This window comes from Spea bombifrons, chromosome 1 (assembly GCF_027358695.1).
Source record: "Spea bombifrons isolate aSpeBom1 chromosome 1, aSpeBom1.2.pri, whole genome shotgun sequence".
Classification (NCBI taxonomy): domain Eukaryota; kingdom Metazoa; phylum Chordata; class Amphibia; order Anura; family Pelobatidae; genus Spea; species Spea bombifrons.
Genome location: NC_071087.1, coordinates 100,382,102 through 100,526,280, shown reverse-complemented (window position 1 = coordinate 100,526,280; position 144,179 = coordinate 100,382,102). Strand labels below are relative to the sequence as shown.

Here is a 144,179-nt window from a genome sequence, read left to right as displayed (position 1 = left end):
GACTATGTGGACTCCAACTGGAGGAGTTAAGGGTCCTTAATTAGCCAGGCATTTAATTTGAAAACTAATGAAATTTATTCATGGATCTGTCAGTGACCTAATCTTCTTGTTTGATACATTTATTAATATTTTTACATTAATATAGATTGTGGAATAAAATGAAATACAATATATTGAAGAATGTGATTCTTAAAGAATGCCTACCTTTTTTTTTATTGCTGCTGGTATCAGATCAAAATAACTTTTCAAACGTATTGTGCTTTGGCAGCTTTTTTTAATGTAATGTTTTCAGGCAGAATTTTATTAGCCATTTTTTATGTTGGTTATCTTAGCCCAATCTACAAACACCCTGACTCACACTACCTTGTGGTAAACAATCCAATAGGCCATAGGTTTTAATCCCCCCCACCAGACACTCTGACTAATGAAAGTCTATGGAGGAACGGACTTCATTATCACTGCCATAAAGAAACGGCTCAGTGTGGTGTTTGAGCACCACGACTAACAGCAGATGCAGGCTGCAGCTAGAGGAACTTTGTTGAAATAGATAAAACTCGCCATTACTGTATACACTGTAGTTTGTACATTTTTTCCCATAGGACTTCCCCATTAGTGTGCAGGCCTCATGCCATCATCTGACTCGTTTACGGATGATGGTGGACAAGCCGCCATTAAAGATGGGAGAGTTAAAAAAACAAACATAATGGAACGGGGATGTTGCAGCCCCTGCTGATTCCATCTAGGTTCTGTACCCTTCTATAAAATAGCTGTTTTATTATATAACAAAGGAAGGTCTATGGTGAGGATATATATATATATATATCCATTATCTGATGTATGAGGATAGAAGGATGCTTTGAATGGACATCTAAAAAGGGGAGTTCACTCTTTTGTGACAAAAGTCTGGTAAACAGGTGCAGCTTAGTGTTAGCATTACTATGCAAAGGTTTATCGGATCGGTTGTAAACACAGTAGACAAACTTATGTCATAAACCAGAAGAGAACGACCTTAAAGCCAATAAATGGATACATGACCATAAAAGTATTATGTTTAAACGATGCGTCTGCAAAAATTGTGTATTTAATGGATTTCTATGTATGAAGGTCTTTTTTTTTTATAACCACGCTGCCAAGTTCCGACATTGTGCTAACAAGAAAGCTACTAGCCGGTGAGATGGGGGCTGGATCTGAGCATATGCTCTATAAATATCTCCTTTGCGCAAGTTTAATCTCCAGGTATGAAATTAGCCACTGGCATTTTTACCTTCTAAACGAAGTCAAATATTAAGAGGAAATCATTATGTGCATATAAATATGCTTTACATTTACTGTGTACGTATTATGCATTATCTTAAAAGGGCACCCCAGTCTCCATAATGCATATGAAAGCTGCATGGTTTCTTCTTTGCAAATGCATGGCGGGCTTGTGAAGAATTAATTTGCTCCTTTGATGACTGACTGACATGAACATGGAAGGGTTAATGGGGTGGGGGGGGCAGCTCGAGTGCTGCTCTCCTCACAGGGCCCAGAGCAACTACTCCTTAGCCCCAAACCTGTTCAGGACCCCCAAACTTTAATAGCTGCCACCACCAAGTTCTGTTTAAGGTTTTAACAATACTCAGGGAGGCTTCGGTAACCCCCTCAACTACTCAAAACTATAGAAAAACCCAACTTGGTCTTGCCTTATCTTCGAAGATTTGCACAAATTGACAAAATATGCTAATGTTTGAATATAGATTGTAAGCTTGTTTGAGCAGGGCCCTCCTCACCTGTTGCTTCTGTACGTCATATTGTTATGTTACATACTACTTGTTATGTCCTGTCTACCCATTGTACAACGCTACGGAGTTTGATGGCACTATATGAAACAATAATAATATATGTTAACCTTTAACGCTTTCTTCTTGCCTGTCTCCTTAATTCGCTCAAAGACATCATGGACAAATGGGGGGAAAATACGCTGTGTTTGCTACATTTGGTTTTCCATTTTTTTTCTTTCACTTTATGTCGAGGGTGATCTCCTCTCCCTGGGAATAGTATAACACTAAAGAGCTGTGATTGTCCTTCCAAATAACCAGAAGATTGCGGACGTATAGTGCAGGCAGACTGTGCTTCGTTGTATGCAAAGCTCCATGGCTACAGAGAGTTTATTCTCCTTGAGGCACGGGGTGATTGAAATGAAATGCCCAGGGCGTTCCTGACAAGATATACATGCTATAGTGTGTTAATTGCTTCTATTTTTGCATACATCAGCAGTATTTAATTTCAGCCTAGGTACCTTTTTAAGCCTTTTCCCTCTTTCATTGTCATAACACATATGATGACTGTACTCTTTAATTTATCGTCAGCTTGCCACGTATTAAAAAATGATTCTGATCCTCAGTTTGAAGAAAACGAATGCTCCTAACCCCATAGCAACCAATGTAATTGTTCATTTGAGATGAAGATTGGTATTTGTTGCCATGGTGTTAAGACCACTTTTCAAACTGTGCTCCAGAATTTTAATTAATGTAATTTTAGGCTGGTGCAGTGGTCGTTAGGTGTGCGCGTTTCAGATTGTCAGGTAAGCGTATTTTTTTCGTTTTGGGGAAATTCCTATTAAAGTACTTACAGAGGGCTAACGTTACTCAGAGTACTTTGATGTGCATTCTGCACTACTAGGAGATGTCCTAGTGCATATCTAGATTTTTTTTCATTCTCCCAATGAGGCATTGGCAGCTTCAGTATAGGACATGTCTACCTTCCCTCTGGATGTGATCTATCACATTTACTGCTGTATTTTAATTGTTTTTCTTAAATAACCCATACTTTGCCTTTGCTGGAAAGTGGCTTTGGAGTCGTTGAGCCAGCACTGGAGCTGACCAGGGGTATACCATGTGCAAGAAGATTCTGCAGAACTCCCCCACACATTTGCAAATAGGACAAAATGGAAATTTAAAGGGACCTCTCAGCTAGGCTATGTATTACCATACCTGGGAACGCTCAGGGTTTTTCCTGGAACTCTGGGACGAGTGCCGCTTCTCTGGGTGGACACCCTATGTGGTAGCATTTTCCTGACACGCCCCACTCCCTGCCCATTTCCCCCCCTTAGATGAGGATGGGACCGCCTAGTGATGATGCCAGTGGGACCGCCCACCTGTGCCAGTGGGACCGCCCACCGGTGCTAGTGGGACCTGGCCGTGTCCCGGAAGGGTAGGCTCCAGGTAGCGGGAGCCCAAAAGTTCCCAGGTATGCATATTAGAGTGCATATGATGGCTGAAATATTCATTCCTCTTAAGCATGAATTTTGTGCTGAGAACAAGCCTTTGTTACAGAAGCGGGAACCCGTGAAACGATTCAATTTTTATTCTGTACACCTCTTGGCAAAATTTCCTAAATATGAAATACGATCCCTCTGTCCACTCCAATGGGGAAATTACTTTTGATCTTGCCGGTTCTTTATTGTGGGAATGTTTGCAGTACATAGCTCAGCAGCTGTAAATCTTTTAATCATTCCGGGATTACTAAAATACTTTTTATGCTCTTTTGTAGCTGACATTATTTAAAGATCGGATGTGTTTCATCATTAAACGTGTCTGATAATGGCTGAAGCTTGAAGCCAAAGCATTGATTTTCCCTTTGAACAATAGAAGGCTTCCTTAAGATGCAGCTTATTGCAGTTCTTTCTATTTAGATCCCTTTTATGCTCCTTACTAATTTTCTTTGTACAATGGAATTCATTGTTTTGGGAATTTGGTGAGCCTGGTAACATGAAGCATGATCTCCTTTTTTTTTTTTATAATCTAGGATTGACGGTTTTATTCCAAGTTTAGCAAGCAAGATCTCTGTAAATTTCATTTTTATTGTTTATTCCTGTAAACCGTTTGCAGAAGAAAGAGGTATTTTTGAACATGTCTACACACTGCTGGATCTTTGAGAGCCATCAAAGATGGACTCTACTGAGTTCGTCCACTCCATGCTACGGATACTAGAATAAAATTATAATACGTTGTTAATCCTTTTTGAATGGCCAGGGGTAATTTGAAATACAGAAGCAAACATTGTTTTATTTTTGCCAGCTTTCTTAATTGCCGTTTTATAGCGCTCCCGTAGATCAGAGGCTTATTCCTTGATGCAAGATAGGTCCAGGGTTTAAATCTGTGTAAAACATTCAAACTTCTCTAAGGCGTTCAACTGCTAACTTGGGCCAGAGATCAGTAAGACAGCCATAAATACTGTACAAATAAGTTCATCTACTAGCCTTTCTTAACTTTTTGCATAGATGGCGATTTTCTCCTTCTGATATATGTTTTGTAAATTTACACCAAGCAGAACAAAAGCAACTGCCTGATCGTCAATTAAAATTCCTAATAAGAACAAAACCAAAGACTATTTCATTTGTTAATTAGTATGACTATGGTTGTCATTGTCATAATTATTTGCGTTTGCTAAAATTGTACTATTGTCAGCATATGTGGAGTTACTAATATCTGCTAATGACCACATTATCTCAAAGTACATTTGGAGGCATAGACAGTGGGAAGGGGAGGGAGTACATTAGCACCTTCAGTTATTTAAAGCAGTGCTCCTCAACCCTCTCCTCAAGGCACACCTAACTCTATTGGCTGCTTCAAAAAGCCAAACAGGTTTAAAGGATACATGTTAAAAGATACTTTAGTATCCGTTCTTTTTTCAGAATGCTGTCTAGTCTAGAACACTAGAGTGTCCTTTAAAGCCGTGCTCCTCAACCCTCTCCTCAAGGCACACCTAACAGACCAGGATTTAGGTATTACTCAGGTGTGTCTAAGGTGATGCATAATTGGCAAACAAAAACACCTTAGACACACCTGAGTAATACCTAAATCCTGGTCTGTTAGGTGTGCCTTGAGGAGAGGGTTGAGGAGCATGGCTTTAAAGGACACTCTAGTGCAGGCATGTCCAAAGTCCGGCCCGCGGGCCAATTGCGGCCCGCGTTCCGGACTGATACGGCCCCCCAGGTGAGCCATGGGACTTGGCGTCATCAGCCGGCGCAGGGAGAAGGAAAGCGCGAGATTTGGGCTTTCCTTCTCCCTGCACCGGCACACACAGCCACAAGGGCATATGATAAAGAAGTTGTGTAGGGGAGGGTTAGATTTCAACCCTCGTCTACAGTAACTTTAAAAAGGGTTCATGTTTGACTGTAGACGAGGGTTGAAATCTAACCCTCCCCTACACAATTTCTTCATCAGATGCCCTTGTGGCTGTGTGTGCCGGCGCAGGGAGAAGGAAAGCCCAAAATCTTGCGATCTCGGACGTCGCTAGATTTGGGCTTTCCTTCTCCCTGCGCTGGCACACACAGCCACAAGGGCATCTGATGAAGAAATTGTAGACAGTGGCGGAACTACCGGGGTCGCGACTGCGACCGGGCCCTGGAGTTCTGCCAGTCAGGGGGGCCCAAGGGGTGCCGAGCGGTTGCTGAAAACGACCGCTCGGCACCTCTTGGGCCCCCCTGACTGACAGAAATCCAGGACTCCTCTGCTCGCCGCCGCCGCTGCTGCTGCCGCCGCCGCCTGCCTCTGCGCTGCCCAGAGTGCAGTGTTGGAAGCGTGAGGCGTTTGTCTCAGGTGCCGGCGCTCAGCGTGAAGCGCCGGCACCCCAGACAAACGCCTCACGCTTCCAACACTGCACTCTGGGCAGTGCAGAGGCAGGCGGCGGCAGCAGCAGCGGCGGCGGGACACACAGGAGTTGATGGTAAGTGACCTACAAAGGGGAGTAGGGAGGGAGTGGGTAGATCGTGAGAAGGGGGGGAGGGAGAGGGTAGATCGTGAGAAGGGGGGGAGGGAGAGGGTAGATCGTGAGAAGGGGGGAGGGAGAGGGTAGATCGTGAGAAGGGGGGGAGGGAGAGGGTAGATCGTTAGAAGGGGGTAGGGAGGGAGAGGGTAGATTGTGAGAAGGAGGAGGAAGAGGGGAGTGTGTGAGAAGGAGGGGTAGGGAGGAAGAGGGGAGATTGTGAGAAGGGGGGTAGGGAGGGAGAGGGGAGATTGTGAGAAGGGGGTAGGGAGGGAGAGGGGAGATTGTGAGAAGGGGGGTAGGGAGGGAGAGGGGAGATTGTGAGAAGGGGGGGTAGGGAGGGAGAGGGGAGAAGGGGGTAGGGAGGGAGAGGGGAGATTATAAGAAGGGGGGGTAGGGAGGGGAGATAGTGAGAAAGGGATAGATGTGGTATGCCGTTTTCAATAAACTTAGCATAAAATAGTTAATTTACATTTAATTTTAATGGTTCAGAAAATGTCAGGCAAAATGGTCGGCCCTCGCACATGTTCACTTCATCAAATCTGGCACTCTTCGAAAAAAGTTTGGACATGCCTGCTCTAGTGTTCTAGACTAGACAGCATTCTGCAAAAAGAATGGATACTAAAGTATCTTTTAACATGTATCCTTTAAACCTGTTTGGCTTTTTGACGCAGCCAATAGACACAAAGGCTTGCCTTTTGTGATTATTATAATGGCACATTCTATGGTGCATTGTACACTTTATCTTCACAATGTACCACAAGGTGAATCACTGTTAAAACTGAAACCTAGAATATAATAAACTGTCATAGGTATGACTGGTGCCAAACTATCACAGTAGATGCTGTTCTTAACAGTGGAAGTCCTAAAGATTGGTAGTCCTAGAACTGTGGTACCCAACCCAGTCTTCTAGTCACAGCAAATTTACCCCACTACAATCCCCAATGTACCCCTAAATATTTGGATTGTTGTGAGGACAGGATTGATATCCTTTGGTGCAGGGGGGGTCATAAAGACACTGTATTATATATATTATATTATAGGGTGAAATACGATTGGCATCAAGAAGTATAATTTGAAAGAGCTACCTGTGTATTGTTTGTGTTTTCATGTCCCGTAGAGTTTACAAACTCAATGCTAATCTCACAATAATAATTCTAGGAACAATTTTTTTTATTTTTTTTTTAGTAATGTGTGGCCGATGGCTGAAAACAATGGGAAAGGGACATTTCATTATTTCTCTAAAACTTTATAAAGCCTTGCATATGGCACAATACAATATGTTGATTTCTTTCTTCTTGGATTGCTATGATGATGATGCCATTTGTCACATAGAAATGACAATGTGTCATATTCTGAGATGTACCACACCGAACGCTTGACACCCTCATCTTTCATAGCTGGCACTGAATAAGGAAAACCTCTATAGCACTCTATGAGCTCTGTATAGCTAGTGGTGGGTAGATGACCTAGTAGGAGTATGATGGATATTAGACAGTAGTGTATATAACATAGTGACAGCGCAATCCGACATGACATTTAATCCATGTTTATGCAGAACTTCTGGAAGCAGGTGCTTGTTGCATCCATCTCAACTCCCAGTGAAATCAATCCCGTTATGCATACTGGCATACCTTATGTAAAATAAAAACCTGGATTGCGCAATCCGTTTAACTTGTGCATAGACCTGCTGTAGAATAATTGATAAGTCTGAGACAATGCGGGAGAAGTAGTATGAGAGACATTATCTTAAAGGGATTTTTCAGGTAATTAGGTTTATTGGTATATTTATTGCATGAAAAACAACATGAAATTGACATACCAGTAAAACTTGTATATTGTGAAATACAAGAGAGGTTAATGATAAGAATAAGATATGCAAATTGTAAACAGAAATTATGTTTTATTAATAAATCTTGATGGGGGGGACACGTGTTATATGGAATACCGTATCAGCACTGACAAATATGACGGAAGGCTGTGCAGTAAAGCTGGGATGTTGTGATGTCCCTTTGTAGTGATATACAGTATGTACTCTATATGTTTGTGTGTATGTTTGTGTCGGTGTGTGTATATAATATATAATTTGTGTGCATTTATAGAAAATAAAATCTTAGTATGTGTCTGAATGCAGTTGCTGTGCCGTAGAATGTCAGTATGAGTCGGTGAATACAGGGAGGCCAGGGAATTTACTCAGCCATGCACAGCTGCACAATGACAAGCATACTGTAAAGTGTTTGACTAGAATTCTCTCTGGGTTTTGCTCGTGAAATGCCAAATGAAGAGGAAATAAGTGGTTTACCTTCTATATTATGCTGGTTGTAAATGAGGCCCTGGCAACCATACTTTAAATTCACTGTCTCTTACAGGACAGTATACCCGAGGTGGGTATACCATTTTATGAGACTGACGCACAGTCATGCAGACCACCCTCAGCCAAATTGACGCACGATCATGCGGACTGCTCTCAGCCAAACTTCACACATTCCCCATGATTAGCTTACCTCACAAGTGCCTGCGTCGGAGTGCACTCACCCTCACGCATGGCGCATATTGGCACTTAAGTAATGGATGTGAAAATGATGCGATGTTTGGTGAGACCTTGATGTCCACTGGCTGTTACTCACCATTGGATACCTTAGATTGCCCACATGACCACTGACATCCCATACGCACTCAGGTTTGATGCATTCTGAGGAGCACACCTAAATGTCTCACTCGTATAAAATCCAGCCACAGAAAAGCACTGTCAAAGCTAGATCTCCCAGAAGACCGATTCGAGTCTCTGTTGATATAACTCCTATTCCTATGGAAACTACAACTGTCGGTCTTTTCTGTAGTATCATTTTCTTTAAATGCTAAATTTTTCTCCAAAACATTTCATTTCTGCTAAACCTAATAACAGTGGTAATGTTAAAATTACTCAGGTGTTTTAGGAACCATGTGTTTTTCTCCTCATACCCACTTAGCAATTAATGGAATTACTGTTCCCGAGGGGTATCTCTAGGTACGTCTGTTCGCTGGATGCTTTTTCTCTCCGATAATACGCTGTATAAGCTTCTTAACACAAGACTGATATTGTATAGATATACTTGTAAGCCGGTCTGGAGATCAGAATGCCAGGAGGTGCTCATTAATCATCACCCACGTATCGTCCACGTGCTTTACCGTTGATAGACTTGTTGGACATTCCATACGTGGGGGGAAAAAAATAGTCAAAACCGCTTTCCTGGCTTGTGTGCGTAAAACGCAGGTTGCGTTGAGTAGAAAGGACTGCTGTGTGAGATGGAAGGCTGTGTGGATTTACCTTACTGATTGCATTATGCTGAGATGTTTGACAGGGATGGCCATTGATAATGCATAGTGAATTCAGGGAGCTGAAACCACAGCTCTTTTGAAAACAAACACCAGGGTCTTTGCCAAGAAGAACTGATTTCTGCCTTGTAGCTAGTGTCCTGAAAGTATACGCTGCTTATATTTTGTTTTTAGGCACACATTTTACCCACTTGGGTACGGACGAAATGTGCACCAGGGGTGTCACACTAAATGTTTGGGGCTCCCTCATCCTACTCTTCTCGTTTCTACCCTACTGTGCATCGCAATCCGCGTGTCTCTGAATATGTCTGTCTACATTTTGTGAAGTCAGAACTCTATTACATGCTCATATATGTAACAGTAATAAACCCTAGGTGTTCATTTTGCACATAAATAAGCCAGTAATGTTATAAGAAACACCTGCACATGTAAATAATTTTAACATTCATAGGAAACGGATTGCAGTGTCGACATCAAAAAAATCCAAAAAAAAAAAAAAAAAATCTATGAGGACTCCAATGCTAACTAGTCTGGAGTAGATTATTTGTTTATAGGTCCTAGTTAAATGATTGCTTTTTCATTTACTTTCCTCGCGGATATTAGAAACCTGTAAAGCTATTTAAATGGTTGTTACCATTGGGAAGCACGGATGCGCTCTGGGGACAGTATATCTGTGTTAGAGACATACGTGTGGAGGGGAGCCAGTAACATGCAGTGCTGTTTATTCTTTTTGTAAAAAAAGGCTAAATTTTTGAGTGTGTGTGTAGTTCTGGGCCTAAATACATGTTTTCAGAGAACACTTTCAGGTAGTGGGGTAGGGAATATATTGTATAGGAGCCAAGGCTAATTTTAGCATGAATTCAGTATGATTGCTGCTAGTCGATGTCCTTTACTTGCACTGACTTCCGCCCCAGTAATTCTGTATGCCTTTGCCTTAAAAGCCCGTGCTTCTAACGGTTTTTCCATTCTCTTTTGTTCTGTAAAAGACTATGAAATTATTTGGTGCATTCTGTGGGAATGGATTTTAAGGGGAATGGTTTGTCACAATGTATTTAAAGAACTTGCAGGTGGTTTCTGTAGTGAGAGGGACAAGGCGACGGTGGAGAAACTGAGCAGACCCCAGTGCGCCGGCACTCATCCCTACCTGACACCGGGACTTATGCACATCCGTTATGATGCTACAAGGACCTACTAAAAAATAGTTGGACGGGTTAGGCCAATTCCTGATATTACTCCTGCCGCTGATGGAGAACTGACCAAAATGTCATTGACGTAAATGCTTTCAAGTCGTCGATTGACCTTTTTCCATGGCAGCTTCACTGTCTATCTAGAGGTGTAGTGACATCCCTCCTTTTAGATAACTGCCTATACATTTAACATTTGGTGGACCATCACAGGGGGTGCATCAATCTGAATGGTTAACTAGTGTGTGAAAATGTTTGTTCATCCAAAAGGTTCTTCTCATCCTTGACTGATGTGGCCATCTTGTGCATTTTAATAGGCTGGAATGTCTTTTTTGATTTTCTGAGGGCTGAGGAATATCTTCTGGCCTGGTTTGTGTGTAAATTAAATGTGTTGCTAAAGGCAAGACAACTATTTATGTGTAACATAGATTGGTGTAGAACATTGGTCTTCAGGACACACATCGCTAACAAACTAACCCAGAGCGCAGGAAATATGAGATCAAAGATTTAATTTTGTCTTTAACAACATTGCACTGGTAACTGTGGACGGATCCATTAGCAGTGACAGGATTGAAGTTGCTATTGTTGACATTACACTTTGTTATCTGTAGAAACATGACCAGTGTTATCAGAGGGCAAGTGCTAAAGTCCTTTGGTAATCTGTCTTCCGGAAATCAATCTTGGTATTTTGGCTATCTTTTGGTATTTATTAGCAGCACTTCTATGTGACTTGGTCGGCCCAAGTTCATACTAGTAACCCACTTATATCGATGGCAGCTAACCGGCTGACTTCTAGGCACAATGCTGTGAGCATCCTGTACAACAAGATTATGTTTTTTCCTTTACATCAGCATTCTCCTTGATAACATCACGTATCCTGCTGTGTATCGTTATTAATCTTTCCGGATAAGAAATATATCAGGCATGCCATATCTGAAAGGCACAGGGTGCTAAATCTTGCACACTCTCTAATAGGATTGAAATTGATCATCTACACAACGGTTATAACTGTCTTCCTGATATATGGTCCCTGTGTTAGGATGAGCAGATATCTGCCTCCGTTGGAACACATAACATAAATACAAATGTCTGACTGGTATATAAACAATTAAAGTCACATAGAGTACTCTCTGAATTACATTACATTTAAGCACAATATTATTTCAATGAATTCCAAGCTGTAGGTCCAGTCCCCGGTAGAACTTTTGAAACATGTACCTAATATTTAATTTATTTATTTTTCTTCATTTTTCTTAAGAAATCTTGATACATGTTTTACGTACATTTCTTCGCATGTAAATCTTTGCTTTCCCCTACAGAGAGATGGAAATGAGGAACACAAGTATTTAGTGGGCATCTTTAGAATGATTACAAAGTTTTACCGTGATGTCTTCTCACTTTTCATTTCTTTGAATTTTAGCAACAAAACCCAGTAGCCCGTGAGCTTTGCGCGTCACTTTACCTTTTTCTTCTACATCTTCAGCAGCGAGGCCATGTATATTTTATGTGACTGCAAACTGCTATCTGATGCTGGCACGAGAATCAATCAGCGTTGAGAGTGCCCCTTCTGGAACTTTAAATCATGCTGCCAGTGCAAATCCAGCTATTTGTCATGATTCAATACTGAGCTGCCTGGATAATAGAGCCTGGCAATCCTGTGCCAAATGATATTAAATCTAACGTCATAAATCTACTGTTCCACTACAAAAAAATATTTTGTGTGTTGCACAGAAGTGATTGTTTCTTTGCTTCCCTTACAAATAACAAACGGAAGAAAACCTTCAAACTTATTTTTCATATTGAGTGAAAAGGAATAGAGTTTTCCCAAAATGATGTTGCCACCGTTCGTTCCAAAATCAAAAGGAACATTACAGTCATCATATGCACTGAGAGTGTTCCCTTTAAATTAATGCAAATACATAGTGTTTCTCCTTATATACTTGCCCTCTTTCCCACACTCGGCTAAATATATATCTCTATCTATCTATCTATCTATGATACACATACGGACTTGGTGGGGATAAGTATACAAACTTTAGATGTCTCATAGAGCTTACAATCTAAACGATTCACCTAGATATACAGTACATTATCAGTCTCCATCTACCAGTTGCTAATATGCAAACGAGAAAGCGGATGCATTCCCATGTGTAAGGCAGGCTTCAGTTTTGCATTTTAAAGATTACATGCATTTTTTATTATCCATAATTAACACCATGAGCCGTGTATGGTTTATGAAGAAAATTGGCATCATTAACAACAAAAAGCTAAGACCCAATACTCCTGAAGAATATGCTACCATAGAAGATAACTGACTTTCGCACTGAGGAGCTTTAACAGTTAATGTTTTTGTTAAGGTCATTAAGGTTAGTGTCCCTTTCTAAAAGCTTGTGTTAAAGTTGGATCTTGTTAAGACTATATATATATATTGTATATGGAATATACCATAACACATGGTAATATATAATATATATATATATATATTATATGTCTATATACAGTATATACACAGCATTGTTTTTAAATGATAATGGATATATCCCTATAATGGAAGGGGCCCCTTGAGTGATGGGGGTAATCAAATATACGCTTGGGTGTTATAGGGGCTTAGTGATTTCTCTACCCCTTCCTCATTATGCTATATCAATCTTTCACGTATGCGCGATGTATAAGATTTAAATTGAGAATGATAAAGCCTGCACCATGAAATAGGGCAGGGTGACATGAAGGTGTGGGGACTAAGTAAAGGTTTTACATAAGATTTAATAGGAGTGAAGTTAATAAAGGTCAGCGTATTAAAAAAAAAAAAAAAAATTGGTTATATAACTGAAAGTGCTTTTGCGCCTGCGCTAGCGCTTGCCGCCTTTTTCGGGTGTCGCGTGCCGGTTCGCGGGTGTCTCGCGCTCCGCTTAGATAGGCTGCGCCCTGCCTCGCGCTGCGCTAAGGGCGGGAAAACTATCTATATAAGGAGCGTCCCTGAGGTGTTTGTTTTACTTACCTGGCGTACCGCCTAGCCGATACTGCACTGTCCTTGAGACTGGTGAGCAGTGGCGAAGCGGTGCGCTGAAGATGGACGAGTTAATGAAGATGCGCCCGCCCTCCCTCCCTTGATATTGTTGAAGTTGTTTTAAAAAAAAAAAAAAAGAAAAGAAAATAAGGTATAATATATTGTCGTGGCTTTTATTGGGGTATGGTTACCCTATGATTATGGGGTGAACTGCTAATTTGATTTGGGCCAGCTGGCTTATAGGGCGGTTGGCAAGGTGATATGTCTAAGATGTGTTAAGAGTTAAGTTTTGGTTAATGTGTAGTATCAGTTTATAAAGTTCAAGTTATGAGTGAAGTCTTTGTATGTATTGTTAAACTAAATAAAAGTCCACTGCCTGATTCATCCAAATTTTTGTTGTTGCGTTTTTATTATTACAATTTTGGATACAAAGTATGTGTTTTGTGTAGGAGTGTGGTAACATGTCCCCTTCATGTAAGAGAATATTTTACAAAAGTATAGTGAGGTGGAAGTATTTCTGGTTTCCTTGACAACATTTAATGTGTCAATCTCATTTAGTAAATGTTAATTCTGGGTTTTGGAGTTTTTTTAGTTGTGGTGCCCTTTCAACCGGAAATGACTGTAACGCTAGTTAATGTTTTCTTAGATATAACCATATTAAATCCACAATAAATTTGCCCAAATCCCTTGCAATAACTTCTCGCAATCAGATAAAATGTAATGAAAAAGTCTTCGTTATTCTTACCACTACTTGATGGAAAGTACAAGGAAAGTAATTGAATATATTTATACCACTTGTACCTAAACACATGTTTAGAAATTGCATGTGTTGTACTCAGAGCAGGGATTACATTATGTTTCTTACGACTGTATCGATTTTATAGAATTGTTTTAGAAATTCATAAGAAAACGGTGAATGCTTTGCCAGCTCCACAGAGGGTGGTAAACACTCCTGGTTATGTTTCCAAACTAGACAGCCAAAGCCTTGCATTTGCTACTACAATGTTTCAACTGGAGACGCCATAATTTCCCGACCTTAAATCCTTTGAAGCTTTAAAATATTTGTGTCCAATGAGTCCGCGGTCAGCACGTTGGCTGCTGCTGAACTCCAGGGTATGAGGTCATATACCACCGCTCTCCATCAGCAAGGAGAGCCCAGGACAGTGTATACAGCAGATGTACGGACATCTGCAGACCATGGTCAAGCAACCAACTTATCAATTAGATTTTTCAGGAATAAGTAAAAAAGTATTTCCTTGTGTTTTTATATACTTAGTGCTTTTGATCCTGACAGAAGTCCTAGGGGAGTATACGTTTGCAGCATTATTGTGGGATGGCTTGGGCACTTATTATTTGTGTGGATGGACTGATAAGGCCAGGAGACTTCACTTTTGTCAGGGGAGTGTTATCTAGCCGTTTCAAGCTTTCAGAAAGCTAGAGCTACCCTAGCAAGCTATGCGGCCTCCGTGGCACATATGAATCCTAACATCATGCACAGATTAGGTCTCTCCGGTTGGAGACAAGCAGATGTAAGTATTATTGCTTTAGAAGGCTGGAGGCTACCAGCTCTTGTGTCCTGTGGCCCACTTTGCAGTTTATGAAAATGTCAGTTTCCGTGAAGATAATTCCTTCATTCCAGTATTTTGTGATGATTATGATACCTTTCTGAAGGAAAGATTTGTAGGCCAATTGTTTATGCTGAGCTTTGAAGTCTAACAATAGTAGATTACAGGTCGCTATAATTTAGTTATGAGGTGGTGCTGGAATCTAAACTGTAAGCAGGAAAGCTATAATGGGTGTTATTCACTATGGATAATTCTACTGTTTGCAAGCAGGTGAATGAATACAAGACCCGACATGTTGAGGGTATTTTCAGGATAGACTTTATAAATTGAACCTCAGTAAATAGTACTCTAGAGGTTACTCTGCAAAGCCTGGCCAACACGGAGAGACTCTAATGACCTGCCGCTTCAATGATGTCTTTACCATTCTCTAGAGAAATGAGCTCTACTTCATTCATGCCAAACCATGAAAAGAAAGAGCTTCTGTTCATGCCAGCAAATTGCTCATTATTATAGCATTCTCTGTTAATAACAAGACTGTTCAAAAATACATGCTTTGTCAATATTCATTTTTTTTTTTTTGCTTGACCTTATAAGAAAAATCTATCTTAAACAGAATATTGTACTATATGCATACTTGTACATTACAATATAAAAAGCAAAGGCTGCATGTGTGTTGTGTCGATATAATTTGAGAGAAAACAGAACAGACTTGCCTCATGAAATGATATGAAATAAGTTACTGTATTGCTTTTTTTAGTTTTATTGCCCACAAATAAAAATTAACTATCAGTAATTTTGTGGTTATGTTCAGTTTTGTAATTAAAAGCTCTACAGGGAATGTAAAACGTGTACTATTTTTGCAGGGGTCGACAAATTGGGTTTGGATCTAGGAGCCAGCCAAAAAAGTTAGGAGCCAGCTACACCAACACACAACAGTAACACAGATGCTAACATTCCACACTCATGCGCATACACACACATACTAACACCATACACTAATACACACTTCTAACACTATATGCTGACATACACGCTCATGCTAATGCCACACTGTAACATTAACACTACCATACAAGCTAACACCACACTCTTAAACACAAGCCCCCCCCACACACACACTGGCTAACACTTTACATATATAACATTACACGTTCTATGGACACTCACTATGCACACTGACTCTGGCACTACAATGCAACAGACATACTCACTCTAGCACCACACGTATACACACACGTACACACTGATACTACAGTAAACACACAAACACTGCTAATAAAAGATATCCAGTGAGTTTATGGAATGAGTTAAGGGTCCTTAGGAAACAAATTCAGGATTGTGAAAGTTTGAGTAAGTCAAACTGTGCTATACAGTGGATCTGAACTCTCCACATCACAGTAACTCTAGCAATTGGGAATGCCTCTAGGAACATTATATGAAGGTTGTAGCGTATAAATGCCACTTTATGGGGTAGCCCTTGGTGAACTCTAAGTGCTTAGTACATCGCTTTGCCAAGTTAAAGTAAGCTTTATCCCAGGTTTCAACTAAAAGTGTTATCCTATGGTGTTGCTCTCATCAGATTTATATAGAGAATAATTTGGTAGTTTTTTCTACCTTTAAAAGCATGAGAAAGCCTTGGGATTTTATCAAATTATATTAAATGAACATATATATAATTAAATAGATCACTTAAACTTTATAATAATGTGCTGCTTTAGAACCAATTTTAAAGCCATGTTTTACCACGGGAAAAAAAGCAGAGCAACCTTTTTAACAGTTCAGTAATTTAGGTTAAAAAAAGAACACTAGTTCCCTCAAGTTTAACCTTGTCTAACAATAATAAAATATATTTGTGTGTTTTATATAATATATATTTTATTTATCACACATCAAGTGCACTCTGATCTGATAGGCCTGGTACTTGCGATGTACGTGTTTGTCGGATGCAGATTCAGCAGCCTGGATGTTGATATATTAATATTCTATAGGATCATTATCTACTACAGCCAAGATTTTTTTTTATTACCGTTGAGCCATCCCTATTTTGACAGTGCGTTTAATTTTATACCTTATCGACCTTGCTGACCTGACAAATTTCTGTGCGCTACTTGTGAGACAAATGGGACTCTGACATTGTTTTGTAGTTTTTCCCTTGGTACCAGAATTTAACATTATCCTGCTAACCCCAGATTTCCATTAGAATGGGTTAGATAAGATGCTGCGCGATGGAGCACAGTGTAACCTTCTGTAAGTTTGCGTTGTCTTTCCGTGGCTGGAACTGGAGGTTGTTTGAAGGAAAATGCACAGTGCGCACTTTGTGTGAGTCATGTAAAGTATACAGCGTCCATATGGAGATTTTTCTTAACACATTTAATGAGTTTGCAACTTTCTGGATGTGTCAAGGAGAGCGTGAATACAAAGTCACTATGATATGCCTGTAACATCATTTTGATAACTAGATTTGCTGCTCATAATTTGAAATTATTCTAGCCTTGGTGCCCGAATAATTATAATTTTAATAAAGACAGGAGGCGAGTATTTTGCATATCTTCCTTTACTCTCACCAACAGCAGCAAAGAAAGAGTTAATAACACAAGTGAAAACAACCAATAGAAACAGTACATAGGTGGTATATAAACTCCTTAACTATCTTCCTCTTCCTCTTTCGTCCGCTGTGAACCAGAACTGAAGAACGCAGCAAACCATCTAGCAACGTAAAACCGAACCCAACACTCAGAACAAGGGCTCGAACTGGAACCAAAGTCAAGAGCAAGGCGACAATGCACTCCAACTGGGAAACAGAACCGCTATGACACGGAGATGGTATCAAGCTGAAACAAAGAGAGAGAGACATAACAGAACCAAATTCTTCACAAACATGGTAAAACACAGTAGAACGAGCATCACTGACAGTCATCACAAATCATCAAATGCAACGGAGCAGACAAAACCCCAAGAAAACACAAAACGAATTCAAACCAGACTTACTTACCCAAAGTGTACACCTAACCATCGGGAGGGTAGGGAGGGAAAATACTCGCCTCCTGTCTTTATTAAAATTATAATTATTCGGGCACCAAGGCTAGAATAATTTCAAATTTTAAGGCAAGACAGGAGGCTTCGTATTTTGCATTTTTAACGCCGGAAACCAACGCCATTGCCCCTGAAGAAACCAGGCGGAAATATGCCCGAAAGGTGGCGGCACGGGACCAATCCGCCGCTCGCAGAATAGCCACTAAAGCTCCACCAGCCCGAAGGGCACAGGAGGCCGCAGCCCCCCTGACGGAAAGAGCACCGATGCTCTTGTAGGAGAAGAAAAAACAGCCTTGAAAGGTTTCACAAAGGAGAGGAGGAGTTGAGATGTCAAGACCGGACGTATCGATGTCGTGCGTGACAGATAAGTCCTGACACACCCGGCGACACATTTTTGGGTCGTCTAGAAAAAAGGGATAGGATACAGACGAGAACAACTCAGGGGAGAATAGAGACAGCATGAGCATCCAAAGCGCTAACATCTGAAACCCTACGAAAGCATAAGAGACACAACAGAAGGGTAAGTTTGCCGACAACTGTTGGAGGGAGAGTGAATCGTTGTCTGGCCATCCCGAATGGAAAACTAACACGACAGCTACTTCCCACAGAGAACCGTAGCGCGGCGCCGAAGGACGGGATAAATGAATACCACGCAAAAGGTGGCAGACTAAGGGAGCCAAGGGGATCCATGTGCCGTCCCAAACTCCAAGGAGCCCAGCCTCGCCAAGCTGTCCGGTATGACATACTGGTACCTGGAGCCCAAGATTTGCGGAGCAAGGACTGAGCCGCCTCCAATAGGCCCGAGACCGTTCGGGGTCCCCTGAAATCGTCCATACGACCAGGAGGAGATGTCTTTCCAGGATGAGCGCATGAACCTGGACCTCCGGGCCCGTCAGGGGATAGTACAGAGATGGGATCTCCAGAGGATCCTGGGCAGATAACTGCAGCAGGGCTGGAAACCACAGCTGAGCATGCCACGGGGGGGGGGGTCACCAGAACCAAAGGCCCCCCGTCCCAACACAGGTGATGGATGACCCTCGAAATGACCGTCTGGGGATTCGTCCTGGATGCAAATAGGTCCAGGTGCAAGACCCGACCGAGAAGTCTCCAGTCGCTCGCATCCCGCCAGTGTCTGGAGAACCCGTCCGCCAAGAGAACCTCGGCGCCCGGGAGGTATCCTGCCGGCAGAGTATGTTGCACGCAAGGCAAAAGTCGAAAACATCCTTTGTTACCTCTGAGGTACTTGGACCGAGAACCCCCTAAGCGGTTGATATATCGAACCGCCGACATGCTGTCTAAGAAGCCTAAGAAGAGAAAGCGGCTTGGGACTAGTTCGGATTTGAGAGAATGGACTAGAAACCCGAGTTGGTGAAGGGTCTGCACCACGAAATCGGTCTGGGCGAGCAGGGTTTCCCGGCAGCTAGAGAAGAGTAGAATGTCGTCTAGATAGACTATACACCTGATACCCCTGGACCTGAAGAGAGCCATGACCGGCTTCAGGAGCATTGTAAGGCACCAAGGGGCTGAACTTAGGCCGAAGGGAAGGGCCTTTAACTGCCATACCTGCCTGCCCCAGCGAAACTGAAGAAATCGCCCGGAATCTGGGTGAATTGGGACGGAGAGAAAGCGTCCGAGAGGTCTAACCATGTAAAGCAATCGCCTTCCAACCTAAGGTCTCAGAAGAGACAGATCCCTTCCATTTTGAAGCGGCGAGAAACAAAGCATTGAGAGCCCGTAGATTGATCACTGGGCGGAAGTCCCCGGTGCATTAGCGTACTAGGAAAAAGGAGCTGAGGAAACCGATTGATCCTTTTGCCCGCTGGATAGCCCCCTTGTCGCGGAAGGTGCGGAGTTCTGCTACCATTAAGGCCTGATCGGTAATGCCCTCTGAGATGTGGGCGGTCAGCGTACTTGAAAGGGGGGAAGAGCTGAAAAACTATCTTGAAAACCTGTACCGTTAGGGGGATCCAAGGGTCCGACGAAATCCACACCCAGTCGTGGAAAAAGATGATATATGGCCCCCAACCCCGAGGAAGGGAACGAAGGACAAGAAGCATTCGGACATCCCGAAAACGGAGCGTCCCCTGGGAAAACCAGAAGCGCCTCTACCGTCTCCGCGTGGGTTGAAGGCCCTCTGTTGGAACGGAGTCCTGTAGGACCTCTGGTTCTGAGGGAAGTACCAGGAGCCTTGGGATGAACGGCTGGCGGCCCGGCGGTCGACCAGCCCTCCCAGAAAAACAAAGGTCAGTCTGAAAGACCTTCCTCATTGACAGTGTGGCCTTATTCCATGATGTCATCACGGATACGTGGCGGTTTAATTCCTTGACAAATGTGTCTCCAAACAGTAAGTGGCTGCACCTAGGTCTTTAGGGCCCAATTCCGCCAACCTGGGATCCTGGGATCATCTAGGTGGGGCTCATCCACCAAATACTCACGGACGAAGCGTGAGTCAAAATCTCTGGGCAAGACCAGATTTGCTGAAGCCTCTGATACACTAGATGAATCCGCGTGCCATACGTCCACTATAGATAATGGGTCATGCAAAAGAGTGTCAGGGGGTTTTGGGCGTTTGGCAGGTACCTTACCCTTGCCGACTGAAACACTACTGCCCGTCCAAGGCCGTTTGGAGCCGGACGCCTCTCCTTTAAAGTTCTCGGATTCTGACTCCGATGGTATTGCCTCTGGTCTGGAGGGAGCAGGAGGCTGCCCTTGGGACAAATTGGCAGACATTTTAGAGAAAAAGGATTCCACTGAGTTAGAAGACTTTGCCCCTAACCAGGCCATAAAGGCATCCTGGGATAGAACAGTATCCTGAGACATTATGTCTGTATAAGGTAGGTGATGAGAACAGAGGCTCAGCCTGTATATTGTGCAAGGCCACTGGGACTCAGCCCGTATATTGTGCAAGGCCACTGGGACTCAGCCCGTATATTGTGCAAGGCCACTGGGACTCAGCCCGTATATTGTGCAAGGCCACTGGGACTCAGCCCGTATATTGTGCAAGGCCACTGGGACTCAGCCCGTATATTGTGCAAGGCCACTGGGACTCAGCCCGTATATCGTGCACGGCCACTGGGACTCGGCCCGTATATCGTGCACGGCCACTGGGACTCGGCCCGTATATTGTGCACGGCCACTGGGACTCGGCCCGTATATTGTGCACGGCCACTGGGACTCGGCCCGTATATTGTGCACGGCCACTGGGACTCGGCCCGTATATTGTGCACGGCCACTGGGACTCGGCCCGTATATTGTGCACGGCCACTGGGACTCGGCCCGTATATTGTGCACGGCCACTGGGACTCGGCCCGTATATTGTGCACGGCCACTGGGACTCGGCCCATATATTGTGCACGGCCACTGGGACTCGGCCCGTATATTGTGCACGGCCACTGGGACTCAGCCCGTATATTGTGCACGGCCACTGGGACTCAGCCCGTATATTGTGCACGGCCACTGGGACTCAGCCCGTATATTGTGCACGGCCACCGGGACTCAGCCCGTATATTGTGCACGGCCACCGGGACTCAGCCCGTATATTGTGCAAGGCCACCGGGACTCAGCCCGTATATTGTGCAAGGCCACCGGGACTCAGCCCGTATATTGTGCAAGGCCACCAGGACTCAGCCCGTATATTGTGCAAGGCCACCAGGACTCAGCCCGTATATTGTGCAAGGCCACCAGGACTCAGCCCGTATATTGTGCAAGGCCACTGGGACTCAGCCCGTATATTGTGCAAGGCCACTGGGACTCAGCCCGTATATTGTGCAAGGCCACAGCCTGTATATAATATGCAAGGCCACAGGGACACAGCCTGTATATAATGTGCAAGGCCACAGCCTGTATATAATGTGCAAGGCCACAGCCTGTATATAATGTGCAAGGCCACAGCCTGTATATAATGTGCAAGGCCACAGTCTGTATATAATGTGCAAGGCCACAGGGACACAGCCTGTATAAAATGTGCAAGGCCACAGCCTGTATAAAATGTGCAAGGCCACAGGGACTCAACCTGTATATAATGCGCAAGCCCACAGGGACTCAACCTATATATAATGTGCAAAACCACATGCACTCAGCCAGTATATAATGTGCAGAACCACATGGACTGAGCCTGTATATAATGTGCAGAACCACATGGACTCAGCCTGTATATAATGTGCAGAACCACATGGACTCAGCCTGTATATAAATGTGCAGAACCACATGGACTCAGCCTCTATATAATGAGCAGAACCACATGAACTCAGCCTGTATATAATGTGCAGAACCACATGAACTCCGCCTGTATATAATGTGCAGAACCACATGGACTCAGCCTGTATATAAATGTGCAGAACCACATGGACTCAGCCTGTATATAAATGTGCAGAACCACATGGACTCAGCCTGTATATAAATGTGCAGAACCACATGAACTCAGCCTGTATATAATGTGCAGAACCACATGCACTCAGCCTGCATATAATGTGCAAAACCACATGGACTCAGCCTGTATATAATGTGCAAAACCACATGGACTCAGCCTGTATATAATGTGCAAAACCACATGGACTCAGCCTGTATATAATGTGCAAAACCACATGGACTCAGCCTGTATATAATGTGCAAAACCACATGGACTCAGCCTGGGAGATGCAATTCCAGAAAATTCCCAACGAATATTGAAAGTAATGCAGGGCTCACCCTGTAACCACTCCAGTGAGGCACAGATAAGAAGGAGCCCTTTAGAGTAATGCCAGCTATATGTGGTTCAAAATCACTTCCACACACATCATAACTGTAATGATCCAGAAAATAAAAGAAGAAACTAGCGACCAGAACTCACAAAAAGGGGTCCCAGATAGGGAAAAGAGAAGGGAAAAATCCCTCCCAAGATGCACAGATGCAAAGAAACAATGAATATAAATAATGAAAGACAAGTAAAAAAATATACATACAAACATATATTTATATCAGAAACCTATACTGTATACAAATGTGCATACCCACCTAATTATCTAGAATTAGGTGAAAAAAGCAATATGTAATGAATAGTAAACAGATATTATTCAATAAATCAGCAATAAATGTAGGTAGGAAGAGGACTGACCTGCAGCTTTGGTGAGCAGCAAAGAAAGAGGAAGAGGAAGATAGTTAAGGAGTTTATATACCACCTATGTACTGTTTCTATTGGTTGTTTTCACTTGTGTTATTAACTCTTTCTTTGCTGCTGTTGGTGAGAGTAAAGGAAGATATGCAAAATACGAAGCCTCCTGTCTTGCCTTAAAATTAATATTCTTGGCTGGATAACGCATTAAAGATTATTTATAGGGAACAATTGTAGTGCAAACATGTAAAAAAAAAAAAAAAAATAATAATAATAATAAAAAAGTTGTAGCAATATTTTTTTTTTTTACTCCTTAAGAAAAAGGGTTAAACAATAGACATTTTTTCACAGCTTTCTTTGCTTATATTTCTTTGCGCCAATATCAGTGGAGGGCACTGTATACTGTATATGTACATGTATTGGCAAAATGAATCTCCATATGGAGACGCAGCCGGAGGCATAGATAGGATTAGCCATCCTGCTTTCCTCAGGACTAATAGATTGAACCAATATTTAAGTGTGATTTTTACCTGCTGGGCATTAACATAATTTGATTTTGAAGCTTATTCTTTCATATTTATCTGCTTGTGTATAGTAGCAAATGGAGATCCAAGCCCTTCTTTGAAATATCCCAGCGCATCTGATAAAGGGGTCATGTTTTTTGGGAAATGCAAGATTTTAGATGTGTTGAATTTGCTTATTAATATGTGTTCTGTGCTTTCATTGCTATCTGGGAAAAGGTACCGATTTTATTTATAGAAGTTAGAAAATCATGAATATGTATGCGTATCTGATGATAAAGCATGACTTCACTGAGTAACATTCGGTACAATTATTCTGTAATATTGTAATTTCCTGTCTTTAGACCCAACAACTGATACTTTTTTTATGAATTATTTAAATATCCTGAAATATATTTCCCCCCACAGTGACAGATGTAAAAGAGACTGATGTGGACAAGCATATAGGTATCATTCTGCGTGCCGTGTACAAGTGCTGAGGTGTTTAGCTGTAACATAATTGCTTTGTTTTTACCGCAAACATTTTTTGACCGTGCTTTGACGCGGTGCGCAGCTGTGCATGTTACAATTATATTTGTGTCCTACAGTGTCCACAACGCTCCGTGATATAATTGTTTCTGCGCAAATTGAAAACAATGGGGAGGACCCTCTGTGCGAAAGCAGCGGTTTAATAGCTGTACTATGCTTTGGGGTATTCATCTGAAGAGCAGACAGATTGCAAACACCAGATATACTTAAATTGCAATGGCCCTGCAAATCATTAAAACCTCCGGTTTTATTCATACTGAATTGTGCAGAGTTGTGTTGTGTTGTAGGGATTCTTCTTATTATTAGTATTAGCGGTTTAAAACACTGAGTAATAAGGCTAGAAACTCATAGTGTCCAAAAGGAATGTGAATAAACCCTTCTCAAAATAGAGAGAGGAGGAATGGTATTGGTCGCTTTGAAATACATATCTTTACATATTTTCCTCCATAATAAGTGTTTTTTTTGCCAATGATTGGCTGCCTAACTTGTCAATCAATGGCAGAAAAGTACTCTTACTGGAATCGGTGGGGAGCACGTGTCACTTATTGCTGCACGCAGTATTCACCAGAGCCAGCACTGGACCCGACTAAAGGACATAAACATATGGTGTGCAGGGAGATGCATCTACTGGAGGGCATTTAGCTGGGGTGTGGAGAAAGGGCCACATGCACTTAGGGGATTTTACAGGATCCCCCCCATGCATTTGCAAAACGGACCACCAGAGGGTTTAACTGAAAAAGAGAAATAAAGTCCAGCATGAATGCAGTAGTTAATTAAAACATGTCTTTAATTGTCCTAGAAAGATCAGCGCAACCACATATTTAGGCATGTGTTCATACACAGTCTAAATGAGTCTACCCAGGCAGAATTGGCATGAATTTATCAAAATGCCATGAAAGCCTAACATTTCACTCAGTGTGCAATGAATTATGGGATCCGCAAGGGGTATTTAAATGGTTACTTTGATTTATTGGATTTTATGAAATGAGCAGGTGGCACTAGTGGAGACATTTGGATAACATACTCTAGGGGGTGCATAATGGTGAAATGTGATCGCAATAGTTTAATATTAATCATCCATCATTTTTACATGTACTTTAATAATAGGGATGCTTTACAAAGAATATCAGGCATTCATTGATTATTTAAATATGTCAAAAGCAAATGACATCATGCTGTATTTATTTCTTGTGATCTGAAATGTTTCTTTCCTCTAATGCTGTTTGTTTTTTGTTTGTTTTTTCCAGCTCAAGCCAAGATGTTGACACAGTAAGGAGTTAATACAAGTTAACCTGCCATGAACCATCAAGAAGGATCTCAGGAGGTGGAAGCAAGCGATGAGCCTGGAAATGTGGACATCAACGAGTCTGTGGAAGCCGACCTTGAGCACCCAGTGGAAGCAGAACATCAATATGCCTCTCCTAATTTACGACAGACAGCAGATGAGCAGGAAGGACATTCCGGCCAAGAGGAAGAGGGAACACTGGCCAGATCTGCTAGCACAGAAAGTGGCTTTCACAACCACACAGATACAGCAGAGGGAGATGTGATAGCAGCCCAGGTAGAGGGATATGACCTAGATCGAGCTCAGGAAAACGAGGATGAGAGTGCCTATGCTATCCAGTACAGGCCCGAAGCAGAAGAATACACAGAAAATGCAGAAGCGGAGCATGGTGAGGCTCTGCATAACCGGACTCTGCCCAGTCACCTGCATTTCCATGGAATGGATCAGGAGGAGGCCCTAAATGCAGCATATTCTGGTTATGTGTACACTCATCGGCTGTTCCATAGAGGGGAGGATGAGCAATACGCTGAGCCTTATGCAGATTATGGACTACAAGAGCATGTATATGAGGAGATAGGTGACACTCCCGAGTTGGACATTACAGAGGGACTGCGGCTTTATGAGCAAGAAAGAGAAGAAGCCGATAATTATCGCAAGGAAGCTCTTGGCGCTCGCCTTCACCATTATGATGAGCGCTCTGATGGAGAGTCTGACAGCCCCGAGAAAGAGGCAGAGTTTGCACCTTATCCACGAATGGACAGTTATGAGCAAGAGGAAGATATCGATCAAATTGTGGCAGAGGTCAAACAGAGCATGAGCTCTCAAAGCTTAGATAAAGCAGCAGAGGACATGCCAGAAGCAGAGCAAGACCTAGACGTTTCTGATCCTTCAAAGTTAGGAGGTGAAAGTCATGTGAGTAATGGTAGTCTATCATCTAGCTCCAAGACTGTAGCAAACACAGGTGAGGTACAACGGTACAGCAAGGAGAAGAGAGATGCCATCTCACTGGCCATAAAGGATATTAAGGAGGCCATTGAAGAAGTAAAAACCAGGACAATTCGTTCTCCTTATACTCCAGATGAGCCAAAAGAGCCAATTTGGGTGATGAGGCAGGATATAAGTCCAACCAAGGATTGTGATGACCAAAGGCCACTAGGTGGAGATGTAAGTATGCATATGTGGGGCCTTTTTCCACTCATTCTAAATTGCTCCCTTCTGCAGTGGGCTTATTAGTAGGTGAACAGTCACGTTTTGGATCAAAACTTGAATATGAAAGAATTTATTTTTGGATTAGAAAATACAATATTTTGTTGATTTTGAGCTTCCCCCTAGCCTTGCTTATATTATACATATTTTATATTAATACATTATCGTACTTGTTTGAGACTTAACATTATAATTCATCTTTATCTGAAACCTAATGTCTACGTTTGGTGTCAAAATAATTGGTGGGTTATTTATCGGTACCTCTTGGCTTTAAAATTGGGCTGAAAATTAGCAAAAACAAACAAAAACTAGAACACTAAAGCAAAGACTGAAAAACTTAGTGTGTTTTTATGTAAACATGCAAATGATGCTCCTGCAAGTAATGACGAGACACATATTTAAGCTTGCTAATGAGCACTCCTGTTCCAAGGGAAACATAAAGTGATTTTGTATTCCTTAAGAGATTGCGACTTGAAAACGCTGTTACATGTCCTGAACCGTCCTTGGAAAAGAACATTGAGACTTACAGGCATCCATGGGCAGGAATAGAAAATAATATATTTTAAAGGCCCATTAAATTCCCTTTCAGTTCAAAAAATTAAGTATTCTTATATAAAGATACACAAAAAGTAAGTTGCAATGGGTGAAAACCAAACTGAACGGTTAATAAACGCAAAATAAAAAAAAAATAAGTAAAACCACCAGCAATATTTGGGATGGCAACATCAACAACACAAACATGCTGAAAAGCCGTGCAATTAACAATATGGATTCAAAATCACAGAAGTGACGGGACTGCTAATAACTCCAATTCCACATGTGTTTTATAACAGGCAATGCTTGGTAGCTTGCTACTAGTCCTGCGTGGAAGTCTCTTATATGTTTGTTCGCTACTTTCATTAAGCGTATGAGACCAATCACATAAGGGCAGTTGAGATATTAGAGGGATTTTCCCTACATGAAAGAACCAACAATCCCCTGGATGTATGTGTTGGCCTTCATGGGCATCATTGGTGATGGTAATTTGTCGTTCTCTTATGCACAAGTGATTTATGTCTGAATTACCGTTTTAGAGAGCCCATTAAACATGAAGTTCAGAAAGGTTTGCTATTCAGCCACATATGTATTATTTGGAAAAGTCTAGAGGCCTTACGAATTAAGTCTAGAGGCCTTAAGAATTAAAAGGGGTAATCCACAACTGGACTCCTTATTCACTGTTCCTAGAGAGAAACAAACCTCACCTTATTGATGTGGCTCCATGAAAGCCAGAATGGGGGGTTGTTGGTTCTTTCACTTTCATAAAATATATGCAAACAACCCTTACATTACGTTATTGTTTTTTTAGAACCACATATAGATCTGGGTGTGGCTGTAGATGTGATTTATCTGGACTTTGCTGAAGCATTTGATTTGATCCCACATAAAAGGTTACTCTACAAATTAACAGAAATAGGCTTAGGGGCAAATGTCTGTATGTGGATCAGAAATTGTCTAAAAGATAGAATGCAGAGAGTTGTTGTGAATGGATGTTTCTCAGACTGTACTCAGGTATTAAGTGGAGTGCCTCAGGGTTCTGTGTCTTCTTCTTTTTATTTATTTATTTATAAATGATGTCCCAAGCTGCATTGAGAGCAATGTCACAGTTTTTTCTGATGACACAAAATTAGGCCGGGTAATTCAGACTAATCTCGATGTTTCCTCTTTGCAGGATGATTTAGACAGAGTTGGGGACTGGGAGTACAGGTGGCAGATGAGGTTTAACATAGATAAATGCAAATTTATACATTATGGTAAAAATAATAAAAATGCAACCAATACTATAACTGGAATATCCTTGGGGAATTCTACCAATGAGAAGGATTTAGGAATAATGGTAGACAACAGACTTGACAACAGTGCACAATGCCAGCAAGCAGCTGCGAGGGCCAATAAGGTTTTGGCATGCTAAAACGAGGTATTGATTCACGGGAGGAGGACATCATCTTGCCCCTTTACAGGTCAATGGTAAGGCCTCACCTTGAATATGTGGTAGAATTCTGGGCACCGGTCCTTAAGAAGGACATTACTGAACTAGAAAAAGTGCAAATGAGGGTTACAAAATTAATAAGGGGATTGGGAGATACTAGTTAGAGACTGAAAAAGTTAAAATTATATACACTGGAAAAACGGATATGATAACATTATATAAATATATGCAGGGCCAATATAAAGAGCTCTTCAGTGACCTGTTCATTAACAGAAATGTACAAAGAACAAGAGGTCACCCTCTGAGACCGGAAGAGCGGAGATTTCATAGGCGACAAAGGAAGGGATTCTTTACAGTGAGGATGCCTTCAAAAGGGGTCTTGATATTTTTTTAGAAAGGCATGATATACACGGCTATAAATAGAATTAATATTTTAGAGCTTCTTGATCCAAGGAGAAATCAAATTGCCTTTTGGAGTCAAGAAGACCTTTTTTCCCCCTGATGGCAAAATTCGAAGTAGCCTAATTAGGGTATTTTTGCCTTCTTTTGGATCAGGAGTAGGAAGGTTGGGTAGAAGGGTTGAACTTGATGGACTTGGTTACGTAGTACATAAGGTTGAAAAAGACCTATAACCAATTTTTAGGTCTCTGGAGAACCTGTATGTAAATAAGCGTATAGAAGCAACACAGAATTATACTACTTCAGGCTGTGTTTACAAGTAAATAAGGTTATACACAAGCTATATGATTGATTCCCTTTTTATGTGAATCATCAGCCAGAGCGATGACTAAGTGTCACAAGTCATCTTGTAAGAACCAAGCTGATATTTTAGGACAGCAGCAGCAGCAGCACGGTGGGTCCAAAGGGAAACATTGCCTAAGATGGGTGTTGGGGCACACCAAGGAGGCAGGGACAATTTTTGTGATTTTGCTTTAGTTAGAAATAGGAGGAACCTCATAACCACTCTGATGGGGCTGCATATGCCATAAGGAAATTGTGTTATCAGATGATATTTCAGTGCTCAAACGCACAAAAATAATTTACACATTATGGTTGTTATCTTAGTGAAAACAGTGACCATTCTTTTTATTATTTTTTATTTATTAACCACCAACATATTCCATATATTTGGATGGTAAACATACACAAAACAAAGATTTACATATACAGATACAACAGGAGTTGAGGACCTTGCCCTTGAGCTTGCTATCTATTCCTCATGGTACTTTCATACAAAGTTCCTGGCAAGATTGGTGAGCTTCTAAGAGCTCTACTTTATGAGCTTGCAATCTAAAAGTGCTATATATTTTTCAGTTGAAGAGCTTTGAGTAGAACACTCTGCTTATTTATTAATAGTAGTCTTTTTTTATAATCTCAAATTCAAGTGTATTTTCCTATTTGAGAAATGAAAGGCTTTGTGCATTAAATTAATGATGGCAACTGGGTAGGTTTTTTTATGCTCTAAATTACCTGTAGCACGTGCCACGTGAGAAATCTAAACGATCGCCTCCATAGAGTGTTTTTCATAATTGGGAAATCAGTTGAAGTGAGTATGAATCATGTTGCTGATTCAGAGAGATAGAAAAAGAAAGTGATAATTATTATAATTCACATCTCTTTTGATATTGTTGCATTCTTCAGTGCAGTTAAAAAATAGACATGTAAATCCGCAGGCTTATTTCACAGCAAAACAACAAGCAGCTCCAATAACACTAATTAGAGTAATACAGTCGAGAATTCTTATATGAAAATGACCTTTACACTGAAATGAGCAATAATCAAACATCTAAGTGCTTTCATAAGAGCCAAGAGGAAACCTTAATAGAAAAAACCCCCCGGTAATTTAAAAAAGATGAGCGAGTACACGTGCTAAAATACTTAATTTAAACTGAATCCTGGCAAAAACACCAGCCTTTACCTGCCCTTCAACTTAGTCCAGCATGTGCCAGCCCTCCCCCGTCCCCCAAACTATAAAGGTAATGTATGAAGGAGAGGGGCTTTAAGTGATCTTTCTTACACCACACTCTGGCTTTGTGGCCCCTGTCGTTGTTGAGGAAATAGACAAAGACAATGAAATGACTGCTGGATGTAATTGTTGTCTTATTAGTTCTTATAATATACTAGTCGTGAAACATGGATTCAGGGAGATCAAGTATAGAGATGCCTCCTGCCTTTTGTAGGGCAGACATAGGATAGCCTTGAATTAGGGGGTTGCCCTTAGCTTATCAGTCCCCAAGAAAGCAGACAGGATAAATCTTCCACAGGGTAATTTGATTTATTGAGGGTTTCAAGTACACACACACACACGCACCAGGAAGAACCTGGATTAAAGAATCAATCAAGGATTGATTGAATTACAATACTGTTATTCAAATGTGTCTGTTTTAAAATGACATAACAATGACAAAAGTGCAAATTCATGCGACTTTAGCATCCTTGTTACACAGACTAAACCGATCAGCACTCCTCTCTCAGAAACCTTGCTTAATCCTCACCGAAAAGAGCATTAACATTACCCTTCATTGAAACTAATGGCATTAGCCTAAACCCTGAAAAATAGCCCCAGACCATTATTCTTCCTCCACCAAACTCTACAGTAGACACTATGCACTCCTGGCGGTAGCGTTCTTCTGGCAGCCGCCAAATCTAGATTCGTCCATCAGGCTTCCAGATAGTGAAGGGTGATTAATCACCATACCTGGGAATGCTCCGGGTTTGACCCCCGGTTCTCCGGGTCAAGACGCCCCGCTCCACGCCCATTTTTTTTCCTTTTCACTTCCCCGACATCAGTGTGCAGTCCTGGCCGCGTCCCGCACGGGAAGGCTCCGGGTAGCCGGAGCCGAGATGTTCCCAGGTATGTTAATCACTCCATAGAACACACCTCCACCTCTCCAAAGTCTGGTGGCGGTGTGCTTTACACCACTCCAGACGACGCTTGGTATTGTGATCATTGTGATGTTTGGCTTGTGAGCCAAGGAAACATGCATGAAGCTCGTAACACACACAGTGCTTGTGCTGATGTTGCTTCCGACGGGAGTTTGAAACTCAGAAGTGAGCAGAAGCTTCATCCCCGGTACTTTAGTGTGTGTGTATGTGGGGGTCTACTGCTTCCTTTCTGAGCTTTTGTTATTCCTAGACGGTTCTGCTTCGCAATTATAGAAATTATGGTGGACCCGGCAGATTTAAGAGGGCAGAAATTACATGACTGACTTGTGGCAAAGATGGCATCTTGTGGCAGTGACACATTTAAAGTCACTTCCGTATAACCCATTATACTGCCAATATTTGTCTGTGGAGATAGCTCCCTATGTACTTGAAGTCTTATGGAAAATGTTGTTTAGGCTTACTAAATTTCTACATCTAGCTGTGTGTCATCAGTCCCTTCTTTTTGTGTTGGTCATCAATTATTAAAAACGCAGATCGCAAGCCTGCTTTACATTATTGAACAGGTTTCAGGTGCTGAATGAACTTGACAATAAAATAGCCAGCCAGCAGTGCAGCTCGTGACACTCCAAATGTCTTAACGTGAAGAAAAAGCCACTGCTGTGGAATCCTCAACAATATATCAATCCTTAATAATTGTGTGCATTTAATTACATTAAGCAGATGCCTTGGTGCTGATTCATCACTGAACTTGCTCAAGGCCACTGGGATGTTATTTTATTGCCTAATCTCTTGGAATGTAAAAACCATGACATGAATGATGTGTATTGTACAAATGTGCGTGTGCATAATAAACGCAGTGATGTCCCTATGGCCTGGGCAGTAAAACAGCCCAAATTATTTCCAGGAGCCAACAGAGCATGCATGATATAACATTCTGGTTTCTGATTTTGCTGTGCTTGAGTTACACAGTACACTGCTTGCTATTTTATTGACATGGTAAACCTTAAATAATTTGCTTTTATTTCAGTTGTGAAGAACAGTGTTAGGGATTGGTTCCAGTTTTCTGCAATGTATCTACACTGAAAACTCTTTGATTGTCATCAGTCCAACTCACTCAACTCAAAGCCACTGAACCACACTTAACCGTACTTGTTGCTCCCAGCCTCACTAATGTACACTCGCACATACCACTTCCAACTACACAGATGTATATTGAAACATACATATCACTCACACTAACGCACACCATGCATCACACATCTTTTCTGCACAGATCAATCATGGACATACATACAACCACCTATAACTGTACTGAACACTCTCCGTATACCAATGCACACTCCAAACATTCCCTCAGTCAAACTTAAGCAGTAACAGTATGCTTAAGCACCCCACTTTGAGCTACATGTTTCAATGATCAGCCTATCTATCTGATTGGCTCTATTGCTACAGGCTCAAGTGGCTTTGAATCTTGTGGCTCAGATGAGCACAGTACCTGGGTATTGACAGTAGAGTAAGCTGAAACAACAGATCGCCCTCCCACCGATCCCCTTGGCAGTCAGCCCTTCGGTTGCTCACGTTAGTGTGTGTCTGGGTATGTGTCTGAAATGATTAATGTTGAGTCTTAACATCAGGAGAAAATGACTCCTATCTGCCGTCAAATTCTATGTTCCTGTCTCCGCAAACGCTACCTTTTGTATGATGGGTGGCCAGAAGAGTTTCCCTTATTGTAACATGGTGGAGAGAGTTGCCCTAGTAGAAACCCTAAAGATAACACAGAAGAATACAAAATATAACGTTTTTTATCTAATCCTTAGATATATGACACTGCATCTAAAGGGGAAACAAATCCCTATAAATTCCATGACTGGAGATAAGTAGAATGTGTTCAGTGTTTGTTACTGAAACTAATCCTGCGGGTTTCATGTAATATTAAAGAAGGAATAATTGCAGTGTTCTCAAATATCTTGAGTCAGACGCTTATCCAGTTACGGTACACCCTGAACTATTGATGCAGTCCACAATGCCAGCAGACAATCAAGGCCAGCTCACCCAAAATATTTGCAGGTGCAGTTCTTCAGACTTGAACTGAATTTCATAAGTACAGCATCAGCCTGAGCCCAATGGAAAATTTTTGGAACTACCAGGCAGAATATCGTGATGAAGATGTAAGTATTTAAATAGTTAGTTAGTAGAATTCTTCATTTGAATTAGCTGTACAGGCAGCTTTGGTGTCCATGGATGCCTTTCAAGAGGAACTGGGTGAAATTACAACATGTATCTGTTTTTTGAGTTTGATTGTTAGGTTTTAGTGCCTGCAAGTATTTTTAGATTAATAACACTATGTTCATGAAGTTTTACTTTTAACTTTGAAAACAGTTTATTTTACACATGTATTGTATGTAACCTGTTGATAACGTTTTTCTTCACTATATAGAGGTTAGAGTAAACCTCTGGAGTAAAACCTTGCCATTCTTTCTCGTCGACGTCTGTTGTACCTGGAAATATTGTCTTCTCCATTTCAGTATATTATCCACTTGCCTAGAACCAAACATCCTCTATATCTCCTAATGGGTTCATCCTTTCCTTAGCTCTAGACAGCTGTGTTTCTAAATCCTACGCCTGCTAAGCTCAGTTTTGTGCCTAAAGCAAGTCTTTAAATTCTTTTAATGTATTTTCTTGAAAGCTGTTTGATACTGCCAAGATGTACAGTAATCTTGGTCTCAGGGATGGTACTTTGCTTTCTTTATCTTACCTTCTAGTCATTTACTTGACTATTACATCGCTAACCTAGTTTTCTAATATTACTACCCCTAAAGCATTACATCCTTCCTTTTATAAATAGCGCACTTTGGAATGTTACTGCCGTGAAAGTGATGTGGTTTAATTGTTGGCATCGCCACCATAAGTCCCCTGATATAGTCCATTTTTTCTAGTGTAACATTGTATTGTTTCCTGAGGGACCTGTCATAATATGTACCTGTCTGGTGAAGCATGAAAGCTGGGTCACATAAATAACACTCGGGGTGAGCTCATCAGCATATAAAACTGTACCAGATGGATCCCCGGTGGCAGACATTACCCAACTAGAAACAGTGTGACATCGAAGAGGGAGACGGGGACTTGAAAGCAGTCAGCCGTTCGGCTTTAGAAGATACGTTTATTTTAAAGATGACTTTGTTCAGATAGAGTAATAAAAATACTAGATATCATTTAATATAGTATAAGCTCTGTATTTTTATTTTTAACAATGAAGCTTCTTTGTATTTTCTTTTTATCTTAAGCAACCTGTGAGGAAGCTCCTTCATGTGATGGTTATGGAGGGAAAAAATGTAGCTGACCTGAGTTTAGGGCTTTCAAACATCACCCTAGTTTCTAGAACTATGTGGAAAGAAGTGTTAAATAGTTGTACGTTAATATGCCAAGGAATTCTAGGGGTGTAATAAAAATATTAGTAACATACTGTTAGTGTATGTTTTCGAGTTCAAATCTACTACCCCTAGCAAAATAACTGCAGGAATGGCTAGGCTGGCTCTGCATAATGTATATTTTTAATTAATAATGCCTCTTGAAATAGATATCACTCTTTTTAAATATAGCTTATAAAGAACCATCCGAGCTATGATTGGTACAGAGGTACATCAGCATTAGCTCATAATGGAACGTGAAGTCGTTGAGATGAAACTCAAGCTCTCCTGCATATTATCCTGCCACCTCCTGCTCTACTATACAAAGCTTAGACTCTATAAGCACCACAATCATCTCAACATACCCACTTCCCGAAAAGCACAGTATAATACATGACGGAATTACATTTCCTAAACATTCTGGCATATATCCCAGCATCTTTTTAGCAAAAAATGACAGTGATATATTTTGGAGCGCGTTACAGACGTGCAAATGCCAGTAGCGTTCGCAGAGCCAGCGCTGGAGCTGACAGGTGGTTAGTATATCATGTGCATGGAGAGACGTTCAACCAAACACATCTCCTGCATGGAAAATAGCTAGGGGTTAGGCAAATGCACATGGGGGGGTTCTGCAGAATGAACCTGTGTCTTTGCAAGGAATCACTTAGCCATTGTATACATTAAAGTGCATCTGAAGGCTGAAGTGTCCATTAAAGGGTGGTACTAGCTCTGTCATAATCTTCATCTAGTTATAATTAGACTATTTTGTTTGTTTTCTTTTACTTTTGTTGGCAGACTATTGTGATAAGAGGTTTGAGGAGGAAATGGGAAGACTATTCTATTGAGTTTAGAAACACTTTATTAACTGTTGCAGTTTTGAATTATTTAGATTGACGGACACTCTGATATATCTAGATCTTTCCTTGAACGTGTTCTCTACTGCTGAAGTGAAGGTATCATAGAATATGAGAGGGTTGCCATGTTCCAGTTAATGGAATCTTTCCATTGGTTGCCTTAGGAAGGGGCATAGTGTTCCAAACCCTGTATCACACTAAGGAACACACCAAGCTCACAGGTAACCCAAGTAAAAGCACAGAAGATTGAAAGAAGGTTCATTTTTTCTGACATAAACCCAGAAATAAAATACTGGAGGGGGCAGCTGTTTTCAGATAATAGGGGCAGTATCAGCGAATCCCCAAAGTCTGATTCCCCCAGAGCCTGTCTACCTGCTGGAAGCTGCCATAATGACCTTTATTAGGATTCCTTTCGGACAATCAGAGAATATTTGCATCTCTAGAGGTGTGTAGCATGTATTAAGCTCTGTATTAAAGCCTGTTCATGGCCGCTTGACTATAAAGCCCTAATTTATACACTTAGGAACTACTTAATTGTTAATTAGCAGTACATCGATGAAAAGAACGAAAAACAAGGACAAGCTACATTAGCCGCCCATGAATTCTGATCTACGAATGCTGTTAGGAAACAGATTTTGCCTTGTTAGGACAACATGACAAGCTTATATGTGTGGATATCATATTGCCGTTATTTTCCTATCTTGACACATGATAATAATGTACCACATTGTGACTGACTGGCTTCCCACACAGCTTCACCTGTGGTTAATTCATATCGTTCTCTAATCTCCTCTGAATATAGATTTTATCAGACCGACTCTCAATACACAAATTAAAGGAACGGTCATTTTATGTGTTATTAATATTTTAACATGTTTTAAAATATGGTGTTAAAATATTTAAAAATGCTTCTAAGGTACATTCCAGCCAACATATTTAGTTGATTGCATATGATAGATGACCTTATATTGTATTCTATTTCTTTGCATGCAAATGCATAAAGGGGTTCATCAGCATTCCGTCTATACTTTTGTTTTCCTGGCCCCATCCCAGCTATTTGCTTTGCAGGGGATGCTTTTAATCGCATACATCTCCTGCTCAGCAGTGTGTACTACATTTTCCGCCAGGATTGCCATCCAGAACTGGGGATGGTCTTAAGCAGTTTTTTCCCTTTCGGAATTTTTTTTAAAAAAAATCATATTTATTGCCTTGATATTCAATCCAAAGCCTAATGTACCTGTCTCCCCTACTATAGAAGAAGAAAAAAATGGACCCTCCAACTAAACCACTTACCTGACACAGAATTTGTGTCAGAAGCGAGTAGACCACGTACAGGGAGATGCATTCAGCGCGGCATTGTAGCTGGGGTGGGGAAAGCACCAAATGCATTTGAGGGAATTCTGCAGACCCCCCCCAAGCATTTGCAAAATGAACCATGTGAAAAATTAAAGGGACCATGTACCTATCTTATGCATTAAAGTGCACATGGTGGCTGGAGTGTCCCTTTGACTATGCATTCTTCACTGGTGAGACTTGAGGCTATTTGGGGCAATAGACCGTCCCTTTAAAATTCAGACTGCAATGTAGTTCTACAAGAGACAATGCAAAATGCCTAAGTCCCATCCTATCATGTTTTTAACGAACATTTCACACTGATATAGCCCATTTCACTGATCCTAGAAGACAAGGACATGACTATGTGAGATGCTATATGCAAAATAGCTGTTCTATATTGAGAAGATGGCTCGCTCTTTTAGTGTACAAATCGGTAGGACCAATAAGTTAACATGATATATGGATATATTTGTTAGATATTCAAAACACAGCGTTGCCCCCTTTTAATGCAATATGGTTTATTTATAATAAGCTAATAAGCATGGGAGTAATAAACCTTTGCTACCAGCTTCTGTTATCTGGAAGCTGCTGTGTATTGTATGCACTCTGTTTGTATCCCTAAAGAGCTTTTGGATAACTAGTAACGATTGCTGCTCTCTTTCTCTATTTAGTCTTCATCTCCTGAATCTTCATCACCCCAGGGAGCAGAGTCTACCAACCGACATCATCCAAATGCCTGCGATTCTGCTGAGTCCTCCTCAAATAAAGAGGTACGCGGCTCACACATACCTTGTTACCTCCTGCTGTTTGTCCGTCTCGTTTTCTATCCAGGCGGCTCGTTCGTTTGCCAGTATTTATGTATTATGGTGCTAGGTAGAGACGTAAACAAGAACCCGACAAGAATGCCACGCACGCAGACCGTTTTTTAATTAGGAGTAAAATTAAATCGTTTTATAATCAACTGTAAAAATGTCACATTTGATGGTAATTTTGTATTGTACTATTGTCCACATATGTCCCTGCCAGCTAGCGGAAAATAATTGTTTACATTTGTATCTGAGCTCTTTTTTTTTTTTTTTTTTTTTTTTTGCTATGTAGAAATGTTGTTACTTTCTAGTTACTGACATTAATCAAGATAGATAGATAGGTATTTGAAAACGGGTCTCTTTATTAGCGGTAACGGTGTGTGATTCAGAACATGATAAACCTGTATTGGAATCTATTACGGTTGCAGGGAATTGTGACAATGTGTTCACAAGGGATTCTAGTACCGCTAAAAGAAATCATGCTTGTAAATGCAGACCAGCCTGGAACCTGGACCGGATAGCAATAAAACACCAGGAAAAATGGATAGACTAGACGGGCCAAATGGTTCTTATGTACCGTCAAGATCGCGTTCTATGTTTCTATCCAAGGCCACTGGCTCACCTTAACTTAAAACTAGTTCCTTTAACTTATGCTTTAATTTAAAAGATCAATAAACATTTCAAATCAACTGTTCTTGTGCATTAAAATACATGAGGACATATTTGTTTTGGAAATCTCTTTTTATGGCAGGGGTCGTCGTCGTTCTATCTCGGCTTCCCATTTTCTAACATAACTGTTTAAGCGATTGTTCGACAATTATAGTCAGACAATTGTTCTTCTTCACTGAAGTATATGTTTTATATATAAATACCTATTTTTTTGTACTGAATTTGTGTTTGTACACATTGTTAGCACTGGTGAAATTTTGGCTGTGGATACTTCATAGCGTGATATTAATATTTCCTAATAATAAAATATGGAACCCCCAAGTTTATGTAGTTTATCACCTTATAAACTGTCCTGGCAGTATGATAGGGCCTCTGCTTGTGCACCGTCACAGTTTGTTACTACATTAACCATATCAAACATAGAAAAGAATCGGTGACTGGAGGGATATCATTGTTACACTGAGGCATGGGCCTACAGGACCTGTCTGCCAGTAATGATATATCACATTGAAAACTCCATTACACGTTTCTGTTGGAAAAAGTGACTTTTTTTCTTAGGAAATGTATTTGTGTTTTATTTGGCCAATTTTTTTTCTTCTCCTTCTCCGTGAGTATAATTTTAATACTCTTGAGAGATGAATATTTTATCATAATTTCGATTTCAGCTCCCCTGGAAAGACAGAGACCTGCTGACAGTGTCCTAGGCAGTAGCTTCAAGAGGTAGCATGCAATGTTTGCAAGCACTGTCAAACCATGCGCACCAGGAACCTACAAATACAACCCTCAGCCCCTTAATTACCCAAACATGCTAATAATCAAGTCTGTACACAACTCCCTAAATAACCTCTAACAGTTTGGAAACAATCTCATTTTTCTTAGCACCGTTGGGATATACTTGCCGCCTGCGTGTGTGTTTTTTTTTAAATATAAATATAGATATTTTTTTGTCTCTTTGCATGGAGCCGTTTTTGTGTACTTGCTACTTCTGTCTTGATTTGTTTGGAATAAACACTGTTTGTCTTAATTACAGCCAAGAAAGAGCTTGGCTTCATTCCCGACCTATGTGGAAGGTAAGAATAATAATAATTAAAAAAAAAAAAAAAAAAAAAATACATTTTGGTTAATTATAATTTGAAATGTCAGCGGAATAAATGGCAGTTGCTGATAACGCTAATCTGCATCTCATTACTTCTTGGGGGTCTGATGGGTTTTTCTTTGTTTAGTTTGTTTATACATATTCTTTTAACTGTTTGGGTGCCAGAATGGTGAGGAATTCAACACATTCCATAGAGCCCTACCAATTAAATCAAATACCGTTTAGCCTGTTTCTCTCTGATGATGGCAGGAGTACTTCAGTTACTGTAGGTTCCGGTGGGCTATGACATCCGTTAATTTATATGGTGTCTAGACAATTAAGCATTTTTGAAATTCTCAAACTATTACATCACGCGTTCTGCAGTTGATATTTTTCAACCATTTCCTTGCAGTTCCTGGACCCTGTGACCCAGAAGACCTAATTGATGGAATCATTTTTGCTGCCAATTATCTTGGTTCCACCCAACTGCTGTCTGATAAGACGCCCTCAAAGAATGTGCGCATGATGCAAGCACAAGAAGCGGTCAGTCGCATTAAGGTAAGGAGCCAGACTCTGCTACGTGTTTTAATTGGCCTTTTCCATGGTGCAACAGATAAGAGATTCTTCCCATAAATTATTCTGTATGGGATGTTGTTGATGATGACCAACTCGTTTGGTGGTCATAGAGATTCCAGCTTCTAGGATGAAGAGGTCAATTGTTATTTATAATTTCTCTATAAAAGGATAAGTTGAGTACTTAAGATAATATATTGTTTTGCCCAATACGACCACCCATTTGTTACATTTCATTAAAACATTTGAACGGGTTGCAAAACTCCCCACATCTTCATTTTTGACAATCAATATTTTATGTTTAGTTTTATGTTTCATAGCAGATACTCTATGCCATAAAGTCCTGTTGAGAGTGTTGGTTTGCATTAAGAAAGTACAACTAGAGTGTTTGTGTCATGGTTTCCATATACAATACGGCATTTATCTCTTAAACAAAATGGGTCATCATGCCGGTTTTTAAAGGTTCAGGATACCAGGTGTGAATTGGTTTTAGTTTTGCTGAGACAAACAGTTGCAAACCAAGCCATGCTGACGTTTGGCCAGCCACATATTAGCACTAGCTGCTGTCTAACGCCTGGCAAGCTATTGGGATCTTTTACTTCTTCTCTAACCATGTTCCTGTCTCTGTTTATTTCATGCTAAGCAGATGGCCCAGAAATTAGCCAAAAGCAGAAAGAAGGTGCAGTACAATCTCATCTTGTTTTTAATGTTATACTTGTTCGTTTTTTTTTTTGTTTTTTTTTTCATTCATTTTGGTTTATCTGCATTTCCTACCTATTTTTCAGTTTCACATTTTCTGCATCCAGCAAGCTCTCTCCTAGTTTGAATTTCTCACACTTAGCCATGTCCTTATCAAAATAATCATTTTCTTCTTCTTTGGTCACTGACCATCAAGCCATTTCACTTTTTTTCTAATTTAAGGACATTTCATATTAATTTGACTCATTAGAACACCTATTTATCTGCCTAGACAGGGTACCTAAGGGTATCTTAATTCTAGGAGGTTATAAAATGAGAAACAACTGGGCACCTCACTTTTAGACCACATGCAATCTATGCTTTAAGGTCCCTTGGACCATTGACCCCAATTTAAGTGACATCCCTTTCTTCTAGGTGTGGCATATAACGATTAATTAAGTTGTGTGCCAAATAGAACAGGCGCTTAGATATAATATAATTACGTTGTATTACAAGCTAATGTGTTTGCTGGATGCAAAAATAAAAGTGTATGTTTCACAGCTGATGGAGATGTTAGGAATGAGAATGTGACTTTTCTTAATGAGTTTGATATGTGTATTAACTATCTAGCACTTGGGTGTACTGACAATTCCTGTGTAAGTTTGTTACATGTGTTTGGGTGAAAATCATGCTACCAATCCTCTAGTGATTTATTTACTACTGTCCTTGGATGTGTATTCACCCTTTACAAAAAGAAATGACTTCTACGTAAAAAGGGAGACAAATCGCAATTTTTCTGGTTCTAAGCAAAGATTTTTGTTGATATTTGATCATATTTTAAAGGGGGAGGGGTGATTTCATGCAGTGGAATATAAATGCATAATTTTGGTGTCAAGTGGGAAGAAAAATACCAGTCGATAACATATAGTAGTAACCAGGCTCGTTTTCCCATATGTTGAAGGCCCTTTCCTTTTTTTTTTTTTAACTCAACGGTGCTGTTGTTCTGATAGCTGGATGGATGCTCTGTTGTCTGTTAGCAGAATGTAATTTGTGGTCTTATGAACAGGCAGTTGACATGTTTATTTTTTTTTTTGTTAGGCTGCAGAAGGCGAAGCACAACCCATGACGGAGGTGGACCTCTTTATTTCTACGCAGAGGATAAAAGTTTTGAATGCTGACACACAGGTACGGATGCACAACATGTAGTAGACAGCCAGTACTATGGTTTAACTCACAGCAATAGCTTTCAAGTTCACGGTTTTGTGCCCTTTGCTGTAGGCAGTCTGAAAATCTAATAAGAATTAATCCTCACTGCAATGATGTGATCTCCTAAATGTTTCTTGTTTTTTTTCCCACAAATGAAGTCAATGGTGAATATTTTGTTGGACATCCAGGTCCTTGACTGCAGAAGTCTGCGACCACTTTATTAATTTCCCAATGCTGATTGACTCATTGGTGTATGTGGTGATCCCCTTAAATGAGCAGTAAAACCTAGTGTTGTTTATTGGATGCGTAATAACTTATTACGTATACCAAGTCCTAAACTCCGTAAGAAAGACCGCCATGGCACTTTCTAGCTCCTTTTGACACCTTGGGGCCTATTCACTAATGGGACGGTTGTCATGAGAATTCTGGATCCAGGTCATTGACTTCACTTTACATACATGCATACATACATGCATGACAGTCCTACCCCAGTAAGCTTCTGCTGCAGGAAGAGCTTGGCTCAATTTTCTCGGTTCTTCTTATTAATGCCATATTATTACCACATTAATTTCTCTTTTCTACAATCAATCTTGATTCAAATAACAGTCTAAATGTGTACTTACTTTAATGATTTCTGTCTGTGTAATCAGCTTGTGTGATATTCACTTAATCACTAAAAGTAAAAATGGATATCAACATAATGGCCAAGAGAAGCAGTAGTAGAAGGTGGAAACCTTTTATTGGGCCATCTTGGAAAAAGAGCCCCGGGAAGATAGCTTGGGGTCCCAAGAACATATGTAACTCTACATCTTTTTCCATGTTGCTCCAATAAAAGCCATCAACTTCAACTAAAGATTCACAAGGGACAGACATTTTATAAATACATTTTACCCATTAAAAAAATGAAATGATATATCTTGTGCCTTACTGGTTGCATGTGCCCTACCAAGCATACACACACCAGAATACCAAGGCACACATCCCACTGATGGAAACTGCCAGAGTAGTCATTGTAGAATTTGAGGCTTCATTAGCCCATGCTTTGCCTTTAACCACTCTTGTAGGACCTACTTTGCCCCTTCTATGGCACTTGTGCTTTCTTCACAGTTTTCTTTTACTCCTCCATAGGAAACAATGATGGATCATCCTCTGAGGACCATTTCTTACATTGCGGATATTGGGAACATTGTAGTTCTAATGGCTCGTAGGCGCATGCCACGCTCCAATTCTCAGGAAAGTGTAGAGGCTTCCCACCCATCCCAAGACGGCAAGAGACAGTACAAAATGATCTGCCATGTCTTTGAATCTGAGGACGTAAGTAGCATGTGACATGCATGCGTAAGTTGATGCAATGTGAATGTGGCTCCACATGCAGGAATAGAAGTGTTAATTGTGTTACTGAATTTACTGTGTAGAAACCTAAAGAGCGCATTTGAGTCTGTTCTCAGCTACTGTGGAATATTTGGCAAGACATGTTACTTTCCAGTCTCTTATCTCTTCCCTTGGGATGAGTTGTAAGACGTTACAATTACAATAATGGTTACAAGCGTCAGTTCCCATCAGCAGTGTTACTATGTAGTAATATTTGGAATGTAAATAGAATGAACTGTTATCATTTGGATTCTCCACACGGGAATTAGAGTTAGTGCTGGTTGCCATGAAGCTTTAATGCTAGTCTATGTTTAACATTTCCCATTCTTTCACCATACTGTATTTATAGTGTTTTGGGTTTTTTCTTCACAAAATGTCGGAAGCCTTAAGCCACGATATAGGCTCGTTTATAGCATGAGAAGTCGTAATTGTATTATGTACTGGCTCTAGATTTAGGATTCTACATCTGAAAAAAGGCTTCTTAAACACTTTACATCTTACTTTAATATGTTGGTTGACAAACAATGCCACAGGCTACTACCGACTCTGAACTAAACACATATAAGATTTTTTTCTTTCTACATGGGTTTGCTTTATGCAAGTTAGTGTTAGTAGAGTAGGGAGAACTCATACTTAGCTTAGACTAAAATATATAAAGAGCTAATATATCCTTTTATATATATATATATTTTTTTACATAAAGATGTTATTTTACGTAACATAATTTATTAGATATGTGGCATAATTCTAGGAATCGAAGCACTATAACATTGAATGGCATTAAACGTTCCCTAACCCTAAGAACACCGTAACGTGATGTTATGCATGTAAATTGTATCGAGGAATACGTTTAAGTGAATTATGTTTTGTCTTCTTGTAAAGGATGCTACTTCCTATCCAGTGTATCTTTTCATCACGCTCCCGCTTTCCCTCTTTCTTCCTGTGATAAATGCAGGCACAGCTAATCGCGCAGTCTATAGGGCAAGCATTCAGCGTGGCTTACCAGGAATTTCTGAGGGCAAATGGCATTAATCCTGAAGACCTGAGCCAGAAGGAATACAGCGATTTGCTGAACACTCAGGACATGTACAACGATGACCTAATCCACTTCTCCAAGTCTGAGAACTGCAAAGATGTACGCATTTTGTTTTACAATTCAATTGCAGCAGACGTAAACCTGTAGTGGTTGCATGGGTCTGTTCGTACCCATTGTCACAGGCTTCTATGCGTGTTTTGTTAAGGTAGATTAAGAAGGGAGAAAGTGTGCCAAAATTCCCCTCATTGTCATTTTAAGTGTAATTTTCTTCTGTCCTTTTAATTTTTCCATTCATTCTCTGTGATTTCAGCACTCTTTTCTGGGAACAAATTAGGGTGTGTGCAGGTACCCTGCTGTGTAGTGATAGTTTGAGAGTTAGAGTAAACAGATGAACGATTGATAGTCCTTAAAATCTAGCACCATATTAAAAAAAAAAAGGAGCGCAAAAAACACTTATTTCAATTGTTATAAGAAATAGATTTGGCAGAATGAAGTGAAGGAGCAGATAAAGAACCCAGTACATTGGGACAAAGGACCTGCTCGATAAGTCAGCAGCGAGGACCTAAACATTTGAAGTGCAGAACTAATCTGTTTTTATTAATTCTGTCAATTGTGTCTTCTATAATTTGTTTTACTTTCCTGCCTGCCCCCCCCTACTTTATAATTGTGCTGCCTCCGCTTTTCTTGAGGCTCTGCCAGTGGGGAGGGCTGAGGTGGTAAATATGGAGATGTAGTTGAGACTGGCATCAAGATTGGAAGTATATGACCAATGCTTGCACTGTGAATGAGATTTACATCTTTGACTGCCTAAGTGTGCCCTAGATATGATATAAATAAATGCTTCTACGTAAGTGCTTCTGGAGTTCGATTGGAACCCAGTTTGAAACATAGGTCCCACCAAAGTTAATCTAGTCATGTTTAATTGTTAGTGCTTCTGTTCTTTGAGTATTCAGTTCCAGATTTGAATCAGTTTCATGTAGTTTAGGAATCTGGTTTACCACGGTATTTCTTTCACTTTAATTGTATTAAAAATACTGTTTCACTTAGAAGAAGAAAAAGACATGAATTGTGCTCCCTTATTTACCATATTAATAGGGCAAAGCTGTCATTTTTGTTGTCATATCATAAGGTTTAATCACAAAGAAACAACACAAATACTGAGTATGCAATTGTATCCGGCAAAAATTATGAATGCGATAGAATTGTGCATGATTAGAGAATTATTTGAGAGGACTGGTGGGGCATTCAGTTGTGTTAGGAATAGGGCTGCAACAACTAATCGATAAAATCGATAATAATCGATAATGAAATTCGTTGGCAACGAATTTCATTATCGATTAGTTGAATCGATTATTATCGATTATAAAATGAGGGTTTTTTCAGAGCAAACGCTCTGAAAAATCCCCCTCATTATATAATCCGTTTAGTCTGACTCACCGTCTCACAGCAGCAGCTCCTACTTACTCCCCCTCCCTGTAATCACTGTGACAACTGGCCCCGCCCCTTCCTTCTCCAGGCCAGAACCACATGGCTGTGACACTCATCTAACTGTAAGTATATGTATATATGTGTGTATATATATATATATGTATATATCTATATCTATATATATATATATATATATATATATATATATATATTTGGGCTACTGAAAGTTAGGGGAGGTGGGGGTTAATTTAGGGGCAGTTATGGTTAGTGGGGTGTTTAGGGTTAATTTAGGGGCAGTTATGGTTAATTGGGTGTTTATGGTTAATTTAGGGGCAGTTATGTTAATAGGGTGTTTAGGGTTAATTTAGGAGCAGCTATGGCTAATGGGGTGTTTGGGGTTAATTTGAGGCAGTTGTGGTTAATGGTGTGTTTAGGGTTAATTTAGGGGATGCTGTGGTTGATGGGGTCTTTAGGGTTAATTTAGGGGATGCTGTGGTTAAGGGGGTGTTAAGGGTTAATTTAGGGGCAGTTATGGTTAATGGGGAGTTTAGGGTTAATTTAGGGGAATCTAAATCCTGGGGGCAGTGAAGTGACATATCTGGGGGTATAAGGCATATACAGTATATAAGGCATATGTGGGGAGGGCAGTGTGGCATGTCTGGGGAGGACGGAGTGGTGTATCAGGGTGTATAAGGCATATCTGGGGGTAGAGTGGCTTATCTGGGGGTAGGGAAGTGGCATGTCTGGGAGGCAGGGTGGCATGTCTGGGGAGGATGGAGTGGGGTATCAGGGGATATAAGGCGTATCAGGCACAGTGGCAGATGTGGGAGGCAGCGTGGAGTGGCAGATGTGGGAGGCAGCGTGGCATATGTGGGAGGCATTGTGGAGTGGCAGATTCGGGAGGCAGCATGGCGTGGCATATGTGGGGAGGGCAGGGTGGCATGTCTGGGGAGGATGGAGTGGTGTTTCAGGGGGTATAAGGCGTATCAGGCACAGTGGCATGTGGGGGGTAGAGTGGAGTGGCAGATGTGGGAGGCAGCGTGGGGTGGCAGATGTGGGAGGCAGCGTGGAGTGGCATATGTGGGAGGCAGCGTGGAGTGGCATATGTGGGAGGCAGCGTGGAGTGGCAGATGTGGGAGGCAGCGTGGGGTGGCAGATGTGGGAGGCAGCGTGGAGTGGCATATGTGGGAGGCAGCGTGGAGTGGCATATGTGGGAGGCAGCGTGGAGTGGCATATGTGGGAGGCAGCGTGGAGTGGCATATGTGGGAGGCAGCGTGGAGTGGCAGATGTAGGAGGTGGTGTGGTATATGTGGGAGGCAGCGTGGAGTGCTGTGGTAGGCAGCGTGGCATATGTGGGGGGGCAGCATGGCATGTCTGGGAGGCAGCGTAGCAAGCCTGGGCTCAAATGTGCATATATTGGGGGGCTGGTTGGGAAATAAAGACAAGAAATGTATTATCAAAGTTTTTTTATTCTGCTGTTTGTATTTAACATCATTTGTTTAGTAAATTATTTTAAATAAATGAAAAATGTACATTCATTTTTTTATCCGATTAATCGATTAATCGAAAAAATAATCGGCCAACTAATCGATTATTAAAATAATCGTTAGTTGCAGCCCTAGTTAGGAATGTTGTTCATAATGTTGTCTCTTTATAGAAGTGTTAAATTTAGCAAAGAAGGTTGAGCAGTACCTTCAATCACATCTTAGATTTTCTTTCCAGTGTGGCTCTGTGATTCCATACTTAACATAAGTGCACGAGGAGATTTATCATCATACTTCAAATAATGCAAAGTACATGAATACATTTATATTTATTTTTTATGTATTTTTCAGGTTTTCATAGAAAAGCAAAAGGGGGAGATTTTGGGAGTTGTGATTGTAGAATCTGGCTGGGGCTCCATCCTGCCCACGGTTATTATAGCCAACATGATGCATGGAGGTCCTGCTGAGAAATTTAGCAAAGAAGGTTGAGCAGTACCTTCAATCACATCTTAGATTTTCTTTCCAGTGTGGCTCTGTGATTCCATACTTAACATAAGTGCACGAGGAGATTTATCATCATACTTCAAATAATGCAAAGTACATGAATACATTTATATTTATTTTTTATGTATTTTTCAGGTTTTCATAGAAAAGCAAAAGGGGGAGATTTTGGGAGTTGTGATTGTAGAATCTGGCTGGGGCTCCATCCTGCCCACGGTTATTATAGCCAACATGATGCATGGAGGTCCTGCTGAGAAATCAGGAAAGCTAAACATCGGGGACCAGATAATGTCCATCAATGGAACCAGCTTGGTTGGTTTGCCATTGTCCACCTGCCAGAGCATCATAAAGGTAAGGAGGATCGAATAACATGTCTCTAAAGTCATGTGAAAAAGAAAGTACACCCCCTTTTTTGAATTCTATGGTTTAACATATTAGGACATAGTAACAATTATCTGTTCCTTAGCAGGTCTAAATATTAGGTAGATACAGCCTCACATGAACAACACATGCCATACAACACCATGCCATGATTTATTCAACAAAAATAAAGCCAAAATGGAGAAGCAATGTGTGAAAAACTAAGTACACTTATGATTAAATGGCTTGTAGAACCACATTTAGCAACAATAACTTGTAGTAACTTGAAGTAATTGTTTTCTGTATCAATCTCTTACTTCATTGTGGCCTACAACGTTGCTTCAGTTCATTCAAGTTTGTGGGCATTTGTTAATGCACAGCTCTCTTAAGGCCCCTCCACAGCATTTCAAACAGGTTGAGGCCTGGACTTTGACTGGGCCATTGCAACACTTTGATTGTTTTCTTTTTCAGCCATTCTGTTGCAGATTATCTGGTGTACTTGGGATCATTGTCCTGTTGCAAATTTCAGCAAAGCTTTAGCTGTCGGACAGATGGCCTCATGTTTGACTGTAGAATACTTTGTTATTCAGGGGTGTTTATGGTCAACTGAATGACTGAAGGTTCCCTCCTTGGCTTTGTGTAAACACACACCTAAATGCTCCACACCAGCAAACTGCTAAAACTTTGGCCTTTATACAGGTGGTCACACTTGCTGATGATCAATTAATCAAGGGCATTTCATTAGCAGCAACTGTCTGCTACTTAACGTCTTTAATTCCTTTGGAAGCAGTAAGGGTGTACTTAGTTTTTCACACATGGCTTTTTCATTTCGGTGTTATTTTTGTTGAATAAATGATGACACCGTGTTATATGTCATGTGTTGTTGAGGCTGTATCTACCTAATTTCTAGACCAGCTAATGAACAGATGCCAGTTACTATGTCCTGATATGTTAAACCATAGAATTCTAAAAGGGGGTATACTTTCTTTTTCACACAACTGTATGCAGCAAGTGCCAATAGTAAAACATATTCATATTTACATCAGTACATGTAAAAAGTGTAATACATCATAAAATTTATGTAATTTGGAATAATTTTGAGGACTTTGAGAGCTCTTATACTGTTGCAATGATAATATGAGGTCTAGTGGTTATCATATATGTCATTGCCACTGTCTTTCCGAATACTGTGTGGCCTGTTCTCTGAGATACCATGTTCAGCGCCTTGTGAGACCCTGTGTGGCATGGTATTGATGATCCTATTAGCAGTAAATGGCTTTGTGTAACATGCCAGGCTTTGATAAGCAAGTTAAACAGATGTGTAATTATGTTTTTTGGAAGACCTTGAAGGACCTTCATTGCTTTCTAGCCTGTAATAGTCTGATTAGCATCCCCTTATAAATCTAAGCATAAATGTACATTCATTAATATTTCAATGCTATCAGATCTAGCAAGAGTAGAAAAATTCTTGTTAATGCTGACATGTTGTCAAATTGCAGAATTCCTTTTAGCTGAAAAAAAATGCATGTATTTTTTTTTTTTACTTCTGTGCTCATTGCTCCCACTGACTTTCTTTTCAATCATAAGTCTCTTTAATTAAGCTCACATTTTAACATCCTGACAATGCATGTAGAATAGCAGTTATAGGGTTAATAAAAGGAAGTATTTGATCCATTTATTAGCACTTACAATACACATCAAAGTGTGTCAAAGTATGTTATAAAGGCAAATATATAGGAGCTCTATTTAGTAGTAATAGTGGACATATCAATTTCATTTCATTTTACAGGGTTTAAAAAATCAGTCACGTGTAAAGCTCAACATCGTCCGATGTCCACCAGTTACCACTGTCTTAATCAGAAGACCCGACCTCCGGTATCAGCTGGGCTTTAGTGTGCAAAACGGCATTGTGAGTGTGTCCTTTTTTTTTTTGTCTATTAGTCTGAAAATACCTACACCTTTTGCTTCTATGCCTGTTTTTTTTACAGCTTTAAGTGAACAATTCATACTAGTTTACTATTTTCCATCTGTAAGTCTATAGTAAGGTCACACCTTGCCTTGTAGTTCATTTGTATCAGTCACAGAGGAATCATATTCTTTTCCGCTGATAAGCTGCAGCAAGAAGTTAAAACTACCTCTGTGGAGATGGACAGCTAGGTCTTTTGGGGATAATTCAACCAAAGCATCCCTTGGAGACCCAAATAACCTGTCTGTCTTACTATACACCAGTCTGTACTACCCTACAACCTAAAATGGTGTTTAAAATTAAGTGGTGTACAAGAAAACAAGTCAATACCCTATTGAATCTGAGCTCCTCCGGTACAGTGTGGCCAATATATGTTCCTCTGCAGATCCGTGACGCCATTGGTAATTAAATTAGGGTCTGTATTGCCAATGAGTGTTGTCATCCTGGTAACATTGTCATTGTGGCTTTTTACTACAGATCTGTAGCCTTATGAGGGGTGGAATTGCAGAGCGAGGGGGAGTGCGAGTGGGCCACCGTATCATTGAGATCAACGGGCAGAGTGTTGTAGCAACTCCCCATGAGAAGATTGTCCATATTCTATCCAATGCTGTTGGCGAGGTAAGAACATCTAGGTTAACTAATTGTTTCTAACAATATGCAATACTAATCGTTTGTACTTCTGTTTCCATGAGGAGCTGTGGCGTAACTGAATGAGTCTTATGTTTGAGAAAAGAACAATGATCTCATTTTCCTGTGTGACTTCTGTCCACAATGCAGATACAATCTTGCTGGTTAGATTACTGTGGTGATCAGATCACGATTCAAGCTTTGCACCAGAATCACTTTTTATACACAAAATCCCATAGTGTGTGTTAGTTTTGAACTGACATTTTGGCCATGTTTCTGGGGCAGCTGCCACAAAATTGCAGCTTTAAGTCAATTAACCTACCTGCTTCATATTATGACTTTCATTCTATAGAGTTTTCCAATATCATTTTTTTTTGTTTTTGTTTTTTACGACAGATACACATGAAGACTATGCCAGCAGCAATGTACCGACTACTGACCGCACAGGAGCAACCAGTTTACATCTGATAAGCCTCACACTTCACAGCATGCATGGAGGACACTTCTCCTCACTCGTGGTTGTATTCATAGTGCTGCCTATGTGTCTGTGGAAACATCTCCAACACACTAGGGCCTCATCCTGCTGCCCAACTTTTAACTCTAAAAGTCCTCTCTTGTTCCCTGTTACATGGGTATTTGAAGAAGTTATATTACACAAAGTTGTGTGAGAAAATTTAGAGGCCTGTGTTCCCAACGTAAATAAAATCCAGCACAAGCTTAACGTTGTATAGATACATTGCAGCTAACTACACGGTTTCTGTAGTCACTTATACTGGTTACTAAAATAGCCACCACTTCCCAAGATGGCAAGCATTCTTTTTTGCGTTTTATGTTTTAGCTAAGGGCATTTTTTTTTTTTTACTGTAACATGTCTCTCGTGAATGATTCTGTATGTTTCTTTAATGCACTAACACAGTAAGGCATTAGATTGGCCAGTGTTTAACATTCCATGGAAGATACATTAAGCAGAGTGAATGAATGGTAGCATATGCTATGCATAATCTACCTGTTAAAATGAGTCCTGCTTTATATCAGGATTAAAAGCAAGTAATGCACGGTGTGTAGTTTGCAGTATGCTTTTCGATGTGGTAATTGTATCAGAGCACTTTTTACATGCACTCCAAGTTGTTTTTGAAACTATAAAGCCTATGCATGTCCTTGTTACTAAAGGACATCTGTATCTGGGGCCATCACATTCCTTTACCCATTTAGACTTATTTTAATTTCCTCTCTGTTTATGATAACGTTGAAACCACTATTTAATTATTTTTTGCTTTTTTTCTATTTATTTTTTTTTTAAACTTGCCAAGTGGGTGCTTTAACTTTAATTGCAGATGTGTTAGTATTGTAGTATATCTCATGTCCATGATAATATATATGCGGTCATACTGATATACCATAACATAAAGGGAGTCTTCCCTCCATTAACTGGCGCAAAGGTAAATTATCTACTTTCCGACAGATTATCAGGATGCCTTTGAGGTCCGAACATGTTCACACTTTCTTTAGTCTGTAGATATTTCATGAGTAAGATGGACAGATTCTAAAAAAAAAAAATTTGAAAGGACTATCTGTCTGTAGCATTTGGAACACTAGCAGACATGAGGCCTTTGCCGGACCTGCGTTACTATTCCTACAATTATGTTTACTGTGCCGCAGTTCCAGTTGAAATTAAGTGTAGCAGGTTTGCAAAAGCGTTTATAATGACAATTTCCATCAAAAAAATAGGCCTGACTATTATTTATTTGTGTTGTAGAAATTTTATATATTTTTTGTTTTTTGACTGTGTCGGGAATACATTACTGATTTGATTTTGCAGTAGTTTTATTCAATTAAGGATGCATCCATGGATATAATATGATAAAAGATTATAGGTGATATATATGTATTTATTTATTTATTACAGCATGTAAAATGGGTTAGCCCTTTGGCTGCTACAGGGCATGAAAGACAACACAAGATGTCCCATACCCCTGGTCATTTAATGACATTTTGTAGCACTTAAACCTATATAACAACCAGGATTCTGCTGTGGAAGTGGAGAAACACCAGTTCACTGTATGGTCACACCTAGCATTATTGCTTTTGGCGAGGACCAGCAAGTTACTTTTGATGTTTACCTATTTACGCTGTGTGTAATGAGACATGTGACTTGAAATATAATGGACGTAAAAAAAAAACAAAAATCAGTATTTGTTGTTTAAGGACGTGAGGACTGAAGGCCACTAATATTCCAAGTTTCTCAGAAATTATATACACTATTTCACATTGATGCAGATTGCTTGGAACCTTCTCAGACTCTAAGAAGACAAGAATCCTGCCTCAAATGAAACAAAAAGAACTAGGACCTTTTTTTGCTGAGGATAGCAAGTTCAATTTCTTCTAATGAGAATATAGTAAAAAATATTAAAGACAACACTCAACTAACCACAGTGAATGAACTCCTATGGCTGGGTTTGTGCTTTCGAACTGTGCTTTTAGTCAAATGAAAATAAATAAAGGTTCTTTTAAAGGAAATAACTCAAGAAATGCTCAGATAACATTTTAACCAGTAACTTTGTTCTTTGTTTACATCTGCTTGTCAGTTTACTAGGCCCAGCTCTAAACCTTACCAGGGGGTGATGATAAAACTCACACAGTGATTGTGTAGTGGAAACCAACAACAACTGGATGTGGAACCTGACTTATAACCAATATCTGATTGTTCTCTTTGGTTGCCTACGGCTTTGACGCTTCCCCATGATTTCTTAATGTTCTGTCAGGTTAGCGAATGGGCTAATGCACTAAAATGTGATTTTTGCAGTAAAGCTGCAGGTCAACCTTAACCAATGTGGCTTTCCATTATGAAGGTCCCCTGGTGAGCTTCTGCAGGAGGAGCATGGCTGGTTCAATATAATGCCAGACAAAGGCCTTCATAATATTTATTTAGTTGTCTTATGCCAGCTCCTGCTTTAGTGAATAAACCCCGTAAAGCTTAGCACAGTAATGGTTGTGTTCATTGTAATTACATCACTAAGTGGTACTCAAATCTCATTACCTTATTACCTTGGGTCCCTTGGCAATGAAATCGTTTTTTAAGTTAATGATCCACAATCAGGCGCACGTTTTGGGAGATATAGTTTCAATATGTAGAATGAAATGTTCTCCATCAAATTGCTCAACCTGAAAGTATCCCCTTCAAAACCAACATGGAAAAACATGGTTTACAGAATTACAGTTTTTTAAGGTGGAAGGAACCTTTCAAGGAACTGTGATGAACATTACAATGGCCAGGAGGAGTATGACTTGCAATGTTATGATCTTGGTGTAATTTTTGTTTTGTTTACAATTGTAATTGTTTTTAAAATATATTGCTAGCAAGTTATCATCTGAGCAAAGAAGGGTGTAATAATAAAGGATGGATTTTGTAAGCATGTTGAGGACTTACATTTTTAATGCAAAGTTACATATACACAAACCTGGCTGCTATCAAAGGTAATATGTTTACTTCCAAATTCTTCAGATCTTGTTTCCACATTTTCCAAGCCTATCACGATGCAAGATTTTCATGGACCTACAGTGTACACTATTGGCCATGCAAAGTTTGGACACGTTTTACCATTCATTTTTCATATTTGAAACACAAACAAATGAAGCTTGTCTACCCATTTCTCTAAAACTAAATACAGTTATATATAAATGTATGCACAGGTCTACCATTCACTAGCGTTCTTTTGTCTGTTGTTACTAGGGCATTTTACACATCTCTATTACCAAACTTTGTGTAATTTCAGCATTATTTGGTCTCCTGTTTGGGTTAACAAAAAAAAACAGAATGCTTATAAAATCCTGCTTATTTTTTAAATATTATTTTAGATTTTATGATATGAAATCACAGCATCAATGATAATTCTTGTACATACCTCGCAGACTACTTAGAATATGCAGTTGTATTATTGTTCTATACAGAGGGTGGAATAGAAAATATTGTAAATGGCTGGGAAAGTCTAGTAATGTATTTGTAACAATATTGTCCTTTGTAAACGGCAAACTTATAAATCAATATGTGTGAGGCTGGAATGTGGACACTGCACATCTATTGAATGTAATTCCTCCTATGCTATTGTCACTGGTTTTAGATCCTTTTTTTTAAAGTTGTGATGCAGCTGCGATAGTTTGATTTTGCCAGCTGTTTTGTCGTGGTGCTGTATCTACTCTGCTATGTATCTTTTATTTAACGCTTGCTGATGTCTGTAACATTTGCAATAATAATATAATAATAATAAAAACTGCTATGTACAAAATACTGCTTTTTGGTGAACACGTGTTTTTTTTCCCCTGCAATTCTGTAAATCTATCATTGAAACCATTGTTCTCCAGCCATTGAAGGGTGTTTATCTTTTATATAAGCTGTTGGCAGAAGATGTTGCAGGGCCGGCTCAAGACATTGTCCAGTTGTCCAACCATGAAACACTGCCCATGTACCCCACCAAAACCATACCCCTACATCCATTATGCTATATGATGATTAATACATTCTTACAGTTGTAAGGGGCTCAGCTGTCCCGAGGGCCTGCTCAGGGAGACAAAGAAATAAAATTCTTGGCTGGGCTCATGATCTACAGGACCACCAATTAGATGGGGCCGGAGGAGCCACCCACACTGGCAGAGGCTTGATAACTCTGCCCGCAGGGACTGGACATGATTTTCAGACATGATCCAAGAGTGGCAGCAAGGTGGTTTGTGGCAAAGCTGTTGCATACCCTTTTTGCGGGCACTGACACGCTGGGACAAAAAATGGCACAGACGGTGCGGAGAAGCTGGTTTGTGGCAAAGATAGCTCATAATCTTTTTGCGGGCGCTGACGAGCTGTTTGGGAAGTACCAACATTGTGCCATTCTTTCCCTGTCTGTGTCATCTTTGTCCCCAAGCAACTTTTCATTGCCCCTATATTGTCTGCCATCTTTGCCACAACAAAGCTTGTCAGTACTCCCAAACAACCTGCCTGGGCAATCTTTGCCATTAAAAAGAGTAGGAGAAAAAATCATGATGGTGCGGAGGGCGGGGGTCACCTGGGGAAGGGGTTTCTGATGGCAGCCCTCCTCTCTCACTCTTTCACACGCTCTCTCCCACTCACATTAATGCTTTCTCACACTCTCATTCACACTCTCTCAATGCTTCTGCGACTGTCTCTTTTCCTGCAGCTCCAATTCTTCTCTTGCCTCTTCTAGTTCTCCTGTCTTCGTTCTTTGTCCGCTTCTCCCCATGTCTTCTGTCTTTTTACACTTCTCTGTGAACCTGGCCTCCTTGTGCACAAAGGGGCAGAGCTTCCGGGCACAGCTTTTCCTCCAAATAGAGGAACGGGGAGAGACTTCCACGTGGCTCCGGCCTTTTGCAAATGCGCACCATAAGGCTAAGTTTGCTGGGAAGAAGACAGAGAAGCAGGAGGAACGAATAATACAGAGAAAGATGTGCAGAAACACTTCCTTCTCCACAAATCTATCTTGGAAAAACATGCAAAGTGCCAGACTCAGAGGGACCCATGTAAGGGCTGGTTCTGTTGTGTTATGATAAAACACCTAGTCGGCTCAGGGGCTGCACAGAGCCTACTCTAAAGAATCAACAACCTCCAGCTTAAAAAGCCAGCTGCTGCCTTGATTGTGTTTCCTGATGTGACACAGACATGAACACCTTGATGAGCACCGGCTGCATCAGCTAACCCCCTTCGGTGCAGTGTGCCCTCCCCATAATGAACCACCAGTACCACCGAAAATGTAAAAAAATGGGAATCACCCCTAATTAATATATATATTCTGCCAAATCTTCAATATAACTCACCCACTCAGGGCTGGAGTCATGCACAGAGTAACGCATAAAATTCAGACAATATTAAACTTAAAACACTTGATACGTTGACATTCAACGCAAACTCCCAGCACTGCTTATCTTCCAGAGCAATGACCTTTATGTGTGCGTGGATATGAAATATTTAAATGCTCTGGCTTGGCGTTTAGCAGAAAAGATCAATACATCCAGCACAATCGCTCCAGACACAGCTCAGTGAGCGGCAGTCAGGTCTTATTATTAACTGGATTTTCGGAAAAGCATAGAAGAATATAGCTGACTTTAGCAGGATTTCTTTATATATTTTGGCAAACCTATCAATATTTATGCTGTAATTTAAATGAATGCTACACAGATATTCAAAGCAGATAGCTGGGTTATACTTCAACCTTTCAAAAGGAAAACTACACCTCGTCACTTTTAAATATCACAAACACACAGGGGGTGTGCATGCTTCCCATGGGTCTGTCTTTTTTCATAATGGATAAACAGCATTTCAAAATAATATTAGAAATATTTAGTATTTTATGAACACAATTTTCGCGAGCAAAATAAAATGCACTTATGCTGCTACGGTCACGTCTACAAATAATGTGGCTCTGAATTCCAAAGCTGCAGCTTTCAATGCAATTATATATATATATATATATATACACATATACATATATATATATATATATATATATATATATATATACACATATATACACACACACACATAGGTTTCTAATGGATTAACTATAAGGAATGGTCTATTCACAGTTACACCGTAGAATAACCTCATCCTGTGAATACAACCACAAAGGGTGTATTTCAATAAGAATGCCAAAATAGTCTTTTGGTCACATCTGAATGGTTCGTGGATACATAATCTAGCACACCGTGTCAGGTTTTCATTATTGTCTCATGTCTGCACAGTGAAATCTGACCGTTCCACGTGACAAGCTAATTAAACAGCAATCAGAATATTTTCAAGCTATATGAAAGCCCTGAACTCAATGATTGTTGAGAAATGAAGCTGTGAATCTCTAAAATATTCCCTTTAACATATGGCCATCGATGTAGTAGTAGGTTATAGAATTATATGCATACAGAATCTGCTATAAACAGTGATACAGCCTTATAAATGGAAGCCTTTTTGGATGCAGATAACAGATTAAAAATAAAAAAGGAAGAAGAAACGTTAGTACTCCCAAAGAAATCCCATCTCCTTTTTTTTTTATTGGATTTTACATTTTGGAAAATCGTGGAGGGGAATTTAATCCTTTCCAAATGGTATTATTTCTCCATCAATGGCCATGAAATACAAACTTAAGCTGTATTAGCGCAATTAGAAAGCTATCAGATATAGTACATCAGTCTGTTGGGCAGGAATCGATCTGAATTGGCTTGCCTCTCCTGCTTGTACTCTATCCAAGTCTGCAATCGATTTCCTCCTCTTTCTGCTTTTATTTTGTCAATGACCGCCCAAAGGTGTTTTTTTTTTTTCTCCTTCCTCTGTACCTAAATTAAGAAAGAAAAATCCATTCAATTTATATGGGACATATTGTATTACTAATGTTACACAACAGAAATTCATTAACGTAAATATTATACGGCGTGCAATGTGGAGAACTGATTTAAAGATTACGCAATATAAAATTTGGTTTCCTGGACAAAGAAAAACAACGCAGTAGGAATCTAACCTTCGCGTGTTACCCATTCGTCAGAAGTAGATAAATGTCTGGCGTTGAGCGTGTGGATTCATTGTTGGGTTCTTGCAACATCACAAATCCATTAGGAAAATGCTGTTGATGGGGATCCTGTGCATTTAACATTATATTATTGTGCATGTGGCAGAAACTTCTATATTATTGCTTCCCGGTGGAGGTGCCAGCATATGATGTAACAGTCCGTGCAGCAAGGCGATGAGAGGAGCGCCTAACCAAACCAGTCTACCCATTGCATGGGTGGGGATCCTGAACTCTATTCTTAGCACTAGGGATAAAGAGGTTTATTTTATACCAATGGATTTAATAAACAATGTTTTGTCAATTAGAACAGAAATTAAACAATTTGACAAGGGGGAGGTTGGAAACTTTTTTAGACTGTAATCCTAGTTCATTCAAAAATAGCATGTGAAGCCTGGCGTAGACAGCGAGCTGATCATTTCTTATTGGCATGTAGTGTGTCCTGATATTGATTTATATAGCGCCATCAACAGGCCATAACATAGTAGTAGTGCATAACATAATTTGTACTTATAGAAACAAAAGGTAAGGAGCATCCTTTGTGTCACTCTGTACAGGTAATTTATACTTATTGACTTCTCTTAAACCAGCAGATTGTACAGAAATACTGTAGTTGGTTGTAATTCACCAATGGAACAAGTAGTAGGTATACCATCAGCCTGGAGCAGAACTGGCCATCGGTCACACTGGACAGAGTATTGCGGGCATTTGTATACAGGAAGAGGCTGCACACATATCATTTCTTGGCTGCTGGCTTTAAAGTACCAGAGATGATTTCCATCCCATGGTCTGTTTCTGACCAACAGCGCACAAAAAGTTAGGACTACTGACTCTCAGATGTAGTTACTGTCACTAGGACGTCAAAAAAAAAAAAGTTATCCACTACTACCCCAACATCACCAAGTTTAGCATCTGTTAAATTCCGCATGAGGCCCTTATGGATTCAGTCGTCAATAATATGAGCAGTTTAGGATGAATCGGTGCTTATAAGTGTGTAAATATATACCCGTACCGAAGAAGGGTTACCCGTGCCATGCTTATTTCCAAGGAAACAAAAACAAACCAAAAGGACCTGGCTGATTGTATCCACTTTATTACAACCCAATACAGTACATCAGGTTACTAAATGGCACTGCATCTCCAACACAAGCATTTCATTCTCATGCCCGTGAAAAGGCTGCAGCTTCATACTTACAGTGCAAGATGTCTGATCTCACAGTATTGCGAAACCCTGAGGTTCTTCTAAATTATCTATACTCCTTTAGATGTCCTTCTAAAGAAGAGGAATACAATGATCTGGTGGCTATAATATTAAATGCAATCCTTGACCGTTTTAGGTTTGTGGCTATCCCAGCCACGGTAAAGGGAAGCAAATTCAGTTGCACACATACATCTTGGTGCTCCCTTTTCAATTATTTTATCTTTGGTTGCTTCCAATAACAAAACAAAAAAAAAAGTAAAAAAAAAAAAAAAAAGTAGCTTTGTCAAGATTGCATAAACGTGTATGTTCATATCAGTTCGTTGGGAGGTCCCTTGACTCATTAATGCAGCATGTCTCACAATACAGTTTCACGCACAACGCCTATGAGACTATGAGGTCTTCCACCGGCTGTTCTCCTGCTTCTGTGCACCTCTTTGGGAGCCTCTGCAGTGCAAAATGTGCTTACGTCCCCGCAACTTTCCAAATGGAGGAGACCAGGATATCTTCGGCACGGAAGTCTCTGAGCCGCAGGCGTGACCTGCTGGTTTGGTATCATTACCTACACACCAACAAAAGCCGCAGATAGCATTAAAATTACACTGAAAATCGAATACAAGCCGCCACAATGCATTTAGCATTGGTAAATTTCAATTGATTTCCTCTTATTGAAATCCCAATGTTGAGGGGGCTTCTGTGTAAATTAATAGAAGTCCAACAAAATTATTCAAATGCACAGTATAAATCCACTTTCAGAGCTAGGTTTTTGGAACATCCTGGTAATATAAACAGGGGCTATAACAACATAGTAATTAAGGTTAAAAAAACATACAAGTCCATCAAGTTCAACTTTGTTGCTATTAAAGTGAAAAGACTGGTAAAATGAAGCTTTAAGAATTTAAGCTTTACTACCTGATCAAGGAAGTTGGCACTGAGAATGGCTTCGTCCATGTGTTCCTCATCAGACTTTAGAACAGTCTTGATGCTCTCTACCAGTTCCCGTATATCAGGGGTCATACTGCAGGAGGGCTCTTCCAGGAACCGTGCCACCAGGAGTTTAGTGTCAATATAAGATTTGTAATCCACTAGAGATCGAGGTCTACAACGTGCAGCTTTTGCTCTCAAAGCTCGTCTTAGGGTGACTGTTGCCAGTGCTGGCCTTTCAGTCTGTGTGGCCACTTCGCAGCTTGGCGTTGCACCTAAAAATATTTTAAAAAGGTGTCTCTGTTAAGCGTTCATTATTAAGAGCCTAACAAAGGTCAATTTCTGTCAGAGATCAGATGACCTGGAGACAATGTGTTACTAGGATATTTCATCCTCTCTTTTTATTTAAATTCATGTAGTTATCGGTCAGAATTTTTCAAATGTATAATTTATGAGCTGTGGATTTCAAGCTGGCAATGACTGGCTAAAATTCCACCAAACATGACGTGCGTTTCTTTGATACCCCTCATGAAGCCGGGTCTCACGGGCCGTTGAAACGTGCATCAGGTTTGTTTAGCTTGCACTAGTTGGTAGCGTAGGATTCCGTTTCAATTTTCCTTCTGCGGAAACACTTGAGAATGTGATCTGGGATCCCTAGTTCTTTTTAACAGCAGCTTTGTAGGAATCAGAGATTCAGGGAGGCTGCTACCACATCTGAAGCTGCTACCACGTCTTTTCCACTGAATAGCACTTATATTATAGCAATAAGCTGTTGGCGTATAAGCATTACTCTTTTAGGGAGAATCAATTCCCCCTATCAGGGTTTTTTTGTCTTTATATAAATTAAATTTTAAACCACTGGGTTTTTCTGTTCTTCCCCCCTTTGCATGCGAGTCATAGAGGGGTAGTCCCTCAATTTGAACAGGGCAAAATATGGACTTGATTTTCGTTTTTGCAACACAACTTGTTATATGTAAATTGTGCCATTTTTTTCCTACAACTCATTTGTATTTGTTTAACAATGTCATCACTCTCCTTAGCATATGCGGTTCTTTACCATCTTGAGATTATAGGACATTAGAGGATTTACATTTTGGTGACATCACAACAGCTGTGGTAAGCTGTCTGTAATGTTCTAGTTTCTATTTTGAGATAAACTTTCTCTACAGAGAAAACCTCTTATGTGCTGCTAAGAGAATGAAAATGGGAGATACTGGTAAATGGGGACAAACAAGGACACCAAAGTGAGAAACACAGGCATGCAAACCCCATAGGAACGCAGACAACTCAAAGGGCAGACATGCAGTATGAAGTGCAATATAAGTCTGCTTTCATAAACGTTTAGTCCCCTGTGGAATTAGGATACAATCAGGAAGCAGATTGTGATGTAATTTATAAATTTGCTACATTAAAACCACTTTTCATTAATTTACCAAAATAACATTATTTTAACTGCTCAACAATACATTATTTTTGTGAAATATCCCCTTTAGAAACTATAGGAAAGCCTAAGTCTAACATCTAAAGCATTATAGAAGTTGCACACTACTAGGGACTCAAATATAGACCCACCACAGACATCATAACTGATAGTTTAAAGGTCATAGGAATATTGGTCGTGGGCAGCAACTACCAGTTTGCCTACAACCCTTCTCCTCGCGGCGTTGAAGAGTTCTATTTCAGTTATATCCCATGATACTACAGACAGTACATAGCAAGCACCTTATAACGCATTACCCCTTGCAGGAAGATCATGAATGACGGGATCACTGTGGGACCTCTTCCGCTGTGGACAATTATTTGCCTCACTTCCCGTTGCAGCGTCTGTTTGCGCGCTGGTGCCAGGTTCAACCAATATATCAATACTACAAGAAGTGGAAGCTTCTGTGAGGAAGGAGTTTGAATAGTTACATTTTGCATCAGGACCGCCTAATGATTTTTCAACACAAGTTTTTCAAAGCAAAAGAAAGGCCTCACAACAATTACAAACTGCACATGGATCTGGTGATCTGGTTTTCAGTTATTGGGACACTCTCGTACAGCAATATGTATAATAACCTTTGGGAAGAATATTAGGGCAAAGTTTTGTTTCGCTATTTGAATTATATATATTTTTTTGTTATTTTGTTTTTTCTTGCTGCCCTTCCTTGGAATGTACCGTAAGTTCTAATGCAACATACTTTGTTGTATATGGCCATGCTGTATTACCTGATGTTACAAAAACAGAACAGAGAACTTCAAAAACACACAAGAAAAAGTATTTTTAAAAAAAAATCATTTTCTTCCTTTAATAACCGTATGAAGATTACTAAGATTGGCACTCCTCTTTTCTGAAAGCTACATCTTGATCAAATGACCATGTAGGAGACAATAGTTTGAACCTTATAGCATCTCCTAGTATCTGAAGTATTTTTTCATGTAATTTGTTGAAAACAGCAGGATATTTAACGGAAAAACATTTTTGCTTAATGTTGTAATGATACAGTTCTGGATGTCAGCCACAATATGGAGCACCAGGTACATCCATCACTGAGACAAAAGACAAAGAGATGGAGTGGACAACCTGGATCACCAAATGGTCCTACAACGATTGGAAACAAGACAAACAATTAAAAATATCTGTGAATGAACACTCTTGAGAGCTACTATTTCTAGTTCAAGCTAACTAAAGCTAATCAGTGGCATGGAGTATTTTGGGTCTCTGTGCACTATTCTGCACACTGCTATTTCATGAAAATGCAGTCATGGTCTTCTGTGGTTTATGAGCCCATGTTCATTGATTTTCTGGGTTTTATTGAATAGTAAACATCTGCAACTTTTAAATTTATTAGCTTAAATGAAGGCTTAGCCACAAAAAAGTAAAAAATAAATAAAACTTGATAAAGATGATACACTTCAGATTGATAGCTGTCGAGACTACCTAGGTCTCTTCTTCAGCCATATTCCTTTTTTTAATCAAATTATTAACACACAGCCCAAGACTGAAAGAGTAGTCAATATGGTAGGCTATAGTGAAAAAATGATCACTGGATGGAGTAAAAGTCAGCATGTATTTTTGGGTGCCTTTAGTATGGATTGTTTCTGTTTTAATGCATTCTTTCAGTTTCAAGTATGGACGCATAACAGTAACGTTACCTGGAGTGGCGGGCATGTTGTGCTCATCTGAATTAGAGGCAGCTCCTACCAAGTCTGTGATTTGCAGTGTTGTTCCCTGTGTCTGAACACACACGACACAGCATTCACATGAGTCATAAAATTGTGACTAACACATAATACCAAGCTCATAAAAATATAGAAATAATGTCCCAATAAAGTCTACCCACAAGGGAGTCACTGATACTTAAACAAAATTAATGACCATATCAGTTTAGACTTAATATTGTAATGTTTGTAAAGGGAAATGTACTGTTTATTGTATTATACCATGCAATAATTCTCTATCAAGAACACTTTGTTATTTTACATAATTCACATGGTGAAGTTGCACTAACCAAGTTGTCTGGTTGCATGACACTTTTTATAATAATTATTCAGGTAAGCATTCCTCTATAAACTCAAGTGTATGCTAAAGAATGCTCTTGACAACACTCTATGGAACTTATCACTATTTTCTGCATTTTTTTATGTTGTGCAATCGGTCAGCCCAAGAGAGGGCCATGTTTTCTCTAAAAGATCAGCTGAGCCAGTTACCTCCAGGGAATTGCTTTGTCCAACCACAGCTTCATATGGTGGAGGTGGCTCCATGGGACAAAACACTTCAATCCCTTTGAACCTGGATCCATAAATGTGTGGTAAGGGAATCATTTCATTGCCAATCACCCTGCAAAACAGTAGTATGATCATTATTTACTTAAGCACAATTAAGATACCATAGTAACACGGCAGCATTTAGAATGTTTGCTCTTTACAGTACCAAACAGTAGGTGGCCATCAGCCAACTGGCCATGGGGTCTCAAATACCAGGAAACTGACCCAGGGAAAAACCCTGGCCTAACTCCAAGGACCTATAATGTGCAACTTGAACCTGGGTCTGACCAAATTCAATGCTGAGTAACAGAGCTTGAGAGGTAGTTTCAGGAAACGTGTTTCCTGCTGAGTTCCAACCCTGTTCAGATGGAAACCAGGAGCTGGGGATGACCTTTGCAGCGATCTTTGCAGCAAAACCTCTTAGTCATGACGAGCAAGGCTCAGTTTTCAACAAGAATCCTGCTTCACCAAAGAACCCTACAGTATTATTATACTTGAGTTATAAAGTGCCATTATAGTCCACAGCACCATTACTAGGATATACATAAAATACATACTATATAATATGCACAAAACTTAAAGAATGTATAAATAGAAGTAGAGCGTTTGCAACTTACAATGTAGTTTACACCCATGTAATAAGCTAGTAAACTAAGTATACACTCTATGATCATACCATACACACACATACCATAAGCATTTACATAAAATATCTACATTCCGTTATTCCACTACCGTTTTAATAAGGTTTACAGTAATCTACCTCTGGCCAATCCTCGGTGTACAAGAGTAAAAGGTTGAGAAGTATGAAGGTGGAGGTGCAGGTGGGACAAAATCTTCAGGGTCTGGTACACGATCCTGCTCTTCCGCTTCCTCAGCTGATACCTGGGACTCGTCCTAGAATAATAAATGAAACTAATGATTTGGTAGAAAAAACAAAATAGGATTTTTTTTTTTAGAGAGATAGTGAGAAGCTCTGGGGCTGGATAAGGAGTCCTTGCACTTTACAAGGCCATTTTGACTAGACTGGTCACTTTTCAGCTACATTAAATCATGTCCTTCTATAAAACTTGAACAATTCTGACAAGTATTTTCAAAAGGTTTTCCCAAAAATAGCCAAGACCAAATCTAGTCTCTATGGAAATGGTTGCTGCACCTGAAGAAAGCTATAAAAACAAACTCTTGAAATGTCGGGTTGAAGAGTTTAACCATTTCTGTACAGGAGATTGGACATTTTCCAAAGCCAATGCAGAAACAAGAAAACTATTATCTGAATGTTTTGCTGGCTGGTGCCAAAAAGTACTCTAATCTCAAGACTCAACGGTTCCTGTTCTCTTGCCTCGCTTTGTTGATGGCATAGAGGCTTAATTAAAAAGAATTAGGAATGAGGGATTTCTCCTCATGTATACGCCATCTACCAATTAAGCTAGAATGATGCATAAATGGTTATATTTTACTAGGTTTGTGACATTTACAGAAAGTAGATGCCTCACGGCTCTGCAGACAAGGTAGCGTCAGTTGACCACAACATAATTTATTAGATACGGCTTTGCCTAAATTTTTTTTTTATTTGGTTCTGGGCAATAGCCCTCAGAACAGTCATCATGGACATAATATTTTAAACTAAACATGCACCAGTGTACTGTAGACTCACTTACTGCGCATGGCCTTCTTGCCGTCAGCAGTTGGAGGTAGCGCAGGGCCGCGGCTACCAGGCACACAGTCGTCGTGAGAGCATTCAGAGCGCATAATGCAAAGAAGACTTTCTGGGGGTAAAGTAAAATCAGTGCACTTTATGACATGATGAATAGAGCAATATTAGAAAGAATAACATTAATTTAAAGCATATTGACTATAGGTACAGTAATACAACACATGCTCCCGTATGCAAGGCCAGATTAATGAGCTTGGGACCCTCTCTGAGTGCTTTAATATGCGTTGCTCCCCCTCTCCTCCATGATCATACTATTCTTGTCATTGATTGGCCACAGGAGAGTACATCCATTGACATCAATGGCAGCATCTTCCACACATGCACATAGGGGTCTGGATAGACCCTGACCTGACCAGCTTTGCTTGAGCAGCTCTGGAGCTGACTGGAGGCGAGTATATCACATGCAGGGAGAAGTGTTTGGCAGAACACATATCCTGCATTGAAATATTCTGCAGATCATGTAGTTGCAAAATGGACAGTTTTCCAGCTTTAGGATATTTGAAGGCAGGCAGTGTACCATACACTATAATATATATATAGGGGTTATGTTGAGCACCCAAAAAAGTTATAGGTAGCAGTATAGCAAAAACTTAAAATCCAGGTTTCTCCACTTGTCACTGGCACACCCTTACGTTCTGCTCATGGAACTAGGATCCTGGTAAGCTTCACATTACCAAAAACACTCATTGGTTTCTATGTCTCCTGCAACAGTTAGGTCGCCCTGACCAAAGTTAACAATAGAGTACAACAAGATGGCAAAAGGCAACTGAAACCCTTCCAGCTACATGCGATTGCGCAATCAGATCTTGTGGCATATCGCCGTTCACTATAATCTCTGCTTCTCATTGTTGACAAAAAAAAGTTTGAATAAACAAAGAAATGTAGAATATACATTTAGCGAGAACACCTTCTAAGTAGATTTAAAAATTACTTAGGCCAGCACATGAGAGCATTTGCACCAAAGCTTCATGGCTGTATATGTTAGTGTGTATTACAGCACCGTATACAGTATAACTGCTTACAAAAAAATAAGACGCTTCTCTGTACCTTCAGCAAGAGATGAACCGCATTACAGGACTGGACGGGGAACAGCTTTAGAACATTCTCCTTCTCCGTGCACTTGTTAGATTGTGACTCTTCACAGCAAATGCAGATTTTCCCTTCATTCATTTCTACCTGTAAGGATTGATATGACTTTAATAATTTTTTTAACTTTTTTTCCATGAATACTTCACTTTAGTACAGTTTATAGTAATTTACAAACCAACATTAAATAAAGTACCAATTTAAATTAAACCAAATTACAATATAAAAATGCAGAGCTAGTTGAAATTTCTAAAGGCAATAGAGCTTTTGATGTAAGCCAATACAATAAAGTAATATTAAAAAAAAAAGACAGCAGATATTTCTCTTGGGCCTATTTTCTTTAAACTGTAACATTTATAGTCAAGATATCATTTACTGTTCTTGCATATGCTCAGTTTATATACTTAATAAAAAGGGTTTGGGAAAGAACACCAAATGGAAATTCCAACTTTCAACCACAGTCGGATATAGAAGATAAGTACATTAAACATTACACACAGAGATATTTACTTAAAACAACAAGCTTTAAGTAGGCTATCTAGACATATGACATATTTAAAAGAAAAATACAGTTCTATTCCCCAAAAACCTGAAAGCTATCCCAGCTAAGTACATGGTCCCTGGACATGTAGCCTCCCTTACCCAGGACCCAGAAGCCCCAAGCTAATGGGAACTCAGGTGGTCCTACTAGCCACTTAGTCCTAAGAGGGCTGCAACCCCAGATCCTAACTAAAGTATTAGGGAGTCACAATATATGTACCCATAATCCTATATGTCCAAGGGAATAAAATCTGTGCTGCTGATCGAATAGATCTCATGCTCTTCTGTTCTACGTGAGACAGTTATTGTTCACTTATCTGTTAACTGCCACCCCCCAAAAAAAATAATATGAATAAAACCAATAAAAATGTGGGATAAAATCACATACTTATCTCTCTTGCAACACAGCTACAACTACATACTTTAATTACAACTTTACAACATTCTAATGAGAATTCATGTGACAATTGGCCCTAAGAATTATGTAAAACATTGCTCTCAAAAAATACACTTTAAATGTTCTGTGGTTGCTTTCTTTCATAAAAGTAAATTTTTAATGTCTTCTAACTAGTACACTCATTTAAAGGCGTTGGTCTGAAACCATGCAACCTGATGAGCCAAATATGTTTAAGTTCAAAATAAAGGTAAATCTTGTGTAGCACAGTAACATGCTTGTTCATTCCTTTCCTCTGCCCAGGGCTTGATCATGATTCATTCTCCGCATTATGCCAGCTCCCTTCTGATGTAACTAGAAGACTATTGCGTACATCGACTATTGCGTACATCGAATAAATGTATTGTGACAGAAAGGCCGGTACAATAGTGGATGGGCGGTATATACGCCCTACTCTGGCTAACTTTGTCTGTCCTTATGTGTAAAATTGAAGTCCCAGGGAAAGATGTTGTTTGACTACAAACTGCATTACTGGCAGTTTGCAAAACATGGTAAGGGTCCCTGGGGCGGAGCATCTGGAAGAGCAGGGTGGGCCAGTGCTCCAACAGCACTAATTGCTGTCCAGAGTCTGCATTCTGGACAGGAGCTCCACAGGTGTGGACTAAGTAGCAGCTCACCTGGGGTTGATTAATTAGCAGGCAGAGGGTAAAAGGAACTGAGCCTGATTCAGGAAGAGGCCATTGTTATTCCAGCTGGGAGAGCTGAGGAACTGAGGAGTGTGGTTTCTCTCTGAAAAGCCATTTGATGGAAACTTGTGACTTGTTGGAAGGTGACTGTTTGGAGCTCTTTTATACTAAGTCAGTGCTCAAGCAAAGACTGTAATCCTGTGCTGCTTATAACTGCTGCTGTTTCTTCCTGTAAAATAAACATTGATACTGAGCTGGATGTATCCTGGGCTTCATTTACCCTAGAAGACTGTGGTAACAACCGAGATCCTTGACAAAAATCCCAAGGAAAAGGGAGGCCTGTCGCATATGGTGGAGATTGCGGGCATCCACGTAAGTCTGTGGGTAGAAGCCATTTACAGCTCACCATGGAGGAAGTTATTAAAGCACTGATCCAGTCTACTTCTGCACAGCAGGAAGCTAATAGGAGAGCTGCAGAAAATAGTGCAGCCCTACAGCAGCTGGTGCTGGCTCAAGCAGAGAATGCTATGATAATGGCCAAAACACAGAAGGAAAGCACTGAGACCTTGGTACAGCAGATTGTTATGACACAAGCGGAGGCATTTAGAGTGACCCGTGAGGAACAGCAAACCGCTACCCATGCGCTACAGCAGGAGATTCACGCTTTGTCTGAAAAACTGAACTGGGACTCTGAAGGGACCTATCAAGGTCCCAAGGTGATTCGGGCAAGTCACTATCTTCAAAAGATGACTGCAGTAGATGACACTGAGGCATATCTTCTGGCTTTTGAACGCACAGCAGCGAGAGAAGGATGGCCGGCAGCTGAGTGGGCAAGCATACTGGCACCGTTCCTGAGTGGAGAACCCCAGAAGGCCTACTATGACTTGGAGCCAGCACAGGCCAGTGACTACAGCAAGTTGAAGGATGAAATCCTGGCAAGGCTTGGAGTAACCTCAGCAGTACGTGCACAAAGGTTCCATTCATGGTCATATTCCTCTGACAAAGCTGCAAGATCCCAAATGTTTGACCTAATACATCTGGCCAGGAAGTGGTTACAGCCGGAGGTCAACTCAGCTAGTCACATTGTGGAACTCTTAGTAATGGACCGTTTTTTGCGGGGCTTGCCTCCCACTCTGCGTAGATGGGTTAGTCAAAGTGACCCTCAGACAGCAGACCAATTAATTGCTTTGGTGGAGAGGTATGTAGCTGCAGGAGAACTTGCACGTCCTGTTTCAACTGAGCAATCCCGCAATCAGAAGATCCAAGATCCTGGGAAAGCTGGTAAGACTGTTCATGATTTAAGGGGTACTGAAGAACGGCAGGTATATGCACAAGACACCAGAGACGCTATTCCAGGAGTCAGAGCCGCATTCAGACATAACAAACCTGGGAAAAGAACTAATTGGGGATATGACTATGTTATCAAATGTTATAAATGTAACGAGGTTGGTCATACAGCCAAGGACTGCCCACTCAACGACGAACGTATGGAATGCAATATGGGGGAAAATCCATGTTCTCTTTATCAATGTGTTGGTTCTGCTAATAATGATAATTCTCATTGGTGTTATGTGAATGTAAATGGGAAAATGTCTAGAGCACTGCTAGATTCAGGGAGCATGGTGACTTTAGTAGCCGAGTCGATAATACCTGAGGTAGAAACAGATCATGTACATAAAATGGGAATTATCTGTGTACACGGTGACAAGCGAGAATATCCCACTGCTGAGGTACAAATTGAAACTGAGTATGGTAATATAAAATATAGAGTAGGTGTAATGCCCAGTTTAGCACATGATGTGGTGATTGGACGAGACTTCCCCAACTTTCTCCAGCTGTGGGGATCCACAGAAAACTCAGGCCATACCTCATTAGGAAGCAGTCAAACTGGTGAAGGGTCTGTGTTTCCCTTTTCTGATGTTGATTTGGAAGACGCTCTGGATGACATGAGACAAAATAAATGTAAAGCTTTCCACCCTTTACCTGTGTTAGTAGGGGATAATACTGTTGGAAACAGAGAGGAGGCTGGTACTAGCACAGAGAAGGAGGATGATTTCCCAGAGTTAGGGGTCAGTCCGGGTAATTTTAAATGTGCTCAATGGGAAGATCCTACATTAGTTGCTGCTAGAAATAATATTCAAGTCACAAATGGAGTTGTTAATCAGCCAGAAAACAGATTGCCCAATCCCTACTTTGAAGTAATCAATGATCTGATATATAGAGTAGAAAGAAAGGGTGTAGATACCACTAAACAGTTATTGGTTCCCCAGGCTTTCCGAAAAATCGTACTTAGTCTTGGACATAGCCACATTTTGGGTGGACACCTGGGAGTAGAAAAAACACGAGAGAGAATTCTTAGACGATTTTACTGGCCTGGGGTATTTGCTGCAGTAACAAACTATTGTTCCTCTTGTCCTGAGTGCCAACTCAGAGCCCCTTTCAAGGCTTTTCGTAGCCCACTGATACCTCTACCTATAATCGACATACCCTTTGAAAGGATTGCTATGGACTTAGTGGGGCCATTGGTAAAATCAGCTAGGGGACACCAATATATTTTGGTTGTTATGGACTATGCAACTCGTTATCCGGAAGCAGTTCCCCTACGTAATATGTCTGCAAAGTATATAGCAAAAGAGCTCATGTTAATGTTTAGTAGAGTGGGTATTCCTAAAGAGATACTAACGGATCAAGGAACCCCGTTTATGTCCAAAGTCATGAAAGAGTTGTGCAAATTCCTTCAAGTGAAGCATATTAGGACCTCAGTTTACCATCCCCAGACTGACAGTTTAGTCGAGAGGTTTAATAAAACTCTAAAAAGTATGTTACGGAAAGTGGTAGACACTGATGGCAAAAATTGGGACTTTTTGTTACCATACCTAATGTTCTCCATTAGGGAAGTTCCCCAATCCTCCACTGGCTTCTCACCCTTTGAGTTATTATATGGGAGACATCCTCGTGGATTGTTAGACATAGCTAAAGAGACATGGGAGCAGGAAACCACACCTTACCGAAGTGTGATTGAGCATATAGCACAGATGCAGGACCGAATGGCAGCCGTCATGCCTGTAGTCAGAGAACATATGCAGAAAGCTCAGGAAGCACAGAAAAATTGCTATAATCGTAATTCTAGGATCAGGGTATTCCAACCTGGGGACAGAGTACTAGTGTTGGTTCCTACAGTGGAGAATAAGTTTCTTGCAACTTGGCATGGCCCCTATGAGATCATTGAAAAGGTGGGAGAGGTTAACTATAAAGTAAGGCAGCCAGGTAGGAGAAAACCTGAGCAGCTCTATCATATCAATTTGTTAAAACCTTGGAAAGATAGGGAAGTCTTAACCGCTTTGAAGCCCCCAGAGCCTCCCATCCCTGATCCTGAGGTAAATATTCCAGAAACACTCTCAGGGCATCAGAAACAAGAAGTCAGAGATTTTGTCAGGAGAAACAAGGACATTTTCTCTGCAGTCCCAGGAAGGACTAGTATCATCAAACATAATGTAATAACAGAACCCGGGAAAAAGGTAAACTTAAAACCATACAGAATTCCCGAAGCTCGGAGGAAAGCTATAACCTTGGAGGTGGAAAAAATGTTAAAGCTGGGGGTAATTGAAGAATCCCATAGTGAATGGAACAGTCCTATTGTGCTGGTTCCAAAACCTGACGGCACTATAAGATTCTGTAATGATTATCGTAAGTTAAATTGCATTTCAAAATTTGACACATATCCGATGCCTCGCGTTGATGAATTGATAGAAAGGCTGGGGAAGGCTCGTTACCTGACGACCCTAGATTTAACAAAAGGATACTGGCAGGTCCCACTCACTGAACAGGCAAAAGAAAAAACTGCTTTTTCAACACCAAATGGTCTTTTTCAATATACTGTATTACCATTTGGGTTACATGGGGCCCCTGCCACTTTTCAGAGGATGATGGATAAGATTCTAAGGCCTCACGTCCGTTATGCTGCAGCATACCTCGATGATGTTGTTATCCATAGTACAGACTGGGAATCTCATCTCCCTAAAGTTCAAGCTGTACTTAATTCTATTCGCTCTGCTGGCTTAACTGCCAATCCTGCCAAGTGCACTATTGGCCTTGAAGAGGCAAAGTACTTGGGCTATTCGATAGGGAGAGGGTTGGTTAAGCCTCAGTTGGCAAAAGTGGAATCTATACAAAACTGGCCTCGACCACTCACAAAAAAGCAAGTGAGGGCATTTTTAGGGTTAACTAGTTATTATAGAAGGTTCATTCGTGATTTTGCTACTATTGCAGCCCCTTTAACTGACCTTACAAAAGCAAGATCCCCGGTTTCTGTTAAGTGGTCTCCAGAAGCTGATCAAGCTTTTCGTACTTTAAAAGGAGCTCTCTGTGCTCAGCCGGTCTTGGTAACTCCAGACTTTTCTAGAGAATTTATGGTACAAACTGATGCTTCTGATGTTGGCTTGGGGGCTGTCCTTTCCCAAGAGTACCAAGGTGAAGAACATCCTGTTTTTTATTTGAGCAGAAAACTAAACCCACAAGAAAAGAATTACTCCATAGTAGAGAAGGAGTGTCTGGCGATTAAGTGGGCTTTAGAGGCTCTTAGGTACTATCTTCTGGGGAGGAAATTTAGATTAATTACCGACCATGCTCCTCTAACATGGATGTCTCAAAATAAAGAAACAAATGCAAGGGTAACCAGGTGGTTCCTCAGTTTACAACCCTTCAATTTTACTGTGGAACACAGAGCAGGTCTTAAACAAGGAAATGCGGACGGGCTCTCCAGGGTACACTCCTTGATATCCATGGTCGCTCACCCCTGTAGGAATGAGCTGGGGGGGAGGATATGTGACAGAAAGGCCGGTACAATAGTGGATGGGCGGTATATACGCCCTACTCTGGCTAACTTTGTCTGTCCTTATGTGTAAAATTGAAGTCCCAGGGAAAGATGTTGTTTGACTACAAACTGCATTACTGGCAGTTTGCAAAACATGGTAAGGGTCCCTGGGGCGGAGCATCTGGAAGAGCAGGGTGGGCCAGTGCTCCAACAGCACTAATTGCTGTCCAGAGTCTGCATTCTGGACAGGAGCTCCACAGGTGTGGACTAAGTAGCAGCTCACCTGGGGTTGATTAATTAGCAGGCAGAGGGTAAAAGGAACTGAGCCTGATTCAGGAAGAGGCCATTGTTATTCCAGCTGGGAGAGCTGAGGAACTGAGGAGTGTGGTTTCTCTCTGAAAAGCCATTTGATGGAAACTTGTGACTTGTTGGAAGGTGACTGTTTGGAGCTCTTTTATACTAAGTCAGTGCTCAAGCAAAGACCGTAATCCTGTGCTGCTTATAACTGCTGCTGTTTCTTCCTGTAAAATAAACATTGATACTGAGCTGGATGTATCCTGGGCTTCATTTACCCTAGAAGACTGTGGTAACAACAGAGATCCTTGACAAAAATCCCAAGGAAAAGGGAGGCCTGTCGCAGTATGTAGAAAATATTTCAGTCGTACCCTTACGTTTAATCCTTCTGCATGGTTGCTGGCATCCTAGCTTCAAAAAATGTAAACAGCCCTTGTTCAACGTCCACAGGAAATATTAAATTTTCGTGCCTGAGCCTGATGCCAAACCACAATGCAGAAGGGTGTGTGGTCATCTGCCCCATGATCCATGGGGAACTTCGGACAATTTTATATGAAACACAATGGGGGGTTATGTATAAGGAGACAGTCTGAAGTAAAGTTGTGCAACCAGCAGAAACATTACACTGGTTGATACAACAACAGCAGTTTTACTGTCTACGATTCACCACCAGTGTTTATTTGGTAAAGCTGTAGTTATCCTACAGCTTTACCAAATAAACACTGGTGGTGACACAACACAAAGGCAGTCCTGGGCCAGATTAGCCATGCAGCACAGTAAACAATTGCTCCAGGGCCCCAGCACTGTGAGGGGCCCATACCCCTCAGTATGTACAGGATGTGGCAAATACCGTATTTGCTCGATTATAAGACAAGGTTTCTACAGAGCACTGCTCTGCAAAATAACCATCGCCTTACATTCGAGGTAGTATTCTAAATCAGACCTCAAATAGAGGTCTGACTACAAGACTTAGATCCAGATCCCACGCAGCGCTGCAGGGGACCTGGATCCTCCTCTCCAGCAGCCGGTGGAGGTTTGTGCCATGAAGTGACACGATTTCCATGCGCGCAACACAGAAAGGAGCTACAGGCCACAGTACTTACAGGATACGGCACGTGGCTCCATCTTTGACACTGCGCACCGGGAAGTTAAGTCATTTTACACACAGTGAGGGAGCTATAGGCCAAAGTACTTACAGGATGAAGCCTGTGGGTCCCTCACCACGCTGAGCGCACAGAAATGACATCACTTCCTGTCTAATTGCCTCAGGGCCCTCAAGTTCCTTAAGCTGGCATCTCAATTAAGCAATTGAGATGCTTTGAAGAAATTAAAAATGTTCAATGTGAGCCCATGTTTGACTAGATCTGGTGAGGCAAGTTACGAGATGGAATGAAATCCTCATTTTGTTGTCTTAGTGGATCAGTGTGTAATGTGTTATAGAGTACCACAGAGGTTCATAGCAGTAGATCATGGTCCGTTCTACAAAGACAACTAACTAGAGCACTTATTGGACAAATGTACAGCAGTGTACAGCAGTCCAATGTCATATCCTACTTCCCCATAAACATCCAATGAAATATCAAGTACCACAACGCAATGTGGCACTACACAAAATATTATATATTATGCTTACCTGATAAAAATCCATGAATCACCATATACAAAGTGTCACCAACTTAATAAACATAAAGCCTAAATATCCAGAGCCACCCCTTGATTTGTGGCTCTCATTGCAAAAGTATAAATATGTCAATTTGTCTTGTGGCACTCTGTACAACACACGGGATTAAGGGAACAATGAATTGTAGGAATATCCCACAAGAGGCGCATATTATTGGACTTTTCCTCTAGATCTACAGGTATGTTAGTAATACCACTCCCACATAACATGAAAGAGATTGAAGAATTCAGCAGCACAGAGCAAGAACAAAAGGATGAAAGGGAGATGGCTATACCCTTTTCATCATTATCCATGCCCCTCTTCATTGCTGATGAGCGGTACCATATCATAATGACTTAATAGTTCACTTACCAGCTGACAGCTGGGAACACTGGAAACAAACTGAGCTCCTTGACATCCCAAGATGAATCCAGCCAGGTTCAGCAGGACACAGACCACGGACAACATAACAAACAGGTTTACCTTAGACAAGAAAAATAACATTTAGATGTTGATGATCTGAAAATAAAGCACCAGATGGGATGCTAAGAATGATTTAATTGCAAGAAGAATAATGGGGAAGGTAAAAAGTATAAGTTTTATTGAAAGAAATAAAGAAAACAAAAAGTGAGATCTCACACATTTAAATATGCATTATGTAAAGACAACCCAGCCCTTTATGCAGAAGAAAAAAACATTTATCTCCATGGTCATCTATAGCGAAATGTGTGGATCACCGTTGCCCAACATTACCCGGAGAGTAAAAAATGTATTATAGTTACTCCTCTTGCTACACAAATTTGAATATATACCTAATAATTACTGCATCTACTACTTCAGGTCTAATCTACCAGAAAAAAGGTACAGCAGAGAACACAATGAACTTTATATGCTGGGAGTACTCAACTACACCCAGAAATTGGCTTGTTCTGTCACTATGGTAGATTTTATATCACCGCTACACTAATACACACAAAATAATTGTGTAGTAGGATTGGAGGGGTTTAAAAAACAAAAAAACCCAAAATATTTATTGTGGAAACTGGTGTCTGTGGCAAACTTAGAATATAAATGAATCTCTTGTCCTGATGTTCATATCTGGGTATCTTCCAGAGCAACCCCGCATTGCAGCTCCATAGAATACTGGTGGCTGAGAATCTATACAGAATAAAGAGCTGCCGTAAAGACCTTAAAATCATTTATGACACCCAGGGCCACTAACGCGCATTCCCAGGTATGCTGAAGTTATATTACTTCTCCTCCTCTATAAGTGTGCTAGCGCTATATGGCAACATACATTCACTGGCCACTTTATGAGGTACACCTGTTCAATTACTTGTTAACACAAATAGCTAATCAGCCAATCACATGGCAGCAACTCAATGCATTTAGGCATGTAGACGTGGTAAAGACAACTTGCTGAAGTTCAAACCGAGCACCAGGATGGGGAAGAAAGGGGATTTAAGTGACTTTGAACGTGGCATGGTTGTTGGTGCCAGAGGGGCTGATCCGAGTATTTCAGAAACTGCTGATCTACTAGGATTTTCACGGTCAACCATCTCTAGGGTTTACAGAGAATGGTCTGAAAAAGAGAAAATATCCAGTGAGCGGCAGTTGTGTGGACAAAAATGCCTTGTTGATGTCAGAGGAGAAATGGGCAGACTGGTTGGAGATGACAGAAAGGCAACAGTAAATAAAATGATATCACTCGTTACAGCCAAAGTATGCAGAATACCATCTCTGAACGTACAACATGTTGAACCTTGAAGCAGATGGACTACAGCAGCAGAAGACCACACTGAGTGCCACTCGTGTCAGTTAAGAACAGGAAACTGAGGCTACAATTTGCACAGACTCACCAAAATTGGACAATGGAAGACTCGAAGAAGGTTGCCTGGTCTGATGAGTCTCTATTCCAGCTGCGACATTCAGATGGCAGGGTCAGACTTTTGCATAAACAACATGAAAGCATGGATCCATCCTGCCTTGTATCAACGGTTCAGGCCGGTGATGTAATCACGTGGAGGACATTTTCTTGGCACACTTTGGGCCCCTTAGTACCAATTGAGTATCGTTTAAACGTAACAGCCTGCCTGAGTATTGTTGCTGACATGTCCATCCCTTTAAGACCACAGTGTACCCATCTTCTGATGGTTACTTCCAGCTGGATAATGCACCATGTCACAAAGCTCAAATAATCTCAAACTGGTTTCTTGAACATGACAACGAGTTCACTGTACTCCAATGGCCTCCACACTCACCAGATCTCAATCCAATAGAGCACCTTTGGGATGTGTTGGAATGGGAGATTGGCATTACGGATGTGCAGCCGACAAATCTGCAGCAACTGCGTGATGCCATCATGTCCATATGGAGTAAAATCTGAGGAATGTTTTCAGCACCTTGTAGAAAGTATGCCACGAAGAATGAAGGCAGTTCTGAAGGCAAAAGAGAGTCCAACCTGGTACTAGCAAGGTGTACCTAATAAAGTGGCCAATGAGTGTACATATTTGTGTGTTGACAGGGACGTAATGGATAACAAGCCATGAGTTTGCATTAAGGAAGGCAACACAAACTCACACAGCTTTAATGTAAGATTGCCATTGCTAAAACATAAACTATAAGCTATTACAAATGGAAGTACAGGAAGCCAAGTTATAATACAGCTATGGGAATACATAACAAACACCCAGTAAATGCAAACAACCTTGAAGAATAGGGAAATAACATTTGCTGACTTAATGTTTGATAGCATTCTATAACATTAACTATAGATTACCGGTATTTTAAAACATAGGCTGATGAACTGTAAATAAACCCTGCTCAGTTAAAAACTAGAATGTCAGCCTTACTTGACATATATAATATCTTAAAATATACACAAAAGGGTTTTCATTAACATGCACAATGGGCCAACCACACAGATTTCCCTGCCTTAGATGGCCCTGTACAATGCAGAATGAATCAGAGAGATACTTGCTGAAAGTAACCTCGCCAACGGAACTACGCAACATGCCAGCAGAGCTCTTCTTGCAGGGAAACCCTTTTATGTCGGCTCTTTGTAATACATGGCGAAGTCAGAGGGTTAAAACTACAAGCTCACTTGCATATACCTGCTTTAGGGTATAAACCCGAGAGATTCTTAATTGATAAAGAGGTTCTATGTATTATTAGTAGGATCTGTATATTCTTATCATGCTCTGTTAACTCCTTAATGACAAAGCCCATACATGTACAGGCTCAAAATGCATTGTTTTCAATGGGTTTAGGGACCGCCCATTGTCCTTAAGGGGTTAAATAAAATTTGTAATATAAAAACAAAAATCATTATTTCTATGTCTTCCAGGTTGCCACGGAAAGATAGAAGGTTCTTAATTGTGTGGATAGGGAGAAACAACAACATTGGGAAGGCAGTCATTTAACCCATTACATACCGTAAGTGAATCTTGTACAACAAAATACCTTAATAGGTAGCTTTACTTACTAGAAGAACCATAGGTCTCTTCCACGTGGTCAGTCCAATTATTCCGGATAGAATTACCTGCCATATAAACCAGAAGAAAAATTAACATGCCATTATACAAAACTCATTTTAGAGAGGTTGTTCTTTCTTGTGTCACAGTACATAGGATATACTTTAAAATAGTGAGCTTCAGTTAATAAACACTACAATGCTTAAATTAACTATACGTTCTACAAGGTATGGTAAGCCTTTACTACCGGAAAATCAAACAGTATTGTATGTTTTTTCTACATTAGATGAGTTAGCAAAGTCCTTGGGGTTAGTTAAAGCTTGCAGTCCCAGAGTGTCTGTGCTGGCCCATCCATAACATAAACTCCTTAGATCTGACTCATACCCCATAAATAAAAAATGTTTATTGGAAGCATCTTCCAGAAGATTAAGACTTGAGAAAAAAAATCATAAAAGCATCAATCCATCAGGCTTAGAATGAAATGGATTTGAAATAGTTTAAGATATTATTTAACATAATCTGTTAACCCCCATCGGACAAAAACGCCATGCTCCATTTTATTGTGAATTATATTAAAATGTACTTGGACTACATCTCCCTTGATGCTTTGCCAGCATTATGACTGTAAGAGCATTATGGGAAATGTAGTCCACAACACCTAGAGAGCCGAAGGTTGCCTACCCCTGACCTAAGGGAAGTGGAAACTAACCGCCATATTGAAATTCATAATATACTAAACTGAAAATAACATATCACTGCACGTGACCATTCCAGAGAGAATTTGATTAGTCGATGGGTATTTGGGTATGGATAGTTCTTACCACTTCCTGAAATCATGCAGATTCCATTACTTTGTAAAAAGCATTCAATTGCCTCTGCAATAATCCCTTCCTGGCTGAAAGATGAGAGTATTGATCAACCTTTTTCACCACTGGCAGAATGCGCAACTCAAGTCAGTGAATACTCCCTCGGCTAGCTTCTAAAAGGGGCCAGGGTCAGACCAACTCAACAACGAATATATGCAACAAAATACATTCAATCACCAACCAAACTATACTTCAGATTGTGCAAAGCTGGACGCAGTGAGATATCTTTATTAAGAAGCTACATTATGTCTTGATCATGCTAAAGAGGAGTTATGCGGTGCAATGTAGCTATTAAAGTAAAAGTAGGAGCAAAAACCATAAAAATGTTTCTGCTGATTGTTCCTTATGTAGCACTTTGCACTCGGGCTACTCTATTAATACTCATCATGGTTATTAGAAAATCTCCCTTTTCCCCGCATCCAATTAATAGTTTAATACTATTTATTCGAGGCAATGAACATCTTCCGCTATTTTTGTTTGGGGACTTCAACTGTATTTTGGACCCCGAGAAGGATATGGTGCGGGTGGTTAATAAATGTCACCTTAATGTAAATAATCAGTCCCCATTGTTGAGAATAATTCAAGAATTTGGATGGAATGATCCATGGCGGTTAATGAATCCTTATTCCCAAAGATATTCATGTTATTCCGCCACGTATCAAACTGCATCTAGGATTGATTTAGTAATTCTAATTTTTTCCAGAAAACTGTAAGCCTGCTTTGGAGTTTTGTTTTTTTTTGTTTTTCTCCCCAGACCTTGCCTGTGGGGGGTGGGGGGTTTTGTAATTTTGTAATTTGTAAAATAATATTTATGGCTGATATATTGCTATTGCATTTAGGCTCAGAAATGTGAGCTATTTGTAATATTTGTATAAGTCATTTTAGCTTGCTCTCAAATAAATATTAAAAAAAAAAAAAAAAAAAGAAAAAAAAGAAAATCTCCAAAGCAGGTTTACAGTTTTCTGGAAAAAATTACCAAACCTATGAGTTTCCACAAGGTTATCATTGTCTATGAGCTGAGAAGCTACAGAAAAGGTGACCCTAGTAGTGAGTTCCTCTACCTTGTTCTCGGACAACCTGTGCAAATCTAAATAATAAATTATAAGCACTGCTAAAGTAACATTCTTAGCTATTTTAAAACATGGTTGTAGTTCAACATTCCATTCCTGACTAACACTGCTTTAGGGGTTCTTCAAAGATAACCAGGGCCACCGTAAATGCAGTCAGTCCTCCAGAACATCTAATATTGTCTTTCTAAAAGCTCTCCTAAAGTAGCTTCAATAAGGAAAAACTTTTTTTCAAGAGAACCAGTTCAGCTTCTGAGCCATGTCCCTACGCAAGGCAGTGGAGACTCAACTTGGGAAACAAAGTCCTGGGTAAATGGTGGAGTGAAACTGCTGACAGCGTTTACTCGATCAGTCCTGCACTTGACTCTTGCTAAGCTTTAGGTCAATGTAAATACAATCTAATTTTGGAAACCATACTGCTTTGGTAGAAGCCATCCCCTTTGTACTAAGTGTCACTGGATAATAACAAGCCCTCAAGAATACCTAAAATTCCCTTTCTACAAGCTCTCTTAAAGCAACTAAGTTCAACGTGACAATAAATATCATTAACAGATATCTGTTTACAAATGTTAATGACATAATATAGATCTTAAACATATTGTTGAGAAAATCCATGAATAGGCATTCTTCATAAAGACTGCCATAAAATAAATACTAGAAGTAATATACGATGAAAGGAAGCCTTTCCCAGAACTTCTCACGTTTATTGCTTCAGAAACGGCAGTAAACCTTATTTAAAGACAGCAATCAATGAACATAATGCATCAATTACCAGAAATTCCAGCAACTATTCTAATTGTCTATTTTTAATCACATTCAAAAACAACAAGATCGTGTGTTCTAGTTTTTACAAAATATAATATGTTCAGGCAGCTGCATATCTGTCATACGAATGTGTTTTAGCTTCGTTACCATAGCCCAATGTTGACTCCTTAATCACATTGTTTGTCTTGTTGTAAACAATAGAATGACTCAGTCTTAATTACCCAGAGGGTCCGTCTGACTAATGAAATTATACAGATTAAAGGATTTAATCAGCACAGTCGTAATGAATGAGGTCATGTCCATGTCACTTTGATATGATACTATGCTTTTGCACCTTTCCCCACCATACCCTTTTTTTGTAGCCGAAAAAGCCATAAGCTCTGTAACAGGCTTTAGTCTCCATGGATAGATCACTTCTCGGGAAAATGTTGAACCTGGCTGTGGGGAGTCGCTAGGTATACACTTGATTCAGTTTACCCATGAAGTCACGAGGATGTTTGCACTATTACAATACAGTTGTAACTGTGTTCTACAAGAATGAAAAAATATAAAAACAGGGTACTTAGCTTTTTAACCCTCTATTCATTCCTCGGAACACATATGTGGTAGCTTCCCCAAGGACTCTTCCTTCAAAAAGCCCCTTATAACAGGTATATGGATAAAACAGAACAAATTCTGGGGATACAGCTTTAAAAATACTCTGTAAAGAGAATAAAAACCACAAATGGTGCAATAACGTTTAAAAGGTTTAAAACAGCCCCCACTAGTTGTGCCACACTCACAAGATTGTAGTAGGAACTGCGCCTTAAAGATAGCCTGTATCTTAGGAATCCTGAAGATTTACTGGAACTTTTTAAAACCACCTCAAAGTTTTAAAAACCGGTCATCTGCTGGATACAAACGGATGGTAGGCAGGCAGGGTATCTTCCAAAAGTTCTTTATTTAAAATAGCCCATTAAAAATGCTTAATGTTTTAAGAAACTAAGTCCAACGCGTTTCGTCATATGTTGACTTCATCAGGGACTAGTTATAATACATCAAGAAGCATAAGTTAACAAAATATAAACTGTTTTTATTCTGTTTGCACTATTAGCTTGCTAGACTACACTTAAAGGCACAAATTAAATATGAAGCCATTATAGCTTATTTGCTTAAACAGTAGCCTTCCTTTCATACTTCATATACTTCATTCAGTACACTTCACAGCAGGGGGACAATAGCTCTCTTGAGATAATCCTTCCAATAGACATGTTCATAATATATATAGAAAAGTCATTCAATTGTGTATTCCGGCTTATGCCGACTAGGTCTGACCTAGGATGGTGGGTCCATGGTGGGTGGTGGTGCCCTGTCTCAAAACCAGGTGATCAGGCCCCCCAATCTGCTGCTGCTGAACGGGCCCTTGTGCCACATGCCTTCATAGACTGCATCAAAAGTGTGTTTTTAAGACACGTCAAATCCCAATCCATAAAATGTAAGGACCCTTCTCAAATCAGCCTACAATATACAACTATACACACAACAACAAACACAGAAAATAATGGTTAGAGTCAGATTAAGACTCTTCTAGGCCGCCATTTGGCACCTCCATTCTGACACCTTTGCCCCACTGATGGCAGCAGTGAGCATGGATGACATTATTATTGTTGTTGCTTATTTATATAGCACAAACAGTTTACTCAGCACTTCTTACAGTGCATACATTGAATGGGTCTGACAAAACTAGAACTGACGGACTAAGACAAACCGGCACATTAGGTAAAGAGGACCCTGCTCACAAGTTTATAAGGTCTGCATGGCTCATGGCGGTCCACTCCTTCACTTTCCCAGGTAGGACTTGTGAGCTTTGTGGTTAACCCCATGGTAATATGGAATGGGTACTTTATGAAGGGCATCTTATTTCTGTGTTTATTATACATATGTGAGTTTTTTCCCTCTTTTATTAACAAGTATAGGGTAACCTTTAGATTCATTTCAGTATCTGATGTGGAGAGGTAGCTTTGATAAGCCCGGCACTTTAACAGCAGCAACCAGGCAACATCCAGCCGGAGGGCCAATTCCAGCCAGGTGGCCCAGTAATAACCCGACACAAAGCAATGTGTACCATCCACGCTGTATAAATAATCATAAAGGGAGCATAGAAAGGATACAGTCATTGCTAAAGGCCCTGGTGGGTATATCTTAAATTGCAAGTAAAACTTACAATAAAGCTTCAGGCAGTGGCCCGAAACCTATAAACCAGGGTGGTCCTGGGGCAACTGCTCTCCTAGCCAGTTAAGCCAATAAGCAGGGCCATGCCTTAAAGCATGTAATGCTAATAACGTATCTGCCCCCTCATGCACCTTAAAAACAGCAAAATACCAAACCAAAAACTCTGATGTCATCACCCCCACCAGCTAGCGTCCTAGCGAGTCATATAGGTCGCCTCTATAGGATGGGGGCCTGGTCATAAAGTTTTGCATGAAAGGATTTCAATCATTTGTTTGTGATTAACGTCTATTAATACCCCCTTGAAATTTTAGACCAAAATACTTGTCTCTTCTTTGTGTTTTCTGTGAAAAGTGGAATTTTAGAAGAATTTTCTATTTGTTCTTTTCGTTTTTTTATAGTTGACCTGTAACATTCATAAAACCGGGATTTTTTTCTATTTTAAGGAATTCTATTCAGATAGTAGAATAATAATAGTTTGATTTCCCAGCATAACCGAATAAGCATGTAAAACAAATTATACAAAAACTACTCAAAAATACATTTTAAAAAAAATCCATCGGGTCAGAGACATTTCCCAGTACAGGTCTGTGCAAAACCACTGCAACCCTGCATGATGCATAGTTATAAATGTCCCAGTTTAAAGGGGAAGTACTATTATCCTCTAAAACAGGGCTGGCCTCGAATGGCACAAACAGGCCAGGAATTCTATGTATCCTTGCCTGAAAACAAGTAGCTTAATTATAATTGGGAGCCCTGAGCTCAAGCTGGGGTATCCCAAATTGTGGCAAATTTTCAAAACATAAGTTTTTAACTTGCTGAAACATAAACAACTGAGGAATAAACAAATAAATATTTAAACACCGCTGTGCATTAATTAGAGGTGTTCAAATTTTATGGGAATTGATCACTTTAAGGATCCAATACTGCAAACACACTATCCCATACATGTTTAAATCTCCTCACTGTATTCGCCTCTACCACTTCTGATGGTAACCTGTTCCACTTATCTACCACCCTCTCAGTAAAGCAAAACGTCCTTACATTACATCTAAACATCTGACCCTCCACTTTTAGATGATGACCTCATTACTTCTCCACCTGTGAAGAATTGCTTAAGGAAGGTAAGGTGCACACTTGGGTTTATGCAACCATTCAGATGGATTGAATGGGTCCTCTCATCTCACCCACCTAGCTACTGATTCATTTACTCCCATGTTAGTTTGATGAGCATGCTGAGAGTAGTAGTTCACTCGCACAGGTACTCACCGACGATCCAGCCCAGAAGGGACACGAGCTCCTCACCTGGGGGGACTTGCTGAGTGACAGCGCCCCAAAGCTAAGAGCCACCGTGCAGCAGCCCAGAATGAGCTGCAGCAAACCCAGGGAGAGCAAGGGTCTTCCCGGCATCATGATCCCGGATCCGGCCCTCCGCCTGGAGGACAAGGGTGGCGGAGGTGGGGGACACAGTCCAAAGGAGGCTGCACACCGAGGGGGGCCCTGCAGACCCCCGCGAGTCCTGCGAGGCCGGTGCTGAGATGGATCTCCTCCCGGAGAGGAATTGGATGCTGCATTACTCATGGAGGACGCCAGTCCGGTCCTGGGGCAGCAGGAGCCAGGGAGCAGCACAGGCAGAGACATCACTGGGGAGGGGGGAGAGCAGCAACACCAGGGATGGAAGGAGAAACCCGATCAGGCAGATAATGCACAGCGCAGTACCTCCTCGACCTGCCGGCCCCGTGCATTGTACTCAACCATCTTCACCTCTTTGACCCCCAGGCTCCTCTGGTGCCCTCCCCTTCCCACCGTCCCCTGCCTCCTCGGGATCTTCTCTGCAACCTTGACTTCCTCAAGTGTTTTTCCTTCCATGTGGTTCTTGTCTCTTTCTTTCTGTCCGATCCCCACCCCCTTTCCCTGTCTGCAAAAAAGTGTTGTTTCCAAGGGGTTATCCGAGCTGGAAGTTTTAAAATAACTCCAGTGATTAGCAGGGAGGGAGCTGCAGGCACAGGCTGAGCAGCGTTTCACTTTCACATTTTTGGCAGTGGGACAAACTGGGTGGGTGTTTGAGAAGCAGCACTCGCTCCCCCTCCCCTTCCCCTTACACTTACATATCCTAATAATAGAACCTGGAAATCTACGCTTTTATGACACTTTACCCAACAAAAGCTGTGATTTCTACTTTTTCCTAAAATCCCCTTGAGGGTTAGAACACATTACCTCCCCTTGGCAAGTTAATAGAAGAAGGCCTGACCCTGCTTGACTTTATTTCTCCTACCGGATACATTGAGACATAAGGTCAGCTTAAAACAGGTTGACCGTGGAGCACGCAAACAATACAGTTGTCCTATTTCTGAAATTTCAAGAGTTTAAAGTGACGATCCACGTGGAGACAAAAAATAAATAAATAAATGATGGGGGATCAGAACCATTTGGCCCGTTCTTCTTGATGTAAAGACTCATGAAGACATTAATTGGCCTGAGATTCGGGATAGTGTAATGCCTATACAATGCATTCTTTTATTGTCATACCTAGTAACTCTCAGGGTTTGACCCAGGGAACATGGGGTGAAGCACTGGTTCTCTGGGTCGCGGGAGTGGGGTCTTGACCCTTGACGTTACCTCTAAAGTTTTAGAGATCCTCAAGTTTTAGATTATGGCCCCTTGTTCTAACATTTATCCTCCTATGAAATTATCTTCCCTCCTGTACTTCGTTAAATCCTTTTAGGTATTTAAATGTTTCTATCACATCTCCCTTCTCTCTTCTTTTTCCCAAGTTTTACATATTGGGATCCCTCAGTCTTCCCTGATAAGATTTACTCTGGACTCTCTCCAATGTGTCAATATCTTTCTGGAGATGGGTAATCATCTCCATCCTCCTGCTGTACATTGATTTTTGTGAAAGGTTACCAATGGCCAGGGATGTTTTTGTTTGGAACACAGGTACCAGTCATCATAGTAGACATTTGGTTGCCATTTCTTACGGATTGCTGATGTCTCATGACGTGGGTTGCAATGAGAAAAGTGTGATGTCCCCCCAAACTGCAACCCTTCACAGGTAGTTTTAAAGGCACACCTAACAGTCCAGGATGTAGGTATTACTCAGGTGTGTCTAAGGTGTTTATGATGTTTTTGTTTTTTAATTTGGCGACACTATGGGGGACTGTGCCAAACCAGAAGTGAGGATGGTGACCGCAGAGGGGTAGCACCAAAGGTCTCTGTGGCACCAGCTGGTAGCCTTACACTAAAGGAGAAGAACAGCTGCGTGAGCAGCAATAAAGGTACATGGGAGACACCATCAAGAACCAGCCCACTGGGCACTTGCTGCCTCTCCAGTGTAGCTTGATGTGCTCCTCCACATTAATTTTCAGAGCTCTGTGACATATCTAAGAGGCTTACCTAAAAAAACAACAAATATATATATATATATACCGTATTGGCTCGGATATAGGCCGCCCCCATATATAGGCCGCACCCTAAAAGTGTGGTGCTTTTTTAAAGAACATTTTTTTTAATAGACATGCTGCCACTCTGTCCCCCCCCCAAGATATGCTGCCACTGCCCCCCCAGATATGCTGCCACTCCGTCCCCCCCCCCCGAGATATGCTGCCACTCTGCCCCCCCCGATTTACCAGAGCAGACTCCCGGGTGTCTTGCGGGGCCGGCGGGGGACATCTACACAATACGCGTATACAACTTCCGGTGCCGGCACTCAGCGGATGTGCTGGCACCGGAAGTTGTATACGCGTATTGCGTAGATGTCTCCCGCCGGCCCTGCAAGACACCCGGGAGTCTGCTCTGGTAAGTTTTGGGGGCAGACGTAAAACGCAGCGTGCGGACGGTCACCGGCTGCGGTGATGTGCGTAAACAACCTCCGCTGCCGGCACGTCTGCACGATGTGCTTTAACAATCTCCCTTGCAGGGACTCTTCCCGGTGGGAATTCCCAGCAAGGGAGATTGTTAAAGCACATCGAGCAGACGTGCCGGCAGCGGAGGTCGTTCACGCTCATAGCCGCTGCCGGTTAACGTCTGCACGATGCGCTTAGACAATCTCCCGTGCCGGCACTCCCCCCATTGACAGTGCCGGCAGGGGAGGCTGCCTGAGCGTATCGGAGAGTAGGATATGGGTCCCCTGCACCACTGCAGGGGATATGTATCCTAACCCTGCTGCCTGCCCGGCGCCCGGAACTGCATGTCCCGGGCGTCGGGCGCTAGACCCCGAATATAAGCCGCACCCCCACTTTAAAGACTTAAAGTGGGGGGAAAAAGTGCGGCTTATATTCGGGCCAATACGGTATATATATACACACACACACACACTCACTGGCCACTTTATTAGGTACACCTTGCTAGTACCAGGTTGGACCACCTTTTGCCTTCAGAACTGCCTTCATTCTTGGCATACTTTCTACAAGGTGCTGAAAACATTTCTTAGAGATTTTGGTCCATATGGACATGATAGTAGGGCTGCAACAACTAATCGATAAAATCGATAATAATCGATTATGAAATTCGTTGGCAACGAATTTCATTATCGATTAGTTGAATCGATTATTATCGATTATAAAATGAGGGTTTTTTCAGAGCAAACGCTCTGAAAAATCCCCCTCATTATATAATCCGTTTAGTCTGACTCAGCGTCTCACAGCAGCAGCTCCTACTTACTCCCCCTCCCTGTAATCACTGTGACAACTGGCCCCGCCCCTTCCTTCTCAGGCCAGAACCACATGGCTGTGACACTCATCTAACTGTAAGTATATGTATATATGTGTATGTATATATATATATATATATATATATATATATATATATATATATAATGTGTATATATGTATGAAATATATATATATATATATATATATATATATATATATATATTTGGGCTACTGAAAGTTAGGGGAGGTGGGGGTTAATTTAGGGCAGTTATGGTTAGTGGGGTGTTTAGGGTTAATTTAGGGGCAGTTATGTTAATAGGGTGTTTAGGGTTAATTTAGGAGCAGCTGTGGTTAATGGGGTGTTTGGGGTTAATTTGAGGCAGTTGTGGTTAATGGTGTGTTTAGGGTTAATTTAGGGGATGCTGTGGTTAAGGGGGTGTTAAGGGTTAATTTAGGGGCAGTTATGGTTAATGGGGAGTTTAGGGTTAATTTAGGGGAATCTAAATCCTGGGGGCAGTGAAGTGACATATCTGGGGTATAAGGCATATACAGTATATAAGGCATATGTGGGGAGGGCAGTGTGGCATGTCTGGGGAGGACGGAGTGGTGTATCAGGGTGTATAAGGCATATCTGGGGGTAGAGAAGTGGCATGTCTGGGAGGCAGGGTGGCATGTCTGGGGAGGATGGAGTGGGGTATCAGGGGATATAAGGCGTATCAGGCACAGTGGCAGATGTGGGCGGCAGCGTGGAGTGGCAGATGTGGGAGGCAGCGTGGAGTGGCAGATGTGGGAGGCAGCGTGGCATATGTGGGAGGCATTGTGGAATGGCAGATGTGGGAGGCAGCATGGCGTGGCATATGTGGGGAGGGCAGGGTGGCATGTCTGGGGAGGATGGAGTGGTGTTTCAGGGGGTATAAGGCGTATCAGGCACAGTGGCATATGGGGGGTAGAGTGGAGTGGCAGATGTGGGAGGCAGCGTGGAGTGGCAAATGTGGGAGGCAGCGTGGTGTGGTATATGTGGGAGGCAGCGTGGAGTGCTGTGGTAGGCAGCGTGGAGTGCTGTGGTAGGCAGCGTGGCATATGTGGGAGGCTCAAATGTGCATATATTGGGGGGCTGGTTGGGAAATAAAGACAAGAAATGTATTATCAAAGTTTTTTTATTCTGCTGTTTGTATTTAACATCATTTGTTTAGTAAATTATTTTAAATAAATGAAAAATTTACATTCATTTTTTTTATCCGATTAATCGATTAATCGAAAAAATAATCGGCCAACTAATCGATTATTAAAATAATCGTTAGTTGCAGCCCTACATGATAGCATCACACAGTTGCTGCAGATTTGTCGGCTGCACAACCATGATGTGAATCTCTCCTTCCACCACATCCCAAAGGTGACTTTTGGTGACTGTGGAGGCCATTGGAGTACAGTGAACTCATTGTCATGAAACCCGTTTCAGATGATGTGAGCTTTGTGCCATGGTGCATTATCCTGCTGGAAGTAGCCATCAGAAGATGGGTACACTGTGGTCATGGACATGGATGGACAATACTCAGGTAGGCTGTAGCGTTTAAACGATGCTCAATTGGTACAAAGGGGCCTAAAGTGTGCCAAATGTCCCCCACACCATTACACCACCACCAGCCAGAACTGTCGATACAAGGCTTGTATCATTTTCCTCTGACCTCTGCCACTCACTGGATATTTTTTCTTTTTCGGACCATTCTCAGTAAACCCTAGAGATGGTTATGCGTGAAAATCCCAGTAGATCAGCAGTTTTTGAAAAACTCAAACCAGCCTGTCTGGCACCAACAAACATGCCAAAGTCACTTAAATCCCCTTCCTTCCCCATTCTGATGCTCGGTTTGAACTTCAGCAAGTAGTATTGACCACGTCTATATGCCTAAATACATTGAGTTGCGGCCATGTGATTGGCTGATTAGATATTTGTGTTAGAAAGCAATTGGACAGGTGTACCTAATAAAGTGGCCAGTGAGTATATATATATATATATATATATATATATATATATATATATCTCACAGAGCTGCGAAAAGGGGGGCACACCGAGTAATAGCTCTATGGGGGGTGGGATCCTGCTTGATACTGGCCCCGAAAATGTCTGCTGGTGACACTGCTTTGGCATTAACTGTAACAGATAATGAATTCAACTTATTTCAGCATCTGACACATATCAGTGCATCTAAATATTATATATCTATATTTTTATATATATATATATCTTGCAATTCCATCCAAAGTAATGCCTAATTTCCTTGTAGGAAAAGAAAACAAGGGGCCATGTCCCTTGCTAGCATTTTTTAAATGATGAATTGAAATGTGAGTATCTGAGTAGATTAAATCTACAGGTGATCTGTTTTCACTCCTAGGATTTTGTAACAGGTAAGGACGCTGGAAAGTGTGTCCTACTTTAAAATAATTGGATGCCAGCATGAGGCATTTTTATAAGTATTCCTAGTTAAAGGGGACATCTGGCTATGGCACCCAACAAAAGATCCTCCGAAATAGCTATAAAAGGCACGTGGAAATATATTTAAAGTTACACAGAATGTAGCACCTGGTCCATGATTATAAAACTAGTCCCAGCATTAAGGAGCAGAAACATCTGTTTGGTTATAAGCGTTTCATTTACATCTTAAGATATATTTTAAACAGACTTTCTGTAGAGTTACCCTGAGCTGTAATTTTTTTTTTCTTTCAAATTAGAGGGACTAAAGGCAAGGTTAGAGCTACAAAGAGTCATGTATACTGCAGGGCACTTATAGGGGAGATGTTGCTGCCAACATTTTTGCATAACATCATTAATTAAAACTGTCCAGGGCTTGCCCTTTTTGTTTAAGAATTAGTGTATTTGTCAAGGCAGCTGTCTCTTGGGCTCAGTCAACAACCATCATGTCCCGCCGACATAGTCCTGTCCTCATGTCCTGTGGACTCCATACTGTTGGAGAGAGCCATCATATCACATCATATCCAACAGACCTCTACTCAGGTACAGCTAAAGACTGTGCTGGGAGAGAGATGGGAGGAATAATTATACAGATTTGAGAGAATTTTGGCCAAGTACAAAGCTGAAGACAAGGCCCCTGTGTCCTACATACCCAGAGCTTTCTCGCACACTCACAATGGGGCTACTAGGCTCCAAAGTCTGGATCATGGGTTGATAAGTAGTCACATGAAAGATATAAATAAATTATAACATTACTTATTTCTGCAACCTTTTGCTACAACTATTACATAATTATACATGACAGCCATAGGGAGATGGCAAGGATTTAATATTATGGCAGGTTTTCCCTTTAAGAGAGAAATATCTATCTATCTATCTATCTTCATTCCTGGCCATTCATTCCTGGCCATAGATGTCACTAATGGACTTGAGGAGTTAAAGTTGCTAAATGATCAGTATGTTCTAATGGATCACATGGCTTTCACAACATAGGGCCTGTGGCAGTTTAGAACGGGGACTATATATATATATATATATATATATATATATATATATATACATATACCGTATTGGCTCGAATATAGGCCGCACTTTTTTCCCCCACTTAAAGTTTTTAAAGTGGGGGTGCGGCCTATATTCGGGGTCTAGCGCCCGACGCCCGGGACATGCAGTCCCGGGCGCCGGGCAGGCAGCGGGGTTAAGATACAGATCCCCCACAGCGGTGCAGGGGACCTGTATCCTACTCCCCGATACGCTCAGACAGCCTCCCCTGCCAGCACTTCCCACGGGGGGGGGGGTGCCGGCACGGGAGGTTATCTAAGCGTTTTACCTCTGCCCACCCCCGACTTACCGGAGCAGACTCCCGGGTGTCTTGCGGGACCGGCGGGAGACATCTACGCAATACGCGTATGCAACTTCCGGTACCGGTACCGGAAGTTGCATACGCGTATTGCGTAGATGTCCCTCGCCGGCCCCGCAAGACACCCGGGAGTCTGCTCCGGTAAGTCGAGGAGGGGGGGGGCAGATAAGGACAGCGGCAGCGTATCGCGGGGAGGGAGGACAGCGGCAGCGTATCGCGGGGAGGGAGGACAGCGGCAGCGTATCGCGGGGAGGGAGGACAGCGGCAGCGTATCTCGGGGAGGGAGGACAGCGGCAGCGTATCTCGGGGAGGGAGGACAGTGGCAGCATATCTCGGGGGGGGCAGAGTGGCAGCATGTTTTTTTTGGTGCTTTTTTAAAGAAAAAAAACTTTTTCTTTAAAAAAGCACCAAACTTTTAGGGTGCGGCCTATATACGGGGGCGGCCTATATCCGAGCCAATACGGTAATTAGTACGTTTATATTTCTGTAAAGCAGATAACTCAATCAGGAGCATTTAGACACTTGTCTTGCAGCCGTTTGGCCACCCATCACTGCCAAAGCTGTAGAAATAATTTCCTGTGTTTTTTTTTCACCCACACTTCCGTGTCGCTTATAACTTTTTGCACATTGTCTGTTATGGGAGAGAAATCCAGCCAAACCTGTTCAGATTCATCACCAGATTTTGAAAATACCCCACATGCAGGTTTCTTAAATTTTTGGAATTTCCAAGGCACAAGCTTATTGATATTTGGTTTGTATTTTTTTATGCAGGCTATGTGCCAATACAAAATACCCCCAAATTTGCCTCTGTGACTCACCCCAACTATTAATGCAAAAGAAGAACAATATATAAAATAAAACAATCTAATACTCTACATTGATAATTGTTTTATGGAGTATCATACCAAAGCAGAGTCCTGGCAGCAAGGGCAGTGGCACCAAGAGTCCCTCCTAATACTTTTTTTATAGTAGATTTGCACCATGTTTGTGTGTTTTTTTTTTTACACCGGTGGTGGGGATTGTGCATGGAAAATACCAGCAGGACAGGGCATTTTCACTAGCAAATTTACTACGCAAAGGTTTTAACCAAAGTATATCTCCTTCCAGTTACAAATATTTTGTACTGTACGTACATATTGAACATGGCAAAATGGGTCACGTAGATGGCAACATTTTTTATGCTATGTTTTGGTGTTACATATGGCTGTAGACATTGATCGGAAAGGTCTACCCCCCCCCCACACCATGCTTTTATTAAATTAATGGTGCGCCATGATTTTATGACCCATGCATTATCCTCTCCTCAAACATGTACTGGCACCATGCCTTTGTACCAAAAATACCATATATATTGTAAGGTGCCGGAAAATTACTGATGGCAGCCTTGGGGATCGGCAAGATGGCAGGATATGCGAATACGTATTCGGGTGGTGCACTGTGCGCATGTGTGTCATCAATGTCAAAGGAAGGAAGCATGGGCTCTGCCTCAGTCTCTAGAAGTGTGAGTGTCACAGGCGGTCTTATAGGTAAACTTTCACTACTTCTAATGTACTGCATTATGGCTCCACCCTTTGTGGTCCTGCCCTTTCGTAGCTCCACTCTCACCAACCCACAACTGGGTCCTTTTTTCAGGAAAAGTTGGCAACCCTCTAACTGGGGCAAATAGCTAAATGTGCACTATGAAGCAGAAACTAGTATCTAACCTTCACTTGGATTTCGTTAATATATACAACTATTTCTAAGAATAATATATTTATCCACCTTCGTGTTTGGTTTTCCAGTAGAATTATCTGTGTCAGGATTAAATCACAGATCTGGGCACACTTGCCAGGCCAACACTTGGCAGGACACACAGGCAGAAAAAAGGTTCCTTCTCCCAGCTTTGTTGAGAAGCCAGAAGGAAACATGTCACAGCCCTATCAATTTAATGGCCTAACTTGGATGTGTTTGTGCACATTATGTTCGGATCACCACACCAGAGCATTCTTTAGGGTATCAAAGAATTCCAACCACGAAAAAGCTGTTGTTCTAACAGCTCTGGATAGCATAACTACTTGTACAATACAAAGTAAAAAGGGATATTTCACATTGCTGTGCTACAGCATACCCTTCTCGAGTGGATGAATGGAATGGATTGTGGCTGGGAGGTCAGGTATGTGGGGGTCTTGCTCTGGTACCCACTAGGTTTAAAGACAGCCCTGACTTTGAGCTCTTACTCCAAGCTTCCTTCACACTTTGGCCATAAAACATCTTATACACTCCCATTACAATAACACAAAATCTTGCATCGGGATCATAGCGCCTGACAAACTTGGCCAGGGTACGACAGAGTAGGAAGTCTTGGCTTGAAAGAAAGAAATGTTGAGAAACGTTGATTTGCGTGCCAGGTGGTTACAAACATTGTGCCCCTTTTTGAAGCAATTGTATTGAGGACTGTATCTACAAATATGCAAACTAACAAAAGCAAGTGGTGGGTATGATGAGCCTAAAGATGCTTAGGGTTCAATACCATAAGAAATACTTAAAGGGAAGTCTTTATCCACCTTTTTCTATAGGGAACATGCATCATTGTTCCTGTCTGAAGAACAAAGAAGAATTTCACCAACAAACACTACTTTGTAGTGTAGCTCGCATCATCGCATCAAGCTTGTAGCATCAATGTTTTACTGAATGAACTGTCAGCATGGCATGCTGGAAATCTGTCTATGTGCGTGTGTGTGATTGTTTATAATAAGCCTGCTAGTTTTCACTTTAAATAAAGATCCCCTTGATTTATGTTGTAGGATATTACCCTTTGCGGTGACTAAAGGACTAGTGGGTCAAGGTCTGATGAGATGTCCGGCTGAGTCAGGTCTTTTCAATAGACTGCAGTGCTTTGTGCTATAGGAGGCAGTTGATGACTTTGCAGCTCTGAATGAAGTGAGGAATGATATTCATTGTTTTGTTGGTGCCACAAAACACGATGTCTCAAGTCTCTAGGGAAATGCATTTACAATAATAGAACATTAAAAATGATTCTGATACAGATGTATGTAAACTGATCGCTGCTTTCATATCATCAGCAGGAGTTTTCAAACTCCAACACATAAAGGGAAAGGCTATCGTCTTATTGTATTACACAATTACGGAAACTGATGTGTCAAAGGGGAACATTGATTTTTTTTTAGAATGGCATTTGAATTCCGCAGTACTGACTAACCTAGTCTATGTAGAGAGCTAGCTTGAAAGCCTCAGCCTGTGTTAAAGGGACATTGCAACCATGACCCCTTTAAATTGACTTAGGAGATTCACTTGGATCCCTCTTCTTCATTTGCATTCTTTCCCATCCCCTGCAGCTTGAAGGACACCCGTTTGGGACGACCAGTTAGCTCCACCACTGGCTTGTGCGAGAGTTCCATGGCGTCTAATGAGACCCAGAAACCACTCTCTAATTTATACAGGAGCATTTTTATGCCGGTGGAGCGTGGAATACGGGGAGGAGGTTAGTGTGCTGCAGTGCCTTAAGGAAAGTAAGTACTTGTTCTTTGTTTTGGTGTGCCAAGTATAGAAAACGCTTACTAAGCACATTAATATGCGTTCTTCCTTGGTGGGTCAGTACGGGACATAATACTGTCCCTTTAAGAACAAATGAAAAGGTATTATTTTGCAGAGCATTAAAGTAATTGGCTTTTCACCACCGCAACCAATTACATTAAGTATTCCTGCTGATTGGACCATTCCACTGGTTGCTATGGTGATATAACCACTTATAGTAATATGTGGAGCATAAATACATGCAAACATCACATTTTTTTAGTTTATGTTTCTTACTAAATGTTTCCCAACATATCACATCTCACTTTACAATAATTGATTTCGAGTTACATAAAATATCAGAAGAAAATTCTAAGAAAAAATAAGAGTACCACTTATAATTTAGTAATGAGGTACCTTGTTATGGCAACGCAGTGTGTATATATGTGTGTGTGTGTGTGTGTATATATATATATATATATATATATATATATATATATGTAGCTTTAATGCAGATAATTCTGTAGCACAAATGCAAATCTGATCTGTTTGCCCTGTTTGTGGGAGAAGCTGCAGGAAGCTGTCTGTTATGTGGCCTGCAGCGCAGAGTGACAGGCCAGACAGGGGGTTGTTTGTAAAGAATGATCACTTGGTCACGGAAACATACATATGACATTTCTCACTGCTCCTGAGTTAGCATTTGCTGGTTGTTTTAGCTGTTATATATAGTATCATTTTAATGCATGTTGCCAGTGACTTATTTACCATGAGGCTCTGCCCTAAGCCTAACCCAGGTAGCTCCCCCATCAGCATATCCCCACTTAACTTTGAGTTAAGGTACACAGAGACCTTTTACTGTGTGTAAATGGTGCGCTTGGGCAGATCAGAGATCTCCCTTGTGATCAGCCCTTTGAGCGGTGGCACACTGGGGGGCCTGATCACCCAAGGCAGCAACTGCTGCCACCGCCACCCATGGGCTATTTGGCCTAGGCCAGAATACTTTTCTGCATATTTGAGTCCTCTCCTACTCGATCCCTACGTTCTTCCCATGGGCTAAGGCTCTCCTCCTCACTCATCACCTCTTCCTTTTCCCGTCTACAAGATTTCACTCGAGCTGCCCCATATCTCTGGAATCTACTTCCACCGAACCTTCAGCATTCACCCTCCGTCCTGACATTCAAGAAACATCTCAAAATTCACTTCTTCAGAGAAGCCGCACCATCTTAGCTGCTAGAACGTCCTTGTCATTGATACAACCACCACACTACCTCTCACCCTTTCTCTGTGCCTTAGGTTTGTCCTCACCCTATTCCCTCAAGATTATAAGCTTGCGAGGACGGCTCTCTCCACTGAATGTATCGGTTTGTCTTAGTCTGTCTATCCTCGTCTTGTCATACCCCTTGAATATATGTATTGTATTAAGCACTGTGTAAATTGTTAGCGCTATATAAATAAAAGATAATAATAATAATCCCTGTCCCTGAAGCTGCCTCTGCCAGCAGGGACACAATTGCCTGCAGCAGCAATGCCCGGTATAAAACGGGTATTGACCCCTAAAACGCCACAATCGCGGCATTAACACTGCACTTTCATGGAGCGACCAAGCAGCAGCAAAATGTTGTGGAAGGTCCCCAACACAAAGCATCAAGCAGCCCCCTTCCCTTAAGCTGCCTGTGGCAGCTGGGAATGTGATCGCTGGTTTATCTGCGATTCCTGTAGGAGCGATCAAAGGCTTGGGGGGGCTGTGCTTGTCTGCCCAGACAGCAGCAGCAGGGCCCCTGAGATCACCATGATCGTGGCAACATAGGTACATTTTTTTGCATGACATACCAGGTACGTCCCAGGTCCAATTAGCCCACTTGGGCATTACATACCTGGCACTTCTCCAGAAGTAAAGGGATTAAACTGCTTGTTCCGTAGCCAACCCTTAATAAGATAAATCTTGAGATTAGTTTCTGCACCAGCAGGTGGTGTATTCTCAATTAGCCACACCATTATTATGATCAGGTATTTATGAATAACTTATTCACAAACAATGTGTAACAGAACAGCATAGAATAGTGCAATGGTTTGAGGAAAAATGGAAGTAAACATGCAAAATTATGTTTCAAATGAGAAAGTAGAACTTTTTTGCTATTCAAATGGGTATTTAGTCAAAGTTGATCCTTTTGATTGGACAAAAAAAAAAAAAAAAAGCTTTCATGGCCTTTAAGGTTTCTTCTTCAGATGGAAGTTGTGATTTTGGATCTTTTTGTACATTGGCCTAATCAAAAGGAATCAATAAGCAAAAGACTCAACCTTCTCTTGGGTTAGAATGGAAATATACATTTTTCTTATTTGTTGTGCAAAGAATCTGATTTTTTTTAAATAGATACTAATATACATATATTTTCAAAAGCAGCACTTTCATACTAGGCTGAACAGCATTGTTTAATCTATACACATTCAATATCACCGATATATTGTTTAAAGTTTGTATATTCCATAAAATAAATGTTTACGTTCAGCAAAATGCTCCACTATTTTGTCTTATATTTGAACTTTGAAATTGAGTTTTTATGTATGTTGGGAGGGATATAAGGTGTTTGGGCACTCATTTTTCCATTTATATATTTTATTATACATTTTCTTTTGACACTTTTTTTTGATTGGAGATTCCTTTGAAGTATTTAGAGACCTCAGGGATCTCTCTTGGAACATACATTTTATGTTAATTCGGTGTAACTGGTGCTCACGTTTGGATAGGCTCCTGCTGACAGAGGAGAGCCCAGACTGTCTAATGCCAGTCCACTCTCTCATGTACCGCCGGGAGAAACGTCCATAGGACTTAATATGTCCTTTGTCATCTAGACCAGGTTTTATAGGTCACAATAATATGCCCTATGGTTGCGAAGGAGTTAATACTGTTAAATCAAAGCTCTTCCCATTTCAAGTTACTCCCAGATTTTTTATGTTTTTGGGACAACCATAACCGGTAATAGTTTAATGGGGTTGCAAATAAATATACAACAATCAGTCATGTTTTTCTCTTTTTCAGTTTATTATTAACCGTAATAAACCCATTCAATATCAAACGAGCACATCTTTACAAGCTTGTCTTTGCAACAGCCATGAGGAGCTGTCTCCTCACAGCAGTTCAATGATTAGATGATTTGGAGGGTGTTAAGATCCACCACCATCCAAGTTTTGCCTATTCCAGATTTTCCAAAGTAGTCTCAGATACTAAAATACTGAACGGATTCTAATTTGGTGGCTTTTATCTGTGAAATACACATTATGCAAAAAAGACATTTTTAACATGAGATAGGGGAAAAAACAAATCAATCCACTGCCGTGGTCAGTCATATTTTGGAATTGATTCTCCTGATGGGAACTGCCATATGCATTTTCGGTGTGAGTAAAACAGTTTTTGCACAAAGGCACTTTGTAAAACACTTTGTTCTGGAATGTAGTTGTAACGCATGGAGTCTCTGTGCCACTAATAACCCGACAAGTTGTGTGGGTTGTGAATTCAATATAGGGAATCCAAAGCAACACAAAAATTGCTAACACAAAAGCACGACATTTGATGAACTTTCCAGTAGCAAGCCTTACCCTGTGCACATAACAGCCATCGTACCTTCCTGATAAGTCTGACTTTCCAGTTCGGCATAGTAACTTAACACAGAAGTACATCCTCAGCTACAGTAGGTTACACAAAGTCTATATTCACCGTAAAAAAAAAACCTGTACATTATTAGATCGCAGTAGCATTAAACAGTGTCTTGTGCAGAAGCTCACAGCTCCGTGTCTCTGTATTTCGAAGGTTGTGCGTAAAACCCACGCTTTGACTGGTCAGCCAGCTGACGTCGATACTCCTCTTCCTCATTATCGCTTCCATAACTTTCTCTTTTCTCCAAGTACGACCAAGAAGGTGGTTTCTGAGGCTCTGGAGCACGAGAGCTAAGAAAGAAAAGGGAATGAAAACACAAAATAATATACCTCCATTGCTGCCCCCTTGTGCTGTGTAAGAGGGCATTCAGGTAGTGTGTGTGTGTGTGTGTGTGGGGGGCCACATATACAACCCCCCCCCCCAACACAGGTGTTATCCGATTTGGATACCTGAAATGTCGGGGGTATGCTACTGTGATTAAATAATTCCCATGAAGAAAAAAAAAAAAAAAAAAAAAAGTACCTTGTTGGCTGGGGTCGGTTCTGTTCATTCTTCTGTGGCTTTATTGGTACAGCATAAATGTCTGGTAGCTTCTGGGCCAGCTCCAGCTATATTAAAAACAAAAAGTCACTTTTTTTGTTAACCTAGATGGTCTGAAAATATGCCTCATGGTTTAATAACTCAATTACTGGGGAGGTTGCTTCTAAGGAGGAAAAAAACCTAATATTACTTACAACTCTCCCTCTTGTTCTTACTGCTCACATATCAGAACTTGAAATCAGCAACAACATGACCAAGTTTTAGGGTGGCTGTAACCCCCCCCCCATAGTACCATACATATGTATTCTTACCCTTGCGTTTTGTGCCTCGTGCAGCTCTTGTAACCTCTGCGCTCTTGCGCTGTGGTCCATTTTCTCAAATATTTTCACTTTGCCCAAAACCGACTTGGGGGCATTCGTCTCATCATCATTCTGCTCTTCTGGTGGAGATGGGTTTACAGGTATTGATGGCTTCAGGATGGGCTTTGTGGCCAACACAGGCTTGGCAGCAGTAGGAGGTGGGACTGCCTTGATCACCCCTCCTGATGCTTCGCTGCTCGCTACACTGGAGCTACTTCTCTTGGCATCGTAGCTGCGAGGAGAGTCGTATATTTCATCCATGCCTTGTGGCTTGGTCTGTAAGGAATACACACATGAATCAAAAGCAGCACCAATAATACACAAACCCAAGCACCTCCAATCCAGTTCATTCCAGATACTATGGACAGTACACCATCAGTAAATATGATCATTTACATATACCATATAAACAGTGTGCAGTATTGCATAACTACAGACTGCACAGGTAGGATCACGGAGTGAACCTTGTAAAGGAAACAGTTTAATGACTACGAGTGAGAATAAGAATGGGAAGAGATGGATGCGAAATAACTCAGAGAGGGCACAGTCTGCTCAGAGGAAACATTACATTTTTAAATCATAGGGGACATTTAATAACATTATCCTTTCTTACACATACCTTTGGTGGTTCAGGTTTAAACGATGGGGGTGGACTGGGCTCTCGTAGGACCTCTCTGCTGCCAGCTTTCCTCATCTGACCTCTAGCCTCTGGGACCGGCTTTATTATAGACTGGAAAGACCAAAGAACATGTTTCTGAAACAATGCCAAGTTGATCACACTACAATAGATATGACATCCATGATTTGACTGTAACCAGTGTGATATGCCTTCAGATTGTAAGCAGAACCTTCTTTACCGTTATCAGTTCAACATCAGCTTGTGTGCACCGTGTAAATTGTTGGGACACTATACAACTACAGGTATTTTAAAATAATAATAATACAGTTGCAACAAGGTAAATATTCAGAAGTAAACCATCCGTGTACCAGCTACGTAGGGGCTCAGAATGGCAGTTACTTATCACCAGTGTAGTGGCGCTCTGAGCCATAAACAAAGCAATCCCTACAGAAATAAATTCAGTAGTGGGGCCGGCCATCAGGCACGTGTGGGATCCCAGTTTGAAGAACCTTCTGTACCTCTTCTGGATGGACTGGTTCAGAAGATCGGCTAATGGCAGAAACCGGTATTGGATCATCAGCAGGTTCATCCAGCTCATTGTCGGTATACGCTCCACCCTCACCATCTGTGTCCTCAAAGTCACTGATTAAACGGCTATCACAGCTCAGGTAATCCGCTCCCATTGCTGTAAGGTAGGACATCCTGTCTTCCTCTTCATCCGTTCCATCCGCCTGCAAGTCCCACAAAAATGAATATGTATATTAGAAGGAGAGCTACATTCCCACTGCCTTGCTTTAATATTTAGAAGGAAACTCAAATACGACAAGCTACCTTTCCTTCCGAAACCCAGACGGCCTGTGTCTGCTGCTCTTTAACGGTATCTTTTAGACTTCCATACCAGCTCTCATTGGTTGAATTCAAGTTAATAAAGGCTGCAGGAAAATGACAATTTAACACATTAGATACCACTCAACATCCTAAAAAGAACAGATCATACGTGCAGCCAATTATCTGCTCAAACCTTCCATAAAGAGAATTAAAATACTGCGATGCAAGACATCTTTTTAGAAATTAAACAATCTTTTAAATGTTAATCATGAAAACTTTAGGAAGTGTTCCGCTAAAAACAATAACTAAAAACTTTTCATAAGATGCCCTCTTAGCTAGTACAGCATTTGTGAGACACCTTAGAAGGAACAATGTCTGCACGGAATTGACTGCCAGCAACACAAACAATGTCTTACTTCCCCCTCTGTTTTATATATCTTACCAGCCAAGGACCGTTAAGCCTTGGGATGGGAGTAATAGGTGTGTTTCCCCCTCTATCAAAGGTCTGTGCTATTTATTTAATGTGCAGTTGATTTCCCTGAGTGTTCTTACTGCTCTACTACTAATAGATAGAACATTGTCTATGGATCCACTGCCTGTAGATATCTAGCCAACAGCAATTACAGCGTTGTTGAAATTTTTAATGCGTCTCCATGGTTTCGTTATATGATATTTCTCCAGGGACAGCAATAACACGTAGATCTCTAGATTCCCTTGGTATTGTAAGGTAAGAAAAAAAACCCACAAAAAACACAAAATGTGCTTGTCTAACAAACTAAAGCAAAGAGACCAATCAGAAAAGATAAAGATTACATTTCTTTACACCTTGCTTACTGCTCACCTGTAATAAGATGAGGACAGGTCTTCTTCAGCTTATTTGCCTGGTCATACAGCTTTCTTGAGCTTTTGTTAGATGTTGGACACAATCTCTGCCTCATGGTTTTAATGCCCTGTTTGCTGTCTGGGACAAACAGTACAACTATAGGGAACCACTGTGTGTAGTTTAAAAGGTCCACAGCTTTAGGAGTCACATCTAGCAGTGCGTGTTTATCCTGAATAATAAAAATGAAAGAGACAAAACATTAATATAGTATAAACTACCTTTTTAACAGACCGTTATACAGGAATTGAAAGCTAGCTAGGAAAGTGTTCCCATTGAGATCAACTGGAGCGTTTTCGGTCCATGCTAATGAGGGTCAGAACAGACCCCCTGCCTGCAGATTTTGAGTAGCCAGAGCTGACTAGATGTAATATAACATGCAGGGAGAAGCATTCAACACATATCCAGCACGGTAAATTGCCGGGACAAAGGGGGATGCATGCAGGAGGATTCCGCAGCATTCCCCCAATACATATTAAAGAGGGGGCACCATGAAAATTTAAAGGGACTAGGCAGCTATTAAAGCGCATGAAAATTTGCTAAAGTAAAACCCAACTGTGAATGTAAAAATACAAAAAGAGCCTATACACAGAGATCTATATATTTAGAATTTTTTATTATCTATTTTTTTATCAATGCAGGGGGAAGCAATTTGTATTGCGCTTACTTAGAACACTTCCCGAGTTAAAAACTCACAGTATCCACAGGAAACGCAGAACACAAAAGAAAAGTTTCCATTAGCATGACGAAAACCAGTGATTTATTCTATCAAGATATGGATTTTTATCCTTATTTGTGAATATGTTGCACTTTATGAGATTATTAATTGTATCTCGTTTCCTTTACATCACATTCCTTGTGCATAAATATAACTTCACCCTTTGTACATAATCAATATACCTGTTCAATGATTTGTCTGACGGTGTTTAACCGTACCACGCCACTGGATTTCTCAGCTCCAGCATCCTTAGGCTCTGTTTCTGAAACGATAAGATAAACCATGCTTAATGCCAGTCGTTCAACCATATGAATTCCAGCTTTGGTAACTGTAAAGACTTACTGGCAATCTGATATAGATTTGGCAGGTCATTCGCCAACTTCTCCATCGCCACATCCGCGATAGGACCAAACACGACAACAGGCCTCTTAAATCCAGCTACAAGAACAAGAACAGAAGTTAAACCCATACAGCTAAGTGATGACATTTATGTCCAAGACAGGTCTATTAGTCAAAAATCTACCTTCTCTTAGCATCACCCTCTCATACGATGGAAATTTAGTGCCGACAACTGCAATTGAAGACAGATCATCTCGACTTTTCTTTGCATTCTTTTTAGCCCCAGCTCTTTGGGCTCGATTCTTCCAAAAATCTGCCCTGTCCCCACCCTGTCCTCTCTGGGCATTTTGGACACTAGCCAGCTGGTCGGCCCTGAAAGATGGAAAGATGCATTACATATAGAAAGAAAAAAACTGCATAAATCAAACGGAGGTGTCACACAAATACACATTTTTATTATATGAAAATATAGCATTTCGTTTAAATATGAAGTACCTGCTTTTGCTTGGAATAATTCCTTTTTCCAGTTCATTGGCAATCCTTACAGCCAGCCAGCTGCCTAGCTTCCCATCATAAAGCGTATCGACTACTCGGAATATTTCGCCTCTTGTGAACGAAAGGAATTGGGGAGCTTCTTTTTCATATTCAAAATGGGTCCTTATGAAGAATGAATCACCCCGGCCACAGGCAAGTATGTTTTTGTACACTGGAGGAAAAAAAAGAAAAGAAAAAAAAAAATCAGTGAATGGATTTTTAAAGTTGAATGCAGTCTCCACTAACTAGAAGGTTCCCATTGTACTGCTGGGTTCACTGTTTCAAAGAGTTATTTTTACAACACAAAAAAAATGTAATCTATCACAATAAGTGCCTGCAATTCATTTTAAAAGAATTGAATTCCAATTCCGCAATTTAAGAACACTCCATTTTTAAAACTTTTGTGTTTTTGTCACTTCAGATGGAGCTTCTGCATGCGTCTATACACACACATACACATATTACATATATATATACACACACACACTTTATATCATGGTACAAAGAATTCTGTGTTACGTTATGGTGCGACTCATTGGAGCAGGGCCTCCTCTCCGGTTTCTGTAAGTCTAATTGTTACGTTATATACTGCTTGTCATGTCCCGTTTACCCATTGTACAGTGCTACAGAATACGATGTGTTATATAAAACAAATAATAGCTACACAAGAACCGATCACAAGCAGCTGTCCCTTTTGCCAAAGTGGCAAATTCTAGAAGAGCGGGGGGGGGAATAAAGGATGTCACCACTGCTCTTGGTGTATCTCTTAACTGTGGGTCTTGTTACGCACAATTTAAAGAATGCTTGTTTCAAGTAAAAATTACCATCATATTTGCTTTGGGTCAGAATGGTTACTTCGTCTCCTTTTGGAATGTCCAGTAGGTAAAGAACAGCGTCTTCTCGCGCAATGCACCGGAAGTCCTGATTGTTCACCTACATTCATTAGAGACAGAGAGACAAGAACATGTGATGTACCAGTTACAAGAGAACTGCGAGACATTAAAGAATGCTATAACCCAAGCACTGTTAATGTGGTTTTTGTTTTTCTTTTTTACACATTTGAGCGACCTAAAATTATCCACACTTCTATCATCATAAATATACTCCTGTTCCCCTCTAACTACTCTGGGAAATGCCAACTCTGGAATGACAACATTCATGCTTCACTTCTACAGGATTAACATTCCTGAACCTTCAGGATGAAAAGTCAACACTATAAAAAAACGAACAATAAATATCCTCAGTTTTTCTTCCATAAAATGCTTGCAGTTTCCACTTTCCATGCTACATTGAACACAAATTGAAATCTGGGCTTTGGGCATTTTCCATATGGAGTTTTAAAATTTGGATTCAACTTTTAAAAGTAAGCAGTTCTTCTAATTACAGAGTATTCAGATTTGTTTTAACATATCTCTATATAACCTATAGCAGGAGTACCCATTAAGTAGATCACCCACTACTGTGAAGAGCAGGGGAACCATAGGGATTACAGTATCTATGACATCTTCACAATCATGTTTGGTGGCAATGTAAATAGTGGAATTAGTTTCTGGGAATAAATACAATTTTCTAACTGATACACTGATTTTATTATTATCTAGAATGTACCTTCAACAGTTGATCACCCTCTTGTAACCCCTCATGCTCGGCAGCACTGCCCTCCTGGACACCGGCAATAAATATTCCCACGTCATTCCCACCAGCCAGACGCATACCCACACTGTCTCCTTTTCGGAATGTGATCATTTTTGTATTGGGTCTAGAGACAAAAAGAGAGATGTCATTTGAGAAGTATTATATAAGTCTATTAGTAAATACATAGTGGAAGGTGTCTGATTTAGAGGATTGCCTCACACTTTAGCAATGGGATACTTAAGTCAAGGTCCTCCTCAGATAGCACAATAGTACAATCTGAGGAGGACCTCCACTCCTCCTCAGGTTGTACTATTGTGCTATCTGCCTCTCTTTGCTGCCCTGTGCCCAAGCAACCTGAGGAGGAGTGGAGGTCCCGTCTCCTCCGGCACAGATCTTTGCCGCCTTGCTCCACAACATAGGGCAAAGAGTTGGGAATATGACATGGTCTGACACACTGCGGCCATGCAAGGGAACACACAGAGAACTGTGCAGGAGAATAACAGATCTCGGTTTCTGCCATAGTCCACCACAAGGTATTTCGATGGGACACAGAAGACAGGAGGGTACCTTTCTGTGGGTGAGGTGGAGGGTTCAAGATACACAATCTATTTTTTACCCCTTACCTCATGGAGGTGTGCTCCAGTCCCTCTAAAAATGGAACCACCACTTTATATGTAACCAATTATATCAGATGTGTGAACAATACTAGACTATGGCAATACCTAGAACGCTGTTTCTCCTGACGTGCTGTCCCTTGTAGTTTCTTCTATGTTAATCAGCGCAGCACATATGAAAAAACTATGGGGACACTTACATAGTTTTAATTGTTTTATATAGCGCCATCATATTCCATGGCGCTGTACGATAGATGTACTTTTATACAGGTGTGTGTGAGAACGTACAATGAACCACACAATCAAGTACTGACTGTAAAGTTTAAATCTTTGCAGCAGGAAGAACAGACATACTAGAAGAGCAGAGTGGTTGTTATCTGCAGTCAAATTGTATGATTAAAAGCATCATAAGGCCTAAGGTGTTACAAGCTGGGTCAAGAGGGTCTGCAACAGCCCTTTACAAATTATACAAATTTACAAATGATAAACACGCTCTGACATCCACAAAACAATGTCAGGACAATTTGAAAATAACTCTCTTTCCATGTTCTCTATGGATTGTCCTTTGGTCAATGAAGAATACACACTATTCTTTGACTGGTCCTACTGGAATTAGTGGTGACTACCAATATACGTCAGTGCACTTATCGATAAACAAAAGCATGCGCCAAACGTACCCATATATTTCTTCATCTTCAGGACTTGGACGCAGAAAAACTCTGGGAGCAGCGACAGGTAGTTCTACAGCAAAGATTCCAAATATAAACAGGTATGCAAAAAAAAGTACCAGCATTGCATAGGAATTTTTGGTATCAGTTATGCATAATTATAATAAGGCGATAATGATTTGCAGTATATTAAGTGTGAATGCGTATGTCACAGCTTTTATATAATTTTGTAAGCTTGAGCTGTTCATATCTCAATCAGTGTTCCTGCTTTGGAAAGATTTCACTTTATGCAAGCCAGAATTAGTGGCAGTCTGTGGCAGAGCCAGCATCATCTAATACAACAATCTGAAATTTAATAGGGAAGAAATAATGTAATATGGAGTAACCAACAAATGCAGCCACGCGAAAGTCTTTATCTCAATGTCATCAGCTAGCCAGCATAGCAATATAAGCATACAAATCTTTAACACAGGATAAGCTTTAAATCTATGTATTTTCTAGAGTGTATATCTAGTTCATTATGCCTATAATACTGAAGGCCTAACCTGGTTCTTCATCAAAATAGGTCTTATCCCTGCCGGAATCTGTAGTTGCGGGGCTGATGGAGACAGGAGCAGGCACTTCAGATGTATTCATTAATTTGAAGGGAGTAGGAATGGCACCAATTTTAGACAGCCTGTTGGGTGGATCCTGTTTCGTGCTACAAGGACAATAAAAATAAATAATTGAAATCAAACCAATTTCAAGTAGGAAAAAAATATTAACAGCTATTCATTACATCCCTCCAACATTCCCTTTAAGAAGCTCTGGAACGGATGCCAAGTGCTGTATTCATTTGCACGTACTTGTAGCGACACGACACACACTGTTCACGAGCGCTGCGGTTACGGAATCTCCCTTTATCATTTTAACGGCACAGTTGAAGTGCCGTTGCGATAGCTGTTCAAGTATTGTAGATTGTGTATGGGAGCACGGAGGTGCGTAAAAACGGCACTGCTGAAAAGTGCAATTTGTGTCAGATTCTAATGTGCCATCAATAACAGTAAGCGTAGAAATAGGCTTTTTATAACGAGACTGCTAAAAGGACAAACTATTAAGCAAACCTCTGGGCCAATTGCCTCCTGGATTTAGAAGCATATGGGATATGAACAGCTTTCAACCATTAAATACATTCGATAGCCAAGCGTCATCAAACATCTTTGTTTTGCACGATTGATTCGTCCGAATCGGAATTCTCTCTTGTCCTGAACTACCCCCCAGCCACCTGCGTCCCCGGAGATGCCACCAGCCAAATGACAGGACATTGCCTTATGCCAACCAGGGGTTCCAGGCGGCCTAACAAGATCCAAGTAGAGAGCGCCCAATGGGAGTTCTACACTGCCAATGACCAACTGCGCAAGCTTCAATTTTTTTATAATTGACATAGTATATAACAGCTTTATTTATTGTAACACAATGAAAAAGGCTTTAGGAAAGTGACAGATCGTCGCTGAAGCCGGCTTTACCAAGAGTATCCATTGTGAAACTTGAAATAGTAAATAAGGCTTTAAAAATAATTTTGGTAGAGAGAATCAATCAAGTTTTAAACAAAATAATTCCTACTTACCTTTCCTCTTTTAGCTTTTCACTGGATGAATGGGAATCTGAAGGATGCAATCTCCGGTCATCTACAGGTGATAAGGACCGATTGGATTCTATCTCCGAAATATCTGCAGAGAAAATGAAATATAAAAAAAGTTTGGCAGCAGACAGCGACCAGTCAGCCCATCAAGCCTGCCCATTTAGAGAGGGATAATAAAAAAGGAGCAATTACCATATAAAGCAACAGCATTAACACATTTATCACACCATACTAGCCCAGAGAAGAGAGCCCTGTTCTTATAAGCTTGCAATCTATTAGACGGTTAAGGCGGGCTGAGACACAAGGAGAGTGTGTTAGGTTATAACAAACACACATATACATAAAATGTAGTATTTGTGAATGTACACAAATAAATATTACAGGCTATGTATAGACGGTTACAATGTGGAGGTATAACTCCATAGAACTTATACAAAGCAATGGCCGGTATAATCATAAAGGGAACAAACAATTAAATTAGGAACTGGTTTAATTGTAGCAAACACTCAAATAATCCGAGTATACAGAGTATAGTTTGTGGATGACTTTAAAGGTAACCTACCTCCAATGTCAGAGTCACTATCGTGCAGTGAAGGGATATTAATCAAAGTTTGCTTGGAGTCTCTCTGCACCACCATCTGCAGTTTCCCTCTGGATTTCTCAATTAACTTCCGGGCATCCGCTAGAGACATATTTTCTGTAACAGTTCCATTGATCTGCAGTGAAAGAGAACGCTCAAGGTGAAACACAGCAGTAGAAGACCAGATCAGACTACTTATGACTTTTATTTGCTTCCGTAACTGAAATAAAATACAGCTACTGCAGAATAAATGCAGTCTAGGGGGACACAAAGAATTAGTTGATCATGTATATATAGGACATGATTGTAGATCTCCCACAAACAAAAATAGACACCAATCAGAAGAGTATTTTAGTTTTTAACGTATGTACCATACATTGAAAAAGAAAAAAAGAAAAAAAGAAGGAGCGCCAGCCACAGACATATAACACGATATCTAACAAAGTCAGGTTAAAATAAAGTTTTACAGCAATTTCTTTTTATAGCCAATACTATACGGTCATTTCCCACTACAATAGCACATAACCTATCATGCAATCAAGGATCTAGCCTTGCTAAACGAATAAAAATTAACTGATCATGTACTGTAAAAACTGACTTTTTCTAGAATTACCACGGGAACACTGCCATTATTTAAACCAGGGGTTAAAACACTGCTTTACTTTTTTATTCACACCAAAGAAAAACCTTCCTCTATGACGGCTAACGGCTATAGGTTTAAACATGACATTCTACTCACTTTGAGAACAATATCCCCCTCATACAAGTTGCCATCTCGCATCGCCAGCCCAGTGTCTGTCATTTCTTTTATGAAGATTTGGCTTCCAAGCCGCAAACCATACTCTGCCATAAAAAAAAATATACATACATATGTTAACAAAAAGAGTGCTTAAAATTAATGTGGAAAAGAAAACCGATTATAGGATTTAATATGATAATGAAATCCTTCAAAATAATGTTTGTTTTTAACACAAATCATGCTTTGTTTATTTTCCAACGACAGGGAAGGATGTAGCTCAAAGAATGAATTTTTGTTCTTTTCTCTTTTACCAGCCATAATACAATATATCAGGTCAATGTTATGTACCTACATATGAAAATAAGGTTTGTTTGTTTTTTTTTATTAAAAACAATTTCCATGGAGAAGTCTTGTTTGGTACTTTTAGCATGGCACTATAGCACTTGTCTGTACATAACTGTGCCTACACATGCATACCTTCACTAGGCTTGTTTTTACTCAGTAGTACACTGATGGGCTTCTCCTGTGCCCTGTGTGGGGGCGTAAAAGATCGGTGTGGTTCAGGTGGGGGGCTGTAGGACTGAAGCCGGTCCCGACTACGGCTCAGCTGCGTATCCTTTTCAATTCTAATGTCAGATTGAGGCCTCCGGCCAACGCCCCTGTCAGGGCTGTAGTCTCCACTGTAGCTACGCTCAAACGACTCCTCTCGGTCCACGCTCCTGCCACGGTCTCTTCCGTATCTACGCTCTTCACTGTGATCACGATCGATACTCCTGCCCCGGCTGTTTGCTCTTCTGTATTCTTGTTCATCATCTAGGTGCCTCTCCCGGCTTCTCCCTCGAGTCCTATCTGGATCCCGGTCATAAGAGCGGCCTCTTTCCTGGTCTCTACTATAGCCTCTGTCTGGGCTTGAATCTCTGCTACGACGACCATTGCCACCTTCACTGTAACCGCTGTGTATACTCCTGTGGTCAATGTACGACTCATCATCAAATTGGTCAAATCCTCTAGGGTCTGGTTCTGGAGAGGGTGTATGTCTTAATGCAGTGATCTGAACCTTGCGGGGCCTTTTCACCACCTATTAGTGAAGTGAACAAAAGGTTAGAGACACAAAAACAGAAGAACGTGCAAGCAAAAACCATTTTGTTGTAATTCTACAAAACATGATAAAGTTATTTTTTTTTTTTTTTTTTTTTTTTTTTTTTTTAAACTGAGCACTACAGAACCTGCTCACACACTATGACTACAATGTAATTCCATCTTTTGAGTGGAGGAGGTAATCATAAAAATATGGTCTAATTAAATGCCACATCTCTGAAGTCAATGTAATTAGAAATTGGAGACCATGGCAAGGCCTACTGATATTTTTTTTTTTTCCTAGCAATCTGTACACATCCTGTTTATCGTCAGATTAGTTCCTGTCTTCACAGAGAGAGTATAACGGAGGAGTACAAAACAGTAATTGCCACTGACAATTTCTGGTATAAATCATAAAGCTTTGTCACTGCTCTGGGCATACAGATAAAAGTTGGACTAAAGGGCACTTTTTATATGGAATGCTCAATGGCCGTTATGTTCTCTGTGTAACCTTGTCAGTTGTCCGGTGCTTTGAACCCCTCCATAACGTACAAGCCCTAATATTTATTTGTATGGTTATATATTCAGAAGATACTGGTTTTCTCTTTAAATGTGCAATGCATAGGACAACAATACTCACGATTACAGCTGTTTTCCCGCATTTCCTTAACTGCTGTACAGCAAATGAATGGAGCACGTTGTCCATAGGTGTTCCATTGACCATGACCACGCGGTCATTTTCTCTACAAAAACACAACACAAAAAATGTCTCAGCTTTAAAGAAAACAAGGGAAAAGTGGAGCGATGAAGTCTATCATATAACACAGGATAGCTGAAGAACTCAATTCAAGCAGGGGCTACAAGCCAAACCGTGCTCAAAGCTCTGATGCCGATTACCATGTTCATAAACTTTTAAAAATATCAGCCAAAATAAAGTAATTCCTTAACAAAGGAATCAGGAACCTTTAGTTGGATTAAATGAAAGGGACTGTATCATGAAGAAAATATTCTAACCTTCAAATTTTTTTTTTTTAACATGCTTGGATCCATTTTTACTCTCCTATATAACAACCTTCTGATCTTATCTTACCTAGGCTGTATACTAATAACAATGCTTCTAGAAAGCTACACTGACCTGCTTCTTCGCTCACTGGCCTCCATGTAAATGTTATGCAGGAGCAAAATCATAAAAACGGAAATCAATTTGTCTCATAGATAGAATTCTTTTTTGAAGAAATTCCAAAAAAAAAAATCTTACTGTAGGTATCCATCAGCTGGTCCACCAGGCAGAACGTCTGAGATGACAATAGAAGGCTCACCATTTTCAAAGTGTGGGTTGTCTTTCCCTCCAGAGACAGCAATACCAAAGCCTTTTTTGCTATCCTAAAGATCCCAAAACATTAAAATAGATGTCAATAATGCTCTTGTCATCTGTCAAAAGTTTTGAGAACCAGTTCTTGGTTTTTAGTCTAATATTAGAATGCGGTCACTGCTTAGGTTTTATGTTGGAATTTTATCTGTATAGTCGTGTGAAAAAAGGAAGTATACCCTCTTTGAATTGTATGGTTTACATATCAGGGCATAATAACAATCATCTGTTCCTTAGCAGGTCTAATAATTAGGCAAATACAACCTCAAATGAACAACACTTTGTCATACTACACCATGTCACGAGTTATTCAAGAAAAATAAAGCCAAAATGGAGAAGCCATGTGTGAAAATCATTTTCTGTATGAATTTATTAGTCTCTCACATTGGAGAATTTTTGGCCCACCATCTGATAGATGGTTTCACATTTGACTCTAGAATACTTTGATATACAGAGGCGTTCATGGTTGACTCAATGACTGCAAGGTTCCCAAGTCCTGTGGCTACAAAACAATCCCAAATCACCACCGTGCATGAAAGTTAGTATGAGGTATATGCTGCATTTGTTTTTTGCCAAACATAGGGCTGTGCATTATGACCAAGCATCTCCACTTTGGTCTTGTCTGTCCAAAGGACATTGATCCAGAAGTCTTATGCTATGTTCAGATGCAACTATGCAGCTCTAAGCCATCCTGCCATGTTCTTTCTCCTGGCAACCCATCCAACCAAACCATACTTGTTCAGTCTTTTTTCTAACTGTACTGTCATGAACATTGAACATGCTAACTAAGGCCTGCAGATGTAACTCCGAGAGGTCTGACCTTGAAGTGAGGTAAGCAGCAGGGCCCTTGCGAGCCCGCATGTTGGACGCCCCTGCTCTATTGCATTGTCTACCTACCTTTAAATCCTCAGAAATAATTACCCCTAAATCCCTTTTCCTCAGATGTTCGGACCATATCAAATATTTTAAACTGCGTCTTTGGGGTTTTATGTCCCAGATGCATTATCTTGCACTTATCCACATTAAACGACAGTTGCCACAGCTCTGACCATTTTCCAGTTTACCCAAATCATTTGACTTATCCCTCTAGGAACATCAACCCTGTTGCCAACCAAAATAAGAAAAAAAAAAGCCCTGTTGCACTCAGTCTTTTTAAGAATAGCCAAGCTAATGAATCACTGGCGTGTTATTTACACAAGACTAATGCTTTCGACCATGAACACAGCTTTTAACTCACACTCACCTTTTGCAAGGTCACTGTGTACTGTTCCCATATGAGCTCTTCCATCCTATTTGCCTGTTTGAAAAAGAGAATATATAATATCAGTATATTTTTACTTAGCATTTTAACATCATTATGCTGAACACAATAATTGAAAGCACCTAATTAACAGATTAAAATGCTGTGTTGATGCTCATGTACATAAAATCTCCCATTTCTATTTAAATTTTAAAAGTGATAGTTTTGGTAGAAAAAAAAATCTAATAAAATAAAGGCTGGTTTTCACGTTCTTTAATACTAGACATTTATCACAGTTTAATTATTGCTTGGCAGTCTCTTATACCCAACATCATTTATCTCAGCCTATTAGGGACACTCCGGTGCCCCAGAGAGGATCCTCAGCAAAGAATGCATATTAAAGTAGTTTGAGAGTACGTTTTCTGCAAGATAAGTATATTATGTGGCAGGTTATGTGCTCGGAGCAGCAAATAGCAGGGAAACATACATCTGCAAGAGGGGGTACCAAAAAAATGTAAAGGGACCGCACAGCAATTATATGAATTAAAGTGTGATCATTTTGTAGTTTTGGGGAATTTTTTGTTATTAAGATACTCATCTCCACTTTTTTTTCCTGGAAATGCCACATATTCCAACATTATCATAATAATGGTCTATTTGCAAATATCCCTACAGAGGAAGACAGTTTAGGTTTTTGTTTGTTTGTTTTTTTTGCCTTTTTTTTGTAACTAGGGAACCAGACACCCAAATTGCTTTTGATGCTTTTATGTGTTATTAGTACATTCTACTAGAATAATACCGCTATCCTCAAAATAACAGGATGCATCAAGCAGGCAAAATCTTCTAACATGCAGAAATTACTAACTGCAAATATTATTGAGCAAACAGCTATTAGAATAACATACAATAACCATTTTTGTAGATCCACAACAGCTTGATGAACAAAGCCAAATCACAGGGAATGATGGAGGTTACTAGCCAGCTTTTTGCTGTAGGAAAACCTGATTTTTATTATAAAAACTTATTCTAAACATAAGGAGCTGGCGTTGGCTCATCCAGTCCGATAACTGTGGGCAGGAATGAAATCTGAATCATACGGATTGACATGTCTCCATGGATATTCTTCTTAAACCTACACATATAATACCCTCCCCTGTGCTAAATATAAAGTAAAGACTTACGAGTATGACTAGTGCATCCTATAGGAAACACTTTATCATGTTAAAATATACTAAAACTATAAAAAGAAACAAAGTAGCTAGTGTGTAACATAACCTAAGCAAAAGAATGCCATGATGGCAGGATGCCAACGACTCAATACATTTGGCATCAATGTCCATGACATAGTCCAGTCCTGCTAGGAACGTAAACCGTTTCAAATGGGGGCCCAGCTCACAGTTAAATTAACTGGGTAACTATACAGACTTATGGTGTCTACTGAGCTCTGCTCCGATAAAGCGAACTAAATGATATGGATCTCCTTATATACACATAGCTCATTTTCTTTAACCCCAATAGTTGGGGTGAGGGAGTGTAGGAAGAACGAGACGTAACAAGATAAGGGTTGGCTACCATTATTCAGGCTCAAGTGGATCAATTCTGGAGCATAATGTATGTATAATATATATATCAGATCACAAAAACATATCTGGCTGAAAAATAAATATAGATAAGAAAAAGAAAAAAAAAGAAATTGTAGACTGGTTTACTGCTTTGCTTTTTTGGTATTCTTGGCAGAGATACATATCTGTTACAAGTCTACAAAAAGCTTTTTTTTTTTTTTTTTTTAAGAAAGATGTGCTTTTGTTGATTATATGCATATTAATATGTGATTGTGTTTTATAAATTTATATCTAATTGTAACATAAATGAATTCATAATTCACTATAATTGGGTGTACTACATAGTTTTCATTATATTTATATAGCATATATATATTGTAATAAAATCAGCACCATAGGGGAATAGAAATAATTGCTAGCCAAAGCAGAAGGCTATAGGCCGTAAAATATTTTCAGTTAAAGTACTGCTGGAGATACAGAAAATAGCAGTCACACAGATGAGTACATGCCTCTGTAAGTCAATTTGTTATGTTACATTCTACTTGTTTTGTCCTGTCCACCCATTGTACAGCACTAGGAATTTGATGGCGCTATATAAAACAATAAAGAATAATATAATAATGTCCAGCAAAGCACTCCTGGCTCTGCATTTTGGTGCATTTTGCCAGCATTGGGGGTACAACCAACGCTGCATACATTTCACCTGCAATATTTGCGAATGCGTAACATTTGGGTATATGGGGATAGTTAATAAATTGTTGTGTGGGCTGTTCGGCAAATACAGTTTACAGTGAGTGTCCACAGCCACGCTTTGCCAGTAAGCCATTGTAAGTTTGGCCCAACTTCCCAGTTCGAGGTAAAACTAGCATTAACGAGGATGTAAGTAGAGCACTCATGGGTTAAGGAGCACAGCTGTTCTTCCTATATATTAACTAGTTTGCAGAGTTGGGCTTCCCAACCTTTGACAGTAATGCTTAAATTTAAATAACATTACACAAAATTACACGTTTAGTGGCTCTCAAATGTAAGTAGTAATTGGCCCCTGATAAAATAACGATAAATACTATAGCTTCTATTAATTTACTGAAAACAATATGGGCGTTAAAAAGTCATTTTGGGCATTTTGCATAATTCTTGCATTCTTTGGCTTGTGGAGTTTTTCTATCTCTAACTCCTCCCCCAGCTGCTTCTACTGGAAACAGGGAGCATACAGAGGTATGCATCCTGCACGTGCTCAGTAGAACATCAACTAAAAGTAATGCTACCAGCAGCAGCCAATCACATGTGTGTTATGCAAACATTGTTTTGCTGCCCTTCTGTATCTTACATAATGAAACGGTCAGGAGTCATACGATTCCTTTAAGGCTGTGCAAGCAGTAGGATTTCCCTGGTATTGCTTGTTTTCTAAACACCTTTTCTAATGATAGAGGGAAGGGCGCAGTAATGCACTGACCACGGAATGCAGTAGGCAAACAATACACAACATTTAGATCGGGAGAAATACAAAGGTGCTTTTCTTATGTACAGAACAGTCTTACACAGACTCCTGCATTGATAATATAGATTACTTCAAATTTGACTTAATTAGAGGCTAACAGTTCCTTAACCGACACATTATTATTATAGCCCTCAGTGATGATAACCTGCCACATTCTGAAACACACAATGTACAAGACCATCTATTATTATTATTTCAGCCCCCTCAACCAAGAGGAAGATAAATGCTTTAGGGAACAGATGGTAGGGTTTTAAGTCAATATTATTCATGTTGAACACTTTAACTCTGTGGCTTTACTATACATGATGAAGGGCCAGTGAGCATCTCCAGCAAGGTGGTCTTTCAAGTCACTTCATTGATTTAACTATGCTCTTCTTGTAGGAGCAGGTCATCACACTTAATCCTTTATAATATATAGCAAAGTCGTTAAGTCAAAATGCTTACAGTGATAGAAAACATCATAGGCTTCAATACTCCAATATTCCGAGAGGGCAGCTTGTACTTTAGACTGTTTACATGCAGTGATCCGGTCAATGATTGCAGTGGAGTGACCACGTTTACTTGTAGAAAGAATCTTAATTAAAAACACTATTTTTTAGTGAGCCAAAACAGGTGACCCTGAGTACACCGTTCCATCACCCCCGGGACTCAGCTGACATCAGAGCGTGTCAGAACTCCTTCAGCAGTCAGTCAGTCAAGGAAAAATATTTTTTTTCCACTAAAAATGCCAAAAAGTTATTTTGAAAGGTTACTGGCTTCCATTTAGCCAATACACAAAGCCACAACGTAGCTAAAAAGGGAAGCATATATGTATAAACCGAACAGACTGGGAAATACCTATGTAAGTACCAGATTCGCATTAGGCTAATAAACCAACATACCCATGAGTGTAGAAATGAGATTGTGCCGCCAAAATATTCAGACGTCTCAAATTACTCGGCTGAAACTGATAATACAAGTAATACCTCACCAGTAGCCATACCCCAATAATGCAAATTGTAATAAAGGGACACTTTTGAATGTAAAAGCTTTGTGGGAGCATGTAAATTCTGTAAAAATTAGGAGGAATGGATGCATTATTTGGATTAAAATTATTATTTAAATCTAATACCAGTAAGAACAAAATTGATGGGAGTCCAGCTTGTGATAACACATATAACTGAAAACCAAATAACACACCGAGTACAATGGCTGCTTGTTAATTTGTATACAAATGTCCGACAGAACACAAAGAAGCCAAGGAAACAAAAGATCAACATCTAATGCTGGCCTCTTAGAAATGGCCTAACCCGCTGAGAGAGCAGCCACGAACAATAGCCCATTCACACGCACAAACCGAACACATCCCATTCCCCACATACTCAGGGAAACATGGGCGATAGAGGATGTCTGAACATTATAAGAAAAGGGTGAAAAGAATGTAATTAAAGGTTTCCATCAGCATTGTTTACAGGGGCATATGTTCCTTTTTGTATATAGTTTTACTGCTTGATCTTCTGGAACTCAAAACCAAGAAGAGAGTTGTGTTATAAGAGCTATTTTGGTGGTAAAGAGCAAAGCTATTGGCAATAAAATCCCACCATCTACAATCACTGGACCAGGAAACATTATATATCAGAAATAAAATGGAAAAAAAGACTTGCTGTTCTTAACAATCGTTTCCATAGTGTTACTCATTGCTAGGAACCAGTAACCTTTGGCCTTGCAGCTTTTTTAGGCTCTACCTCCTAGAACACTGCGCTGTACACCGCATCACCAACATTGGTCTTCCATTCTTCTCTCAGTCCATTAGGTAAGCAGACATCATTAAATGGACATTCCTGCCTTCATGTGTACTTTGATGCTCATGGTGGGTGTGTGGTACCTTTACATTTTTGTGTAGTCTGTTCTGCCCAACCCTCAGCTTAATGTAGGACAGGAGATGCAATAGGCCAAATGCATCTCCATGCACATGATGTATTCATGCAAACATTGCATGTTTTTTATGTCAATGAGAGCACTTTCCTTCCACTGATTGACAACTTCAAGCAGCCAATCAGCAGCAGGAAATGTCAGATCATGAAGGAAGGAGGAAGCTTTAGTATGGCTGCAACTTCTGTGTTTCATCTTGCAAGACAGGTATACATGCAAAAGCATTTTTGAAGAACAGAGTTAATTATCTGAGACAGATATGATCGAAACAGAAATATTTTAAAAATGTAAAATAATTGAAGACAAAATCATGTATATAGAAATTCCATCCAGTTCATTAGCAAGGACAAGGGGTATAGCTAGCAAACTCTGTAAACATAATCAGCTGAGCATATATAGTTCGTACAACACACATGCAGCACAGGTCACAGTAAATGTATTATGAGACCTGAAGGAACATCCAAAGAATCCATTCAAAGGTTGGAACACCATAATCACGCATTAATAATGCATCGGTAGAAACACTGGGTGTCGCGTATCGTTAAAATACAATATAAATATTTAATGCCTGCCGACTCCTCCAATGTCCAAGATTATCAGCACATTAACAGCAATCTGTAGTCTGCCGATTTATATGAAGGCCAACAAAAAGAATTTAAGGGGAAAAGTCCCAAACGCAAACACAGAGAACAAAGATCCTTCAGATAATTGTAATTGTATGCAGAGTGATCAGGATGCAGGGTTCTAGACCAGCAATGTGCCAGCACTGGAGCGTCCATCAGAGTTCCCAGCAGGGCCTGGACTTTCATCAATGTTTTCGGACACAGATGATACAATTCTGCGCATGGACTGAAAGTGTTCTATTCGATTTCAAAAAGAGCGTTCACCTAAGTGGCAGCGTCAAGCCTATATTTGAACACAATTTTGAACACTCTAGGGTTCCTTCAACAAGATTTAAAAGGGTTCATCCAAATATAGGCCCCTTACTCATTGGACCTACAAAGATACCAGCCGCACAGGGGCCTAGGAATTATTCTCGGTTCTCTCATGAGCGGCTGCTTCAACGGCATAAAATGTCATCACGGAGGAGCTTACCCTTTTTTTAAGCATTTAAAACAGTGCATATTAAAGTACTTTAGTATACATTCTTTGCCATGAATACACTATCCCCTAAGAGAAAATACTACCACTTTAAGAGATGTGTAATATTTGTATTATAGTAGCGTGTTTACACTACATGTTTATGGAATGGAGTTTGTACTGGTTTTGTAAGATGCCTGTAATGCGTGTGTTATCAAGGCACTAAAGGGTTTTCGTGAGGCCCATTATTTCATTTTACTTTTGTTATTGTTAGAGTTTAGTCTCCAACCTTGACATATTATGGCTACAAATAAAGAACAAACATGATCATCGCTCATCGCGCCGTTCATATTAATTCAATACCATTTGTTACTACGTTGGCATCCGTATGGGGCATTTAGCTTCCAGATTATCTTGAAAGACCCAGATCTGTTTTCCATGAGGAACTGCAGGGCTTGGGGTAGCAGAAGGAAGGTTTGTGTTTCAGCGAGATTCCTAAGTCATTCCACATTGCTTGTGCCAGGCAAATTCTAACAGCACAGCTCATGTTAGAGAAACAAGCAACAGGACTCCCATTCTAAACGGCTTAGGCAGTATGTTTAACACGGGCGCTTCTCTTTCCAAGTCAGTCTCAAACTGCAAAAAGGACTAGGATTTACAAGCACACAAAGAACTGGACTTAGCGATGCCATGTTCTCCAGAGCGCAAATCGGGGTGCAACATATTCTCGCTATGCCCAGGAGCCATCTGGAAAATACAGGAACCGCCATGCTAGAAGTGCGGAGGAGCCCTGGAAACGCAAATACCACTGTAAAGAGCCAGTTTGTGCGTCCAGGAGATTAAACCCTAGACGCCATGATGCAATCCTTAATCTCCATGGCAATGCTGTGCCTGGGTTTTGTCTAGCCCTTGTTCAAATGTTTTTAAAACCACATTATTTTCAAACATGATGGCACTTGGCATTTCAATTAGGCTTACCGATTGTGAGATGGGTCCATCTGACCCAAACAAAAGAGACACGCAAGAACTCTCCAGCTGTGGATGAACCTCAACTCCCACTCCGACCGTAATATCTTACAATAAAACTAAATCTGGGGTAATATTTGCACCTATATCATTCCCGTGTCAAACAGATAATAGCTAAGTCATACGGCATTAGGTTTCCATCCAAACTGGGAAGCACAATGTATAGATGATTTGTAGCGTGTTGTCATTTGCTGCGGCAGCTGCACTGCAACAACTGCTCTATCTTATTTTACATCCTTCTCTACCTGGCATTAAATAGAGTAAGTTTGTGACTGTGTGACCATGATGAGCTCTGCCTTAAAAATGTCCGTGGCTTATAGACAGAACACATTTAGCCGTTGCCAATTTTAAATAATCTTGCCTACATACGAGTTGTTACTTTCACTAGGATGTCGGTAAAGCATTGACGGCAGAAAATCACAGAACACTGGTGGGTTTCCATTCATTCTATCCAAAAGGAAAAGAAACTAAAGCCTTTTGCAAGAGATTTATTGTAAGATTAATGGTGGATGAGGCCCTCAGAATTAATAAATGTGTGTAATGCCTTCAAATGTTATACACCTAAAAGTGAAATAGAAGTTAATTTCTATACACATATATATACACAAACAATATGAACAGATTTTTGTGCAGATGCTTGCATATGTTCCCGAATAAATTCTGGGTGATGTCACTACATGAGCACATCTAGAACATTTTTATATACGTCTGAAGACTCCACATGTACAAGATACTAAATTATTAAGTATCACTATTAACAGACAAGTTGATATGAAGAGTGTTTAATAAGAATTCTTAGTGTTGTCTTTTATTAGAGTATATATCACTGTTTAGTTTTATTTTTAGATTTTTCGGCTTGTAATTACTTGTGTGGCCTGCAACAGGCTGAAGAAGCTACAGGTAGCAGTGTACAGTGCATAATTAATAACAGCACAGCAAGTCGCAATGGGAACTATACATTGAACATATAGAAATATTGTTCATAAGATCAATGAAGCAAGCAAAACTCGAGCCAGTAGATATCTGCGCAATCGCATGCACTGCTCTGTGACCATCCCACACACATACTTTTCCTCCCTATCTGTGCTACTGGAAGCCAGCTTCAGAAATAAAAAAAATAAAAATAAAATAAAAAATATAAAAAAAATTGCAACTCAACCAATGGCTTAATATGTAATTAAAATGTCACCCCTATACAATTCCAAGGGGTGCTAGTGATCCTAACTGAAACAATAAAGTAAGAGCCAACACTGGCAAAGGTCTGTATGGGGCTGCTGTTCAGGACACAAGATCTTTTTATTTTGTGAGAAATATAACACAAATTATTTAAGAAAATATAAACAAGCCACACAAACATACTAGTAATATTATTAAAAATATTATGCAGTTACTTAACAATGAAACACACGTAAAGTGTTTGCTTTTTAACAAGATGTAAATAAAGCAACTTCAACAAACAAACTTAATATTCCCCCTAGCAAGATGTCCAATAATTCATTCATAAGCAGTGGGATTTCTTCGCATGGCCGAGGGCTGCCACACTTCAGCATAAGAGATCTGAAAGAAGCAAACAGCCTTTCTTCTTTTTTTTTTATACTTAAGTAAAAATACAAGAATAAGTCTGTGGATTATTAGGAAACGAAAGGATTTAATGCTGGGTTAAATATGAGCACAACCAGCACTAAAAATTATAGGGGGTCCCTCCAGTTTCAGAGTAGGAGACAATGTTTCATTGATACATGAGAATGGTTACAGGCAGCCCCTGGTCACGTGATGTCAATGTCTCCACCTGAGCCACCAGATCAGCTCTCCTGACCACCAAGTCCTGTAAATAATGCATTAATACACACAGCACTGCAGTGGCCTGGGGACTGCCGTGCATAGCCCCAGCTGGGATGCTACATTGTTCCCATGGCGGATTCCTACTGACGATTCTTAGAGCTACCTGCGTGAGAACGTCATCTCACTGAATATTGTTGTCTCGGTACATAAAAGAAAAGTTCAAGGAAAGTTTCAGTATCCAACCACTCCTTCCCATCCCCCATCCTGTAAGTGCAAAGTGCCCCCAATCATCCCCAGGGCTCGTGATCTACTTGCCCCCTATACCTGCAAGAATGGGCGTACTATTACCCAATCGCCCCCCTGTAGTGAGGTATTTTGAACACTTACCCCGAGCCATGCTGAAAGGTTCTTGTTGGCTTGATGATGCGAGGGCTGGTTGGGATGAGGAAACAATCGGTCTACTCTCATGGGCATCCCTGCACTTCTTGGCTGCATAAGATGGATTGATCACAAGCCACACTGCGCCTGAATAATCAGCTGCTTCCTGCTGCATTAAAGCTTCTCTTGGAGGAAACTCCAGACTAGAGATACAACTCCAAACAAAGTAATAGCTTCTGGCTGAGAGTTACTTCTGTTACTCCAGTAATATTACGTCCAAACACCTTGCCCCCGGTCACCGCACCGCCTGCTAGATCCCTCCTCAGCTAAGTGTAAACTCCCCACGGGCAACCTTGCAACGGGAATTTACTATCCTACCAAACAGGGGTGTCCTTTCTCAATCCGCGCAAGGACTTTTAACTCTTCCCTCGCCTTGGGATCAAGGTAAGTCTGGGGTGGGTGTTTAATAGGTAACACGGAGAGATATATGACATATATCATGCGGCCTCAGCCGAGGAAAGAAATGAGTTGGGGGTTACTGTGTGAGTTAATCCACCCCTGTTTGAATAGTGGTTCAGTCTAAGAACTGCAACTCGAAAGATCAGGCTGGAAGTTTCAAAGCAAACAACGCGGGAGGGGATGTGACACCCGCGGAGTCTGGGTGGGTGTAGTAGTATCAGGGTAAGGGTCGCAAGGACTGGAATGATAATAAAAGTCAATTAGAATCTTCATGACTTTGTGTGTTAAGCCTTTCTGGTCACACAGAACAGATACTAAATATATATTAAACTTGATATATCACTAGAATAAGTTAATTGGGATGATCAAAAATAATGGGGGGCTGGTTACTCTCCCACGGAGGCTGCATGATGGTATATGAGGAAGAAGCCTCCTGGGATGATGCACTCCACACCGGTCACTTGCTCTTTCTTGATGAAGACTCTACTTTTCCTGAAAAGGCTTGAGTGGGCTTTCTTTTGGGGGCCTCCTTAGGCTTTGGCCTGGCACAGAAGCAAGAGGATAATTGGGTTTTTTACCTGCCACCATATTGTACCCCCCAGCAACTCTTCTTTATTTCTTCCAACATTGATCCCTCCAACCCATATTTCCATTCTCCTACACATTTAATCTCTCCTCTTTTTTTTTTTTTTAGAATTCCCAACTGTCTCTATTTCCAATACTTCCCCAGTCTTTTCTATCCATTCACCATCAGGGGGAACTACTAGAGCTGTAATTTTATGAGTTAAGAACCCTTAGATGCTAATTTGTACTAAGCCATCTCTTTGGTCACTACTTTGTGTATTGGAGTATTAATCGATCACATTGATTTGCAATCAAAGTTGGTTGGTGTTTACTGCTGGTTAAAAAACCACAAAACATAAAACCCAAAGGTATTTTAAAAATAAACCACATAGTTTGTCTTCTTTCTTCACTCTACCACCTTACGTACTCCTGATAACAATGGTCTTCTTCTTTATTCTACTTGTAGATACGCACAGAGACCCCAGACACTGGGTTATAACATCTTGACCAGCAACATCTGCCCGTTGAGATCAGGGCATCCAGCAGACGTCCCTGTTCTCTTACTAGTCCATAAGTAGGGACCAGACACAGGGCAACCTGTTTTCTTCAGAGTTTTGCCAGCTGTGCTTGGAAACCAAGACAAACTCTTTCTCCTAACTGAAGAATAAATTCATATGAATAGATATCGGACTACTCCCCTTTTCTCGTGTATGACCAATACTTAATTATTCTCTTGATGAAAAGAAGAAAAATATGTGATGATTGGAAATCTTTTATGACTACTACTTGCCTCTAATGTCATTTCAAAGAATACAGATGCCTTTGATCCTGATCAAAAGTCCCTGGCTACAATCAAATGCAGGGTGTATGCGTCATAATGGCACGGCTACTTTTAGGAACTGGGTATATTTAACAAATTAAGTATTTAACAAATTAAGTTTTATATTATAAGTATTACAAATTATAAGTTCGAAATACTTTTTAAAAACCCGAAACCTTTAAATAAAACTGATTTATAATGTTATTTGCTGTACATAACAGCAAATGGGTCAATCGGAAGGCATTTTGTTTTAGCTTTTTCGGTTGTAAAGAGATTGTTTGGAGAATAATCCTGTCGATTGCCCTTGACAAATATGGGTCACTGGATCGATCACTCAAGTTTATTAGATAAGGCCTTTGTAGACATAAAAATAAGATGCAACGAGCAACTTAATATATTAGATGGGCCAATTTTATGTTTTATGTGTAGATGCAAGGGTAAGAATGTGTTTTTTTTTCTTTCTCGGAACTGCAACTCACATGATCCCCAGCAAACGTTGGGGATTACAGGGAGCTGGTATTCGAAAGCGGCTGCTTGGCTGCAATTAACAGAGCTTTGCTGGGAAAGTGCCCTGCAATAATCAGAGCAGACAAGATACGCAAGTGTTCAGATTAAAATAAAAGTCTCAGCGTGGCTTGATTCAGGATTAATCTGCCCAGATCACTAGCTAAGGCTGATGACATTTTCATTCCGGGGGGGGGGGGTTTCCCCGCGCTAAAAGCTGTATATTGCCGCAGTAATCAATGATCAGTTTTACAAAATAAATGCTAGATGGTTTATTTTGATTGAGCTACAGATATACGAAGGAGGTCGGCAGACATTTTTTAAAATGATTCAATAATGAATACTATCACTATACTCTTTATCTATATCTGTATCTTAACGCTGGGCTGTAGTCTATGCAATGTGCAAACCAATTTATAGAAACCGTGAAAGGGCCAAGAAACATTTAGCATCCGTACACTTTACACTTTGATTTGGGATTGTTTCGGAAATTTTCTTTCAATGTTCACACACCATAACCTGTCGAGAATGTCCATTCTATTCATGATATGTAAAGAATACCCTTCTGAGCCTAATGGGTATTCAAGTAGTCTGAAAACAAAGGTCTGATTCCCCCCCCCCAATTCTGCAAACAATGCAATGGCTTTTTTGGAACACTAGTTAAGCGGAATAATGTTAATCAGGTCATCTACTTAACCGACTGAGAAGATAGCTGCCAGTGTGTGCTTCTGCATGCATAACTTATGGTCTGGTAGACTAAAACTGAAAAAGCTGATCCATCAATAACTGTTAACGTCTTTCATAAATCAATACATGTATTCAACAGCAATGTCACGTCTTCCCTGCCTGGGGGTGAAACACTTTGATCGCTAAGGCGTTCATTTGGATTGCTGTTTGTCACTTTTAGGTTAAAGACCCAGCAGCTGTAGCATTGTCTCCTTAGCTTTACAGAAAGTGCCGTACCAGTGCCATGGGACCTCTTGCCTCAAGGGATCTCACTACAAATTTTGTTCAAAGGTCAAAATAGCTTGAGTGTATGTACTCAGTGTTATCGATTATCAGGACCAGAATGGGGACTAAAATCCACCATAAACATGAGACATGGCACCTAAAACACCACTCGTTTACTTTCCCCGATTAGCAACACTACCAGGTCTTCTGGGCATATTCTGCATGTACAGGTATTGTGGGAATGCACCACCCCTCCCCCGTTTACAGGACTGGACTGGGGAATAAGATTAGCCCTGGCACTTCAAGCGTAGCCGCAAATGAAATGATTTACCTGAGGCTGCCTACTGGATACACAAGGTTGCACATGTTGGCAGTGCAAATCCAATTGGCGGCCATACACTAAAAGATGGGGGATGCTGCACAAGCAGCAATAAATGGGATGTGCTATTGAGCACCATCCCACTGGGTATCTGCCAGCAGTAGGCACAATCCTCATGAGAGACATTAATTGGGGTCTGTGGGAGACAATTTAATGATGTTCTATTGACCTTCACAGACCTTGTCATGGGCACGGGCATCCTTGTACAGACACGTTGCCTATTCTGGCTATCTGCCCGATGGCCAGACAGGATTGCTGCAGACTCTAATTTACTGTACAGGCTAACATGGCATTGAATGACAAGACATGAGGCCAAACATCCCAACAGAAATACAACCCGCAGAGCATTCGGATGAAGGAGGAGTAGAAGGAATTAGGAGATTGGAAAAAAGACAACTATAACCTTTACATGTATTTATCTCAACTATTTGTGATATATGTGGGCCTTTGATGTTTTCTTGTCGTCTTTTTTATGCATTTTGTATATTTTTTTGTTTTTTACTATCTTTATTTTTTTTTCATTTATTTTGGGAAGGATGGACACTTCTGGCTACACCTGAGCCAATACCTGGTGATGATCACAAGCTGTAAAGACACATTGAAGACAACAACTTTAAGCAACCCAAAAGGTATTGTATTTACTATCCCACCTTTGTGCCAGTGAATCATTGGAAATCACTCAATACCAGATCATTGGCTTTGTAAAGCAATTAGATCTATGGGTTTTTAAGACGGACTAGAAGTCATACAGAAACACTTGGGGCCACATATGTTTTACTTTGCTTAATAATTGACCTCTACAATGATATGTTGAGCTGATATATTGAATATTGAAAAGCCACAGCCATAAAGCACATTATATGCATTTTATGCAAATTTGGAAACACTGATTACATTTTCACAATGTAGTTGCACATTGTATGCTCATTAAAGTGTATACCTGGTGAAGTGATCTGCAATGAGATATTCTCTGCCTGGGCCCAGAGCGGTACTTTGGAGGGGGATTCCAGTGTGGGGTATTGTACCACTCACATGCACTGGGTAATACTGTGCTCCTCTCTCTGTAAAGGAAAAAAGCATATTAGTATGTTATGTATCTTAGCTTTATCAGGTAATGAAGCAAGATTTTTTTTTATTTATTTAGTAAACCAATTACATGGTTTTTTGAAGCATCTATAACATTATCAGCCCCTATAAAAATTATAGTAAAATGTTTTGATAACATATATTTTTTCATTCTGAAAACTAACTTAGTCGCTGACCAGCACATATGTGGAATCTATAACTGAGTAAGTGATTCCTAGGCCAATGGTAGGTGGGGCTGATGTCATCCATGGGTGGGGTCAACATACATGGGTGGAGTCAACAACATTGTGTCCCAAACACTTAACATTTCTATGAGGGTGGGGCGGGGAAGTGGACATGCGTGACCTAAAGATTTTGGGCCTTGGCCCAGAGACTCAGAAAAGTGGTGCTTCACCCAGAGTCTCCAGGCAAAGTGGAAAGTTCCCAGGTATGGTGATGGTACACGTGCTGGTCAACAATGTATGAAACATATTGTCATGGAAAATTGGCTGATACGGCAGCCTTTATTTTTATACCATGGTGAAAAAGGTCTGTCATTCTGATGTCTCTAAAATAAATTTTAACCTACAGCATGATTACTAGTAAAGTTAATGATTACATGTACTTTTCTTTATGGACCTGTATTGGTTATTTTTCCTGTTGTTATTTATTGTTAAAGGAACAAACATATGTAAGCAGCTGTATTTAATACTGTTATGTATTCATATCTTCGGGTTCACCAGCTTATTTACCGTACATGCATATTAAACCTTACAACCAATGGCTGTTCATGGGCTGTCAACATATTAGAATCAACAAAGTGTTTTTACAAAGTGTATTTACATGCAGTAATTAATATACATAATTAAATCAGTTTAAATGCCAAAGTTGTGAGAGACACACTCATCAATTTAAGATTATTTCTCTAAAAGAAGCAGGCAGGAGGTATGGCAGTGTGGGTGATGCCAAGGATTTTTAGGGGAACACCTGCCCAACTGTCTTCCTAGACAGATACAAGTTCTATTTTTATATAGTTCTGACCATTTTATGGGTGGAGTAATTATCCAAAAAGTTTTACTTCTATAGGAGAGTCTAGAACATAAACACTGCAATTCACTTTATGCCTTGTTTCTGACTTTGCTCTGACAATTCTGCAGAGACACAACAATATCTGTGTCCCCATCTTTCAAAGACTTCATACGGTCACTCACTACATTATACAACCATTTTTTGTATGTAGAGAAACTCACAATACCACCACAAAAATAAAAAAAAATATAACAAAAGACTGAAACTACAAGCTTGTAAAGAAAAGCAGAATATAAACATATGACCTAATTTATCAGATCACACACAGGCAGAACAATGTATGCGGAAAAAACCACAAGGCTGGTTAAGTGTATATTAGCAAAAATCAAAACCTCACATCAATAAATACACACAGAAAGCAAACACAAGGAGTACATTCTCTTCACAGCCTTACCCTGCATATTTCCACAAGTTTGCATGCCTTCCCTCTGGGAGAAGCTCCCTTTTATTTAGTGGGGTGATGCCGATGGCTGCTTCTAGGATAGTGAAATATTTCTTGTACCTCATTCTCCCTGTGTCACCCCAAGTGTGCATCAAACACTTGTCTGATCGCAACTGAGGAATTATAGTTTGACTATTTCCTGCCACAGCTTTAAGCTGCTCTTTTCCTCAGTGTACCGTTCATCCCGAGCATGACAACATCTACTGATTATGCTTCATTTAAAAATAAATAAAACCACTGCAGTGAGTGGGTGCTGGGTGATGTCACTCTTATATAATTCTAGTGATGTTGGAATAAAGCCGTAATGAAAATTCTCTGCGCTTACAATCATGTTGTAAGCCTGGCTGGGCGCAGTAGAACTCCAGTTGACTAATCCCATACTAAATCTTTTAGGTCAGCAATCAACCAAGTACTAACTGTGATTTTATTTATCTCTGACCATATTTGACAAGCCATTTTATTACTGGTGCTTCAAAACAACCAAGTTTTCGCTTTTTCAAACAGAATGAAATAGTGTTCCATTTATATGTAACCTGCAATCATGCTACTAATGGAAAATCTATTTTATAATACTGATAATCCTTTCAAATTTTGTGTAAATTGTACACATTGAAAAACAAATAATGACATTTATAATTTATTTGTTACAACTCTGGACATACATTGATCATACTCATATTATATATGCCCTACATATATGTAGCCCTACATTTCAGATGTCCAAACCGGGATGTGGCTATAGGTGGACCCAGAAGCATCTACTTAACCTCTTGCAAGTTAGTGAAGCCGAACAGCAGAATATGACATAATATCCCGCTGCACAGCTTGAATACATCTTAGCGAAGCCACTTGGAAGTAGGCATTTTACAGTCACAGATGGTAGTCAACCGTTTGAAGCCAGTGCCGGCAGAACTGATCAGCAGAGAAGGTAGAGAGAGAGAGAGTAAGTAAGTGTGAGAGGATGAGTGAGAGCATGCGTAAGAGTGAGTTAGAATGTGAGCACGTGAAAGGGAGTGAGTGAAAAAGCAATGAAATGCAAACAAAAATGGTGTTGATGATGGGAGAAGGGAGTTATCCTGTACCGCCATCAATGTCTGGCTCAGTATATCGCGATGAAAGTTATGCTTTATCACCCTCAATGTCTGGCTCAGTATATATTGATAGGTGTCACATTGTACCACAATCAGTCCATGGCTCAGTATATAGTGATGAGAACTATGCTGTACCACCATCTGTGTCTGGCTTGCTGTATAATTACAGGAGTCATCCTGCACCACTGTCTGAATCACTATATAATGATGGGAGTCATATTGTACCACCATCTGTGTCTGGATCACTATATAATGATAGGGCACACTTTGACCATTCAAGAGAGCGGTCACAAACTCCAAAGCGAGAGATTTTGCCTCTGCTCTATCCAGACCCTCCTGAGAACTCTGAGGTCCTGCAGGTTGATTACATGTCAATGGAGACAATTAAACTGTCCGGCTTCAAAGATGTCCCAAAAAGGATATGGGAGCAAAATGAGAAGGTGGTCAACGCCATATTTATTATGGCGTATGGTGTTGCTCCCGGGAGCAATCAAGCGGGGCCCCTGCGGCAGTTTTCTGTGCTGAATTACATGAACATTGTTTGGGAGAAGACATGGCAAGCACGTCAATTGCCATTAAGGAGTTAAACTAACTAGCTCCTAAACAATTACCCATTGAATCACAACTAAAACCCACTTCTTATTGGTAGTTTAATAAATTAGTCTACTTTCCCTTTAATTTAAAATTCAATAAAATGTAAAACAAAAAAACTAGCCTGAATTTATTATAATAATGTTATGGGATAAGCATCACATTTATTTTTCAACCTTTACACTTTTAGGCTAAACACAGGATGGGTGTGATGTATTTTGCAGGCTAGTTTCCATTTTAGTTCCTGACTATCTTAAACGTGAACTCTTGAGTTCTTTGTAGAAAGTATGTTAAATGGACAGTTTAGTGTTAATGACGCTCCTATTATAGAAAAGTTAATAGTGACCATATAGATGTACCGGTGCATCATAAAAAACAGTGCTTAAAGGCCCAGGAAAAGTTAGGATGTACCGGTAGGTTGTGACTTTCTTCCAGTGGCAGGGACATCTGGACTTCCTTCTGTCAGCAGAAGCCAGCATTGATGGCTTTCTGCTGACCAATTGCTTGTAATAGCACGTGATTGGACATTTTCTATTCCGGTAGATGTCACATCTGATGTTAACCAAAAGGTCACTGGCGACAGGTTATTCCCTGCATGGTCTGTCTAGACCTTGCTGGGATGTCTGTTTGCCAACCTTGCTGGCCAATCACGCACATTGCAATCAGCAATGCAAGTAAAATAATAATAATAATAAAAAAGAAAACTATAACCCCCAACTCGTGTTCACTACACCTTAAGCCAGAAGTAATAAATATAATACCTTATAGGATACTATGTAAGGGATATGGCCCTCTTGAACATAGATAAAATATCTGGAGTTTGTCTGTAGTCGGGGATGTTGCCAAACAACAATTGGGTCATTGTTCATCAAAGGCACCTAATGTGTAGAAGAAGATTGCCGAACATTTTTTTTCCCTTTATAGCTTTTTACATAGTAGCTGTCACGTACAAGTAGTAGGAGACACCGTAGTCAGGTAGGACTCCAGGACAGAACAAGTTCAGACAAGCCGAGGTCAGGATTCCGGAGAGCAGGATAACCGATAAACGTAGCCGAGGTCAGGATTCAGGAGGTCAAGATAAACAGTAAACGAGCTGAGGTCAGGATTCAGGATAACAACGTAGTCAGGCAAGCCGAGGTCGAACACAGGAATCAGGAAGGTAAATGCTATCTGGGCACTAGCACAAGGCATAGACGACCATCAGAAGGCAAGGTGTAGCTGGTCTGAGAGGTTTAAATGGGGAACCGCGGAGGAAGTCCGAATCTCCCATCAACCCATCATGACATCACTTCCGTTGTCCGGAAATCGCGACCATTTTGAGCGTGGCGTAGTCTCCCTTCATAAAGACCTGCAGTTAGGGAGTTCCCCACTAGAGCGCTGAAGCAGGACGCCGTGTACCAGGAGGTCTGCCTCTCCTGCGTGGCACTTCAGAGGATGGCAGCGGAAGTGACCGTGCGGTGGAGGGGGTTCTCCCTCTCCTTCATGGCGGCTGCTGCGGAGGTGGCCGTGCGGTGGAGGGGTGTCTCCCTGTCCTTCATGGCGGCTGCTGCGGAGGTGGCCGTGCGGTGGAGGGGGGTCTCCCTCTCCTTCATGGCAGCTGCTGCGGAGGTGGCCGTGCGGTGGAGGGGGTCTCCCTTTCCTTCGTGGCGGCTGCTGCAGAGGTAGCCGTGCGGTGGAGGGGGGTCTCCCTCTCCTACGCGGCGCCTGTTGCGGCAGCGTGGGAACCGGGGACAGGTGAGTAACACTAGCGCTATTATTTTTTGCATGTCAGCAGAAATGTGTTAAAATAAAACCAAAGAACTGAATTCAAAAAGCAAATATTTGATGTATATGTAATGTAGATATTATTATGGCTAGATTATTGCTATGCTCACAAAAGCAAAATGGCTTATATCAGTTACTGATATGACGCCAACACAAATATTTAATTTTTATGTCCTTCTGGTTCAACCCTTCAATAGCAAATTTCTAAATTATGCATATATTTTGTGTCAGGAACAACTTTCAGTCTGACAGACATGCTTTGTTTATGGAACAATGAGTCTGTAAAAATGTAAAGTTTCATTCAATTAAATGTAATAACCCTGCCTTTTGGAAAGACCTAGCTTTATTTGCACATATCTGTAAAGGCCCCACATACTCTTCAGCTGTTATACACACTAATGTGTAGATTATTATTATTATTATTGTCTTTTATTTATATAGCGCCAACAATTTACGCAGTGCTTATTAAAGTACACATATTCAAGAGGTATGACAAAATTGACAGACATAGACAAACTAATACATTAAGTAAAGAGATCACATGCGTAAACCCTAGAGATAAGAATAGCATTATGAAAAATCCATTGCATTTTAACTGATTTAATTTTTTACTGATATGTGGTTTATACCTCACAATAAAGCCCTAGGATAAATCAAAATCACACACATCTGAAGGGAATCGTCTAGAAACCCACCTAGTCAGAGAAGCATTCAACCTTCCACCCTAATACCTTTAACCAGGGCCGGCCGAATACTTAACGCCGCCTGGGGCAAAGTTTAAAACGCCGCCAACCCCCCCCCCCGCCGGTACTTACCTTTAAACAGTCCTGCGGCGAGTCTCCCTGCTCTGCCAAGGTGCCGGCTTGTAATGCTGAGCGCCGGAAATTGACGTCACTTCCGGCGCTCTGCATTACAAGCCGGCACCGGGACCGAACAGGGAGACTCGCCGCAGAGGAGAGAGAGAGAGGGGCGCCGAGCGGGTAAGCGAAAACCACTCGGTGCCCCTCTCTCTCTCCTCCGCTTCAAAAAAAAAAAAAAAAAAAAGCGCTTGGGGCGGCAAAGTGCCGCCCCTTCTAAAGTGCCGCCTGGGGCAATTGCCCCAGTCTGCCCCATTATAGGGCCGGCCCTGCCTTTAACCAACATCTTAAAGTAGCCATCTACCATATCTAGCTGCAAAATCTACATAGAGTTCTCCATATCAATGCATTTAAAGTGCCCTTGCCCAAGCAGTCCCGTCGTAGTGTCTTAATTCCCCCTCAACTACCTAATAAAGTATAAGCTTGCAAGAGCAGAGTCCTCTTCTCCATCTGTACCAGTGTCTCAATGTGTGTTCATTTTAGCAGTGCTTTGCTAGATGCACATCTAGTGATAGATATAGCCTGTCTATGACTGCTTCCAGAACACAGATTATCTTTTATCTTGGACAATACCACACGGGTGGTCTGACATCAGGAAACTGTAGCACTGTAAGCCAGTTACTGGTGGCTCCAGGTGGAGTTGGTATTTGTGAAAAAGAGTATGAGAACTTACCTTACCCTACTCACTCTCTGAATACATGATTTGCATGGCTCCACTGGTTCTTGAGATCAAGAGTGGTATCAAGAGTGGGAGCTGCTAATCATAACTTTTTTTTGTTTACCCTGGATATAGATGTTGTTCTGTTAACATTTAGACAATGTTTACTATGCTCTTTATTTTTTAACAGCTGCCAGGTGTGAAAGAAAAAGCCTCAGGTTTGTTGTGAAACCAGAATGTCTACAGTATGAGCGTCACACAGGCTCATTACAGTATACTACAATGTACTGAACAGAATAACTGGTAATGTGAGCATTAGGCCTTAGAACCAGACTTAGACCTGGGTTTAAAGATTAACAAGCATAACTGGGAACTCTCTGGGTTCGACCCGGACACTCTGGTGGTAGCACGTAGTCTTGGCAGCATCCCGCAAGGATAGGATCTGGGTAGCTGGAGCTTAAAAGTTAATGAGTTATGTTAATGAGTAAGTCACACCATTAGATGTGCTTTTTTTCTTGTTAATTGGTTTAATTGTTTCAAAAAGATTTAGTTTAAATGTTCCCCACATAAGTGCTTAGGTTTGTGTGTTAGAGCGGCAGAACCCGCATCATCTAACGTCCTGCCCTGGAGTTATCACCATTCTTTTACATAGGTTTTAGTCCTATATATTCCCACTGTGGTGCATTTGTAAGAAGGGATAGGCTTGTGCATCACTGAGATCAGACACTGCGTTGATTACCACATTGGCTGGAGTTTAGAATGGCTCTGATTTCCTGGTCGAGACCGGAGTTTGGGTGAGGCTTCTTACTAATTACCAAATTTTCGGCACACCCTTCTGACCCACACGCAAGGCTCAATATTAGAGCCTTCATGAGTAGTAGGCACACACGGCAACAAACACATTCATGCTTAACATTTACAGACAATATGTTTGAATGCTTTAAAGTGACAGTTTAATGTCCACAGCTCCACTTTAAAATAATGCATATTAAACCACTCTGTAAACAGCCAATCAGTCAAGGTATACTAAGGGGCGCTCGTATGTTCCATATGATGAAAATCCAGAGTTATATTGGGAAAAAATATATAGTGTAGATGTATAATTAAGTATAGTCAGCCCTGCGTGTTGCAGATTTGCACTCACAGTGTTTCTTTGTGGTTCAATGCGTAGCAGTGAATTGAGGATCACACAGACTGGACCAGTTGGTGACCAGGAACCACAGGCTCATTTATATCCTCCTGAGTGTAAGTACATCTCCACGCTTTGCGTCTTCTACACTTAAATACAGTAACACACTATTGGATCCTTTTTGTGTTTCTTCCTTTGGATATATATTCCCTGTGTGGACCTTCATGTGACCTCTGTTACGCATTGAACCACAAAGGAACACTGTGAGTGCAAATCTGCAACACGCAGGGCTGACTATACTTAATTATACATCTACACTATATATTTTTTCTTTTTCCCAATATAACTCTGGATTTTCATCATATGGAACATACGAGCGCCCCTTAGTATACCTTGACTGAAATACCACAACACCCGGAGAGTGTTCTTTAAGGGCTGCAGCTGTATCTTCCACATATAAAAGGAAAGTCCCAACTCATTATTATATTCTTCTTACGTATCCTTCTCCCCCGTACTGGTCCTCACACCCTCTTTAAGCACACAACAGCCAATCAGTGACAGGAAAGTGCTCCCCATTAAAATGAATAGGATACTTGCATACATGCATACGTGGCTCTGAACAGATCCCCTGTCCCCAGCATTCCTCTAACAGCGCTGGAGCTGACTGGTGATTAGTATATAATGTGCAGGAAAATGTATCCATTTAAAGGAATGCAAAAAGAGTATAATTATGTTTAAAAAAACATTACAATATTACTAATATAAACTTTGTGTCATACCCAATACTAGTATGCTACAGTCCAGAGTCCAGTCCAGAGCTAATATAAATAATAAAAAACAGATCTAGTTAGGGCTAGAGAAAAGATCATCCTTGTTGGACATTTATTTGCCAATGGAAATAGCAAATGAATTCAATAACTATTTTGTAGGATGTGCCACAGCTCTGATCACAAAACACAAATATGATGATCACAGTGCTGTTTCTTTGGCTGACAAATCCCCCCTCAATCTCTCCCCCAGCCAAAGAATTTGCAGATTTAGAATTTACACTGAAAGTGTATTTCAGTGAAATGGTAGTGAATTGTCAACCAAAAAATGAAATAACAATGTGGGCCAGACCTACAGTACTTTCATGACTGCTACTCGGTGTGCTGATTACTGCCCATCCCGTTGCCTATCTAATCAATGCTTCCCTACGCTCTCCTGTTGTCTGGTTATGTCCCCAAAGCCTGGAAAATAGCGGGAGTTGCCCGTATGCACAAAAATTATCAACAGTCCAACTTTCTAACCTCGCTTATATCTGGCTTCCATATTAATCACTCCACAGTTCCTGCCCTTTCAAAAGTGACCAATAATATTCAGAGTGGCATGGAGAGGTGAACTTACCGAAGCAGTTTTCCTATACTTTGCAAAGGTCTCTGACACAGTCGATCATGATCTTCTGCAAAACTAGCTTAAATGCTCCTGTATAAATTAGCTATCATTCGGCTTGTTTTGTTCCTTCCTATTTGATAGAACTCAATACGTGTCCATTGGCGAGGCTTCTTCTCTTTTGTTGTCGATTAAGTGTGCAGTGCCTCAAGGGTCCATCCTCAGGCCCCATTAACAATGATCTACCCTTGGAGTGCACTCTAGCAAATGTGCATATGAATGCTGATGGTACCATTATTTCTATGAGCAGGACAAAACTATCACACATTGAAACCATCCTACAGGATCAGTTTTCAAAGGTTGAAAAGTAAATAGCTAACAATAAACTTTTCCTCAACACTGATAAAACTGTGTTGTTTGGAACAAAAGTTAAATTACTTAAGTTAACTCAAGTATTTTATTATGTGGCTAGATTCCGATTTGTCTTTTGGTCTTCATATGTACAAGCTATCGATAAAGCAGTATCCTAGGATTGGTAGCTATACCAGAAGAAATCTGACCTAGATCCCCCTCTAAGCAAACATGTTGTGCAGCAGATTTTAATCCCAGTCTAGTTATGCCCCTTCCACAGACCCATCTTGATACTCAGTACAATGTGCTGTGCCGATTTTTCCTCCATAACACACATCGCTGCAAAATGTTTAAAATAACTAAACTGGCGGATGCTTGCCTCCAGGCTCACGCTCCACTTTGCTTAGTGCATAACCACTTCCCTCCCCTGCTACCTGAGCAGCACGCTCACTCTTACCAGCCTCTTACTAGCTTTCCCTCACTTTAAAAGGAAGCAGGTCAAGGTACATTCTCAGGGCTCTTCACATGTCAAATAACCTTCTACATTCCATCAAATCATCCAAAGTCCCTAAAAATGAGTGTCCCCCAACTTCTAAAAACAGAATGTACCTGTTATTAGATTGCAAACTCCTATTTATACTGCACATTCTGCACATACTGTGTATTTTCTTCTCTATTTTTCTATACTCATAACTGTAAACCCTGTTTGTAAAGCCATTTTTGGATTTGGTCCCATACTTCAAAACCAGAGAAATATCAACGTGTTCTTCCTTGTAACACTTTCTAAATAAATAGATAAATGCAGAATTACGACAATACGTTCTATCATGTTTAGGTGTAGTCGAAGACAAATGTTTCAATATATCACATTATTTTTTATAATAGGCCATCTACATTATATTTTTGTCACAGTATTATTTGACAATACTTAAAAAAATTGCTTTACTTTTAAGTCCTAGACTTTTCCTTCAAATTTTCTCCAGTTGAACAATATAACAGTATTTGTACAATTCCCATGTCAGTGAAATGCATCTTTTGAATATCACGTTTGATTTTTTGCCCGACAAAGAAGGGCCAAAGGGTACATTTTTTTTGTCTCACAAAAGCAACATCACACATTGAACATAGACCAGAATCCATCTGTCAGTCTGCTTTTCAGAAAAAAAGTACATTAGCAATATACCTGTCATGCCAATGAAAGCAGCTTTGAAATTGAATAGAAAGGAAAGAATTAGAACAGTGAGAAGTGCGATTTTCAATTCATTTCATACAAACTTGCTGAACATTTAGTGAAAATAGAAAAAAGTTTATATTTTCATCAGAAATTGTTTTAATACCGTATTTGCTCGATTATAAGACGAGGTTTTTTCCAGAGCAAATGCTCTGAAAATACCCCTCGTCTTATAATCGAGGTCGTCTTCTAATCAGACCTCATTCTGCTGGGGCCGTGCTGCTTACCGGGCTTTGATCGCGAGCAGCGTCTCTGCTATTAGCGGCAGGAGAACAGGAAGGTAGCACAGTCCTCACATAACTCTACCTTTCTCTGGGGGCGGGGCCAGAGAAGTTGCTCTCCAGAAATGCATTTTAACCCCCTATATGCCACTCAGCCCCATGATATGCAGAGTGGCATATACGGGTATAAGGCATATCATGGGGCAGAGGGGCATATAGGGGGTTAAAAGGCATATCATGGGGCACAGTGGCATATAGGAGGGTATAAGACATTTCTGGAGGCAGAGTGGCATATAGAGGGTTAAAAGGCACATCATGGGGCAGAGTGGCAAATAGGGGGGTATAAGGCATTTCTGAGGACAGAGTGGCATATAGAGGGTTAAAAGGCACATCATGGGGCAGAGTGGCAAATAGGGGGGTATAAGGCATTTCTGAGGACAGAGTGGCAAGCCTGGGGGCAGATGTGCATAACTGGGGGGGGGCAGGTTGGCAAATAAAAGGAAATAAAAAATATATTTTTCTCAATCATAGCTTTTATTAAATATGAAAATTAGTTTACATGAATTAATATTTACTAGTAAAACTTTTTTCCTATAGGGTAGTCTTATATTCAGGCTTTTTGTTTTTTTCCTAAATTAAAATTTTGATTTTGGGGGGTCGTCTTATAATCAGGGTCGTCTTATAATTGAGCAAATACGGTAGTGAAGGACAAGGTCTCTGTTTTTTATGTCATAACTCACTATTAGACTGTGACATACACTGTATGAGCAAAAGTATGTGGACACTTGACCATCACACCTATATGAGTTTGTTGGACATCACATTCCAAAACCAAAGACATTAATATGGAGTCTCTCCACCCTCTTTGAGGCTATAACAGCCTCCACACTTCTGCAAAAGAGTATTCGTGAGGGCCGTCACTAATGTTGGACTAAGCCTAAAATAATAAAGCTTCAGTCTTAACATATAAAAAAATATCAGAAGAAAAATGCAGCAGACTCGAGAAATCACCTTGAGCTTAATCTGCCTACTCAATGTGAAAACAGTAGCTGATATACAGAAACAAGGCTGTTGACACATGAGAAATATTTACAATGAGAAATGCCTGGAATATTTGGTGTAATCCTTTAAAAGTGTGTGGCATACGTTATTCATAAATAGGATCTGTAACCTTGTCAAAGAGGTCAACATCTTAAGTAGTGAAAGTAATAAAACAGAAGGGAAGCATTAATATAATTGATGATGACGCATTCCTTTTATTGAGTGAAAACTCTAAAATACTGGAAGCCGTACCATTTTTAGCATTACTAATTTCATTTTTTCAGAACTACCTACATATTATGCTTCTTGTTTTCTGGGATTTTATGTGATTATATTACTTTAAAACTCCTGGAGTTCTCCTTCCTTCACCCGCTCTTACAAAGGCTCTCTGAACTAATCAACAACAACCCGCAACTTAATGAAAGGAGAGATGAGTTAATGGGACAAATGAGGAGGAAATGGGAAAAGAAGGGAAGTAAAAGGGCAAGTAAATGGCAACTTTGTGATGGACCGAGGACAAATGAATAGACAGGGAGGCAATATAAAAATGGGGAGTAGAAAAGAATGAATAACAGAACAAGAACAGAAAGGCCATAAGAACCACACAATTCTGGGAGAAATGAATACTACACTACAATCTATGGCTGGTTGGCACTGCTTGTAATTGTTCTCAGGGACACTAAGAGTGGGATCCACATCTTTTATACTTTGGTTTCTAAGCTCATTACTTTTTGCCTTTAATTTCAGCTTGAGCTTATAAAGAACAACAAGAATAATTGCTGGCCATTTAAGATACTGAGTGGCTTCATGAAAGAGTTGGTTTTCAAGAAAAATAATTCCAGTTTTTGGAAACCAAGAGCTATTTGGTGTAATGATAATAATGATAAATTTGTGGGTCTTTTATGCAAACTTTTTGAAATGTATATAATGTATATTTTTGTATACATTGTGGTACATTAGGTATAAATATACTAGGAAAATAGGTCCCTGTCCTATTTAGCAGAAATATGGATATAACTGTGCAAACATTTAAGGCAGGTGTGACAAAATGCTGCAAAATAAGAATGTGTAGATCGAACACAATAATTCATTGAAACAGAAACAGCTGTGCAAGAGGAATAAATTCTGGGTGAGAAACAGCCAGACTCACTAACAAGGTGAGGTTGGTGAAGACAAAGTCATACACCATGGCACAGCACAAGGTAGTTATACTGCATCAGCAAGGTCTCTTGGCAGACAGGGGTTTCCAGATGTTCTGTCCAAGCTTTTTAAAGAAGCACAAAGAAACAGGCAATCTTGATGATAAAAGACTCATTAGGCTTACTTCCCTTCGGAATCAGAAGATGTCCAGTAGTGCCTTCAGCTCAACATTTGCAGAAAACAGTGGGACCCTGGTACACTCAGTTACTGCCGGAGATGTCTGGTCAGAAGCGGTCTTCATGGAAGACTTATGGCTAAAAAGCCATACCTCTAACGTGAAAACAAGGCCACTCGACTATTCACAAAAAGACATAGGAAATTGAGTGCAGGTAAATAGCAGCCAGTGCTCTAGGCAGTTTGTTCATCGAAGGGCTGGAGAGTGCTACAAGAATGAGTTCAGGCAACTCTGAAGCATGATGGAGGTTCCTTGCTGAGAAGAATTGGCATATCCATATCTATCATGCAATACCATGAAGGGAAGCATCTGATTGGCCCCAAATTTATTCAGCAGCATGACCCCAAACATACAGTCAAAGTCTTTAAGGACTATCTTTTGGGTAAAGAAGAACAAAGAGCCCTGGAAGTGTGGCCACAGAGTCCTGATCTCAACATCATCAAGTCATCTAAGGTGCCTAAATCCACCAAAGAACTGTGGTTAGTTCTCCAGGATGTTTGGAACAATCTACTTGTTGAGTTCCATAAAAAAAATGTTACACCTGCCTAAAAATTTTGCAGAGTACTGAATTCCAATTCATGAAACAGAGTGTTTCATTTTTTTTACCATAGTAGAATAAGAAAATGCAAATGGCTCACTAATAACTAGACTTTGGGGTTTTGTTATTTTAACTTTTTTCTATACATTCAAATTCTGATTTTATATAGGAAGTGTGTTCATGAATACAGAATATTTTTTATCTTCATTTAAATGAAAATAGTTACTTTTTAGATCTTATTTTTTAAATGTATATTTTCAGGCTTTTAAAGGTGTTGGAAAAAATCTATTTGTGTTATATTTTGTTCAATGTAGTTTAATGTAGTGTACTGTGGAACATTCTAAGCATAAACAACAAGGTACGTTCTATCTTTTTAGTATGACCATTAACTGGAGAAAGTGAGTACCCCCTGCTCTTACAGTAAGAGCAAATAATAAACAGCATTCAGATACTTAACAATGGTGTAAATATAGCTTAGTGAGCAGGAATAAGCAAACAGGAAGTTATAGGATAACTTTCCTGATTTAATGCACCATTACCTGGGTTTATTAACTGTATACAACTACATCGATGTTTAAAACTTGTGTAGATACCAATGGCTTACGTGAGTGGGAGCAAAACGCAACTGTGGAAAAAACTCCATGCCATAACCATGTAATATATCACTAAGAAACATCATACCTCATTAATGTGGTGCTTTAATATCACAAAACTTGCAGGCCAAAATAATGAAAAAGAGCTAAAAGTATGGTCAGAAGTGGTCTTCATTAACATTTAACACATGAAAACCTTAGTAAATGACTTTGGTAAAAGAGTGAATCAGATAGCAAAGTGGATGGGGTTTATCCATTAAAGAGGGCAGGAGTTATTGCAGGAGAGTTGCAGTTTCATCTCATTGAGTTAACTTTACACCATGAAGAGCCAACCCCGGGTACACTCGGTCCCAAGAACAGCTTGGATGGCCCTTTATAATGCATAATTAAATAGGTGAGATGTCTTGAAAGTCACCTCACTAAACTCATGCATGATTCGGGGCCAGCTCAGCCTTCCTTAAAGAGAAATTTGCAATGTTAAAGTCAATTGAAACTACAGTTCTCCTGCTTTAGTGAATAAACCTCATATAGTGTATCTGGTTTAATTTTAAAAGTCAAAGGCAGAGAAGCATTCAGCCAGATTAAATAAGAGTAGTCATATACGGTTACATGCTGTGACTCGCTTAGTAATGCAGCTAAACCAGTTAGTACCAGCACACACTACACACCAAAAGGTATTACTCCTCATCAAACCTGGGCACAGCAAGTCTGCAAATCAGCAAGCAAAACCATTTACAAAGTCTGTCGCTACACGGAAAGCCAGCGCCTCGGATCCTGATTCTCTGATTTAAACATTTTAGTTCATATGTGCCGTACAATAACATAGTAACTGCACCTAGGTAGATCCCCCAGTGACAGCAAGAACACCAATATTTTCTGTACCTCAAGACATTTATCAGACGTTTTTGTCATTGTGTTTACCGAGTATTTGTAAACAGTCAAATAATACATTAATAAAGTAGATTTTGTTAATAACGGATAGTTTACAAATGAGGACAACATTTAGATTCTGTTACCAAATATAAAAATTACCATTGATTTTCCTAATAGCAATTCCTAAAAGCAGTTGGAAATGGCTATTCGGTTAGTGGTAATAAACAAAAAGGTAATAAAATGCTGCCCCCAATGTGACAGCCGTGTCTTTTTTAGTGGGTACTCTTAACACTTAACAGTATAGGAGATGGCTAGTGCCTTTGTTCTCACCAGCGTAAGCAAAGTGTTTCTTCCTACATAAAGTACTGGTAATAGCTATCCACGCAGGTAATTCTGCACTCACCTTGCTACTTCCTAAAAGGGGTTATGACAGGGGTAGCTGGAAACCAAGAATCCTTACGCCACCAACCCAGGATATTTGGGAAAAGTCAGAAATTAGCCTTTTATATAATCCAGAAATTCCTTTCCCTTCTGCAAAAGTTTCCTTAGGGATCCAGCAAAAGCAGATTTAAGGTTGGGCTGGAAGGGTGTGTTCTGCCTAAAGCAGCCAGGGTGGAGAATGAGAGCCAGTGAGCTTCCTGTTTGCTGTGCCTGTGTGTGTGTGTGTGTGTGCGTGTGTGTACACTGCATGTGTGTCAAAGGGAGGTGTTTATAGGTCATAGTATCATTGTTTGTAGTGCCTCGGCAGGTAAGAGCCTGGTTTCACAACTTGACAAAGAAAGCTAATAGCTAATCTGCTTCTGAATGTTTGACTGTTCTTCACGTAATCTGATGACACGGAAAAACAACTCATTTTTCTATGTGAACAATTCACAGAAAAATCTCCAAAATTATTTTGGGAAATAGTTTTCTATATATGTGTCGGATTTTCTGTATTACACATGTAGTCTTTATACTAATTTACTCAGTCTCATCTTATTCTGACCTAACTCAAAAAAATATGCAGGCACAAATGAACCATACTTTACTGCTTTTGTAGCAGGTCCTGTTACTTCTGTAAACTGTTTCCTCATCTTTAATTAAATATAAAACAAGATATAAGGTGATAATATTTTACAGCATATAGGGGGAATATATATATACAATAATATATAATATACTGTATATATAGTAGCAAAATATTAAAAAACTACTAGGTTAGCAAAGTAATATATATGAAGAATCATATTTAGAGGTCGTTATAGTGATAGAACTAATCGGTGACTTATAAGTGATCACAAAGTA

General features: G+C 40.5%; 3 protein-coding genes across 5 annotated transcripts in view; 1 reads left to right on the top strand and 2 right to left on the bottom strand.

Moving 5' to 3' along the window:
• Positions 1-51,328, top strand: part of APBA1 (amyloid beta precursor protein binding family A member 1) — a 59,966-nt gene extending 8,638 nt beyond the window's left edge. Inside the window, exons 2-13 of the mRNA XM_053466548.1 lie at positions 25,238-26,439; positions 37,601-37,699; positions 39,435-39,474; positions 39,892-40,037; positions 40,699-40,731; positions 41,829-41,915; positions 43,065-43,250; positions 44,263-44,442; positions 47,895-48,107; positions 49,906-50,025; positions 50,560-50,700; positions 51,106-51,328. Coding sequence (XP_053322523.1) covers positions 25,288-26,439; positions 37,601-37,699; positions 39,435-39,474; positions 39,892-40,037; positions 40,699-40,731; positions 41,829-41,915; positions 43,065-43,250; positions 44,263-44,442; positions 47,895-48,107; positions 49,906-50,025; positions 50,560-50,700; positions 51,106-51,177 — 2,469 coding nt within the window. The 5' untranslated portion in view covers positions 25,238-25,287 and the 3' untranslated portion in view covers positions 51,178-51,328. The remainder of the gene's footprint in view (positions 1-25,237; positions 26,440-37,600; positions 37,700-39,434; positions 39,475-39,891; positions 40,038-40,698; positions 40,732-41,828; positions 41,916-43,064; positions 43,251-44,262; positions 44,443-47,894; positions 48,108-49,905; positions 50,026-50,559; positions 50,701-51,105) is intronic.
• An 8,011-nt stretch (positions 51,329-59,339) lies between these two features.
• On the bottom strand, positions 59,340-85,602 carry ENTREP1 (endosomal transmembrane epsin interactor 1). 2 transcript variants are annotated; one of them, XM_053466527.1, is made up of 11 exons: positions 84,967-85,597; positions 78,803-78,859; positions 75,691-75,801; positions 66,893-67,021; positions 65,790-65,897; positions 64,895-65,028; positions 64,075-64,204; positions 63,520-63,601; positions 62,122-62,268; positions 60,373-60,659; positions 59,340-60,022 (listed from the first exon to the last, which is right to left on the bottom strand). In XM_053466527.1, the coding sequence occupies exons 1-11, from the start codon at positions 85,336-85,338 to the stop codon at positions 59,819-59,821; spliced, it is 1,761 nt and encodes a 586-aa protein (XP_053322502.1). In that variant the 5' UTR covers positions 85,339-85,597; the 3' UTR covers positions 59,340-59,818. The 2 variants fall into 2 exon arrangements, with proteins under 2 accessions (XP_053322502.1, XP_053322512.1); XM_053466537.1 differs by lacking the exon at positions 62,122-62,268 and having other exon boundaries at positions 84,967-85,602.
• Positions 85,603-98,710: 13,108 nt separating this feature from the next.
• LOC128496709 (tight junction protein ZO-2-like) lies at positions 98,711-143,534 on the bottom strand. Of its 2 annotated transcripts, XM_053466477.1 has the most exons (24): positions 143,299-143,534; positions 127,556-127,676; positions 113,705-113,758; positions 112,351-112,475; positions 111,733-111,835; positions 110,493-111,093; positions 110,016-110,119; positions 109,259-109,412; positions 108,682-108,784; positions 107,621-107,775; positions 107,085-107,148; positions 105,767-105,917; positions 104,983-105,091; positions 104,120-104,330; positions 103,809-103,996; positions 103,628-103,723; positions 103,468-103,547; positions 102,529-102,739; positions 101,691-101,791; positions 101,378-101,590; positions 100,860-100,970; positions 100,193-100,516; positions 99,864-99,949; positions 98,711-99,631 (listed from the first exon to the last, which is right to left on the bottom strand). In XM_053466477.1, the coding sequence occupies exons 3-24, from the start codon at positions 113,747-113,749 to the stop codon at positions 99,466-99,468; spliced, it is 3,501 nt and encodes a 1,166-aa protein (XP_053322452.1). In that variant the 5' UTR covers positions 113,750-113,758; positions 127,556-127,676; positions 143,299-143,534; the 3' UTR covers positions 98,711-99,465. The 2 variants fall into 2 exon arrangements, with proteins under 2 accessions (XP_053322452.1, XP_053322445.1); XM_053466470.1 differs by lacking the exons at positions 127,556-127,676; positions 143,299-143,534 and adding an exon at positions 122,948-123,119.
• Between the last annotated feature and the right edge of the window lie 645 nt (positions 143,535-144,179).

Excerpts from the sequence above, each read along its gene's own strand:
- LOC128496709 (XM_053466470.1), bottom strand. The coding sequence starts at position 123,055 with ATGCAGCCAAGAAGTGCAGGGATGCCCATGAGAGTAGACCGATTGTTT. Across the intron at positions 110,120-110,492 it reads TAAAAACAAGCCTAGTGAAG|AGTATGGTTTGCGGCTTGGA; the intron begins GTATGCATGTGT and ends TTTTTATGGCAG. Across the intron at positions 102,740-103,467 it reads TCAGACAAATCATTGAACAG|GATAAACACGCACTGCTAGA; the intron begins GTATATTGATTA and ends TTTATTATTCAG.
- ENTREP1 (XM_053466527.1), bottom strand. The coding sequence starts at position 85,338 with ATGTCTCTGCCTGTGCTGCTCCCTGGCTCCTGCTGCCCCAGGACCGGA. Across the intron at positions 63,602-64,074 it reads GACAAAGCAATTCCCTGGAG|ACACAGGGAACAACACTGCA; the intron begins GTAACTGGCTCA and ends GTGTGTGTTCAG. Across the intron at positions 60,660-62,121 it reads TCATGATCTTCCTGCAAGGG|GTGCAACGCCAAGCTGCGAA; the intron begins GTAATGCGTTAT and ends AAATATTTTTAG.